The 144,179-nt window shown below is 35.4% G+C and overlaps 6 protein-coding genes, 1 long non-coding RNA gene and 1 other non-coding gene across 15 annotated transcripts; 6 read left to right on the top strand and 2 right to left on the bottom strand.

Moving 5' to 3' along the window:
- The first annotated feature begins 68,647 nt into the window (after window positions 1-68,647).
- Window positions 68,648-71,505, top strand: MDAR4 (monodehydroascorbate reductase 4). Its single transcript, XM_078980992.1, has 7 exons — window positions 68,648-68,817; window positions 69,382-69,433; window positions 69,595-69,675; window positions 69,892-70,010; window positions 70,111-70,330; window positions 70,407-70,525; window positions 70,609-71,505. Exons 1-7 carry the CDS (start codon window positions 68,698-68,700, stop codon window positions 71,338-71,340), a joined length of 1,443 nt encoding a protein of 480 aa, XP_078837118.1. The 5' UTR covers window positions 68,648-68,697; the 3' UTR covers window positions 71,341-71,505.
- A 2,787-nt stretch (window positions 71,506-74,292) lies between these two features.
- TRNAP-UGG (transfer RNA proline (anticodon UGG)) lies at window positions 74,293-74,364 on the top strand. The gene has a single exon. It is a non-coding gene; the product is annotated as a tRNA-Pro (tRNA).
- Window positions 74,365-75,464: 1,100 nt separating this feature from the next.
- LOC145032243 (large ribosomal subunit protein bL12c-like) lies at window positions 75,465-76,242 on the top strand. The gene has a single exon (XM_078980991.1). The coding sequence runs from the start codon at window positions 75,564-75,566 to the stop codon at window positions 76,131-76,133; it is 570 nt and encodes a 189-aa protein (XP_078837117.1). The 5' UTR covers window positions 75,465-75,563; the 3' UTR covers window positions 76,134-76,242.
- Window positions 76,243-80,425: 4,183 nt separating this feature from the next.
- Window positions 80,426-80,833, top strand: LOC145030270 (uncharacterized). The gene has a single exon (XM_078978664.1). It carries the CDS (start codon window positions 80,426-80,428, stop codon window positions 80,831-80,833), a length of 408 nt encoding a protein of 135 aa, XP_078834790.1.
- Window positions 80,834-87,519: 6,686 nt separating this feature from the next.
- On the bottom strand, window positions 87,520-97,102 carry LOC145029238 (uncharacterized). The gene is made up of 2 exons (XM_078977835.1): window positions 96,888-97,102; window positions 87,520-88,454 (listed from the first exon to the last, which is right to left on the bottom strand). Exon 2 carries the CDS (start codon window positions 88,205-88,207, stop codon window positions 87,722-87,724), a length of 486 nt encoding a protein of 161 aa, XP_078833961.1. The 5' UTR covers window positions 88,208-88,454; window positions 96,888-97,102; the 3' UTR covers window positions 87,520-87,721.
- A 7,447-nt stretch (window positions 97,103-104,549) lies between these two features.
- LOC145032241 (uncharacterized) lies at window positions 104,550-108,555 on the top strand. 7 transcript variants are annotated; one of them, XR_013677089.1, is made up of 3 exons: window positions 104,550-104,953; window positions 105,121-106,114; window positions 106,370-108,555. It is a non-coding gene; the product is annotated as an uncharacterized LOC145032241 (long non-coding RNA). The 7 variants fall into 7 exon arrangements; XR_013677088.1 differs by lacking the exon at window positions 104,550-104,953 and having other exon boundaries at window positions 105,472-105,607; window positions 106,076-106,114; XR_013677086.1 differs by lacking the exon at window positions 104,550-104,953 and having other exon boundaries at window positions 105,695-106,114; window positions 106,370-106,671; window positions 106,791-108,555.
- A 3,913-nt stretch (window positions 108,556-112,468) lies between these two features.
- On the top strand, window positions 112,469-113,963 carry LOC145029237 (proteasome assembly chaperone-like protein). The gene is made up of 7 exons (XM_078977834.1): window positions 112,469-112,609; window positions 112,911-112,958; window positions 113,039-113,085; window positions 113,186-113,252; window positions 113,345-113,388; window positions 113,536-113,593; window positions 113,674-113,963. The coding sequence occupies exons 1-7, from the start codon at window positions 112,547-112,549 to the stop codon at window positions 113,722-113,724; spliced, it is 378 nt and encodes a 125-aa protein (XP_078833960.1). The 5' UTR covers window positions 112,469-112,546; the 3' UTR covers window positions 113,725-113,963.
- Window positions 113,964-114,549: 586 nt separating this feature from the next.
- Window positions 114,550-119,684, bottom strand: LOC145032240 (Protein kinase superfamily protein). Of its 2 annotated transcripts, none has more exons than XM_078980989.1 (18): window positions 119,556-119,684; window positions 118,177-118,716; window positions 117,692-118,071; window positions 117,553-117,597; window positions 117,385-117,466; window positions 117,235-117,303; window positions 116,999-117,169; window positions 116,856-116,921; window positions 116,715-116,783; window positions 116,412-116,623; window positions 116,081-116,326; window positions 115,917-115,993; window positions 115,762-115,835; window positions 115,570-115,668; window positions 115,386-115,484; window positions 115,244-115,302; window positions 115,101-115,152; window positions 114,550-114,985 (listed from the first exon to the last, which is right to left on the bottom strand). In XM_078980989.1, the coding sequence occupies exons 2-18, from the start codon at window positions 118,339-118,341 to the stop codon at window positions 114,932-114,934; spliced, it is 2,019 nt and encodes a 672-aa protein (XP_078837115.1). In that variant the 5' UTR covers window positions 118,342-118,716; window positions 119,556-119,684; the 3' UTR covers window positions 114,550-114,931. The 2 variants fall into 2 exon arrangements, with proteins under 2 accessions (XP_078837115.1, XP_078837116.1); XM_078980990.1 differs by having other exon boundaries at window positions 115,762-115,832.
- Between the last annotated feature and the right edge of the window lie 24,495 nt (window positions 119,685-144,179).

The raw sequence follows: 144,179 nt of genomic DNA, 5'->3' as shown, positions 1-144,179 counted from the left end.
AAGTTGGCAGCCCAATGAATCATGGCCAATCCAGTTTTCCGCAGGGGACAGATCAGGGTTAATTTGGTCTTTTTGGTGTACCCAACAACTGTGGAGCAGGCGACACTGAAAGTGGAGAGGAATGTTTAACGTCCTTTAGCATGGCAGTCCTTTTTTGTCCTTTTATTAGTATATAGCTAGTAGTGGTATCTTTTGGGGAGGATGTTGATTTTGTATGTGCTTATGCAAACTTGGAGAGCACTCACCTCTCGAAAGTGAGATTTATATTTCATTTCTATGAATATCATTTCAGTTTCATAGTCTCTTGAATCCACATTGCAGTCTTGGTTAGATTATTTTAGTGAGAGCTTATCATATGATTCTTGTTATTTCTTTCTTTTTGCTGCTGTATTTTTAGAGTCGCCTCTAACCTTCAATTGGTGGATTGAAATATGGAAGTAATCCACCTTTCAAATAATGTGAGGAACCCAAATTTAATGTATATTTGCTTCAGTAATTTTTACTACAAAATACAAACTGACAACTATACTTTAAAAATGATTACATAATGTTATACACTTTAGTTTTTAGAGTTTAGTGTTATTTATAATAATAAATTTCACATGTTAATGGACATATGTAAGGGCAATTGATTTATGGACTTCTCATTGTTGTTAATGACAATTTGTTTTCAACAAGGATTTCATCAATATTTTTCTTTTTGACACTTCTTATCAGAACCTATCTTGAACAAATTGATTTATTATGTTTAGTAGAACCCATAAAAACATGCCATTTTAATTGTTTTAATTAATGCCCCCACTGGAATCTCTTAGATGTAGCAAATTATTTGTGTAAAAGAACCAATCGTCTCTACAATAATTTATGAAAAAAAATATCATCACCCGGCTAGTATATATATATATATATATATATATATATATATATATATATATATATATATATATATATATATATATATATATATATATATATATATATTATTTACAAATCATTATTCCGGATTAAGATAACCAAATACATTACATCAGTAATAATAATTTGTTGATAAGCTATTAATGTTTAATTTATTAGAAACTCCTTATTTATTAAAAATGAAAACTAAATTATACATTTATTCTTAATTTAAAGAAACAAAAAAAAAATGAATAATGTATAAGATTCTCTTTTGGTAAATTTTAGACGTATAAACAAACATTTTCAAATAATAAAAAATAAAATTTTCGATTTATTATGTCTTCATACCAAATAAACTAATTCAAATATATATTTTTTTCTATACAACTTTGTTTTTTGCAACTGATAATGAAACCATGCATATGTTGGGTTTTGATATGATCGTCCGACCAAATAGGAAGAACATATTAATATATAATGACTCTCTGGTTTATAAACAACTAGTTTGTGAATGGAGTTCCTAATAGACTCTTTGATCCTTTTTTTTGGATAAGTGTCGGTAAATTACTTGACAGTGAAGCCATAACATGCAATGTATGCTTGATCCCACTTTTCTTTTAACATTTCAATCACACACAAGTGTCATGATATACGTATATTGGAGCATAAACTTTAACACTTTCGAAATCAAATTATAAAGCATTCTTAAAACATGTATATACACTTTCATAAAACATTTTTATTTTCCATGTATACTACAGAGGGAAAAGCCACCAAGTACGCACCTTTATAGTTAGATTTACTAACTTATGTATGTCCCTTCTCCTTGAATGTTGTATCTCCCTTCAACCTAAAGTTATTACACAAAATGTATACTTTATCCTTATCATAATCAAAATTTAAAATATTTGTCCTTGCTCGGGAACTAAATATAATCATATTCCTTGAAGTCTCCATTAATTTGAATATAATACTTGTTGACTGTCAAGTAAAGAACAATTAGAAAGGCAGTCAGGAGACAATACCATTTCAACATATAATTTTTCTCAAATCCAACAATCAAGCCAATATGTAACATCCATAAAAATCATGAGATGTTTTAACTTTGTAAATACATTCCAAAGCCATAAAGTGTTTACAAATAGTTTTCAAAATATTTCTGATATCAGAGTTTTCCAAAAATCATAGATCATAAACAAAGGATGTGTACGGTCACGCCTTCGTCTTCCAACGGTCATCCGAAGCACCTGAAACATAACCCAAAACTTTAAGCAAATGCTTAGTGAGTTCCCCCAAAGTACCAACACGTAACCAAATAACACATATACAACAACAACATGCAATGGGTCCACAACTAAAAGACTAGATTACCCCTGAGCCCACAACATACGTCTGGATTGACCTTGGGGCCTACAACTTATGTATAGTTTGCTCCCTGACCATATCAGTCCTCAGACTGAAAACCACCAAGCCCTAAGTACGAGTCTGGTATGCCCTATCCATCCCTCAGCTCGTATCTAGAATGCTAATGAGCCCTCAGTATGAGTCTGGCATTCCCCACCTAGCCCTCATCTCATATCTGCATTCCCTACCTGGCCCTCATCTCATATCTGGATTGCTCCAAGGTTTGTTGGCTACCGCACGGGGCAGTACAACCTCAACTCAACCCAACACAATATTTTAACATATAACAGACAACAACATATACAGATAATCATGCAACCCGAATCACATGTAGTCCTACAGATCTACCACTGCCGTATCACTAACTAGCATACTCATGCATATATATATATTCTATACTTAACATATCAATGAATATCAGAATATCAAACCAATAGGCCGACCTTGGTGCCTTCGACCGACAAGTACAGCGAGGAAAACTCACCTCGCAGACTGGACAATAGCTGAAGGAATCTCAGCTCCGACTGCCTTCTATCCCAACCAAATGACCAAACTCAATTAGAATTCCCAAAATACCCTTAAGGTCAATCTTGGTCAAAGTAAAAGTCAAATTCAACTGGTCAAACCCACTAAGTCAACTGAGTCAACCCAGCCGAGTCATCTCAACCGAGTTGACCCAGTGCGAGTACGCGGGGCGTACTTCGAAGGTACGTTAGGTGTACTCCAACACTCGCAGTTGACCACCATCAGTGTGGTTGATCGAGTACGCGGGGCGTACCCTCGCAAGCCCAAAAACTTCATTAATAGTTTAATGGCCTAAGCTCTTACGTCCCAACTTCAGATCCATGCCCACAAAACACCCTAGAGTCATAAAGTTTCCAACTTTATAACTTTACATGCCTATTAAGATCTTAACTCAAGGAATTAATCCATTAAGACCTTCTACAAGATCCATGGAGCAAAACCAACCATTTGAAACCCATTTTTATGACTCAAGACCCTCCCAAGGGTCTTAAAGGGTCAAGAACATGATTTATTCAAGAAACACCACATTTGGGACAAAAGAACCTAAAACTAACCGAAAACAATATCTAGAAGAAAGATCACCAAGTTCAGAGAGCTTCACTCCTTCAAGGTGGTCTTCTCTTCCTTTATTCTTCTTCTAAGCCACTAAATCACACACACAAGCTTAGAAATGGCTCCTAAAGGGGATATTAGGGTTGAAAACGAATAAGCGGGTGGTGGCTGGTAAGATGAAGGGAAATAAGTCCATAAGGATGCTTAAATAACAACCAAACCATAAAAAATAGGGTTTCTATATTTAGCTAGTACGCCCCGCGTACATATCGTACACATTGCGTACTCCGAAGCTCCATTTTACCAAAATGCCATTAAGGCCATTTTTAGGATATAGTTCTTGAAATTTGATACCAATTGCAATATAAATAAATTCAAGGGTTGAAATTTGAAGTACCTTAGCATCGGATGTTACAATTCTCTCCCATTTGATCTAGACTTCGTCCTCAAAGTCTGTTGCGGCGAATAACTTAGGATAATGCTCCCGCATCTCTGCCTCTGACTCCCAGGTCCACTTGGAGCCTCTTTGATGCTGCCAGCGCACCCTTACCAAAGGTATCTCCTTGTTTCACAAGATCTTCATCTTTCTATACAAAATAGCTACCAGCCTCTCAACATAGTTTAGATGCTCATCGACCTGAATATCATCCAAGGAAACCACTACATCCTCATCCAATACGCACTTTCACAGTTGCGAAACATGGAAAGTGCTATGAATTTAGCTGAGCTCCTCAGGTAAATCCAACATGTATGCAACCTTGCCAACCCTGGAAATCACCCGAAACGGACCAATATACCATAGACCCAACTTCCCCCCCTCTTCCTGAAGCGTGTGAAACCTTTCCAATGTTAGACCTTCAGTAATATCATATCGCCGACCTAAAACTCCAACTCAGATTGGCGTTGGTCGATATAGCTCTTCTGCCGACTCTAAGAGGTCTATAGTATTTGCTTGATCTGTTGAATAAGCTCTATGGTCTAAATTACTACTTTAGTCCTTCCCATAACCTTGTGACCTACTCCCCCCCCACCCCCAACAAACCGGGGTACGACATCACCGACCATACAAGAGCTCGGATGTAACAACCCAATTATTTTTTTTCTTTTTCAAGTCCAAAATTTTCATTTTAATTAAACACCTTGCAAAACATTTGAAAATAAACAACATTCGATCATATTGTTTCTTAAATCATGTTACGTGTCTGAAAACCAATACATGGAATCAACCATAGTGTCAGAGTACAAATCCCAGAACAATCTCATAATGCGGAAAACAAAGGGGTGTGTATGATGTGCCGCTATTGTGCCAGCTCCTTCCCCTTCGCTGAAGAGGTACCTGAAACCAAAACTCTAAACTGTAAGCACGAAGCTTAGTGAGTTCCCCCATAATACCACATACCATAGAATCATATAATGAACAGCTAAGAGATACAGGCCTCGCCCACAATCATGGAGATACGGGCCTCGCCCACACTCCGCTAACTAGGAGATACGGGCCTCGCCCACACTCCGCTATTTAGGAGATACGGGCCTCACCCATACTCCACTATCTGGGAGATACGGGCCTCACCCACACTCCGCTATCTAGGAGATACGGGCCTCGCCCACACTTCGCTATCTCGGAGATACGGGCCTCGCCCACACTCTGCTACTATACCATAACATACAAGTATCACACATACAACAAGTATAAACAATTCTACCACACTAGCATATATCATCATCAAACTCAATTATGAGATACGGGCTCTGCCCACACTCCGATACTATCATATCGTCTATACGGGCCGACCTTGGTGCCTTAGACCCGTTCCTACTGGTAGGAAACTCACCTCGAAAAGTAGCTACCAAAAGTTTGACTACCTGACGTTAGACTGCTGCACCGGAAATCCTTCGGCTACAAATCCATAAACATAGATTAGCTACTACTAAATACCCTCAGATCAATGACTGACCTACCCCTAGTCCAAGGTCAAATCCTTGGTCAAAGTCAACTTCCAGTTGACTGGACTCGCCGAGTCCTTCTCCTACTAACCTAGCCCTACACGCCAAGTCCCTCTTCCCACTCACTGAGTCACCCTTAACTCACTACTTGGGACTATAGAACCGACTCGCGATCCGACTCGCCGAGTCCAAGAACAACTCACCGAATTTAAAGAACAACTCGTCGAGTTCCAGGCAATATTTATATGACTCGCCGAGTCTAAGGCCACCTTCATAGAACTCGCCGAGTTCCACTTTGGGACTTGCCGAGTCCCTATGACCCATTTCCCATACAGACCAAATCTGAGACATGCAACGCTTCCAAACCATAGATCCATGTTCTTAGGGCATGCTTATCACGTAAAGTTGCAAACTTTACGTGCATGCATGACTCTATAAGCTCAAAAAGGAAAAACCAAGATCTTAATGAGGTCATACACTCAATGGGGACCTCAATCACTTCAACCACATAAACTTTATACTTCTAATATGCCCATAAGGTTCAAATCTGGAGTCCTTTCAGAACATAGAGCATAAACACATGGAGCTTGAGGTCTTAGTGCTTGAAAACCACTAATTTGGGACAAAAAGGGGATCTAATGGACTAGTGATCAAGGTAAGAACTTTTCTACCTGAATGGAAACTTCTCCCAGTGTAGATTCCGAATCTACCTCCCCTCCTTGCACACTTCAATCTCTTCCTTCTTCTTCTAAGCTCTAAACCTTCTTCACAAAGCCAAAAACACTCTCAAGAACAATACGGGGGCTAGGGTTTCGCTCTGAAGCTCTCTGGAAGTGTTAGGGACAAAGGAGGCCAAGTTAAAGCGTTTAAATAGGGTGCAAACACCCAGATTAGGGTTTTTGCCCAAACAGGGTCTACTCGTCGAGTCCGGGGACTGACTAGCCGAGTCCAAAGTTCAGTCCCCGCATCTTATCCTGCTCGTACTTGGCGAGTTGGCCCATCAACTCGCCGAGTCCAAGGCAAAAATGCATTATTTAAAAAAAATGTAAATTGCAAGGAGTACGTACCGGGAACCAGGTGCTACATCGGAAGGCGGAGCACTGTTGTTGGAGTGATAACTATTGTTGTAGGAGAACTCCACAAGAGGTAGGTAGGAACCCTAACTCCCAACAAAATAAATAACACAGGTCCGCAACATATCCTCAAGGGTTTGTATCGTCCGCTCACTCTGGCCATCGGTCTATGGATGATAAGTAGTGCTGAAATGCAATCTAATGCCCAGTTCCTCTTGGAACTTCTGCCAGAACCGGGAAGTGAACCACACATCACGATCTGAAACAATAGATACCAGAATCCCATGGCGAGCAACAATCTTGCAAACATACACATTAGCTAACTTCTCTGCCGAAGAACTCTCCCGAATCGCCAAAAAAGTGGGCACTCTTAGTCAATCGATCCACGATGACCCAAATAGCATCAAAAACCTTTGTCGTCTTCGGCAAATTGGTGATAAAATCCGTAGAAATCTACTCCTATTACCATATGGGAACCTCTTGAGGTTGCAGCTTGTCATGCGGCCTCTGATGCTCAGCCTTAACCATCTTGTAGGTCAAGCATCTCTCGATATACCAGGCTATCTCCCTCTTCATACATGACCACCAATAGTTCAATCTTAAATTCCGATACATCTTGTTGGATCCCGGATGAATAGAAAAACAAGACTTATGAGCCTCCTCTGTGACATCCCCAATTTCTCGGCCAGAAAAGAGCGATTTGTTTATGCTTTGTTTTTAAAATCAGAGTAATCTTTTAAAGAACACAGTTGCGGAATTTGTTCCCAAAACAAAAAATGATAAAAATTATCAAAGCATTTCTTTAAAGAAATGTATTTTCATTATATAACAAAATCTCGGGATGTCATGTTCCGATACAGACACATAAGCATAAACATAACTTACATTATTTACACTAAAGATTTTACATCTCCTTTAATCTCTCCATTAAATATATCTTCGTATCGATACTTGTGATACAAAGAAAACTGAGTGGGTCAGGCTTGGGAGCCTGGTGAGCATATAGGGTTTTCAACCCACAATAATATAATTATTATATTCAACCATCAAACAATCAACCCAATTACCCATCCCCATTATCTTCTTTATTTCTTAGGATTTTACCCTATGAATTCAGCTACTCGTCATTCATTCATTCCTAAGGATTAACCTAAGGAATTAGCACAAAATATATTGCTACATAAGGCGCATCTACCAACATCATCCATTAAGCGCCTCTGCCGGGATTACGTCATACACTATGAGGCGCGACTGCCAGGTTTATGACGTTCTCTTTTAGGTACATCTGCCGACATTATCCTATAAGCGCATCTGCAAGGATTATCCTATAAGCGCATCTGCTAGTATTATGACATTCTCTATGTGGCGTATTTGCCGACATTATCCTATAAGCGCATCTGCCAGGATTACGACATTCACTACTTGGTTCATCTACCGATATTATTCTTAAGCGCATCTTTCATACCTCATCATTTTATCACATACCAACTATCTCATCTACCCATGTTCTACCCAACATATTTGTAGATATAAAATACATATACAATTTAACTCATTTAAAAAAAAAACTATATAAAACATCCATTCGACACTCATCTCAAATAAACAACAATATATAAACACATAGCACATATTTTATAACAAATATTTCATATTTATGTGTTAGAAGAAAGTAACCACACGTTCACCCAAACATATACTTAATACATTCAAACAATACTCGTATTATACCCGTGTTTATCAAAGGGACTATACACACACATATATAAACAACTTTATATTATACACATAGCACGTATTTCATAGCAAATACTTAATATTTATGCGTTAGAAGAAAGTAACCACACACTCACTCAAACATATACTTAATACATTCAAACAATACTTGTATTATACCCGTGTTTATGAAAGGGATTATACACCCACACATATAAACAACTTTATATTATACACATAACACGTATTTCATAGCAAATACTTGATATTTATGCATTGGAAGAAGGTAACTACACACTCACTCGATCAGAAGATGATCGGACAACACTACGGCTTGTAGAAGTAGTATTCTTCGGTAGATCTGGAAGATCTTCACAAAACCGGACTCCTTGCGGATAGAGCTTCGGCTCAGGAATTTCATTTCTCGGGATCTTCGGGGCCTCGGGACTTGCTTTGGGGCTTGGGAATGATACCGGGGCTTCTGGATAATTCTTGCACGAAAAACGATGCAAAAACGCGAGATAAAGGGAAGAAATGAGAAAAGAAGTCGGTTGCCCGCGACACCCTTTTATAGGGGGCTGGAAACCCATTTACGTTGGGCGTAACTTTACATTACGTTGGGCGTAATGTGGATCAGATCGCTGACTCCCCCCATGGATAATATCGGTTAATTTATAATTAAATTAAATATCGAAAATATTTAATAAACTTCAAAAATTCATATCTTCCTCATACGAACTTTGTTTTCGACATTCTTTATATCTCCGCGTAGGTGAGACTACGCTCTACAACTTTCGTTTAGACTCCATCGGCTAATTTTGACTTTATTTTTTATTATTTATTTTTAGTAGGTCGGGACAGGAAACTCCGTTATAAAATCATAACTTCTTTATCCGACGTCCGTCTTCGCCTATCTTTTCATCGTTTCACTACAATTAACGAGATCTTCGATTCTCATTTAGATTGTTTCAGCTAAAAACCGCTCGATCTCAAATTGAGTATTCGGGTTGCATACCGCTAAGTCGAAACTTAGAAAAATCATAACTTCCTTATACGAAGTCATATTTGGATGTTCTTTTTATGCACGCTCATGGTTTAACGAACTTTAAGAGTTTCGTTTAGATTTCTAAGGCTAAATATCACTCTAACATAAATTTACTTTTTACGTCATTCAGCGTCGTGTCGGTTCTGCCGCGAAACTTCGACAGGTCATAACTTCTTCGTTATAACTCGGATTTCAGCGTTCTTTATATACACGGAAACCTTGTAACATATATTATAACTTAGTTAAGATTATTCATTCTAAATAATCCTTCATCAAAAATTCATTTTTGACGCCTATCGTCTCTAAATTGACTAGCCTTGATCTACGGACGTTACATCCTCCAACACAATCTGCCTGATCCTACCAAAAATTGGAACTCAAACCTGACCATAATGGGTCAACAACCCTCGACTATCTGTGACAAATCTATCAATATCTCCTTAGATCCTCTCATGTTCCTATTTTTCCTTCTGAACTCCCACGGCCTGAGCCACCCTGATCAATTCCAAAAGTGGATAATCAACTAATATCCTCATACATGACACCCTATCTGAATACCTAGTCGACTTGTGGCTCAATGCATCCACTACCACATTCGCTTTACCCGAATGATAAAGGATCTCGCAGTCATAATCCTTGACTACATCCAACCACATGTTCCACATCATGTTCAGGTTCGACTGGTCCATCAGATATCTCAAAGTATTGTGATCTGTGTACACCATACAACGGACCCCGTATAGATAGTGTCTCCAAATATTGATGGCGAACACCACTCCCCTAACTCCAGATCATGCGTGGGATATCGCGACTCATGCGGCTTCAACTGCCGCGAAGCATAAGCAATCACTCGTCCTCTCTGCATGAGGACTGCCCCAAAACTGTGATGGATGCATTATAGAATACCACAAAATCCTAAACCCCTTCCGGGAGGGTCAACATTGGGGCCTCACATTACCTCTGTCGAAGAGTCTCAAATGGAAACTGTTGCTCAGGGCCCCATTAGAAATCTACCCCTTCCTCATCAGACGAGTGATGGGTACCGCAATCTTGGAGAAGTCCTAAATGAATCTCCGATAGTACCCTACCAAATCCAAGAAACTCCTGATCTATGAGGGAGATTTTGGAACCTCCCATTAAGGTTAACAAGGTTCCCCTGGAACTGGACCTCTCGTAACCAAAACACGCGCTTTGAGAACTTGGCATAAAGCCATTTTTGCCTTAAAACCCCCCAAAAAGCTCTCGTAGATGCTCCCCATGCTGCTCTTTAGTCTTGGAATACACCTAGATGTCATCATTAAACACAATGATGGATTGATCGAGCATCGGCCTGCATACCCGATTCATCAAATCCATGAACATTGCAGGCACATTGGTGAGCCCAAATGGCATCACCACGAACTCGTAATGCCCATAACGAGTCCAAAACGTGGTCTTCTCCATATCCTCCTCTCTCACTCTCACCTGTTGATACCCATACCTTATATATATCTTGGAGAACCAAGGCGCACCCTGTAATTGATCAAAGAGGTCACCAATCCGCAGAAGGGGATAACGGTTCTTTACCGTTAACTTGTTCAACTCCCGATAATCAATGCACATTTGGTGCTAACCATCTTTCTGCTTGATGAACAGTATCAGCGCTCCCCATGGAGAACTGATCGATCTGATGAAATGCTTGCCTAGCTGCTCCTGTAGTTGAGATGACAACTCCTACATCTCAGGCGGTGCGAAGAGGTACGTCGCCTTGGAAATCGGGGCCACACCCAAAACAAGGTCGATCCTAAGCTTGACCAGCCTATCGGGAGGTACACCGGGTAACTCCTTAGGTAATACATCAGTAAACTCCCTGACCACTAGAACTTTTGAAACTGAAATCTAATCCCCAACTCGAGTGTCAACCGCATAAGTCAAATAACTTGTACACCCGTGCAAAATATGATGACAAGCCCTGGCTGCTGAAAACCCTGAAGCGACCCTGGTGTCCTCTCCATAAATAACTAATTATCCTCCACTTAGGGTTCAAACTACCACTATCTGGCCCTTATAATCAATCATGGAACCAAACCTGCTCAACCAATCCATACCTAATATCATGCACACATCCCGTATGGGGATAGGATCAAATAATTTGGATAAGGCATCCCAAAGATCTCTAGCACATAACCCTCATATACCGCAGATGCGGAAACCCCATGTTTGTTGGCGATAGAAACCCGCAACAAACACTCTAACTCCCCAATAGGCATATCAAACTCCCTACTAAACGACCGAGATACAAAGGACCGACTCGTAGCCGAGTTAAATAACACAAGAGCAGGCAAATAGTTCACTAGTAACGTACCTATCAAATACATATATATTAGCATAACATAAAACATAATCAAAAGAATAATGAGTAGATAAATACCAATTACAACATTTGGAGCTGCTCTGGCCTCCTCGACAGTGAGCTGAAAAGTGCGACCTCGAGCCCTTGGGGGTTCTACCCTGCCTTGAATCCCATTTGTGATCCTTAGAGTAGCCGACACAGGAGCCTACACCGACTTAGCAACAAGCAAGGGGTAGTTGGCCTTCACATGGCCAAGCTAGTCGCAATAGTAATAAATCCTATAGCTGAGTGTTGGGGCTTGCTGGCGGAAATGCCTTGCCATATGGTCATGTCGGACACAATTGTGGCACCAAGAAGATGATTAGAAAGCACCCTCATGAACCTTGCCAGACTTCCCACAAGTTCGGCCCTTCCGAGTCCCAGATCTGACATCAGCCTCTGTGAATCGCTTTGTCGTAGGTTGCGATTGTGCCGGGGCTAATCTCTGATCTCTCGTTTAGAACTGCATCTCAATCTTACGCTACTTGGCAGCCTGCTGCACCTCCAATAAAGAACCATAGCATTGAGTGGATATAAGCTGTATAATCTCTGTATTAAGCATGATCAAGTAACATGTCATTTGAGCTTGCTTAAAATCAGCAAACTCAGGGCAAAACATGGCCACTCCGTGAACATCTTGGTGATCTCCGTCACCGACTCCGTCCCCTGCCTCAAATCCAAGTACTCCTGGGCCAACCTCTCACGCTCCACCATCAACACATATCTAGAACGGAACATCTCTAAGAACTGCTCCCAAGACACAAAAGTTCTCTGCTTAGTAGAATACAAACCAGTAGCAAGTCTCCACCAATCCTTCACGCAAGACCTCAGAAGGTTTAGAGCATGTCTGACCTTTTGGTCAGCTGGGCACGAGTAAGTGAAGAAACACCGCGCAATGTCAGACAGCCACCTCATGGCTATGTTCCGGTCTTGAATTCCATCAAACTTCGGGGCTTCATATTGTCGAAGTCCCGATACTGGAAGACTCTCCCAGTACCAACCGAAGCAGCAACAAATATTGTGGTGGTTGCAGCAGCAACAACCTCAGATAAAGCAACATAATTCTCATCAAAATACTCCACTGTGGCAGTCGTAATAGACCCAAATGTCTCTGGAAAATGTGCTCAAAAGTGAGCAAAAACCTCATCCTGAAGAATCTCCTAATCCTGTCCTCGGACACAACTGGGCCACCTTGACTGCCAGCTCCTGATCCCAATCCAGATCCAACCTCAAATCGTCTCATCACCACCATACTAAAGATAAACCAGGGAGATATTAGATAACACGCATATTATATCATGGGGACCAACTGTTGAATCTATATACCCAATAATCATTATGGAGTGATATTGCTAATAATATATGACCCTATAGGGTCACACCTTTATCAAGTTGGCACATTTTGTATATTTATTATTAATGTGATTATTGATAAATAATATCATTTCTTGTATTTTAATTAAGGAATAATTATTGTTTTATGAAAATAATAATTATAACAGAGTATTACTAGTTATTATATCATATGGTATGATTTAATAAGTCAAGTACAAAGTTTTGGACACTTTATTTAACCATTATTAAGTTAAAGACTTACTCTACCATGGTTAATAAAGTTGGAGACAGTTTTTGTCTCTTCCAAGACCCATGGCTGAAAATCATGAAGGCATGGGAGGTTGCTTGTCAACCTTTCTTACTTTGTCCCCCGTGCCTCGAAAGTAAGGTGATTACTTTTTGTTAATTAATGGGGTTGCTTTTGCTTTTCATGGACTATATAAGAGAGTGCAGGGTGCTTGTTTTTTATAAGAAAAACACTCTCTTCTTCTCCCTTTCTTCTCACTTAAACCGTAAGTAGCATGGAGCTACTTCTCTTGTTTTTCTTTTGAAGATCATTCAAGCCTTTGGTGGTCCGAAGTACTTTATACAAAAAGGAACTAGCATTCCAAGTGTCTTAATCTTGATGGTGGATACTTGTAGAGAAGATCATGTTCTCTGATATTTACATCTTCATCAACACCCCAAAGCCAAGTGGGTTCAAAGGCTTCAAAGATTATCTCTAAAACATCCTATGGTTGTTTTTTTATTTCATTCTAACCTCTATAAATGGATCCATGATCGTTTGGTTTTGTTATGAACTAAAAATAAACTTGTTATTGTTAAAGTCTTTCGTTGTCGGTTTTTGTGAAAAAACAAACTTATATTTCGTATCAAAACTCAATAGTGGTATCAAAGCCATCTTTTATATGTTAGAATGATTTTTTTACGTTTGATAATCTTTGGTTTTTGGAAAACAAGCATTGATTTGTTTTGGTTAATAAAAATCCATATTTGTCTTCTTTGTTAACTTCTTGGTTAAAATTGTTTATTTTTATATATAACCATTTTTCATGCATTTTGGTTGTATAAAAGTTGCCTTAGAAAAAACAAAGTGTTGTTTGTTATTATATTTGATATGTTGTTGTGTATAAACAAGCCATGTGGACATTTTTGTTGTGTTTGGTTGATATTTATTTATTCAAAAGATAGATAAATAAGTATTTTTTTTTCATTTGTTGATTGTTGCAATAAATTAGTTAGACTAGTTGTATTCCTTTTAAATGTAACAATATGAAGAAATGACCATTACCCATTTTAAGACCATAATCCCAACCATAAGCTTCTACTTCTAGTTTTAGGCTTAATTATAGTCTTAATGGTTTAAGTGTTGCAACTTTCACAACATGAAGATTTGAAGTTTTTTTGCAAGCAAGAGTTGACTTGGCAAATGAGAGTTTGAAGACCTTTTGAAGTGTCCCTTAAGTCTTTTAGGAAAGACTTAATAATTCTTGTGATGGCTCACATAAATTATTACTAGACATGGCTTGATTTATACACATTATAATGCATGCTTGTGATGTTTATTTTATATTAAATATATGTTATGTTTTATGTATAAAAATGGTTTTTTCATGCCAAATAACATTTTTTCATAAGTTAATATCACTTGGAGTTTGAGTAAGAAATATTTAAAAGATAACATAAGATGTTTATAAATAAATATTTATAAAACTTTTATCGGTTACCGGTTAAAACTCAAATTTTTGTTGAAAATAGTTTTATTGTAAAACTTATAAATATCAAACTTTAAAATATTTGAAATTATTTAAAATATGTTTAAACATTATATAAATTCCATGTATTTATAATAAATAAGGAGTTTTATTAAAAAGACTAAAATCGGTTTATAGCGTTATAACGGCAAATAATAGAACTAGTGATTAATTTTTTATGTCAAAACTTAATATATGATATTGGTGTTATAAACATAACACAACAAGTTGATATTATTTTTTATGCATGTTAAATGAAACATAAAACATAAGTATCTTCACCCAAGTTTTGGTTTATCAAAATATGACTTTTATCATAAGATACATAAAATTGAATTTATAAAATAAAATGAGTTTATTCTACAAATTCATGAAGTCATAAGTTTTTTGATTGTTAAAATGAAGTTTAAAATAATGATTTTATAACTCATCCAAAACTCCAAGTCTTAAGTATAAAATAAAGTTTTATTAAGACTATTACCAGTTCTTAAAACCGATCTACGACTAAAGTTTAAAATATCGGATTTTAGTTTACAATTGATCGTGGTTAATGGCAAATAAAATGTAATTTTATTTGGCACCAAAAGAATATCATTACAAGTGATACGGATTTTACAAAATGGTACATTAATTGTTGGATGCATGCAATATTCATGAGACCATGTATTTATAAATTATAATTATACAACATATATAAAACATTTTCCAAAAATACAAGTCATTGTCGTCCTTTTGAAGAACACTCGTTATCATTTGAGGGTTTTAGTGTCACGGGGTCAACTAGGCCTAGGATTAGATTTTGATGTTCGGGTTAGTTTTGTAGTTTCTGGTTTCTAAAAGGTCACCTTGTTACTGGTTAGTTGCAATGCTACAAGTTGTTTCAATTATGATGACTTGATTGGAATCTTATGTGATAAAGGGCACCAAAGCATGAGAGGTCTGAGGCATGGATGGGATAAACATGCCAAGCTAAGCAATAGTTGTTTAGGATCCCATAATCTAGGAGTTGCATATCGTATGCAATTGGTAATCGCTACCTATAAAGTTTGATTAAGTTTATGGGATAAATGTCACCTAACCAAGTACTTGTTTCGTTACTCATATCCTAGACTTTAATTAATTCATGTCTTAAGAAACAATAAAATGTATTAATTTTTAAGGACCAAATATTGAAAATACTAAATGAAACTTTGTTAAATTCTGTTGATAATTGTTAATAATTTTACGCGCTGCAAAACCTCTCTCTTGTTAAGTTTCAAGAGACAGTAGCATTTGATGGATATAATTTCTATAATTGGTATAATATCTTGAGGTTCTACCTTTAAGATTAATAGAAATTATATATACTGAAAGATTTCATACCTGAATAACCTCTACAACCAATTAGTCTGATCATGATACTTTGATAGAAGTATTATTATGATGATGTGTCTCACATCATACTGAAGAAATTAACCATGACTTGCAGAAAGTATTGGATAATTATGAAACATATCAGATGTCTCATCAAGTAAATAAGATATCCAATCAGAACACTATAAATAACTCCAATTCTGTTCAATTATTGAATAAAAGGACGTCTAAGAGATTGTGCACTCATATAGACTTAAAGTTCAGTTGAGGGAAATACAAAATAAACCCAAAAATCAAGAAAGGACTAAATTATTAGTGTTGTTTCTATCGTGGAAGAAACTGGACACTAAAGGAGGAATTACTCCTCTCGTCTCATCGAGCTAAAGAAGTCTGACTTGGACAAGACTTTAGATATCTATATGATAAAACTATTTATTTTTCCATCATTCACTTGAGTATGTAATACTTCATATGACACTAATAATTAATATTATGGGTTGATGATTGGAAGAAATAATCTACAGATTACAAACGAATGGTATTTCGTGTTGAAGATATAGCAAGTGTTACTATAGTCTTTTATTTAAACAATAGATGTATTGTACCTATCCTTATAGGGACATGTAACAGTTTTAATTTATAAATAAATCTAGATTTAGTTATCGTTTAATGGATGTTCACATTCATGTTCTGAAATGATGTATTATGTGTTAAAGAATATATTTTCTCATAATGTTAATTATGAAGTAAATATATAATCTTTCATTAAATTAATAGTTCTGATCATAACACATATATAATCAAATGATATTTGATTGGAACTTATCTATGTCATAATCATCATGACAATATAAATAAGAAATACATATACCAACTTCAAATGGATGGAATTTTTGAAGACAAATAAGCTTGATTCATTTGATATATGTGAATCATATTTATATGGGAAACTGATTCATAAGGGTCTTTATCTATTAGTAGTTAATGAGAAAAATGCTTGACAAAGAGTTATACATAAGTGATGTATGTAATCTTTTCAATCCATGAATAGATTTGGCGATAAATACTTTAATGAATTTCACTGCCGACTTTTATTCGTTGTTGATGACACCTTTTAATTTGATTAAACTTTTTCATAGTGAAGATTGAAACACACATTAATGAGATCATCATTAACCTTTCGTTGTGATAAAGAAAATGAGTTTTGTAAACCAAGTCTTCTTGGAACATCTTAGGATTTGTGGAATCGATTCACAACTCATTCCGACAAAAACACCCACTCATCATTAGTATGTTCCTTGTGGCACAGGATCAACTGGTCACTTGAATCTATCTTTTGATATTCGGGGTAGCCTTCGTATTCTCTAGTGGGATATGTCACCTAGCCACTAGTTGAATGTCGATAGTACAAGTTTTTAGAGGGGATAAAACATAGACCTTTCAGTCTATTGTATGATGTTTTAAAGGAACTATTTACTTTATAAAATTTTGGAATTATGCTCACCGCAGCAAATATATATTGAACATATATATATTTTCCAACTAAACAAGTGGATTAAATAATTTCCTTAGAATAAGGATATAATGGTTTATCCTTATCTAAAATGTACTAAGTTGTAAAGTTTATGTTAGACAATTAGCCTAACTACTCTAGCATCTACAAATTCCATTTATGTAGACTATCCTAAATGATTGTTTAGGATGAAGTCTCTACTAACCCCACTAATTGTCATTCCATAAGACAGGTACTTAGAAAGTTCTTTTTCTAAGTGGGAGCTATATGGAACTTTAAGAGATAAAGAACCATAAACTAAATGCATCATAGTTTGGAACTAGCAAGTTTTCAATTGTTGTTGAATATGCTCAATAGTTGATCAGAAACTAATAAAACACATAGAGATGCATTAATGTATAACTATCAAGTATGGGCTTGCTTCATCTTCCTCGATATAGTTTGACTATAAAGAGTAAGTGAGTTTTTCAAGGGAGAAAACATACATGATTGAGAATCTTCTCAAATTTAAGCTAACATCTTAAAGTAAGAATCTTCTTTCTTTTAAGATAATTACATAGTGTGATTTGATTATAAATCAAGATGATTCATGTGTTTTTCTACAAAGCTAGTGGGAGTGCAGTTACATTCCTAATCTTATATGTAGTCGACATACTAATTCATTGAATAAAGATCTATATAGATAGATCATGGAAACTTAAAGGAGTAAATAAATTTGCATTAATTGTCAAGGATCTTAAAGATCTTAACATAAAGGACTCTGAGAGAGTCATCTTGTCAAATACCACATGACATGATTTTGAGAAAAATCCAAGTGAAAATGTTTTTAAACTAGAAAATATGATTGTATTCTGTATGCTGAAGCAATTGGATTAATCATATATGTCATGGTTATGCATAAAGGCCAAATAAGTTGTATGCTTAGAGCATATCGAATGATACCAGTATAATCTGAGAACAAGTCATTGTGTGACTTATGGGAACATTCTAAAGTACTTGTGAGAACTAGAGAAATATTCCTAATTTGCGGAGTATTTGAAAGAAAGTTATGTTTAAAGATGTTACACATGTGCTGAACTTCCAAATAGATTGAGATGCTTTTCAATCACATTCAATCGTGTGCTCATTATGAATGAAGATAAAGTTACATGGAAAGTGACTCCATGTAGATTTTAATTACAATTAAACATCAGAGTTAGAGTACCTTGTGGTTTGGAGAACCATGTAAAAAGATGCTTAATGTATAGTTCATTATGACTATAAGTAATCCTATTACTCAATTATTGGTATCTAAGTCATATTCAAGCATCTAATTCATTCTCAATAGTTTTTATTTATATATGAGTTATATATAAAACTAAAAATGACTGTATTCGCAAAGTTTACACAAATCAAGTTTGATAAATCTACTTGAAAAAGCGCCATCATTAGCTAAAGCATGAAAGTCAAGCTGGTGCTATAGGGCTTTGTCGATATAAGTAGCTGTATTTATTGAAATTTAGTATTTGGATATTGGAACAATAAAGACAACATATACTGTAATGAGTTGAGATATTGGATGTGAGTCATTCATTGAATAATTGTTGTATTCTATGTTTGCATGCTTAAATCCCTGAATAACTAGGTTATTCTAAATGTCTATAGTCGTTCATAGTTGGGGAAGCATATATGAGGTAAGACTAATATGAATGGATTGGTGGATTCTCATGGAGATGAAAATAACAAGAGCTACTACCAACTTCATAGGTACTTGATTAGAAGAATAAGTATTGGAATTGACCCGCATCAAAACCACTTTATGGATCGTAGTCAAGAGTGATGTTTTGATCAAGGTTGTATCTTTGTATTCTTAGACCTGAGATACATATTTGGAACTTGAAGTGTAGGAATTGTTGAGCTTTGACATGGTATAACGTTGTTTTGTAGAAAGGCAGTCAAATGGGCCATCGTTGGGTATGACATGCGCTACATTAATGGGCGTATGTAGTCGAGATGGGATTTGTCCCCCTTATTCGTTGATAGCAAGACATCTAAGGCCTTAGTTAAAGTTGAACAGTAAATGATATTGATGACAATACATATCTATTGTTTGACATGATGTCTAAGACAAAAGAATAATTGACACCACACATTTAGTAACAATTTTAGCTTAGAGCTCCTGGAATTGGCTGTTGATGAGATGACACCCTTCATATGTTGTTAGGGGCAGTAGTCCGTTGCTAGACGTCAGCTACTGTCTATGTCATTCTATAATGAATATTCTGAAAGTGGGAGATTGTTGAATCTATATGCCCAAGAATCATTATAGAGTGATATTTCTAATAACATATGATCCTATAGGGTCACACCTTTATCAAGTTGGCACGTTTCGTATATTTATTATGAATGTGATTATTAATAAATAATATCAATTCTTGTATTTTAATTAGGTAATAATAATTGTTTTGTGAAAATAATAATTATAAGAGAGTATTACTAGTTATTATATCATATGGTATGATGTAATAAGTCATGTACAAAGTTTTGGACACTTTGTTTAATAATTATTAAGTTAAAGACTTACTCTACTATGGTTAATAAAGTTGGAGACAATTTTTGTCTCTTCCAAGACCCATGGCCGAAAATCATAAAGGCATGGGAGGTTGCTTGTCAACCTTTCTTCCTTTGTCCCCCATGCCTATAAATTAAGGTGATTACTTTTTATTAATTAATGGGGTTTCTTTTGTTTTTCATGTACTATATAAGAGAGTGTATGGAGCTTGCTTTTGATAAGAAAAACACTCTCTTCTTCTCCCTTTCTTCTCACCAAAACCGTAAGTAGAATGGAGCTGCTTCTCTTGGTTTTCTTTTGAAGATCATTCAAGTCTTTGGTGGTTTGAAGCGCTTCTCCTTTAGTGCTTATTTGAGTTAAGCACTTAAAGGCTTAAGAAGTAATTTGTATAAGAAGGAATTAGCATTCCAAGTGCCTTAATCCTGATGGTGGAGACTTGTAGAGAAGATCATGTTCTTTGCTCTTTACATCTTCATCAACACCCCAAAACCAAGTGGGTTTAATGGATCCATGATGGTTTGGTTTTGTTATGAACTAAAAATAAACTTGTTATTTTTAAAGTCCTCCATTGCCGATTTTTGTGGAAAACAAATTTATATTTCGTATCAAAACCCAACAGCAATTCCCAACAAAGCCCTAGGGGTCGTGACTTCCTTGTTACACATACGTGTCCTGTGCTTTCAGTAGTACGGGCCCATACTATCTTTCACACCTACCCAAATTTGTCTCAAGGATCATCACAACAACCCTAACAATACATAATTGCATACACATAAACTCAATTATCACACCCTAGAGGAAGGCTAAACATCTCAAAATTGGTCGACTGACCCTATACAACTCATCCTTAAAACTTCCACCAACCCTACAACACTCATGTATGCTAATCATACATAAGACTAGACCCTATGGACAGTCGAATATCTGATCCTACCCTAAGCCCTTCATCATACAAGAATAGAAAATAAGGCCAAACCAAACATTCTCAGGCTATAGAATCTTAGTTATGTATAATCATGATGCATACACTAAGCAACTATAGTAATGATGTCAATTTCACATACGGAAGAACCCTAGGCTACCAAGAATCATATAATCAGACAATTCTTTCATTCAATTCCTGAAGATCCCTAGCCTATCACTAGCATGCTGTTCTAACATCTCACAACATCAAATATTAGTGTGGTAGTTTAGTGTCTACTTATTGGCTCCGACTGATCGTACACAGCGCATCCTCCTCGATTATTTTTAAAACACTTGAGAATCATTTTTTTTAAATCTTTTTCATTAGTTTGAGACTGAATTCACACGAGTGTTCCTCCAATTCACTCAAACTAATGCGCTGATACCAACTTGTAACATTCATAAAAATCATGATAAATTTAAACTTTTTAAATACATTCCAAAACCATAAAGTGTTTACAAATAGTTTTCAAAATATTTCTGACATCAGATTTATCCCAAAATTAGAGATCATAAACAGAGGATGTGTACAGTTACACCTTTACCTTCCCAAGGTCATCCAAAGTACCTGAAACATAATTAAGCCAATGCTTAGTGAGTTCACCCAAAGTACTAACACATATACAATAAAAGCATGAAATGGGTCCACATCCAAAATACTGGATTACCTCTAAGCCCATAACATAAGTTTGGCTTGCCCTCGAGGCTCATAAATTATGTATGTCCTGCTCCTTGACCAGATCAGTCCTCAGTGAGAATACCAATAAGCCCTCAGTACGATTCTGGAATGCCCTATCCAACCCTTAACTCATATCTGGAATGCTCATGAGCCATCAGTATGAGTCTAGCATTCCCTACCCAGCCTTCATCTCATATATGGATTGCTCCAGGGTTTGTTGGCTACTACACGGGGAAGTACAGTCTCAAACCAACCCAACAAAATATGTCAACATATAACAGATAACAACATATATATAGATAATCATGCAGACAGAATCACAAGTAGTCCTACAGATCTACCTCTACCATATCACTAACTAGCATACTCATGCATATCTTTTCTATACTCATCATATCAATGAATATCATAATATCAAACCGATAGGCCGACCTTCATGCCTTTGACCTGTAAGGACAATGAGGAAAACTCACCTTGCAAACTGGACAAAAGATGAAGGAATCTCAACTCCGAATCTCAGATCCGACTGCCTCCTATCCCAACCAAATGACCAAACTCAATTAGAATTCCCCATATACCGAAAATACCCTTAAGGTCAAACTTGGTTAAAGTCAAAGTCAACTAGTTAAACCCACTAAGTCAACTGACTCAACCCAGCCGAGTCATCCCAACTGACTTAACCCAGTTCGAGTACGTGGAGCATAATCTAGAGGTACATTGGGGGTACTCCAACCCTCGCAATTGACCACTATCGGGGTGGTTGACCGAGTATGCGAGGGATACCCTCGCAAGCCCAAAAACTTCATTAAGATCTTAATGGCTTAAGCTCTTACGTGTTACGTCCCAACTTCAAATCCATGCCCAAAATACACCCTAGAGTCATAAAGTTTCCAACTTTACGACTTTACATGTCTATTAAGAGCTTAACTCAAGGTCTTAATCCATTAAGACCTTCTACAAGATGTATGGAGCAAAATCAACCATTTGAAACCCATTTTTATGACTCAAGACTCTCCCAAGGGTCTTAAAGGACAACTTAAAGGGTCAAGAACATGCTTTGTGCTAGAAACACCATATTTTTGACAAAAAGAACCTAAGCCTAACCCAAAACAAGATCTACAAGAAACATCACCAAGTTCAGAACTTGATACCTCAAAATGGTGCCAAAAGATGGTGTGATTCTAGATCTAGAGAGCTTTAATCCTTCAATGTGGCCTTCTATTGCTTTATTCATCTTCTAAGGCAGTAAAACTCAAACACAAGCTTAGAAATGGCTCCTAAAGGGGATATTAGGGTTGCAAACACGAAAAAGAGGATGGTGACTAGTAAGATGAAGGGAAATGAGGCCATAAGGATGCTTATATACCAGCCAAACCCTAAAAGTTAGTGTTTCTATAGTTTGCTAGTACGCCCCATGTACAATGATGTACGCACAGCGTACAAGGGCGCACCCTAGTATGCTCAACGTATATCTCGTATGCATGGCGTACTCCGAAGCTGCATTTTACCAAAATGTCAGTAAGGCCCTTTTTGCATATAATTCTTAAACTTTGATACCAATTTCAACATAAATAAATTAAAGGGTGAAATTTGAAGTACCTTAGCACTGGGATGTTACACAATATAACCATTTTAGACACTACCCTCATAAGTATATTAATCAACATTACAACTTGAATTAGTGATTTATTTTATCCTAATACCATTGTCTTAATCCAAACCGTTATATTCAAAATAACGACATTTGCATAATTTTAGTGTTACTATAACTTGGGAATATCTTAGAATTTTCATAACGATGTATCCCGCGAAACAATCATAACCAATGTTTCATATTCTATTTTCTTTTGTTGAGAATGAGTATATTAAAATATACCCTATATTTTATTCTTATTTAATAATATACTTCTCAAAGTATAAAGTATTTTACAATACTTAATTAAATCGAAGAACTGTTTGTAGTTACCTTACGACTATGTGACAGGAGCTGTAACTTCATCATTTGGCTCCAACCACCTTTCGATCACTTGCTTAGGCTGGAGGGAGAGGTGTCACTGAAACCGGACTCCCTCTTATGCCACGTAGACGCCAACTCATATTTTTTTCTCACTTCATCAATTTGATACCATAGGAAGGGAGTGGGAAAATGGTTAGGAGAGAGAAAAAAGAAGAAAAGAAAGAAGATGATTGGTTTAGAGAGGAGAGAGAGCAAATAAAAGAGGAGAGAGAGAATAAGGAGTGCGGCATAATTTGGGTAAGGAGAGAGAAAGTACGATAGAAATCACAGTGAGGGGGTGGTGTTTTGGGTGATGATTTGGCGGAACCGCGGTTGAAACCGCGCCCATACCCCCTAGTCTTACACAAACTTAGTGCTTAGAATGCCTTGATGTATGTGTAAGAGTTTTTGATTTCTTTAGTGTGAGCTTACGAGAATGTTTGCATATACTTATAATGGTTAAAGGTCCAAAATGATAGTATCCCCACCTAATATCGCCATATAGTTATACCAACAGGTGGATAAAAGAATTAAGACATTTTGGTGAAAAATCAACCCTTCTACTGGCTCCATGCGCCGCTAGTGGATAGAAATGTTTTGCCGAAAAAATTTGTCAGCTTTGAGTGCATGTATCTCTCTAATACAAACTCCGTTTTCCCAAAATTTCTTTCATTATGATCTATGTTGTATATAGACTATCATTTCCAATTTTCAAATCTTAATTTGGAGATCGAGAAGTCCATCTTTAAGGTTCCTGAGTAGGCTACTTGGAGTTGCATTAAATTTTCTAAAATCGTCATTTTTCACCCAATGGATTTGATGATTTTTCTGGTCATTTTAAATTGCATGTTTTGCATAGAAAATCAATTCTCATGGTTTAATATTTATTTTTACCCTTACGGTTTTGTAAGTTTTTTATATTATTTGAACATTTATTTTAAGTAAGTGTTAAACATACACTTAAGAGCTTATTAAAATATCTTAAATCATCATTCCAAATTATTTATAAAATTTAGGATCTTACAACAAATGACTTAACATGCATCATACATTATATAAGTGTGTCCCATATTGGCTAGACATAACCTTATGTCTTTGTATATGTTGGTGTCTATAATCTTTAAGTTAATCTTGGACTCGACATTTATCTTACAATAATAATAATAATACGTTCTAAAAGTAAAATTATTTAAATCATTATAGCATCATGAAAACTAAAATTTCAATTTAAATATATTTTGACTGCAACCAAGAACGCGATGAAGAACAAACAAAATAATCGAAATAAACGATCTAATAGTCTAAATGTTGGCTCTGATACCATTGTTGATGATTAGTTGATTCCAAAACACTTCAATTTTTTTATCATTCCTAATAATGGATTCAACTAAAACCATAAAAATCAACATAAAATACAACCATAAAATGTGTAAGGATCATAATATGCAATGTAAGGATCCTTAGATGTAGTAGATAACAATTACAATTGATTGCTCCTGTCAATATCTACACAAACAGATCTAGAAAGTTTCTTGTAATACCTATTTTTCATAGAAATTTTTAATAATTAATAATGGATAGGAGTTAGTCAAAGAATGTGATAGATTACTCTAACACGTTTTGGTGGATATAAAGATCGTCTAAAATAGAGTTCGTATGAGAAAGTTATGACCGTTTGAAGTTAGGGTGAAAGTATGTTGCTATTTTGATAAAGCTAACAAAAGTCAAAGTCAACCGGTTAGCTCTCGAGTCACCACAACGTGGTGGTCTACTCACAAAGGCGCGATAGTGAGGTAAGTCAATGAGACACGTGGCAATAGGACAAGACACATGGTGAAAATGGAGACAAGTGGCAAAACTGGAAGAATCTTACTCACCACGACATGGTGCATTTGGAGTATATATGTGTGTTTTCTAGAGTCGTTTGAAAGGTTTTAGTACACATTATCAGCGAAGCGGCTCGGGAGGTGTTTCTGAGCAATTAATACCGTTAAATCGTACTAGCGTACGGGATACGTCGGTTAAATTTTGGGATTAGCAGAGGTATATTTTATCCCGTTTTACGTAAATACATTTTTGTAATATTTTCTAGAGGGTTGTTATACCTGGGTATGTGTTACATGATTTTGTAATGTGGTGCTATTACGAACCTGATGAGCAGTTAAATGTTTAATTTGAGTGGTAAGGGTTATATACCCTAGTTTACCAATATTTTTCGACTGCGCTAACGGCTTACATGGTTAACTCGCAAGGTGATTATAATTAGAAACTTGATTAATTTGATAACTAATGGTTAGTAGGCTTAGTCGGGGATAACATAATTGATCAGTACGGTTGATATAGTGGTGAGTTGAGACAAGTTTTAATGAATTTAATATATTGTTCAAATAGGTACGGACAAGTGATGGATCGGGAAGCAGTAAAGAACTTGAGGTTGGAATCATATTTAGTCTTTACTAACTAACCGGATGAGTAACTTCACTTCTTTTCTAAACAAATATTATCTAAATGTATGTTATTAATTGCGTTGATTTCATTTTAAACGCATTAGTATGATCATTGTGTATTGTTATGTTTAGGATTGGAACCTATAGGGTTATACTTGTATTTTGGTATATGAGAATTACATATCAATGGCGGACTTAGTATCTGAACGCCATACTTGTAGATTGATATTGGTTAATGGAAGTCAATGATGAGCTTAGTGTCAGAACGTATACTTGTTTGATGTTCAAATATATGAACTGGTAATGGGTATTTAGAAGTTCTAGAGTAGTATAATTATGGAAATGAGTAAAAATAATAGTTTATGATGGTAACCTTGGTGGCTGTAATATCATTAGTAAAGAAATGCAAATTTATAACAAGACTCAGTGTATATAGTGTTATATTTGAAGGATTGTTGCAGAAGAGTGATGGTAGTCTTGGTGATTGTAATACCATTACCGGATGAATTATTAATTTATAAATATTAATTACTATCAAGAGAGATTATAAAAACTAATATTAGCTAATGTGACTATAAATCTACTATGCCTTTTGAGGAAGTGGAATGTTTGATAACATGGTTAGCAACATTGTATGTTTAGTGGGTGGCATGATATTGGTGTATCGTTAGTGTACATATATGTTCTAGAATAAATTAGTTTTGATGGTCTTAAGTTAATGTGATAAGTTTGTATATATCATTGATGGAAGTATAGCAAGAATTATACTTTGTCATAAGTTTATAGGACTGGAATGGATGGTAGTCTGGGTGACTGTAATCTTATTATTCGAGGAATAAAAATCAACAGTGGATTTAGTATTTGTAACACTATACTTGTAGATTTTTTAGAAAGAATCAGTGGTATGCTTGGTGTTGTAATTACCAGTGTATGTTAATATGTTGAGTGCTGTAATTACTATTATTTATCTTCGATGCAAATAATGGTTATTATGATATGATTTATGCTGGAAATATCATTGTGATGAAATAATTTTAGTCATGATAGTCTTAGTGACTATAATATCATGGACTGATATTTATGGTTGTCTTGGTGACTATAACACTACAATATTGAGAATAGTTATTAGTGGTGGCCTTGGTGACTGCAACGCCATGGTATTAGGAATGGTTATTTGTGGTGATCTTGGTGACTGTAACACCACATATTAGTATTGTTATTAGCGGTGCTCTTGGTAACTGTAACCCCACGGGTTATGAGAATATATAAATGTTTGTATGTTAATATTATATTATGATAATAGGATTGGTGGTTGTAATATTATCATTTGGAGAATTGTAAATTTATATTAACATTGGTGGTTTAAATACTATACTTGCGAAAGAATACGTTGTTGTGAAATATTAGACAACTTCAATCCTAGGAAGAGAAATGTTGGTTGGAGGAGTTTTAATATATGTAGTATTGATTACTATTGAGGAGATGATGAGTGTAATTGATGGTGGCCTTCTTAAATGTAAGTCCAATATGAATGATAAATGGAAGACTTAGTGTCATTAATGTCGTACTGGATATTGAATGATTGAAAGTCACTTAGGAATCTATGATTGAGAATGTGATAATATATAACTATTTTATTTTGTGTTATACAGGTTGCTTACTAAGTTATTGTAGCTTATCTATTTGTTATTTGAGTTCAAGTAAATATGTAGAATGTAACGACTCAATTTTCAAAACAAATGTTTCATTTTTAAATAATCAAAACGTTTCCAATAAACCACAAAATCTCAAGAAAAATTGTTTTCGAATTTACAACAACAATAATTTTCTTTCAAATATCAGAGTGTTACATAAAAACGCCTAAGAGAGTGCATGTTGCGCCATCAAGCCTTGCCCTTTCCCTTAGGCTCAGAAGTCCCTGAAACAAATCAACAAACTATAAGTTAATGCTTAGTGAGTTTCCCCAGAGCATACCCCACACAATCCACATAATCACATAATCCATATTAGTTATAAAAGCTACATAAACCATATAATCCGTGCATTCTAACATATAAGGATGTCGTTGGATATTCCGAGGGTCTTACTCCAGGATGCCATGGGCTCCCCTACATGGTCTTACACCAAAGGGCCATGGGATCCCCCCATGGTCTTTAGCTGGAAATCCATGGGCTCCCCCACATGGTCATACATCCAAGTGTCACGGGCTCCCCCATGGTCTTTACCTGAAAAGCCATGGGCTCCCCCACATGTTCTTACATCCAAGCGCCATGGGCTCCCCCATGGTCTTCCCTGCATGTATCACATATATAACTAGCATGTAACCAGCTAACATACCACATATCACAGAATGGGTTGGCCTTGGTCCCTTAGACCCATTAGTATGGTGAGGAGACTCACCTTTCAAAAATGTTGAACTGATAAGATAAGATCCGATAAGTCCCAATACGCAGCTCCAACTCAGTTTCCTATAATCATCATGTGACTGGTCTTTCAAAATCCCGAAATACCAAAAATACCATTAAGGTCAAACTTGGTTAACCGTGGTCAAAGTCAAGTTCAAATGTCCATGTTCACTCCAACTCGCTAGTGCATCTAGCAACTCGTTCGAGTTCCTTCAGAGTCTAGAAAACTAGGACAAACCCTAGCCTACTCGTCGAGTTGTCTCATCAGCTCGACGAGTTCACTCAATATCCAATAGACGGAGAAACCCGATCCGACTCGACGAGTTGATCCAACTCGTCGAGTTGGCAAGGCAACTCGTTGAGTATTCTCCCTGTTTGCTTTATTTGGGTGATACATTGATTGTAGAGACTCTAGGGCTTAGATCTGAAACCTAAAGGTGTCTAGAAGGATAAAGTTTCCCACTTTATCCTCTAGAACCACTCTGAATGCTATAAAGCCCTTAACAAAGGTTGGAAAGCTCAAAAGCTTAGCTATGTCGTTTAAGACTCTAGGGATTTGGAATCCCTCCTTTCCAGAAGAGGTTCTAATCCCCAAAACGTTCCAAAAATGGAGATTTTATGGACATGCATGTCCGATGCATGTCTTGAAGTTAAAAGGGTCAAAGAGGGAAAATATACCCTAAAATCCATGCATGGCATCCATGCTTGACCAAAAGCTAGTTCTACTCCACCATGGGACCATTTTGCCATGCAGAATTAAAGAACACACAATGAACACGGTGATTTGGTTGATTATATATGGTGTTACATAAAAAGGATCTAAATCTAAATCTACATAATTAACACACACACACACACACTTAATGTTACATCTCTCAATCACACCTCCATAAGTGGTATAAACCCACCTTATATAGAGGTGTTTACATGTCTCTCTCTCACTCTCTATCTCATAAGTCACAAGGCTAATGCACCACATGCAAGTGGGTCCACAAAATTCAAACCATTTACAAAGTCATACATGGATAACTTTGTACCCAACATTCTCCCCCTCAAAGTTAGGAATGGATGACCCACTTCAAATCTTCCAAAATTAAGCAACTACGCAATCTGAGCCTCGAGCGTGACACATGTAGAGATAAACTTCAAATCTTCAATTCTTCCATGATTCTTCAATTTGGGTTCTAGGATGTGAAACCATATGAACCGAGCATCAACGAATGATCAAGAGCTTCTTCCATAATCACCCTAAAGTTGAGCATAAAAACACACCCCTAAAAATCTTCAGTAAGTCAAAACCCATCATGAACCAAAATCACTTCCGAATATCCAATCGAATCAATTCATAAACTTCAAAAATTCAAGATTACTTCGGTCTTCAAGTCCTTGTAATATAAAAAATTCAACTTTCGAATTTCCATATATATTTCTCCCCTTTTTATAATCGAAATTTGATAATAAAACCAACAAGGAAAGAGAATGTGCTCTATTCGAAATTTTTATAGCCAAAACTCCCCCTTAACATGTGGAATAAACTTTTAGCTTCAATCCAAAAAAAATCTTCAATATTTAGCTTCGTTCACGGACCACCTTTAACAAAATTTCTCAAATTTGGTAGAAATTGTCGTTTCAAAATTCTGCAGTGACCTGGTGCACCCAAAACAGCCAAAAATGCAAAATTCTCCCCTATCTGTGAAACTGGATAGAAAGTGTCAATTCGCATTAACTGTAGGGGCATGAAATCCATATTCTTCAATTTCTCAGCAAAATCAGTCCAATTTCGAAATTGGGTAAAAACTGTCAAACTTTCGAAAGTATAAGAGCAACTTTCGAAACTGCTTCCACTTTGCTTCAAACTTTCGAAAATGACCCCAAATTTCGAAAGTGGGTAAAATGTTTCAAGATGTCGAAATTCGAAAGACCGATTTCGAAAGGTTACCTTTGCTTTTAAAATTTCGAAAGTTTGTGCAACTTTCGAATGTGGGTAAAAAGGTCACACTTTCAAAAATTTCAGGGACCAGTTCAAAGCTAAGTGGATTTCTTCCCCACTTCATTCGTTCCAGCAACATATTTCAGCAAACTTTCATTAACAAAAAATTTCTGACCATTGAGATTAATAAATCTTCGATTTTCAAACCCATATCCAAAACTTTCGCTGCCTTCGCTTTTGAGTTTACAAAAACCATAGTTTTTCATCAATCAGTTATCGACATCCTAACTCCAAATATCAACTTCCCTAAAATCAACAGGTGACCATCAACATTAACAATCAATTCCTTGTTCGTTCATTGAGCAAATCGACTGTATTCCTTCTCAGACCTTCAAAATTAACCCAAAATCATCAATCCTTTTTCCAGTTTATCAACATCGATTATAAAATCACTATACAACCTTTGAAATCAGAATATGCGAATCTAAAATTAATTAATCCACATTCCAAATTAGACACTTACAGTTCATTCCAAAACCATCAACCATTAAACAATTGACTAACACCAAAATCAAAAATCAAACATTAGCTTTCAAAAAATAACGTAGACTATCGCCTCCAAAATCGAATGCCAACCTTGTGTTATCAAACGGTTCCTTGATAGCAAAACTCAATAATCGCTCACAATGAAAATTTGTCTTTCAAACTTCAGCTATCGACTCTAAACTTTCGACTTTTAATCAACACCATCTGATATTAACTTCAAAAATCAGATTGATTCTCAAAAGGATTTTGATTTTGACTTGAACAATCAAAACAGTCGATGTTTACTTTTACTTGAGTTTGACATTTCGATTCCAGATGTTAAAATGATTCTATATTCAACATAAACGACTCCAAAACAATTTCCAAATCTTCAATCATCTAATCAATACCACATAAACAATTTTTAGGTCAAAATCAAGTTATCATCATCTTCATCATGATAGAAACTCTCAGAACATCTTTTGATTGATAAGAAAGAAACAATCAAAACACATGAGAATCGATTCTTAAAAATTGAATGATGATATAAGGAAACATTCTTATGAAAGACATTGTGAATAGAGATTTTAAAATAAAGATCCAAACGATACTTCGTGAAATCAAGAAATCGTTTTGACTCAAGAATAAAGATACTCGAATATTAACGTTTTTTATTATGGATCAAAAATATCGAATGAACGGTAACGAATATTCAGAATTAGGCTTCTACTCGAATTAGATGAACAATATTCGAAATTTGGGGATCAAATCAATGCATATTAACCGAGAATCAAATTGGGCTTGAATATTGGATTGATGAACAGTAACTAGATTTAGTTTTAGACTTGATCTAAAAAAATTACTGGATCATCAATGGGGTAACAAAGGATTAGATCCAACGAAACAAACCGATCAAAATTCAAAAACGTAACGCACGATTCAACAAGATTAAGAGAGATCATAGAGAGAGACTCACCATAAATGCTCAAATTGTGACAAATTTTGCCAAACCGAGAATCATTTCTTCAAAAACTCGTGTTGATCTTCGAAGAACCGCTCCAATACCAAATATAGTGATTTATGAACATTGGTTTGGCATGCGGAATTAAAGAATACACAACTAACACGGTGATTTGGGTGGTTAAGAGATGCATTCGATTATGTATGGTGTTACACAAAAAGGGATCTAAATCTAAATCTACATAATTAACACACACACGCTCAATGTTACATCTCTGAAGCACACCTCCATAAGTGGTATAAACCCACCTTATATAGAGGTGTTTACATGTCTCTCTCTCACTCTCTATCTCATAAGTCACAAGGCTAATGCACCACATGCAAGTGGGTCTACAAAAGTCAAACCATTTACAAAGTCATACATGGATAACTTTCTACCCAACATTCGGTTTTTAAAGCGGAACTAAAATTTATATTTAAGTTGACACTGTAATGTTATATATAAATTAACTATGTAAGTATTTTTTCCAAACTTTTCAAAAGTTATAGCTTTAAACTAATTATGATTTACATACAACCACATTTTAAATCTAATAAATTAAGTATAATATGTTAAAAGTTAAAGACATAACTTTATAAGTACAATTTAAATTTGAAATTTAGTTTATTAATGGTGACACTTTAGGTTTGCTATTTATTTTACCTTAGTAACCAACTTATAATCATTATTAGAAAGACACTACAATTTATCACTTTTAACTATTTACAAAATCTTTTTTTGGCTGTTTAAGTTAAGCTAAAATTTATATTGAAGTTATAATGTTATATTTAAATTGATAATTTAAGTATTTTATACAAATTGTATCTTTAAAGTGATAATGGTTTACATTCAACAATATATTAAAACTATTAAATTAAGTATAATATGTTAAAGGTTAAAAAACATAACTTTAAAAGTAAAAGTAAATATATTATTTTAATATTGAAATTTAGTTTATATACCATTACATTTCAGATTTGATATTTATTTAATCTTATTAACCAACCTATAATTATTATTAGAAAGAAATTGAAAAGTCATGAGAGTTTCAAATAAATGTGGTGAAAGGAAAAAAGCATTGGAGTTTCAAATGAATGTGGTGAAAGGAAAAATGTTTCTTTTATAAGTATACTAGGTGAATGCCAGCGCGTTGCGCTAAAACACCTATATAGTTGAAGTCTTTACACATATATATATATATATATATATATATATATATATATATATATGTTTTTTTAAATAACAATAACGTTGTTAAATTTGATATAATAATTTGTATACTAAATTGATATATAATATATTTATTATTTTGAATTATATGATAATATATACATGTATTATAATTTTATAATCTCAATCGTTTGAATGACTTCTACCCGCGAGTTACACATAAATAAAATTAAATATAATATATGGTTTAATGTTATTTATTGTTGGTGTTATTTTTAATTAATTTTTTAAAAATTATGTGCTTAATGTTTTAATTACTATCATTATAACTATTTAAAACATTAAACATTATTTTTTGATTTTCAAGGTGACAATATAATTATTTATATAGAGTTATTTTTAACTATTGTTATTGTAAGTTATTTTAATATACTTATTTAAAAAAATTTAACAATTATAAAAATATATTTAGGGAATATTTTATTTAAATTGAGATTACAATCTAGTTTTTGCATTTATCACTTTTAACTATTTACAAAATATATTTTTTTTTTAAGTGGAATTGAAATTTATATTTAAGTTGACATTATAATGCGCAGAAACACATATCTAGTTGAAACCTTTACAAATATATGTTTTTTTAAATATAACAATAATGTTGTTGTTAAATTTAATATAATAATTCGTATACTAAATTGATATAATATATTGATTATTTTAAACTATATGATAATATATACATCTATTATGACTTCATAATCTCAGTCATTTGAATCAATTCTACCCGCGAGTTACACATGAATAAATATAATATATGATTTAATGTTATTTATAGTTGTTGTTATTGTTAACTAATTTTTTAAAATTATATTTGTTTAATGTTTTAATTTGTATCATTATAATTATTTAAAACATCAAACATTATTTTTTGATTTTAAAGGTAACAATATAATCATTTAAATATAGTTATTTTTAACTATTGTTATTATAAGTTATTTTAAGCTACTTATTTGAAAATTTTTAACGATTATAAAAATATCTTTAGAGAATATTTTAGTTAAATTGATAGTACAATTTAGTATTTGCATTTATCACGATAATTTATCACTTTTAACTATTCACAAATAATTTTTTGTTTTTTAAGTGGAACTGAAATTTATATTTAAGTTGATATTGTAAGTTATATTTAGGTTAACAATTTAAGTATTTTGTTCAAACTGTTCAAAAGTTGTAGCTTTAAACTGATAATTGTTTACATATAACAACATATTAAATCTAATAAATTAAGTATAATATGTTAAAAGTTAAACACATAACTTTTTACGTAGAAGTAAATATATTATTTTAAAATTGAAATTTAGTTTATTTTCTGATTACACTTAAGGTTTGATATTTATTTAACCTTATTAACCAACTTATAATTATTATTAGAAGGACAATACAATTTATCACTTTTAACTATTTATAAAAATATTCTTAGAGTTGTTTAAGTTAAACAAAAATTTATATTTAATTGAGTCTATTACGTTGTTTTTAAATTAATAATTTAAGTATTTTATACAAATTGTTCAAAAAAATTATCTTTAAAATGATAATGGTTACATCCAACAATATATTAAAACTAATAAATTAAGTATACTATGTTAAAAGTTAAAAAACATAACTTTATAAGTATAAGTAAATATATTATTTTAATATTGAAAGAATATAAGCCGGCACACTGCCCACATACGTCATGGTCTCAACCCTCGTATCTAAGATATAAGCCAGAAGTCTCGTACACCCTTGCTGCAGAAATCTCTTAGCCCTCGCAGCCGAACAAGGAGTTGGCCCCTGTGAGGCCCGATCACCATGTATAATTAGTTCTCCTCCACTTGGGGTTCGAACCCTCACCAACTGGCGCTCACAATCAATCATGGCCCCTTTGGACCCCAACCAGTCCATCCCGACAACCACCTTTAGTCCTCGCAATGGTATCAGAACTAGATCAACACGGAACCTTTCCCTAAGCACATTTAGGACACAGTCCCGATACACCCTCGCGACACTCACAGTGCGATCATCCACAATCTTCACCTCAAGAAGGGAATCCAAAATCCCTGGCGCATCCCGAAACTTCTTGTTAAGTGCAAGAGATACAGTTGATCTGGTAGCTCCCGAATCGAATAATGTGTGAGCAGACATACCATTGACCAAAAAGGTCCTTATACATAAGCATGATATACACATAATCAATGCAAATAAATAAATAATGGAGCATGTAAATAAGTACATACCAGCCACGAGGTCTGGCTCTGCCCGAGCCTCCTCGGTGGTCATCTGAAATACACGACTCCTCACCGTCGGAGCATCCGCCTTTGTAGGGCGGCTGTCTGTGATCCTCATAATGACGGGCGCAGGCGCCACCGCTGCTCCTCCCCTTCATGAAACCTCGGACAATCGGACTTTTTATGGCCAGTATGGTTGCAGTGGAAACAAATCGAACCCTTCTTGAGTCAATCTCTGCTCACATGGCCCTGCTGATTACATGTATAACACGTTAGACCCGTCCCCCAGTAAGCTCCACCATGAGATCTCCCACACTTGGCACACCGGCCACGGCCCTGCTGGCCCCTACTCGATGAATCCGAGGTCTTAGGCTTTTTAGCCTGACCCACTGCTGTCTGAACCTGCTCAGGCTTCCGCTTGTCGAGGAAGTCCCACTCCATACCCCACTCACGGGCCTTCTCCACCGACTCATTTAGAGTTTTGCACCCTGTAAAGCTCACAAACTCTCGGATGTCATCCCTCATCATAGAATAATATCTCGTCCGCCTCATATCCTCATCCATAGTGTACTGGGGGATCAACGAAGCTCGTTCCCAAAACTTAGCGGTGATCTCCGCCACGGTCTCAGTGTTCTGTTGAAGGTCATGAAACTCCCTCACAAGCTGTTTCACCTCAATAAGTGGTGCAAAATCCACATCAAATCGTTGAACAAACTCGGCCCACATCATCTCAGCTACACCGGCAGCTCCCACCTGACTAGTAACATTACCCCACCAGTCTCGGGCTCTGTCCCTCAACATACAAGAAGCAAAACCCATCTTTGCCGCATCCGGGCAAGAACTCGTGCGCGCCACCCAACATTGACTAACAATGGGGTCCCCGACTCCGAAGAACGTTGGTGCTCCGCACGACTTGAACTCCCGGAATGAGGGAGTTCGGGCCCCAACCTAGCCTACAGCAATCTCGACTCTGAATGCCATGAGGCTCTCCTCTATAATCTCCATCATACCCTCCTTTACCATCCCAAAGATGACTGGGGTAGCGTCAAGGATGCCCCTCGTAACCTCGGCTGTAATAAGCTCACGCAGCCGCTCGTCAATGACATCAGTAATGTCGCTTGATCCAGATCCTAATCCTGATCCCCCAGTCCCACGTCGTGTCACCACCATATTGTACTGTAATACCATAAAACATAATGATCAGTATATCCATAACATGTACCTTCACACACTAGTCCTCCTTATAGCTCCCAAATCTAACGTTGGTTTGGGTACAGGTCTTGTGCTTTCAGTAGTACGGGCCTAATACTTCCTTCCACACCTACCTATACCTTTCCCTAAATCTCTAATTAGTATCTCCAATTCATCCCAAAATAATTTGTATCCCACAGACTAGTGTATATCTCAAACCCTGGGATGCCATAAGATTTGCTCTACTCACATCAATCAAACCAATCATAACAAGTTGCCTTTATGCATGCAAATTATACACATAAAAGGATCAAATAGACTTTCGACTAAAAGATTCTACCCTATGACCTCAACCAAACAAGGAACATGAAATAAGGCCAAATTAATCATTCTAAGGCTATAAGCTCCTAAGCGTATACAACTTTACCAACATACACATAGCAAGTTCCATACAATCATCAAAGCTCAAATATCAGTATAACATGGCTAACACATTGGGGAACTACTTACTTGGCTCGGTTGATCACGCGCATTGCACTCTCATATTTTCCTTCCTTTGAAATCTTTTAATTTATTTTTGAAAACTATTTTACCATTTCCTTAGTTTGAGTCCTGACACACCCGAGAGTGTGCCTGAATCCCTCAAACCAAGGCTCAGATACCAACTTGTAACGACCCAAATTTTCAAAAGAAAATTTTCATTTTTAATTAATCAAACACATTTCCATAAACCATAAAATCCTAAAACAATTGTTTTCAAATCCACATCCATTACAACTTTATTTAAAAACATTAGTGTGTCCCATAAAACATCAGTGAGAGAGTGCACGCCGTGCCTTCAAGCCTTGCCCTCGCCCTTGGGCTCAGATGTACCTAAAACAAATCCACAAACTGTAAGCTAATGCTTAGTGAGTTCGACAGAGCATATCGCACATACAATCCACATATCACATATCATATTAGCCATAAGGCTACATATACCACATAAGCCATGCATACAACATGTATGGATGCCCTGGAAACCTTCCAGGGTCTTAATCTGGGTTCCTCGGGAATCCCCCGAGGTCTTAGCCCACGTGCCTTGGGAACCCTCGAGTACTTTACCGAGGATGCCTCAGAAACCCTCCAAAGAATTACACCCAGGCGCCTCGGGAACCCCCCGAGGTCTTTCATGCAAATGTCACAAATAATAAAGCATATCACATATTCCATAACCCACTATCACATCACATAACAATTAATGGGTCGGCCTTGGTACCATAGACCCATTGGTATGGTGAGGAGCCTCACCTCTGTCTATAGAATCCAAAGGCTGCTCTCCCAATAGTCTATAACCACCAGCACTGAATAATAACATTACCCACTGTTAGAACTTCACACAATCAATGGAAAAATCCAAACTTCAAGCCCCCCTATTTTATAATGGGCCCAAATATTCCCTTCTAATGATACTCGTGTGGTGGTACGCTTCGTTAAGAAGTTGTTTTCAAGATTTGGTGTTCTTAAGGCTCTAATTAGTGATCAGTGAGCCCACTTTGCAAATGATCAATTGTCTAAGGTGTTACAAAAATATGGTGTACACCATAGATTTTTAACATCATACCATCCACAAATGAATGGCCAAACCGAAGTTCAAACCGGACATTGAAGCAAATATTGGAGCGATTGGTTGGAAATAATAGAAAAGAGTGGTCGGACAAGCTTGATGATGCACTTTGGGCATTTATAACAGCTTTGAAAACACCTATTGGTACTACACCATATAGGTTAGTTTATGGAAAAAATTGACACTTGTCGGTTGAATTTGAACATAAGGCATTTTAGGCGTTAAAGCTATGTAAATTTGATCTAACCGAACTTTGTGCAAACCGATTGATGCAAATGAATGCCCTTGAGGAACTTAGAAATGAAGCATAAACTAGCTCTTTAATATATAAAGACAAGAGTAAGAAATGGAATGATGTAAGGTTAAAAGGTAATAAGGATTTGAAGAAGGGAAAAAGTCATTTTTTACAATTCAAGATTTACGCTCTTTCTGGGCAAATTGTGCACTCGTTGGTACAGGCTTTTTAAAATCAAACATGTCTATCTATACGGGGTAATTGAGCTATGGAGCAATGACGGGTCAAACTTTAAAGTCAACATGCATAGGGTCAAGAGATACGAAGAGGGAATGCCAAAGGATGAAGGACTAGAATAGGGACTGGACTGAGAGAAAGCCGCTGCAACATAAATCGGGATGGAGTCCAGCTAAAGACTCCCCAAAAAGAACAGCTTACAGGAGGCAACCCGCAATTTGAGTTTGCTTTCTTTTTTCATTTTTCCTTTTTTTTCTTTTAGTTTTAGTTTTCTTTGGTATGTTATTAGGATTTACAGTCTACGTCTTCATTTTAGCTTAAAATGATTGATTGAGGGAAAACAAAGCTTAAGTGTGGGTGTGGTGGAATAAACTTAAGAAAAACAAAAAAAATCAACAGAGTCAATAACTCGACGAGTCCATTACACAAACTCAGCGAATCCATTTGTGAATTCATGACTTTTTTTTTCAAAATCACAAACCTACTCGCCGAGTAAGGACACCAACTCGATGAGTCGACTTTTTAACCGAAAAAATAATAATAACTTTTACACTCTGTGAATTAGGGTTTTAACCCTAATAGTAAAAACATTATTCATTCAACCACCACGGCCTACCACTCGACGAGCAAGTTTTCTCTCAAGCAAGCATCTCCAATTTTCTTGAATTCTTCAATTTCTCATCAAAAGGTAAGATCTTTTACTCCTAATTTTGTTAGAGTTTCAATCTTTGGTAGAATCATGACTTAAATTGTTGAAAAACCCGATTTATGAACTTGAATTGAATTCTAGGGTTTCGATTTTGGTCAAATTAGAGTGTTATAGTTGAAATTTTTTGTGAATAAGCACTTGGTGCACAACCCTAGACAAACCCCTGAAATAAATTTCGAGTTTTCATGGATGATTTGGTCCAAATCAGAAGGGCGACTCGAGCAGTTCCTCTGACTCGCCGAGTCTGTTCATGGACTCGACGAGTCCTTGATGCAATTGTCTAGATTTTTTAACTTTTAATGTTTTTGTGGTTTTGTGGTTTTGTTTTGTGTTGATTTTGCATAAAATGTTCAGAGTAAGCCAAAGCTCAATGGGAAGCCGAGGGGAATTCCCTTGGTTTAATTTTCCACAAACCGTTCTGAAGTTAACTTTTGTTAGGTGGAAGAAGAAGCTCGAGACACTCAAGGGAAAGGATATTTACATACCAAATGAGCTGAACTGGGAATGGATGGGTCAAGTGGGTTTGGCAGAGGCGTTAAATCCTTATTTGACTAAAGTTTTTGTTCAAAATGGGATTTCATTTACTTGCAATGGCTGAAGGAGGTTGTTTCAAATTCAAGAACCAATGTACCAAAAACTTTGCCTAGAGTTCTTTGCCACAATATCATTCCAGGGAGGGAATGATTTTTATAATCAAAATGTTTTAACTTTCTGCCTTGGGGGTGAATACCGTGATTCAGTATGGCAGATTTGGGCTGGATACTGGGCATTTATGATGAAGCTGAGGTTTTGACCGAAGAGTTTGGGATGTTTTTGGAAAGTTGCCACAAAGACTTTCCGGAGGGGACAAATGGTCGAGCTTGGTGGAATACACTAGAAAATAGGGTCTACATTCCTTCGTCAACTCAAGAGGGGAGCATACAGTTCCCCATTCATCACTTAATTCACCGCTTGATAGCCAGCACCATAAACATGCGAAAATATGATGATAAGGTCCCGAACCTTTATGTGTTTTATTTGTGGTGCATCATCATGCCCAATACCTTTTGTAATCTCCCATATTGTTTAGCGAGGTATTTAGGAGAGGGAGCGGTGAAGAATCAGACAACTTCAAAAATAAATGGGGGAATGTTTGTTACCTGATTAGCAAGGTCTTATAGGGTTTTGGAAAGAGGAGTCGGGGGTATGTTAACCATGTACCTACACCTCCATTTAGTCTTACGCTTTACAGGAGAGCAAGGATTGTTGAAGACTATGGTGGTGGTCACTTTGACATCCCGGAGGACGATGATGTGATAGCTCCCGAACAACAGGGTAAGTGGGTTAGACCAAGGCAAGGGAACATTAAATAGGACCCACCGTCAATCCCAGTGGAAGATGAATTGCCGATGGATTGGTACAATGTGGAGTTGAGAAGGTATCAAGATGACATGGGGCAAGGAATAAATTACAAATATATGGATCTTGCCCATATGATGAATCACATGCACATTCCACCTATGGACGAACCTGGGTACTCACATATTAGGAGTTGGGAAGAAAGGGTTAACTCAAGAAGAAGTGGAGCTGGAAGGAGTGGAGTTGGCGATGATGATGAGGATGAAGATGAAGATTAGTCTATCCTTTTTCGCTTTTATTTGTGTGGTTGCTTTAAAAAAAATTATTTTGTTTGGTTTGGTTTATTTGTTTGGTTTGTTATTTGAACAAATAGTAATTAGGTTTTAGTTAGTTTTCCTTTTTCTATTACTTGTGTATTGTTTTGATCCTTTCAGAATTAGAATGAGGGTATGAATGCAAGAGTATAGAGCGTAATGGAATAACAAGAAGAGGCGAGTCTAGACAACAATATAGGAGTTTTGATTCCGGTATCGAGTCCGACAGTTAGAGGGGTTAAAGAGTACTTTTAACTGAAGGAAAACAAGTGGGAGTACGGCCTTAATATTGTAACGCCCGGGTTTTCAGGGCTAAGCATTTTTGTCAATGTAATAGTCTAGGTCAACTATTGTAACTCTTTTTGAAGTAATAAATATGAAATATTTGAGTATTATGTGAATTATGTGTGATTGTGTTTATTGTTTAATTATAAATGTATAATTAATAAAGAATAAAAATGAGCGTCAAAATTAAAGTGTGAGATAATCCCGATATCTCTACATAAAGTTGTAGAATATGTATCAAGGTTTCCGTACATATAAAGAACGCCGAAATCCGAGCTACAATGAAGAAGTTATGACCCGCCGAAGTTTTACGGCAAAACCGACACGGCACCGGAAGACATAAAATAGTGAATTTACGATAGAAGACTTTTTAGCCTTAAAAATATAAACAAAAGTCGTAGAATATGTTAAACTAAGAACATCGATAAAAAGGACGCCCAAATCTGACTCCGTATGAAGAAGTTACGATTTTTCGAAGTTTCGGACTAGCAGTGTACTGCCCGAAATTCAAATGTTTGATCGAGCAGTTTTTAGCCGACACGACCTAAACGAGAATCGAAGATCTCGTTAGGAGTAACGTAACGAGAAAAAGATGGGCGAAAACGGATGTCGGATGAAGAAGTTATGAGGATTTAACAGACCAATCCTATCCCGACCCGTTGATAAAATAAAATTTAAAATCGAGTCAAAATTAACCAACAAAGTCTAAACGAAAGTTGTAGAGTATGTTCCCACCTTCGCGTGGATATAAAGAACGTCAAAAACGGAGCTCGTATGCGAAAGTTACGAATTTTTGAAGTTAGGACTCGAAAATGCGAAACCTGTTGCGAAGATGATGGCGTGGCCGCTTCTGAGCCGTTGCTTGCTGACCAAGGATTCGCTCCGGATCGCGCCACGACGACTCGCATTACGCCCCGCGTACGAGGTCCGGTACGCCCCGCGTACCTTCGGCCTTATCCGTCCGAGTCCGAGTGCGAGCCAGCTGTTGCGAGCTGGCAGCCACCTCCGAGCTACGCCCCGCGTAGCGCTGCTGGACGCGCCGCGTATCCGAGGCCCTCGCGCCTATAAAAGGGGGCCGAAGGTGCCCTCATTTTTCACACCATTTCTCATTCTCTCTCTAGTTTCTTTCTCTCTCTAAGGTTCCAAACCACCCCTAAGCCCTAGTTAAACCCCTAGCACCCTAAGGAAGCCCCGAGGCTCCCAGAGTCCCGAGAAAAAGGAGTTTTTCGGTTTCGAAACGCTGCTCCAATTAAGTCCCGGTTTTCGATAAAATTCGCTGTAAGTATGCTACGCTTATGCAATTTTTAATATAGCTTTCAAATAATTATAGGAATGTTATTAGGTCCTTAAAATAATTATTTGGGCTATTATTATGAGATATATCGAGTATTATTAATGCTTAATAATACTCAGACAATTAATTTGTCACGGTTATCATTAGACTAAACCCTAGTGGTATCGATACTAGGTTTTATTGAAGGAATATCATTTTGAGAGTATCGAAGCGCTGTCCGAGTGCTGAGTCACCACCTAATCAGGTGAGTGCATAGTTACCTTCAACTTACACATAGATATGAAGTATTTTATATAAATTACGTGCTATGTGTGCATATTATCTGAATACTTGCTATCTATGCTAGATGAACGTTGTTATACATGTTTTCAATGATTTAAACTGTATACGTATTTTATATCTACGAAAATGTTGGGGTAAAACATGGGTAGATGTAATAGATGATGTGTGATAAAATGATGAGAGGCCTCGATGTTGTTGTTGTTGATCCAGTCATCTAGCGGAGTATAGATGACGACCACGGACTCTTCTAGACAGTCCAGTGGAACACTAGCAGGCTCGCAACCTGTAGGTGTTGTGAACGATGTGTTCACCGGTGTACTCCATCCCCCACATGGTTGCCTATTAGGACATTTATTGCTGAGGAATCCCCTTAGCAGTAGCGTCCGTCCCGATGATGATCCTTAGGCTAGGTCCCTTATGATAGGTGTTTAGGGACGTAAAGTGAGGATAACGGGAACGGGTAATCGGGTTATTGTTGATTGATGAAATTAATAAACTTATTTATTGTGGGTTGAAAACCCTATGTGCTCACCAGGCTCCCAAGCCTGACCCACTCAGTTTTATGTATTACAGGTAGTGGCGCATGAGCATAGGTGTGATATTTTGGACGAGGGATTACGGATATAGGCCTGTAGATATGAAATAATGTAGTAAGGCTTATATTGTACTGTTTATACTTTTGATCTGTACGAACATGACATCCCGAGTCTTTTAATGAAATACATTTCTATGGAAATGCTTTTGATAAATCTTTATCATATTATTGTTTTGGGACAAATTCCGCAATCCTTTTATTAAAAGATAACTCTGATTTTGAAATAAAGTATAAACAAAACCGGTCTTTTCTGGCCGTGATTTTGGGGATGTCACAGTTGGTATCAGAGCATTAGTTTAAGCGAACTAGGAATTTGTAGGATTTCTAGACTTAAACTTAGAATGCTAAGCGATGATTGTGAGGTGTGAGCACTAGCTTATTTTAGGAATTGTGCCTAAAATGATTTTATGTGCTAAATGCTTTATGCATGATATGCTGTTATTTTGTTCGGATCTATGGTCTGTTGCCGACCGGATCTGGAAACCTTATGTGTTTAGGATTCTAAACGTACGACTACGCTATTAGAACTAGCATGTAAACGTTTCGGAGTGATAAGGACGATTTAAAACGTCTCTCCTAAATAAAGATCTGAATTCACCTTATTCGGTGTATAGATCAAGATGGTAAGGACCCGTAGTGGAAACGTAAACGCAAATGGGAACGGACACCAACCCCCCGTGATCGAGCAAATACCAGTTGTGGAAGCCGCTGCCGGACCAATAACGATGGCCGGAGTGCAAGCGATGATCCAGGCAATGTTGGATCGTTAAATGGAGGAAACCAGGCGTTTGCTCCAGCAAAATAGAGAGGAAGCGACTATTCAGATCGAACAGCCCGAGTTGAACGAAGGGCAGACTGAAGAAGGAAACTACAGTGGGACTATTGGTCAAGCCAACCCACCGATAGTTAGGCAAAACCACCAGGATGGAGGAAATGATGGACGTGGATGCAAATACAAGGATTTCATGGCATCCAAGCCACCGAGTCTATCCGGAAGCCCGACGCCGGTGGAAGTCATGAACTGGATCTCTGAGATGGAGACAATGTTTGAGAGTTGCGAGTGTAGCAATAGGTAGAAGACTGCTCTTGCAGTTCCTCTATTGAAATCTGGAGTACTAAGCTGGTGGAAGCTATTAGCTGATTCAATGCCCAAAGGTGAAGCAAGCAAAATGTCGTGGGAGGATTTTCTGGTACAGTTGAAGATGCAATACTGCTCTGAGCAGGATCTTCTGGAGATCAGCAACGAATTCCAGAATCTAAAGAAGGGAAGAATGAGCGTTACTGAATACGCTGCAAGCTTTACTGAGAAAATGAAGCTTGTTCCTCACCTCGTCCCAACTGAACTCTCCAAGGTTAACAAATTTGCCCTCGGATTACCAGCGGACTTCGGTCCAATGGTCAAGCAAACTACCACTCTAAAAGCTGTCATCTGGGCTGCTAAGAATGTGGAGACCCAGATACGAGAAAAGGGTCTGGAGAGAGCGGAAGTGGGAGAGAAACGGAAATTTGACGGATCCTCGAGGTCCGGTAAGAAAGGTAGATTCTCGAAGTCTAGTTCGAGAGGAGGAGGATCAGAAGCAAAGTGGTGTGACAAGTGCAAGAAGAAGCACTCTGGGAAGTGTGATGGAGGGGTCACTTGTTACAAATGCGGAAAGCCTGGGCACTATGCCAATGAATGCACCCTTAACCAGAAGGCCTGTTATGGGTGTAATGAAGAAGGGCACATTTTGAAGGACTGCCTGAAGAAGAAGGAGGCAGGAAGACCCAGCATACCACCGAAGCCGAAGGCGAGAGCCTTCCAGATGACGCTCGAGGCTGCAAAGGAGGCAGTAGACGTCACTTCAGGTACCTTTCTTGTAAATGGTTTGCCTGCAAATATACTGTTTGATTCCGGAGCCAACTACTCCTTTGTGTCGCATAAATTTAGTGCGAAATTAGCATTACCTGTAGAAAAACTTGATAACGCCCTAATTGTAGAAGTTGCCAGTGGCAAATTCGTACCTGTTAGTAATCGTATTAGGAACATCGTCATTGACCTTAACGGAAACGAATTCCATGAGGAACTATTACCCATAGAGTTAAAGGGTTTCGACATCGTTTTGGGTATGGATTGGCTTAGCGCCAACGATGCCGAGATATTATGCCGAAAGAAGATAGTTAGGATAAACCCACCCAGAAAGGAATCATTTATGGTGTACGGGGACAAACGCAGAGTAACTTCTGGAATCATCTCCCTGATGAAAGCCAGGAAATGTCTATCCAAAGGATGTGCATCATACTTGGCATTCGTAATCGATGCTAAGAAGGAAAAGAAAGAGGTGCAGAATATACCGGTTGTGTGCGATTATCCGGAAATCTTTCCCGAAGATCTTCCCGGATTACCACCTGATAGACAAGTGGAGTTCCGTATAGACTTGTTACCAGGAACAACACCGATAGCAAAGGCACCTTACCGATTAGCACCGACGGAGATGAAGGAGCTCATGACGCAACTTCAGGAGTTGTTGGACAGCGGATTCATTCGACCTAGTTCATCACCCTGTGGAGCTCCGGTGTTATTCGTGAAGAAGAAAGACGGAAGCATGAGGATGTGCATAGACTACCGAGAGTTGAATAAGGCAACGGTGAAGAACAAGTATCCATTGCCGAGGATTGATGATCTATTCGATCAGCTGCAAGGTTCGAGCTACTTCTCAAAGATCGATCTTAGGTCATGATATCATCAGCTGAAGGTGAGAGAGCAGGATATTGAGAAGACTGCATTCAGAACAAGATATGGACACTACGAGTTCTTGGTTATGTCATTCGGACTAACCAATGCTCCCGCAACATTCATGGATTTGATGAATAGGGTTTGTAAACCATTCCTCGATAAATTTGTGATAGTGTTCATCGACGACATTCTCATTTACTCGAAAAGCCAGGAGGAGCATGGCAAGCATCTACGAGAAGTATTGGAGGTGTTAAAGAAGGAGAAGCTTTTTGCAAAGTTCTCCAAATGCGACTTTTGGATACGGGAAGTCCAATTCTTGGGTCATGTTGTTAACCAAGAAGGAATAATGGTTGACCCTGCCAAGATCGAGGCTGTAATGAAGTGGGAACGTCCGAAGAGTCCCACGGAGATTCGAAGCTTTCTAGGATTAGCCGGATATTATCGACGGTTTATCCAAGGTTTTTCTTCGATAGCTGCTCCATTAATAGCTTTGACCCATAAAGGAGCTACGTATACATGGAGTGAGAAACACGATGAGGCGTTCGAGAAGCTAAAGAAGAAGTTATGTGAAGCACCGATACTTTCTCTACCCGATGGAGTCGAAGATTTCGCAATTTATAGTGATGCATCTGGAGTCGGGTTGGGTTGTGTTCTGACCCAAAGAGAAAAGGTGATAGCATACGCATCTCGACAATTGAAAGAGCACGAAAAGAACTACCCCACTCATGATCTGGAGTTGGCAGCGGTAGTATTTGCCTTAAAGATATGGAGGCATTACCTCTACGACACGAAGTGCAAGCTCTTCACTGATCATAAGAGTCTCCAGTATCTCTTTAATCAGAAGGAGTTGAACATGAGGCAACGACAATGGCTAGAACTTCTCAAAGACTACGACTGTGAGATACTTTACCACCCAGGTAAAGCAAACATTGTTGCTGATGCTCTCAGTCGGAAAGTCAATCTTGAAAGAGAAAGGCCAAGAGCGTTAAGAATTGAAGTCGTCTCGACGATTGTGGAAAGTATCAGGAAAGCTCAAGAAGAAGCCTTAGAAAAGAATGACCGAAAGGAAGAACGTTTAGGAAAAACGTTAGTGTTCGGTACGAACAGTCGAGGACTGAAGGTATTCCAAGATCGAATTTGGGTACCTAAGACGGGAGGAATAAGAGATCTTCTAATGGAAGAAGCACACAAGACCATGTACTCGATTCATCCCGGTAGCACTAAAATGTATAGGGACCTAAAACCCTACTACTGGTGGCCGACGATGAAGCTCGATGTTGCGAAGTATGTGGCTGAGTGCGTAACATGTGCGAGGGTTAAGGCACAACATCAGAAACCGTATGGGAGTTTAGAACCTTTACCTGTACCCATGGGTAAATGGGAAGACATCACCATGGATTTTGTGACTAAACTGCCCAGAACGAAGAACGGACACGACATGATTTGGGTAGTCGTGGATCGTTTTACCAAGAGTGCACACTTCATAGCAGCCAACGAGAAGTGGTCTATGGATAAGCTCGCAAATGCTTATGTGAAGGAAATTGTAAGACTTCACGGTGTCCCTCTTACGATTGTGTCAGATCGTGATAGTCGTTTCACGTCGAGGTTTTGGAGAAGTCTACAAGAGGAGTTGGGTACAAAGTTGTGTTTGAGTACTGCTTACCATCCGCAAACTGATGGTCAGAGCGAAAGAACGATTCAAACGTTGGAAGATATGCTGAGAGCATGTACCCTCGAATTCCAAGGGAATTGGGACGACCACTTACCTCTAGTAGAATTTTCCTACAACAATAGTTTTCACTCGAGCATCAAGATGGCACCTTATCAGGCCTTGTATGGACAGAAGTGTCGTACGCCGTCTTGTTGGCTTGAAGCCGGAGAGAAGCAGTTTATGGGCCCCGAGATATTCCATGAGACTGCTAAGAAATTGAAGGTGATTAGGGAAAGAATGTTAGCAGCTCAGGATCGTCAGAAGAACTATGCCGACAAGAAAAGACGACCGATAACCTTCGAAGTTGGGGATTCCGTTTTACTTAAATTCTCACCGTGGAAGGGACTTATACGATTTGGGAAACGAGGAAAGTTGAGTCCAAGGTTTATTGGACCGTTCAAAGTTCTTCAGAGGATTGGGAACCAAGCTTACAAGCTGGAATTGCCCGAAGAACTCAATGGTATTCATAACACCTTCCATGTGTGTTATTTGAGGAAATTCATGGGAGATGTTCCCAACATAATTCCAATCTCAGAGTTAAGGATGGATGAGAATAAAAGGCTGATCGAAGAGCCCGAGGCAATTGTTGACCGTAAGACTAAGAAGTTACGACGCAAGATGGTCGACTTAGTGCTAGTCCAATGGAAACATTCGAATGGGCCGAATCTCACTTGGGAAACAGAGGATGACATGATGAGTCATTATCCACATCTGTTTGCTGATGCATGATTCCGGGACGGAATCATCCTAAGGGGGAGAGAATTGTAACGCCCGGGTTTTCAGGGCTAAGCATTTTTGTCAATGTAATAGTCTAGGTAAACTATTGTAACTCTTTTTGAAGTAATAAATATGAAATATTTGAGTATTATGTGAATTATGTGTTTATTGTTTAATTATAAATGTATAATTAATAAAGAATAAAAATGAGCGTCAAAATTAAAGTGTGAGATAATCCCGATATCTCTACATAAAGTTGTAGAATATGTCTCAAGGTTTCCGTACATATAAAGAACGCCGAAATCCGAGCTATAACGAAGAAGTTATGACCCGCCGAAGTTTTACGGCACAACCGACACGGCACCGGAAGACATAAAATAGTGAATTTACGATAGAAGACTTTTTAGCCTTAGAAATATAAACAAAATTCGTAGAATACGTTAAACTAAGAACATCGATAAAAAGAACGCCCAAATCTGACTCCGTATGAAGAAGTTACGATTTTTCGAAGTTTCGGACTAGCAGTGTACTGCCCGAAATTCAAATGTTTGATCGAGCGGTTTTTAGCCGACACGACCTAAATGAGAATCGAAGATCTCGTTAAGAGTAACGTAACGAGAAAAAGATGGGCGAAAACGGATGTCGGATGAAGAAGTTATGAGGATTTAACAGACCAATCCTATCCCGACCCGTTGATAAAACAAAATTTAAAATCGAGTCAAAATTAGCCAACAAAGTCTAAACGAAAGTTGTAGAGTATGTTTCCACCTTCGCGTGGATATAAAGAACGTCAAAAACAGAGCTCGTATGCGAAAGTTACGAATTTTTGAAGTTAGGACTCGAAAATGCGAAACCTGTTGCGAAGATGATGACGTGGCCGCTTCTGAGCCGTTGCTTGCTGACCAAGGATTCGCTCCGGATCGCGCCACGACGACTCGCATTACGCCTCGCGTACGAGGTCCGGTACTCCCCGCGTACCTTCGGCCTTATCCGTCCGAGTCCGAGTGCGAGCCAGCTGTTGCGAGCTGGCAGCCACCTCCGAGCTACGCCCCGCGTAGCGCTGCTGGACGCGCCGCGTATCCGAGGCCCTCGCGCCTATAAAAGGGGGCCGAAGGTGCCCTCATTTTTCACACCATTTCTCATTCTCTCTCTAGTTTCTTTCTCTCTCTAAGGTTCCAAACCACCCCTAAGCCCTAGTTAAACCCCTAGCACCCTAAGGAAGCCCCGAGGCTCCCAGAGTCCCGAGAAAAAGGAGTTTTTCGGTTTCGAAACGCTGCTCCAATTAAGTCCCGGTTTTCGATAAAATTCGCTGTAAGTATGCTACGCTTATGCAATTTTTAATATAGCTTTCAAATAATTATAGGAATGTTATTAGGTCCTTAAAATAATTATTTGGGCTATTATTATGAGATATATCGAGTATTATTAATGCTTAATAATACTCAGACAATTAATTTGTCACGGTTATCATTAGACTAAACCCTAGTGGTATCGATACTAGGTTTTATCGAAGGAATATCATTTTGAGAGTATCAAAGCATTGTCTGAGTGCTGAGTCACCACCTAATCAGGTGAGTGCATAGTTACCTTCAACTTACACATAGATATGAAGTATTTTATATAAATTACGTGCTATGTGTGCATATTATCTGAATACTTGCTATCTATGCTAGATGAACGTTGTTATACATGTTTTCAATGATTTAAACTGTATACGTATTTTATATCTATGAAAATGTTGGGGTAAAACATGGGTAGATGTAATAGGTGATGTGTGATAAAATGATGAGAGGCCTCGATGTTGTTGTTGTTGATCCAGTCATCTAGCGGAGTATAGATGACGACCACGGACTCTTCTAGACAGTCCAGTGGAACACTAGCAGGCTCGCAACCTGTAGGTGTTATGAACGATGTGTTCACCGGTGTACTCCATCCCCCACATGGTTGCCTATTAGGACATTTATTGCTGAGGAATCCCCTTAGCAGTAGTGTCCGTCCCGATGATGATCCTTAGGCTAGGTCCCTTATGATAGGTGTTTAGGGACGTAAAGTGAGGATAACGGGAACGGGTAATCGGGTTATTGTTGATTGATGAAATTAATAAACTTATTTATTGTGGGTTGAAAACCCTATGTGCTCACCAGGCTCCCAAGCCTGACCCACTCAGTTTTATGTATTACAGGTAGTGGCGCATGAGCATAGGTGTGATATTTTGGACGATGGATTACGGATATAGGCCTGTAGATATGAAATAATGTAGTAAGGCTTATATTGTACTGTTTATACTTTTGATCTGTACGAACATGACATCCCGAGTCTTTTAATGAAATACATTTCTATGGAAATGCTTTTGATAAATCTTTATCATATTATTGTTTTGGGACAAATTCCGCAATCCTTTTATTAAAAGATAACTCTGATTTTGAAATAAAGTATAAACAAAACCGGTCTTTTCTGGCCGTGATTTTGGGGATGTCACAAATATTCTCCTTGAATTCTAGAATGAACCTGAAGCATAAAATGATGTTTTTGTCCATACAGCGCTGACTCGTCGAGTCCATATCCTCAACTCGGCAAGTCCATGTTAAGAAAATGCGACTATTCTGCCAGTTACACTACAACTTGGCGAGTCCTCATATGCACTCGGCGAGTCACCCATTCTTCTATTTTTGAGTTCACGATTTGACCATATTTGATAAGGGCATTATTCATATTTGTAGTGACATTAGAACATGGTTTGCCATGCGGAATTAAAGTTTGCATAATGAACATGGTGATTTGGGTGTTCAAGAGATGTATTAATATGTATGGTGTTACAAAAAGGATCTACATCTAGACTACATAAATAACACACACTTACACACTCAACTTTTACATCCCTCAAGCACACCTCTACAAGTGGACTAAAACCACCTTATATAGAGGTGTTTACATGTCTCTCTCACTCTCACTAACTCTTAGGTCTAAAGGCTAATGCACCACATGCAAGTGGGTTTTACAAAATTCACACATTTACAAAGTCAATATTAAATAACTTTGCACCCCAACATTCTCCCCCTCAAAGTTAGAAATGAATGACCCATTTCAAATCTTCCAAAATCGAGGAACTAAACGGTTCGAGCATCCTATACCCAGCTGTTAGCAATAGAGGTATACTTTTGGGGACTGACTATTCCTATACTCAGTTGTTAGCAACAGAGGTAGATGTACATCTACGAATGTCTTCAGTTAACATTGTTATTTGCCCGAGTACCAAAGGGTGATAATATTACAGTTAGGTCTTGGTAGAAGACTACATTTAGAACAGTTAGGTCTTGGTAGAAGACTACATGAGAAAAGTTAAGTCTTGGTAGAATACTCCTTTTGTTACTATAGGAATCATAGGGATTTCTAGGGTTTTTCAAATGTTTACAGTTGTTTTACAAACATGTTCATACTTACAATTCATATACATTTTCATACTTATAGTTCATTTACATTTTCAATACTTACAATTCGTATACATACAAATACTTACATTTCAAATACATACAAGTATTTACATACAAATTAAGACACTAAAATACTTATGATATCACCAGCTTTAAAGCTGATACTCACTTTCAAAATTACTTGTATCCTCAGGTCCTCATAGACAGGTACCGATGCAAGGACTAGGGAAGATGGAGCTCGTTGAAGATTCATCTTTCATTTTGATTTATGCTTTAGTGTTTATCAAAATTTGACAGAACACACTTGTATAATAATTCTATTATTAATGCAATGGATAATGTTGTTGCTTGTTTACTACTTTTCATTGTTGTGATACTGTACATGACGTCCTCCGCCCCATAACGTTTCCGTCGTTCTTGGTTTTGGGGTGTGACATTTAGGTTGTATATAGTTGCATTTAGAGTTAGTCATTTAGGGCATTCATAAAAATTGCATAAAAAATTCAAAAATATTGCATATTTTCTTTCTTTCTTTTCTAATTTTCATATTTTTTAGATGCATTCTAGTTTAAGTTCATGCATTTTTGTTCTCTCTTGTCTTCTCATCCCTACAAGTACCATAGCGCCGAGTCATAAGTATTGAATCATAGATTGGTCCTGGGTCTTGATATGGAATTCCTTGTATTTGATGAATGGGGCACGTTTTGAGCCTCACATACCACTTTGAGACCGCTTGTGTGGGGGTCAGATGCAGGTAGCTTGATTGGGTCTAGGTGCGGAGGGATGTGGTTGGTCATGCCAATGTGTGCGAGCAAAGACTAGCCCGGTAAGGTATTTTGAAGATATTGAAGACTCGCATCTTGGTTTTGCAGGGAGTACCCCTTAGTACTCCCGAGTCTCGTCCGAGCCTTGTTTAGTTAGATTCTCACCGCCTTTTTAGGATATGTTATCATTTTTCTAAGGGTCTAGAGTAGATAGTTAGATAGATTTTGTTTATCACACCTTGCATTGAGGTGCTTGATGAACTTTGAAGTGGGTCCCCCAATTCACATCTTTTGGGACCAAGTCTTTTCGGTAACACCCATTTTTGAGTCTTTCCCCACCCTTTTTAGTTGATCCCGGCACATTGTCAATGATCATTAGGTGTTCATATTAACCTTTATCTATCACTCAATTTTCACTATTGGAGTCCTATGTTACTTGGTGAAAATCCTTAGACCTTCCAAGAAGCAACATAAAGAATGAAGAAATTTGAAAATGTGAAGAAAATAAGAGCCTATTAAAGATGATTCAAGAAAAGCAACAAAAACAAAGAAGAAAAAAATGAAGAAAAAGAGCAACACAAAAAGAAGAACAAGATTCCAAGTTCAAGACTTATGTTATATATCTAATTTATTCAAAAAAAAAATGGATGTCAAGCAGCGAATGTGATTGAAGACCCAATAACAGAAGTTCAAGATTGAAGATTTAGGTTGTTAGGTTTAGATTTAGGTTAAGTATAATTTTTATTATTTTATTTTTGATTTTTGGTGAGAAAAGGCTTCGACGATGAGACGGTAGACTATAAAGGACAGTACAAGGGAGAAGCCTTTGAAACCAGATGTTTGCCCGGAGGCCGTGCTACAAAACCCTATTTCGTTATTACACACTTTGGCCTGACAAATGTAGGAATCATAGTGTGTAAAGAGGCGCCTTTCCTTCGTGCACTATGGTCTACATTGGTGATTTAAAGTGTCCCCACTGGGCGCATCTCTGTTTCCTTTGTCTTGCACACCGCGACCGCATCCAGCCGTGGTCTATTTGCTCATCAAGTGGTTAAGAATGTGGTTTATGGCTCTAAAGCGGGGAACATTTTGAAGATGCGTAGGGTCCATTAAGGACTAATTCCGACCATGTTGACTGATGTTGACCAAGTTCTATGGTATCTTTCTTTTTCCTTTTTAGATAGTTCACCCCGAGCTCATTTTTAGTCTTGTTCTAACTTGAGGACAAGTTAGGTTTAAGCTTGGGGTGATTTGATAGCTTATTTTATTTCCTTATTTTTATTAGTTTATTTTAGATTTTTAGATCTTTTTATCATTAATGCATTGCATTTTATTTATTTTTCTTTAGTATGGATCGTACCGGGTGCTTGTTATGTTGCATGAGATATTTTGTAGGTATTTCGGTGCTTGTTGCGGTTGCGGGTTGATTGGAGACGGGCTTAGTGGGCTCCCGAGGTATTATTGGGCTTGGCGGAATCAAAGAGGAAGAATTGGGCTTTGAAAGTTATTGGCTTAGATTATTTGGGCTTGTGGAGATGGATCATAAAATTCAAATTTTGGGCTTGGAGCATTCATTTGGTGGCTAATTGATGATTGGTGCATTTCAAATTACATGGATAAGGAGGGGGACCAAAGGAATCTTTGGTAGTGGAAGGGTGGAGTGGCTTGGTGGACCAATAGCATTACAACAACATTTGCGCGGGTAGAATTTTCATCGCGCGGGTACCCGCGCAACTGCCCAGTTTGGGAATTTTGGTCATTTGGCTTGCCATAACCCTTAGGGATCAGATCTAGAAGCTCATTCACGATTTTCCACAATTGGAGACCTGCAGGAGGTGATTTTGGGAGCTAGAAATCATTTCCTTTCATCTTTCCAAATCTTAGGTAGTTTCTTTATGCAATTAGATTATTGTTCTTGTTACTTTGTTGTCATGAGTGGCTAATACTCTTATTTGGTTGACTTTGGCTGAAAACCAATGAATGTTTGTGGGTTTTGAAGGATTTATGTTGATTATCAATTTATTCCATGTTTATGATTCTAGTTTGCAATTCTTATGCTTATTTGATGCTTTAATCATGAGTTTAGTATTTGATTGAGCAATGGTTGATTTATTTCATTGATTTTGCATTGGATCATTGAATTTATCTATAACAAAGGCTTTATGATGGTAGAAATCATCTCTAGCTTATGAATCATATCTCCTTTATGGATGTGTAAGCATTTGACATCCTCTAGGAATTGGGGATTCCTTCATTCTTAAGGCTAATTGATTTCTTAGGATTAATAGCTTCAATTGACCCTTGATCTTAATTAAGAAGGTGTGTTGTGGGCTTCCCCAACCTCCATACTACCTATGAGGAATCTTGGCATATCATGCTTCATGATTGCTATAACCAATCTGGGATGAAGGATAAGCTTTGTATTAGATCATAATGATAAACACACAAATGTTCATTGTGTTGAATTGCCTTAGTTAACCAATTATTCCCAACCTTTGAGCATCTCATCAACTTGCTTAATTGCAAGGTTTTTAGTTATTCAAGTAAAATCAAACACCCCCCCCCCCCTTTTAGTTTAATTGTAGTTAGTTAGTTTAATTTCACTAGTTTTATTGAATTGCATTGGTGATTGAATACAACCATTTCCCCGAGGATCAATACCCCTTTTTACCATTATATTACATTTATTTAGCAATCAAAGGGTGTAATTAGCTTGGTGGGCTTGACATCCCAACCAGATGTTTCTCTCTCTAAGGGTTTTAACCCTCCCTAAAGTCTAATTAAATCCCTAGCACCCGAAGGAAGTGTTGGATAAGGTGTCTAAGTCCATAACTATTTCTGGTATGTACTTGACCTGACCCAGCATGGTCCATTTGGGTTGCATGGCATCATGCATTTGGATAAACTAAATGAGAGAAATAACACTTTTGGTTTATTAATATATTATAAGTTCTAATATATTAATAGTATTATTTAATTAGTATTGATCAAGAATTAATTTGGAATTAATTAAGTGATCAAAAGATGACTAATTAAATATATGGGTTGATTATGTAAATCATCCATAACTTGTATAGTGGGCTAAAAGGCTCCATGAATTATCAAGTTGGGTTAAACCCATAGGATGCTCCATGGGAGTTACAAACCCATGGGGCATGGAGATGAAGAGTCGTGACACATTAGGGTTTACATGGTGTAACCCTAGATGTGTTACACTATATAAGGAACACGTTATATACCAAAATTGGCTACACTAAGAACATAAGAGGGCTAGGCCGATTTTACAAGTGTGTGCATTCTCTCAAAAGTCATTCCAAAGGCATTTGGTGTTGTGTGAAGCATTTTAGGCATCACACTTGGGGTGCTAGGCTCACACGGTTTTCAAGGAATCAAATAAAGTACAAGGTATGTAATTCTAGCTATCCTTTTAGAATAAAAGTTCCCCATGTATGCTAGATAGGATTATGAACCTTGGAAATCATATTTTGCTTGTATTTTAGACAAACATAGATCCAATGTTATTAGGGTTGCATGTACACTTAGGAAGTGTTAGAATGCTCAAAACCCATCAGTGGTATCAGAGCTAGGTTTGTTTGTGAATACTTGATGCAAAATAGTGTTGAAAATCGATTTTTTGTTGTCTGCACAGGGAACTCGACGAGCCCATGGGGAGGACTCGATGAGTCCAAGGGATAATGCAACAAACTCGACGAGTCAGTTCGTGTACTCGACGAGTTGGCTATGCAGAATGCAAAAATTCGATTAATGCTGCTGGAAATGGACTAGAAACATTACCCTAAACTGTTTTGGTGTTATAAAACTTGTTTTAGATGGTGTAATGGTTGTTCTAATCCATTTACGATGGCTAATATCAATTTTTCATGATTATATGTGTTCATATGTTCTTGAAACTTTGATATGAATATTCATGCTCTTATTAGTTTTTGATGGATCATAAGAATTACTTGTATATATGATTAATTCATGATCTTTATGTGTTTTAATGGAATCCATAACTTGTCCTCAAGTTATGGATAACCAAAAGTCTCTTTGTGTTAAAAAAACCATTAAAAGAACACACAAGTTATAAAATGAAGAGTCTTCATTTTAATGACTCATAAGTTATGAATGTGAAAGGTTTTGTAAAGTTACAAATCTTGTCGTTAAGTTTTGGAACATGTAAAGTAACTTAATAAATTTTAGTTCCAACCCTTAGAATTTTAAAAGTTAAAATTCTACCCTTATACTTTATAATATTATAAGTTAAAATGGCAACTTAATATACATATATATATATATATATATATATATATATATATATATATATATATATATATATATATATATATATATATATATATGGTCCCACACCCAAAAATCAAGAATAAGTATTATGAATTTTGAAATTTCAAAAGTGGTGCTATTTGCATTTCATTCGGACAGAGGTTTTACTATGGATTCATTAAACCAAACCATTTCTACTATTTAAGTTACTTGCATTTAATTTTACAAACAATTATTTGTATTCCGGGATGCGTAGATCATGTCCGAAATACAAAAAACTCTTAAATGTGTTAGACATATAAAGTCTGAAATATTTACTTTTTTTTTTTTGTCTTTTTTGTTTTAGACATATAAGTGATAAGCACCATTTTTAGTTTTAAAAAAAAACAAGTCTAAATTAGACATACAAGGGATTCCAAAATGGTAGTATCATTCCGGAATACAACTCCAGAATACGACGACCAATTCCGGAATGATATTCTAAAATAAAATTTCAATATATATATCGTTTTTGATATTGTTAAATACTATGTATTAGTCCGAAGACCGAGTGTGTTTTACAGACGAATAAATTGTATTCAATTTACAAGAGTTTTTCAGAATTGCGCTTGATAAAGGTAAAACCGAATTAAAAAATTTGTAATAAATATTTTATTTTATTTTTATGGTAACATATTAAAATGATGTAATTTTATTATGCAGATAAAAAACCAAGATGCTGAGTTAGAAAAAACCATGAAAAGCACCTATAAATATAAGAAAGAAATTAGAAATGGTGTTAAAACTTAAATTGGAAACAGATAGAACTCTGAAAAATGAAACCGGAGCAAGTTTAGACAAACCTATTATTATAGACTAGCTTCGAATTTATAATTTTTGTTATGGATACGTTTGTACAACTTGGTTTTAATTTTGTATACGTTTATGTAAGTTAACAAGCACCTCACGTGCACCATGACTTAGCCAACAAAATGTTTGTTGAAAATCAGACACAATATATGATTTGCATGGATGGAAGTACAAATGTTCTAATTGTCTTTCCACCAATTTTTGTTCGTAAATACATGAACACACTTTTACATCAATAATCATGATAATAATTAAGGAATAGTCGACCTATGCAAGAACTAATGACATTGTCCATATTGGTTATGAACGACACTTCCCTACCCTTTCCTATAACTTCCTTCAACATCATCAGGAATCAGGTACAAGAGTCAATATTATTTGTCACGCCAAATGCTATAGATAGAGCTTGGTTGCTTCTGTCCATAGCAACCACTATCAACACTGCCTTTAGGTAGTCATCCCGTAGACGAACACTACCTTAAAGATGACAGGAAACAAACAACTTATGAATACATGAAGATGTATTTCTTTTGGGAAAACAAACCAATCATTTGTATAAACATTATAACATTTAAAGAAACAATTAAAATATGACACGAAACAATTTTACCACATATCCAATAGCCGTAAGACAAAGTGGAAATGATTCTGTTGGATTAGTGTCTAAGTCCATAACTATTTTGGTATGTACTTGACCCGATGGTGCATGGTTCTTTTGGGTTGCCTTCACCAAAGCAACTTGATAGGATGAATTATGGAGAGTAAGGATTAAATATGATTTATTAATGTATTATGAGAATAATATATTAAAGGAGAAATCATATTGTTTAATTAATATTAGTCAATAATTAATTGGTAATTAGTTTTGTGACTAAAAGAGATTAATTAAACTTAAGGGACTGGAATTGTAATTATAGGATAATTGCAATTTGGGCCATGGATTGCCTTATATTAAGGGATGGACGAATTCTAATGGGAAACCCATAAGGAAATCGTCCATGGGCTTAATAAAAGGAGTCTATGGGTTGCTTAGGGCTTAAGCATCCAAATTAGGGTTTCCTTGTTAGATAACCCTAATAGCCCAACTATATAAAGACCCCTTAAGGCTCAAAAACGTGGCTAAGCTTCTTGTAAGGGTTTACACACGTTTTTGGCAGCCTCCAACCTCTCTCCTCTTCATCCTCTTGCTTATGGTGTTTGTGAGCCATTAGAGGAGTGACACTTGTGACTCTAAGCCTTCCAAAGTCAAATTCAAGGAGATTTGGGATTGTTATTGCTACATAACAATCAAGGTAACACTATAAACTTATTCTCATGTTAATATGATTATATGTATGCTAGAATTAGGGTTTATAGTCTTGGATAACTTGCATGTACAATAGAGAAACCTAGATCCAAGCATTAGGGTTTGTATGAGTACATAGGATGTCTTATGACCAAAACCCATCAGTGGTATCAGAGCCTAGCTTGGTTTCAATTGTATTGATGCATTGTATAACTGGAAAATCGTTTTTTGGGCTTTATGGCTGAGGAACTCGGCGAGTACCCCTCAACTCGGCGAGTACAGTGTAGTACTCGGCGAGTTCGAGCATCAGATAATGCTTATCTCGGGATTTCTTGCTGTTTTTGCATTTGGATAGTTACCTTATCATGTTAGATCAATATAAATCCGATTTTATGATATATATGACTATATTCTTGATCTAATTAAAGATAATTATCAATTAACAAGATAATTGTTTCCTTATAAGATAATTGATTAATTATTTTGAGTAAATTGATAAATTGTTTTGCAAGAAATCATTAAACAAATCAAATATGGATAATTATGTAACTAAATGTTAGTTTAGATTATTTGTTATTTGATCCTTGTTGTTATGAAAAGTTTCATATTTTACCCTTTAGGTTTTATAATTTAAATTTGAACCCAAAAGTTTTGAAGTTTTGAAATTTAAATAGTTAAAACCCTAATGTTTTGAAAAAGGTTTCAAAACTTCCCCTCAAGTTTTGGAATTTAAAATTGATTAAAGGTTTAATTAGAAATGTTAAATTCTAAAAACCTAGTAATGTTTTGAAAAGTTCAAATCACACCCTTATGGTTTTATTAATTAATTAAGGAGTATAATTAAAAGAGGTTTAATAAATCCATAAAAGTTTAGGTTAACCATTTAATTGAATTAAAAGTGTAATTGTTAAAGTTAACCATATAGTATTTTAAAAGTGTGAAATACACCCTATACTATATATATAACATTAAAGGTCTAACATTATATATATGTATGAGTAAAAGTCAGTCTTACCGTTAGTAGGACTCATTCACGAAGCTGGTCTTTAAGGGGTGTTTAAGGAAATTGCCTATAAAATGGCGATTGAATGGGTATCCACTCTTACCCACCGCACTCTTGACTAGTGGAGGGTCGTTAGCCGAACGGGTAGAATAGGACGAAATCTTCCGTTATAAGTATAATGAAATACAAAGTAACTAAATGTTTTTCTAATTCCCAATCTTAGTTACTTAGGCAAAAGTGAATTGATGCAATTCCATGAAATTACACTTTGTGCCCTTGCAAAGACGTTAGTGGAGCGTGTGTGGTTTACCAGCACACTAAATGGTTCTAAGCAAAGGTAGCAAAGGGTGACTCAATGTTTGTCATAGTTCGGTGGAGCGTGTGTGGTTTACCGGCACATCGAATAGGTGACTGTAACATGTGAGGGCACCATGTAGTTTGCATGGTTATTCACACCCGCTTTGTGATCCTCGGCATCCCAGTCACAAACAAGAGGGGCATATTGAGATTTAAACATGCCATTGAAAGTTCAATGAATCTCAAAGGATCTAGGAGTTTTCATAGATTTAAAACTTAAATTTATTTTTCGTTTTTCATGGTGGAAACTAGTGAATCGTCATTCATTTACCTTCAAATGTTCTGCAATTTGGGTTACGGCATCCCTTTCCCGAGTTGTAGGATATTGTGTTGGGTCCTAACCTTGGAATTTCATTTGGGTGATTTACCAAGGACTCAATCAATCAACTAACTTGAATTCGTTTTTCTCCCGATGTCAAAGTTCGACAACTATGGTCCTCTCAAGTCTCGTGGAACAAGCATTCCACATGAAGATGATATTCCACGATTCGATCGAGGAACAAGAAATCATGCTTCACTTCCTCCTCCTCCTCCAATTATTCTCCCTAACCCACAAGATTGTAAAATTGAAAGGTTCAATATCACTCAAGCCCTTTTGGCAAGTGAACTTAAAGAGGGCAAGTTGGTGTGTGCACACGTCTTAGGGATGAAATCACACATTGATAGATTAAGAATGATGGGATCCGTTGTCGGTGAAGCGATGGTTGTTGATTGGGTTCTTCAGTCACTTCCAAACTCGTATAGTGAGTTCGTAAGAGAGTACTATATGATGAACCACGACGTGACCCTTATAGATCTCACATATATGCTTATTGTTGCTGAATCAACAATGGTTTGGTGCAATAGAAAAGCAAAGTTGATTGGTGAATCTGCCTTCAAGACCTCTATGGCTATAGACAATGGCAATGAAAGACATGCTATGATCAAAAAGTTTGATCATAAGAGAAAAGCAATGTCTGAAGTAGTTCCATGTGTTGTTCCAAAGGAGTCAATTTGCTTTTATTGCCAAGAGAAGGGGCATTGGAGACGAAGTTGCCCTACTTACCTAAGAGATATAAGAGATGGGAGAGTCAAAAGTATGACTACGCTTTAGGTAAGAATCCACTATCTAACTCCATTAAGTTCCTATTCATTGATTCTTAATACATGATGTGATAAGATTACATTTGAATGTTTTGTAGGATCGGTGAAAAGAAAGGAAGCTTGATAAGAGAGCAAGATGAATCTAATCACAAGAGATGGATCTCGATCTCATGGACTTGACGATTGGATTTTGAGCTTAAATAGTTATGATAGAATTGTTATAAATTTTCTTTTTACATAGTTTTCAATAGATTTTGCAAGGAAAAATGTTTTTCCGCTGCTTTTATAAATAAAATAAATTTTGTTTGACTTATTTATTTATTTATTTACTTCCTTGCAATGAAATCGTTATGTGAAAATTGATGTTTGCATATTTCTACAACGAATGGATATGATTCTTAGTTATATTATTTATGGAAATGTCAAGAATTTACCAAATAGGGAGAGTTTCTCATCACCCAAGTTTCAATTGGACAGAAACTTGGAATCATGCAACGTGGATGCACGATGAATGAGAAATTTCGTATTTGGAAATTGGACTAATTCATTGACAAAGTGTCAAGTGAAGGACTAGGAGATCGAGTACATAAAGTTGTGTGTTGATCAAGTTCACCATAAGAGTAACAAAGATATTCGTCATGATTTAATAAAGGCTCGGTAAATATGATTACACTTACAAGATTAAGTGTAATTTTGAATTGATTAAAGGGTTTAGATCAATAGCAAAACGAATAAGAAGAATCAAGTAGGCAGAAAGATAAGAGTTTCTCCATTCTAAGAAGAAGGGAGAGTAGCTTTTATGCTTTATGATAGGTCTTAATGATTAAGAACCATATCTCAATTGATCCTCTAATGAGTCTTGGTACAATTGTATGTCCAAGAAGAGGAATCAAAGATTGAAGAAATGGTCAAATCAAGAAGTCAATCATACTTCGTTCCAAAACAAGTCTTAAAGTCAAGATTGTGACATTGAGTGAATAGTATTAAGAAGGTTTATAACATTCATCAATTGTGGAAAGTTGTGATGTCTTGGATAAGACAAAGACCAACTAAGACCAAAATTATGAAGTGTTTGGATATAAGCTACACTAACTCTTGAATATTGTTTGTCAAGAAATGTTTTGATAAGAGAATCGTATATGTCAAGGAGTCAGTGGGAGTCTTAATAGTCTTGAAAAGTTTCAAGAACAAATCAAATAAACCTTATCGATCATCACTAGCACACGAGTTGAGGTTTACAACCTAGCGTGTTGACATTATTTTGTTTCTGTGCCAATCCAATCGAGTTAATTATGCATGTGAGTCCTATGAGTTCTCATTTGAATGCGTAAGAAGCAACGACCTTGATCAATGAAAGGTGCATTGATAGGAAAAAGGTAAGATGCTTAACTACTTGGAAGACGTAGTGGGCAGCTGTGCTACCATAAGGCAAGAAATCAATATTAAGAAAGTTCGATCCATATGAGTTTGAATTTGTCGTAAACTTTGGTTTTAACAAATTCGCATGGATAGGAACACGTACACCGTTTAAATCTAAGTGTCATAAGATTTCCTCCTTCATGAAAATGATTGTGAGAAAATGCTTTCACTAAGAAAGATTTTAAAAGATAGTGGTTGTAAAATTGCATTCTCGAATTCGATCATGGTTACGACATCCCTTTCCATAATTTGAATTGTGAGGTTTGGCAATTAGTCTTAATTGTTAAGACACACATATGAACTATCTAAGGCAAAGGTGTATAAGTTCAAGAAGCCTTGATAAAAGATTATCAAAGCACTAAGTATTAGAAACATGGACTTAAGAAATTCAATAGGTATTTTTTCTGAAAGTTAAGATGTTTATGAATACATGTCGAAGCTAGTGGGAGCATAAGTGTTATGTTTTATAATAATCATCATGATAGTGGGAGCATAAATGTTATGATTGTATGATTATTAAGGCAAGTATTGCATAGTTGGCAATATTAATTATAGAAAACAAGAGTCATACTTTGCAAAGTTGTAAGAGTTGAAAGGTTGTTTTGCTATAATTAAGGGAGATAATATTATGCTTCATTTCAAATCTAAAGGATTAGGTTGTGAAATGTTAATAAATTTAGTCAAAGGTACATAGTGTGTTCTTAAAATTTCGATTATGATTACGGCATTCCTCTTCACAATTCGAATTTTGAGAACATAGCAAATAAAACATTGTGCATCATGTCCCATACGCTTCGGGTATAGGATCGATTGCAAATGCTTTAATGTTTGACCATTCTAAAATTTTCCAAATGTCTAGCGCATTGAGAGGGAAAAGGGACTAGAATCGGTTTTGACTAAAATAATTAAACAACTATCAAAGGACAATCCAAAGTTTGACAAGGATTGGTCGCTTGTGAGTAGTTGGAAGTATAGTATTGGAAATTATGGAAATGTTTCCATATTGGATGGACCATATCGACATTATTAGGAATAGATAAGATTCTATTAAAAATAAGTTGTCATATGGAAAATATGGAAATGTATCTATATTGAATTGAATATTGAAAATCTATGTCTAGATTAGAAACTTTTATGCAAAAGGATGTTCAAAGGAATGTACTTTGAGAGAGAGACATCATATCTAAGGAATTGTCTTGTAACAATCTACGTTAGAGGAATTTGTAATATCATTGGCAATAGTCTTTGAGACTTTGGTGCAGTGACATTACAAAAGGATCGTTGCATAAAGTGTTAGAATCTAGTATATTCTATAAGTAACAAGAATTTGATATTCTTACACTTAAGAAAATGGATTTGGAGTTGTGAAATGAGAATGATTGGAAACGTGTTCAATTTGTCTATTTCACAAAAGTAAGAACCATAGGTAAACATTGTGTGCATGCTAGGAGCATGGGACAAGTGTAATAATTCAAGTAAAAAGTTGATTACCCGAAACGACAAATAATGAGTAATCGATATGGTGATAAATAAAACGTGTTTTGTTTATACTCAAAGGTTTGAGGCCATATGGGATTAGTATTATTCTTGTGTTTCACCTTGCATGTTTTGACTTCCAGAATAATTGAGTTTATTAAGAATAATCGAATTATTCAAACGGGCCACAGTCGTTCATATGTTGGAAGTAGATATGAATGAAGATTGTCATGAATTGGTGTGTGGATTGTCTAGAAGAGTATTAGACATAAGCAAATGTTTGCTGCAACGTTCATGAGTGCTTATGAATATGATTTGAGAATTGGATTAAACCCACGCTCACTTGGATCACTCCATGAATTGTATTACGAGTGATTGGTGAGACGATAACATCTTATATTCTTGAAACCGAGATGTGTGAGTTGTATCTTGCTAATCGGTTGCACATTGATAATATGTAAATGCACTAGTAACTTGGTGTTATAAAACATATTGTTGTGTGTGATTTGGTTGGTGAGTGCAAGCAAGCATTGTATCAAAGTTTATCCGTTCCTTTTATCCAAGGTAGGATAGAAGCGATATCTTTGGGCCCCTTGATGGTTTAGTGATGACAAACGTAAATGCTCGGCCGGGCTAGGGCTAATTTGATTTGTTCAATTAGTCTGTCGTCATAAATCAGAAATCGAGAAGTAGTACAAAGAGAATGATTAGAAATCATATCTCATACGATATCTAGAATGGAGGAATATATGATCCCTTATCTAAGGACACGCGTATCTGATAGGATCAGAGTTGACAGCGGCTTTGGAAAGCTACGATTGCAGATCAGGATCTGAAGTCATACACAGAATAGTTGTTAGACTTATCCAAGTGGGAGACTGTTGGATTATTGTCTAAGTCCATAACTATTTTGGTATGTACTTGACCCGATGGTGCATGGTCCTTTTGGGTTGCCTTCACCAAAGCAACTTGATAGGATGAATTATGGAGAGTAAGGATTAAATATGATTTATTAATGTATTATGAGAATAATATATTAAAGGAGAAATCATATTGTTTAATTAATATTAGTCAATAATTAATTGGTAATTAGTTTTGTGACTAAAAGAGATTAATTAAACTTAAGGGACTGGAATTGTAATTATAGGATAATTGCAATTTGGGCCATGGATTGCCTTATATTAAGGGATGGACGAATTCTAATGGGAAACCCATAAGGAAATCGTCCATGGGCTTAATAAAAGGAGTCTATGGGTTGCTTAGGGCTTAAGCATCCAAATTAGGGTTTCCTTGTTAGATAACCCTAATAGCCCAACTATATAAAGACCCCTTAAGGCTCAAAAATGTGGCTAAGCTTCTTGTAAGGGTTTACACACGTTTTTGGTAGCCTCCAACCTCTCTCTTCTTCATCCTCTTGCTTATGGTGTTTGTGAGCCATTAGAGGAGTGACACTTGTGACTCTAAGCCTTCCAAAGTCAAATTCAAGGAGATTTGGGATTGTTATTGCTACATAACAATCAAGGTAACACTATAAACTTATTATCATGTTAATATGATTATATGTATGCTAGAATTAGGGTTTATAGTCTTGGATAACTTGCATGTACAATAGAGAAACCTAGATCCAAGCATTAGGGTTTGTATGAGTACATAGGATGTCTTATGACCAAAACCCATCAGATTCATCATATTTGTTTTGATGTTGATATAGCTATGAGAGTTGGTCGGCTGAAGGTTGTGTAAGTAAATAAACAGATCGCTAAAACTTTCTTCGCAATCACCGTATGAGAAACTCATCTTGAAGTAGTTATAATGAATAATTATGGATGATTCTAAGTAAGTGAGTAACTATATGAGATACCATTTATATATTGGATGAAAAAATGTTGTTTTCTAGAGTCTGAAGTGTGTGTCTGTGATTCCGTAATGTCACATCTATGTACGATATTGACTACCGTATTCTAGAATTTACTTTGTCAGTCCGGAATTAATGAATATATACTCCGGAATAAAAGCTTCAAAATGAACACTACTACTCTAGAATGCTATATTCCGGAAATTATAGTCCTTTTAAAAAAATTTATAATATCCTATCATAATCATAGTTTTTTATTGGATTTATTTTTTTAAAATATGAATCGTACACGAAAAAATAATTTAATTACTTGTAGATTACGAATTCGGTATGACATGATTTTATTAAAAGTTAGACAAAATTGCAAAAATGGTCCCTGTGGTTGTCAAATTTATGCAGTTTGGTCCAAAACAAAATGTTGGTGCACGATTGGTCCAAAATTGGATCTTTTTTGTGTTTTTGGTCCATATACACTTAAAATGACTATTATGCCCTTCATATTTGAATTTTTTATTTTTTATATTTATATTATTGTTTTTAATTAGTAAAAGTCTCTCTGTCTCTCTGTCTCTGTCTCTCTCTCTCTCTCTCTCTCTCTCTCTCTCTCTCTCTCTCTCAATAACACCCTCCAGGTGGTACCCTCTCAAGAACATCCAACGTATCCCACCATTATCATTTACCACCACGATCGCCTACTACCATTTTCGTTCACTACCACCATCCGCCTTTCATCATTGCCGTTTACCACCACCATCCACCTACTACCATCGTTGTTCTCCACCATCCCCTTAAGAACACACACAATCATTCTTTCTCACTCTTCCTGCCATTATCTCCATTCGTCACCACCATTCGCCGCCGACTCCCCGACCACCTCCATCTCCCCCACCATCACCTCTCCTTCCCTAACCTGATAACCATTCGCCACCACCATTCACCTGATAATTCAAACCAAAACGTCAAAAAATCGATGGATTTAAAGAAAATGGTGGATGTTGAGTGGTGGTCTTGAACCACAAAATTGTTCTATGCGTTGAAATGTGGATTGATGTCGATTTTGTTATCGAATGGCCGATGTTGCAAAAGGTAGCTTGAAGGGAACAAGTGCGGTTGATGGTGGCGACGCAATTAGAGTAAAAGAGAGTTGAGGGCCAGGGTTCTACTTCCCCGACCTCCTTCTCCCAGATCAACTTCTACTTCTTTCGAACAATATGAGGATAAGAGGATACGAAGTCAATTTAAGTCAATTTCAAGGATCTGAGATTGAAATTACCCTCCTAATTCGAGCTAAAATCAAACAATGGTGTAGAAATCGAGCAACCGTGGGGAGCGTGACGACGATCGATGGTGGTGATAGTCCAGTTGTTCTGGGTGGTCGATGACGGCGAATTTAGGGTTCTTCAGCTGAATCTTTCACTTGATTTTGTGATTCCAGTTGTTCGAGCCTAAGTTTGTTAATGACATCTAGATGTCTCGCCATCGTATCATGTATCTTGTTGTGGATCTCGCAATGGAAGCCGCCACCGGAGCTAGGGTAACAGAGTCGCCGTCGGAGTGGTGATGATGGTGGTCTTATTTTAGGGTGTGGTGGGGTGCGACTTAATTGGAATGGGTGGTCCGATGATGGTATTGAGAGAGAGAGAGAGAGAGAGAGAGAGAGAGAGTTTATTTTGTTTTTGTTTTTTATTTTATTATAAGAATAAAAAAATAAAAACATTAAATTAAAATATAATTATTTAAAGGACATATTAGTCATGTTAAGTGGGATGTGGACCAAAAACACAAGAAAATACAACCATAGGGACCAAAACCACACAAGATATCTAAAATTGAACCATGATGCACCAACATTTCGTTTTGGACCAAAACTACATTATTTTGCCAACCATATGAACCATTTTTACAATTTTTTCTAAAAGTTAAATTCATTCCATAATTGTTAATTGAGAAATTAAATATTCTTCTATCGGTATTGGTCCAAAACATTTCGTTTTGGACCAAAACTACATTATTTTGCCAACCATATGAACCATTTTTACAATTTTTTCTAAAAGTTAAATTCATTCCATAATTGTTAATTGAGAAATTAAATATTCTCCGGTATGGAGGATACACATAATAATAAATAGATTAAATCTAGAGAGAGAGAGTGGGGCCAGTTTTATCTAGAGAGAGAAGCTTAGAAATAGATAAAGAATTTGAGGGGCTAGGTGGGCGGGAGGGAGAGAGAGACACACACAGAAGGGGAAATGGGAAGAGCTTTTGTGTATGTGATACTTGGTGGAGGCGTCGCCGCCGGTTACGCAGCTCTTGAGTTCACCAAGAAAGGTGTCTCACATGGGGAACTCTGCATCATCTCCGAAGAACCTGTAATTTTCCATCTTCGTTATCATCGAATTTCTTTGTTCGCAACTGTGCCAACCTTAATCTACTTTTCCATTTTCGTCTGCGGAATACGTTAAAATCATTGATCATCTCTCGTTTGTTGATTTTGGTTGCTGTTCTTCGGTTTACACTTTGCACGCCAAGTGTTCGCCGTTTTGCCTCATGTGCTTGCTTGCGTCCTTGCTTGTGCTTGAATAATCATCAATGATTTGACTATTTGCTTGATTGTGGGAACTTAAAGTTTTCACACGTAACTGCGATTTTCATATAAAAGCTATTACTTGTCTATTTGTCTGTGGATTTTAATGACTATAGGATTGATGGATCGCTTTTCCCTTTCGGAACCTAACATGCGTATACCATAATTTCATGTAACTTTAAATGATGGATGGAGTGAATTTCAATTCAATCCTTAAGCTGATTCATTACAGTTACACTTGCAAGAAATCAATGAATTATTGATGAAATCTCTCCCTAGCTTGAATCATGTTTGAGAGAAAAATCCACATAATCTGATTGTTCTTGATACGCATCTTTATTATCTACAGGTGGCTCCTTATGAGAGACCTGCACTCAGCAAAGGCTTTCTACTTCCAGAAGGTACCCCTTCCTACAAAATTCATAATTCAATCTCAGATTTTAGTTTCCCTTATTTCTAATCAATACATATTCCAAGATTGATATCATGCTTTTGGGGTCATTTATTATCTCATAGTTTTCCTGTCTGACTTTTTATGTTTTGTACTTGTTGTTCTTCACAGCTCCTGCACGCCTCCCTGCATTTCATACCTGTGTAGGTGCCAATGAAGAGAGGTTAACACCAAAGTGGTACAAGGAACATGGTATTATTAACCATTGAACACGAAAAATTTCCTTTTTTTGTCTGGTTGGATCTTTTGTTCTATAATTGATAATGAAAATATAATACACAATTTGGATGCTGTAAGTCTGTAACAACCATGTAAATTTGATGATCTTTAAATTCAAGAAGATATGGAATTAAATGGTCATGTTTTTTTAAGTGGTTGCTCATGTTTGGTGTTATAAAAAATCTTCAGGAATTGAACTGATTTTGGGGACTCGGGTAAAGTCTGCTGATGTGAGACGAAAGACACTTCTGACTGCAACAGGAGAAACCATCAGCTACAAATTTCTCATCATTGCAACAGGTGCCCGGGTACTGAAACTGGTCATTTATAAACCTTCAATAAAAAGAAACAAAACTTTCAAAACAAGAATCTGATAAGTTACTTGTTGGTTTTTTTTATTATATATAGGCTTTGAAGCTTGAAGAGTTTGGTGTAAGTGGATCAGATGCTGAAAATGTATGTTATCTCCGTGATGTGGCGGATGCAACCAGACTTGTTGACGTCATGCAAAAATCTACTGGCGGAAACGCGGTGGTGATTGGCGGTGGTTACATCGGAATGGAATGTGCTGCTTCATTGGTCATAAACAAGATAAATGTCTCAATGGTGTTCCCTGAGCCACATTGCAGTAAGCACAGCTATAATCCACCTTTCATATCTTAATATGAAGTCTTTTACAATCCTTTTTTTTTTTTTTTTTGTAGTGGGTCGACTATTCACCCCCAAGATTGCAAGTTACTATGAAGAATTTTACAAATCCAAGGGGATAAATTTTGTCAAAGGCACAGTTCTTTCGTCATTTGTTTTCAACGCAGAAGGGAAGGTAAAATGTAAAATTAATGCTACATTTTATTTTTCTTCTTAGCAATTTCTTTTATCAAACTGAGTGTTAAAAACTATGTACAGGTTACTGGAGTTAATCTCAAGGATGGAAGCTATCTTCCTTCGGATTTGGTAGTGGTCGGAATCGGAATCCGTCCAAATACAAGCCTCTTCGAAGGTCAACTCACTTTAGAGAAAGGCGGAATCAAAGTCAACAGCCGATTACAAACAAGCAACACCTCGGTGTACGCAGTCGGTGACGTGGCATCATTTCCGGTCAAAACTTTCGGTGAAATCCGACGACTCGAGCATGTGGATGCTGCCCGGAAATCTGCCCGACATGCTGTTTCCGCGATAATGGAACCGGAAAAAACACCGGAATTTGATTACTTACCCTTCTTCTATTCCCGTGTCTTCTCATTGTCATGGCAGTTTTATGGGGATAATACAGGGGAAGCTGTGTATTTTGGTGATTTTTCAGGGACTAGTTTTGGTGCTTATTGGGTGAATAAAGGTCAGTTAGTTGGGTCTTTTCTTGAAGGTGGAAGTAAAGAAGAGTATGAGGCTATTGCGAATGTGACTAGGGTTAAACCGGAGATTGAGGATTTGAGTGAGCTTGAGAGACAAGGTCTTGGGTTTGCGGTGGCGGTGAGTCAGCAACCGGTGGTGGTGCCGCCTGTGGATGTGGGTGGGTTGGGTTCGTTGGTGGTTTCGGAGAAAGCGGTGTATCCGTGGCATGCGGCGGCTGGGGTTGTTGTGGCGGCATCGATAGCGGCGTTTGCTTATTGGTATGGGAGGAGACGCCGCCGCTGGTGAGGAATGAGGAATGTGGTGTGATTGATTATGGGGTTGTTGTGCAATTTGATTAGAAGGAAAAAAAAACAAGTATTCATACACGAAGACTTGATAAAACTTTATAGTGTTAGTAACTTATATTCTTATTCTATTTTATATATATATATCATGTGCACAACTGTTTAATCGGTGGATTGGATCTTAGGCTATAGGGAGTCGGGCGCTGGGAGAGGCTCGCTAGCACTCGCCAGGCCGCCCGTGGCTCACGCTAGGGAGCTCGCCACCGGGGACACACCATCATTTCTGCAAGAGGGGAGAGAGAGCTTGAATTTGATTGGTGCTTGGAATCTTACACTTTGACCAAAATTTTAAACCACATTTGAACATTTTTCGAACTAAAAAAACCCTCTTTTATAAAAGAAGTAGCCGTTTTTAACCATAAAAGTTCAAAATTTCAAATTTTAATCCAACCATTATAAATAAACAATACAATCTTAACATTTTACACATATAATATCATTTTTTCTCTAACAAAAATTCTCAATTCACCAAACAAAATGTCTCACCTAGCCACAACAAAACCTCAAGGGGAAAAAAAACTTCAAACCTTCGATCATCAACTTGTTATCAACTTTCACTCGAACAATCAATTCATTCATCCATTAGTTACAATTATCCTATTATTGCTCCATAAATGTATCCACTCCATCCATATTCTTTTTAATTCCAATATGAACTCATGCCATTTTACCAAAACTAACCCCAAACTAATTTCCAATCCTAACCCATATCCCGTCCAAATTTCGAACTTGATCCGTTTGAGTGGGTTCAAGAAACCTAATTCTTTTCCTAACACCAACCTCAAACTAATTTTCAATCAGAACCATGCCACCTAGTCGATGAGTTAACAAATTTTTCCAAAAGGACCCATTCGAAAGCTAGAAGTTGACCCCAAAGGAAAAAGTAAAAAAAAAAAAGACAAAATGCCAAGGATGGATGAATAAAGAAGAGAAGGCATTGACGCAAGAATGCTATATTGAAGGATTCGATGACGTAGGGAGACAAAATTTGACAACCTTTAAATTTGGAGTTTGGAAACGTTTTTGTACCCGAAATGAATAAGGCATACAACATTACTAGTCAAGTGTACTTGAAATGGATGACCGCTAACAAAAATTTAATGAAGTTCAACGACATCTACATGAACGCAATCCGCAACCTGCAAATAGGTGCAAATGAGGTGGATATCATAACAAAATGTCGTCAAATTTATAAGGCAAAAGTCTGAAAAGCTTTTGCAAACGAGGCGTTTTGGGGAGTCGTGATGCTCAAACCATAATGACTGAATTTAAAAAGTATTGATGATTTTGCAGGTATGTCCAAACGAAACAAAACTTCCGAGTCAACTCGTCAATCTTCTGAATCGCATATCGGGGTTGACCTCAACCACGGAGATCCATATGAAGCTCCAACTCATTATATGGTACGAGATCACAAGACAAAACAAAAAGAAAGCTAAAAGGAGTTCAAAGTTTATCGAGTGAAATGGACGAGATAAGGGCCGACATCCAAGTGTTCGACACTAACCTTGATAAATATATGGAATTGGGAAAAGAAAAAGAAAAGAACCGTGTGTTAAAGCTTAAAAAAAAACAAAAAACTTGTCCGAGAAGGATCGTCGGATTTTCACCAATTCAAGAACGGAGATTGTTAAACAATATCAGTTGGATAAATAGTAATGTTTTTATGTCTTAAATATAGTGTTAATTTATGTTTTAAGTCGAATAGAAAGTCATATTTTAGGTATTAAGCTGTGTTTTAAGTATTAATTCATTTTTTAGGTATTGGGTCAAGTTTTTAGGAAGTAAATCATGTTTTAATTTATTAATCATATTTTATGTTTTAATTTATCGGAACCATTTTTATTTGCTATTAAGTGTTTGTGTTTTAAAAAAACATAATTTATATAATATTAAATGTTTGGGTATGAAAAAATATAGTTTATTTAAATTTGAAAAAGAAAAAAAAATCAAGAAGTGCTACCAATCTCTATGAAATTCTAAAAAAAAATGCACTATCAATGCAAGACAGCATTGTTTCACTGTGATTTGAAGCAACTGATTTTTAAAATAACCTGAAATTTTATTATTTAAAAAAGTTACTTTTTTACTTGAAAAATTATGTTTATCAAACACGATTTTCGGTTATTGATTTTTGAAAATCAATAACTTAATAAATCATTTTAAAAACCACTCCAAAATTATAACTCTTTGAACTGTGTTTCCACTTTCCATCCAAAATGGTGGAGGCGACTCTTTTGATTTTTAATTTGGCTGCGATAAATATCGGAAAAATTCCCAACCTCATTCAAATTACTTTTATGTTTTTACACGAAGAATTTATTAAGGTTTAATAGATCAAATAATAAAAAAACACTTTTATGTATCTGTGACTTTGTGAGCTGAGCATGTACTTTTTTTTTTGAGTAAATTACACGAATGGTCCCTATGATTTGGGGAAATTTACGTGATTGGTTCCTAACTTATTTTTTTAACTCGGAAGATCCCTGTTGTTTGTACTTGTTATGCGCTTGGTCCCTACTGTTTATTTTTGTTACATGTTTGGTCCCTATCTGAACTAAAAATACTATTATTTAAATAGGAAAAAATATTAGGATAGGTAAGGTAAGGTGAATAAATGGGGTTAAGGTTGTGTTTATTTAAATAAATTAAAAAAATCAAGGGTAAAATAGTCTTTTTAGGTAAGACATGGACCAAATGCGTAACAAAAACAAACAATAGGGACCTTCCGAGTTAAAAATATAAATTAAGGACTAAACGCGCAAATTACACTAAACCATAGGGACCATTCGTGTAATTTACTCTTTTTTTTTCTTAGTTCCATGGTTACTTTTGAGTTTGTTTCCTACTGTATATAGATCAAATAAAAATTTATTGACGCATTAAACATGTCGGGCATTTGGTCTAGTGGTATGATTCTCGCTTTGGGTGCGAGAGGTCCCGAGTTCGATTCTCGGAATGCCCCTTTTTAAAAGTTTTTTTTGTTTCCATCTTTTACCAAATCATAAGTTAATAGAGTAAAGTGCAGAATTTTACAACTAATTTGCATTTTGTACCATTTTTTGACGACAAATCATTGGATGCAACACTCCAACAAATAAATATAGGATGTTTGGATTTTTGTATACGGCTTGCCTTGCATGAGCAGCATCAACTGTTTTGTACATTTTGTATTATTTGAGGAAACAATTGTTTTGATAACTTCGAATTCATTTACACCAAATTGGATTTCTTTAGTGAGATTATTCTTAGAAATTATCCAAAGTACTAGTTTCTTTCCGCTTACAACCAAACGTGACATGTTATGCACATGGCCGTTCCAAACATATTTTAAACTTAGGAACAGAGAAAAAGACGGCCCTTAAAATACATAAATATCATCAATTTTTTTATAATAACTTAATAATACATGCTATATTTCAAATATAACAATTTTCATAAAAAATTTGGATCCATTTAAAAGATGAGTTCTGAACAGTTGCCCATATCACCCACCATTTGAGACGGGCCTCATGCGCTTGTTGACATGGTTATTTGTGCCTCAAAGTAAAAAAGACAAGAAAAGAGCACCGATATGTTTTAGACTTGTGACTTTAAAACAAAGAAGATTGTTGTACAACCAGAACAACACATTTTTGGGGAAAATCATTACTAATATATTATACTTTGCGCCTTGGTCTATTGGGGTAGCGATTGCCTTCTTGAGGTTACGAGTTTGAAACATAACATTACACTTTTTTTCTGTTTTTACTTTGAGGCTAAAAAATGATAAAAACCATAACACACCATATCAGGTTGCAACCAATTTTGTTATAATTGAGTTTTTGTTAGATAGATGAATATAATCACTAAAATGATAGAATTTGGTGTAAAACCAATAAAAAGTATAAACTTAGAGAACTTTCCAATAATAAGTGTAAACTTAATACTATTTTCTTGCCGATAGAACTTTCCAACCAAGGCTTTAAATGTAGAAATTTTGAAATGAAGGGTATCTTTATCAATCTGTTTTAACATCAGGGTCTTCTATATTAATTTATCGAGAAATAACTCGACTTCTCTCTACCGTTTATCTAAAATCAAACCAAACTTCTCTATCCTCTTATCCTATCTCTCCATTTGCTCCCCAGTCCTCTCTTGCAGTCTCTCCCGAGCTCTGCTCTAATGGCGTCTTCTACTCTCTCTACAATTACTTTGCGCTCCTTCTCTTATCCTTCCTACGCCGCCACCACTCAAGGTGCATCTCCCGCAGTCTTTTTCCCCAAACAAACCCTAGAATTCCCCCTCCGAACCCCCAAACTCTCCCACCGATCAACATTTATCCGCCCTGTTGCCGCCGTGGCCGAGGGGAAGGTTGTAGAGCTAGGAGATGAAATTTCGAACCTAACCCTTGCAGATGCACAGAAGCTAGTTGAGTACCTCCAAGACAAGCTTGGAGTCACCGCCGCTTCCTTTGCTCCTGCTGCGGTTGTTGCCGCACCTGGCGCTGGAGCTGAAGCACCTGCTGCCGTGGAGGAGAAGACGGAGTTCGATGTTGTGATTGATGAGGTTCCTAGTAACGCGAGGATTGCGACGATTAAAGCCGTTAGAGCTTTGACGAGTCTGGCGCTTAAGGAGGCCAAAGAACTTATTGAAGGACTTCCGAAGAAATTCAAGGAAGGAATATCGAAAGATGAAGCAGAAGAGGCTAAGAAACAACTTGAAGAAGCTGGCGCAAAAATTTCGATTGTTTAGATCACGAATTGGTGGTAACTTTTCCTGTTTCATGTTTGCCTAATGCAATGTGTTATTAGTTCTTCAGTTTTGTAGTTGAAATTTATCATATTACGATTTCATGCCTTAATTTACTCTCGATACTATCTTCATTTTCTCTGTTAAATCTGATGATATTAAATATTAATACCCCCTGTAACTGATTCATCCGAAGCTTTTGCTATATGTTCTTACGATTCTCCAAAGTATCTATTATGATGAACATTACGAGATGGCAAAAAAAATATATCTTATGAAATTCCATGATTCCTGTTTCTATGAATCAGAAGATATACTCTGCTCATTAAGTCATCCTTTTCAGGAATCTCATTGCATCCGTAATTTGTTTTCAATTTTTCAATGTGTCTCATTTCTCCAAGTGACCATAAATAAAAAGGATGCCTTTGCATCAAGTAATTTGTTTACTTGCATCAAATGAGTGTTTATATTGGCTGAAAGGTGAAACAAGTAAATATGACATGGTTGATATGTGTAACATATTGCTTTGCAGAAAAGGATTTGGAAAGTGAGATTTTTTAAAGAAAAGTAATACAGGAAGAAGAAAGAAGAAGAATCACAATGATAATATCGTTCTATTACATATTTATTAATGGTGAAACAATGAGGATATTATGTGGAATTATGGATCTAGCAATAGTAGAAGATGAAAGCAATACATAATCAATGAAATGCTACTAATTTTGATTATGAACTCAATATGCATATATATATATATATATATATATATATATATATATATATATATATATATATATATATATATATATATATATATATATATATATATATATATATAGATTAGAAGGAACCAAAAGTGTCATTAACATAGTCATGTCAAAGTACCCAAACCAGACCTATGCGTGTGCTTAACATCGTTGTGTCAATTTCCGACAATTGATCAGTTTTCCTTGGACATCTAGAGTACCCGGTTGGAGAGATCAACCACATAGGATGCTTGAAAGGCTACAATTGTGTTGTAGAAATCACTTAGATGCTTGATATCAACAATTTAATAGAAGTTGGCACTATTTTATTTATTTTTGTTTCAATTCTAAGAAGTTAATGGCTCCTCAAATGGTCATTGAGAAGTTCATCGACAAGAATAACTTTAGTCATTGGCGGATTAAGACGAGATGCTAAATGATGAGGTTTCGGTAACAACTTGTCGATGCAAAACCCATAAATACGGATGAGACTAGATCCCAACAACAAGAAGAGAAGGCTCATTTGACAATCATGATGTCCCTTTCGGGCGAAATTATATATGAGGCTTTCGATGGAGAAAGTGCAATGAGTTTGTGGCTCAAACACAAGTTGCTCTATATGACAAAGCCCCTCACCAACATGTTATTAATCAAATCACACTTGTTTGTTGATGATGAATGCATATTATGTGTTGAAAGATCATTTAGATGAGCTAAACTCCACCTTATGGACATAAAGAAAGTTGAGGTTAATTTTGAGGACGAGGATGTCACGATGCAGATCTTATCCTCTCGATCTCTTTGTCTTTTTCGTATGATAACTTTTCAAACTCATTGTTGTTTGGAGGGACAATCATCATGGATGGTGTTAGATCTAGCTTACAATATCGTAAGCTAAGGTACAAGGCATTGGGCAATAGATTACAGAGTCGACAGTCGACCAACAAGGTTGAACATTTCAAGGCGTAACAAGGATTAGTTTGAAATTGTGAAAGTGAAGCAAAGAGGCGGAAGGTCAAGGTGTCATGGTGTTTGTCGTTGAAAGGAGTGATTAGTGAAAAGGGAAACGATCAAAACATTGATGTCAGCAAAGGAGCATATTAAAGTGAATTGGACAAACATTTTGTCCTTTAGATGACAATTAAACATCAAGTCATCATTGTAAGCATAGTTGTAAAACACGACCTACTCGGCTGATTATTCGGAATTGGATATATGTCGAGACGATTTTCTAAGAATCGGGTAAAAAACCGGAATCGGTCAAACTCGGAGAAAATCGGTCCAACTCGGTCAAGTTGACCTACTCGCTAAACTCGGTTAAATCGGTCAAACTAAGGATGAGCATTTGAACCGGCCGGAATCGGAACCGGATAGAACTTGGGACCGGGATGATATTCTTGTTGATTTTTGGAACCGGTAGAACTGGCAAAAACTGAAACTGTAACAGAAATATTTCTCAAAATATGTTTGCTATTTCTCGAGGATCGGTTCCAATATTGAAGACCCGACAATAACCGGTAGGAACCGGTGATCCGGTTCGGTTCCTATTTTTCCACCAAGTTCGGTTCCCGGGCCGTTTTGATGCTCATCCCTAGGTCAAACTTAAGATGAGCTTGAGACATGTATGACTACTTATGACTTAGGTACCAAAATTGAAACTTTTGATGATGTTGTGATGACTTTCTAGATGACCTCACTTGTACGGGGGACTTGCAACTCCTTGTGTGGTACTTGTGTGATGGCTCACTTGTACCTAACTTTGTTTAGACGAGTATAATTAGTATTTAGTGTGCTTTGTTCTATCTTTGCACAAACATAGATTTGGTTATCATTTGTGAAATTTTTTGGACTTTGGGAATTTGTTTTAGATGCATGTCATGCATTCTGTTAACATTGTTGTGTTAGAGTGTGACTTGGAATTTAGTGAAGATACTAGAAAGATGGTTTGGAAAAGGGATAAGTGTTTGTAGTAGGTTGATGGTCGTTAGTCCGGAAGCCCCTAGCGGTATAGGTTTGTTTAGTTGTATATAGGCTCGATCCTATAGTTGTCAGGGCTTAGAATTATAAGTATTTGTAGCTAGAGATAATATTGTAATCACTTTGAAAACATTCGAGTAATAGAAGAGTTCTCCGGTTCTTGTCCATGAACGTATGTCACATCAACTGAATCACATTAAGTATCTTTGTTGTTTTATTGTTTTCCTTGATTGTATGTGTATATGTTGGTTGATATTTTTGATATTTTATATTGTTTCTAACAATATATTTATGATTGAAATGTTTATTTCCTCAAATATTGAATTTTACTAATCTTGATATGTTTTGTAACCTTATAAGGGTTTGCATTGTGTGTGGATTATACAAGTTTTCATGCACCTTACAATGTCCCCAGATAATCCTCATTAGGTTTTCCTAACCTACCATATTTATTTTATTATGTGTTCAGATTATGAGTTTTAAATGAAGATGAAAGGAGGGATAAGCTTTTGGAATTTGTAAAAGTCTTTAGTACTTTATTACGATGTATTAAGACACTACTTAACTTATGTCTCTTGATGTTATTGATAGATCCCCCTACCTTTAAACTATTAAGCTATTAAACTGTTATGAAGTTGAACATTTAGGATCTTATATGTAATTTTGTTTTTCAAAAAGTCTAAAATCTTGAATTAAAGTCGCTATTTCAAATAGCTCACACAATGGATGTTTCAGCCTGGCTTACGGCCTATTGTAGTGAGGTATTTATTTGATATAGGGATGTTTCTTTCTGTTTGTATTTGCAATCTCTAATCATTTACAAAAAATGGCTTCCTCAAGCAATGCTTAATAGAGCTTGAAGGTGTTTGATATCTTTAGCTGGTTACCAATTTAATCCAAAATTTGTTAGAACATCATTTTCAACAAGTCACACTACTTTAAAACGCAACACTATACAAAAGCTTGTTATAATGCGTAAAGATTTACATACATTGCTTGATCAATTTATTGGAAGAGTCGAGCGATATTTGGTCTTTTTTTTTTTTTTTTTTTTAAACGGTAACTCATTTATTTGCATAACAGTGCATTGGGTTAATGTACGATTTTGAATTTCCATATGTTCATCTTTTCGTATGTTTATCTTCTAGTAGTTATCTTATAGTTATCATTGTTTAGCCACTTGTATAAATACCATAGATGGTACTGACAATATTTTTTTGGAATCAATAAACAAAAAGCCTAACAGCTCTTGAATTACCAGTTTTATTATGGTATTAGAGTGGGTCAAATAGCTTGCTGAAATCGTGAAACAGAAGCAACAATGACGGGATCTGAGAATCCTGAAAGCAGCAATCCTCTTAACACTTCTTCAAATCCAAATTCTCCGTATCACATCCACCCTAATGAATACCCACGACAGGTTCGCGTCAATGACAATCTCAACGACAACAATTATGATGATTGGTCTAGGGAGATGAAAGATTTCCTTCTGGCTAAGAACAGAGTCGGTTTCATTGATGGAAAGATCATGAAACAAGTGAAAGACTCACAAGAAACGAAGTGATGCCTTGCATGGAGAAGGACATACGTAACAGTGTAAAATATGTTGTGACTGCAAAAGAAATTTGGGATGATCTTGAAGAAAGATTCGGAAAAGAAAGCGCGCCACGTGCTTACAAATTGAAGCGAGCATTGACCACGTTAAGGCAAGATAATGCATCAGTCTCGACTTATTTTACAAAGATGAGGGCTATTTGTGACGAAATTCAATTAGTTTCTCATGTTCCACAATGTACCTGTGGTAAATGCACGTGCAACATTGGAAAGAGACTTGTTGAAACAAAAGATAAGGAGCGTGTGTATGAGTTTCTCATGGGGATTGATGACACGTTTGGTATTGTCAAGACCCAAATCTTGAGTACCAAGCCGATGCCCTCTCTTGGCACCACCTATCATCTTGTTGCAGAGGACGAGCAATAGCGCAACATATATATATGTTGTTGTTGCTAGGAAGCCAGCCGATGATGTAGCTGCTTACTAGATCAAGACTCAAGTAGCTTATGATAAAGTTCAAGTTGAGAAGAAGAAAAATCGTGAAGGACTGAAATGCAAACACTGTGGGAAAGTCGGGCACACCATTGAAGGCTGCCTGCTTTGAGAAGATAGGCTACCCAGAATGGTGGGATAGCCGCCAACGTAAGCAAACCGGAGATCAACGAAAAATGTTCAAGCCAAAAACGAAGGCAACTGTTGTGGATATGGAGACCAGCCCTATACCAGGCTGTACCCTTGATCAGTACACGAAATTGATAAAATAACCAGGAGATACACAAAAACCAGAAGTCAACATGGCTGGTAAGTTTAACTTTAACACGCCTTGGATCATTGACTTGGGAGCAACCGAACACATTGCATGCAATAACTCGGTTTTGACGAGTCTAAAGGAAACAAAAGATGGAACTCCAGTTAATATACCAAATGGAGAGAATGTTCCTGTCAAAGGAGTTGGAAGTGTTCTCTTGCCAAACAACATGAAAATCAATGATGTCCGATATATACCAAAATTTAATTGCAACTTGTTGTCCGTTAGTAGAATTACAAAAAACCTTAATTGTTTTGTGACATTCTTTCCGAATTTTTGTTTCATATAGGACTTACCCTCGAGGAAGTTGATTGGCATGGGGAAATGTGAGAATGGACTTTACAACATGGAAGGGACGGACAAGAGAATTGTAGCAATGGCGGTAACGGTCGACTCAGAAATCTAGCATAAAAGATTGGGCCATGCATCAAACAGTAGACTTCAACACATTCATTCGATAGGTAGCATAGTTAGTATACAACATTGTGATTCATGTTTACGGGCAAAACAAACCCGACTACCTTTTGCAAATAGTTCTATTAAAACCATTGCTTGTTTTGATTTAATCCATTGTGATATATCAGGAGGATATCATGTACCTTCAATGTCTGGAGCTCATTATTTTTTAACAATTGTCGATGACTTTAGTAGATCTACATGGGTGTACTTAATCAAAAATAAGTCAGACTCAAGTTCAAACTTAATAGCATTTTACAATATGATTAGTACACAATTTGGAAAAACAATTAAAAGAATTAGAAGTGATAATGGTGGTGAGTTTGTCTCAAACCATATGATGAAATTTTATGAAGATAATGGGATACCTATCGAAACATCATGCATCCACACCCCACAAAAAATGGAGTTGTTGAGAGAAAGCACAAACATTTATTAAAGATTGCAAGAGCTTTAAGGTTTGAGGCTAACTGACCTATTGAGTTTTGGGGTGAGTGTGTGCTGACCGCTACTTACATAATAAATAGGCTTCCGTCAAGAGCAATCCAAAACAAAACACCATACGGGATCTTACTTGGTCACCCACCAAACTATGATCACATGAGGGTGTTTGGTTGCTTAGTTTATATAAAGGAGAACAAAATGGGAAAGGATAAGTTTGAATAAAAGGGGGAGGCCTTGTGTTTTTGTTGGGTATCCACAACGACAGAAAGGTTATCAAGTATACGATTTAAGAGAAGAGAAGTCATTGTCTCACGGGATGTCCGGTTCGTTGAATGCAATTTTCTGTTTCATGTAACAAATTAAGATATCACCAGCAAGCATCGAAAGCTTCATGTTGATGATAATTGGACTACTGTGACCGACCCACTCCTATTATAGCCCATCGAAACAAAAATTATGACCAGAGGTAATCCAATACCATCGAAAATTAGCAACCCACTTCTTCTATGATGGGCCCAATGTTGTAAAACTCGACCTACTCGGCCGAGTACTCGGAATCGGCCCTCCACTGAGGCGAGTTATGTGAACTCGGCAAAAAAACCGGATTAAGTCAAACTCGGTCAAAAATCGGTCAACTTCGGTCAAAACTTGGTCAGCATCTCTCTAACTCGGGCCTACTCGGTATTACTTGGTCTTACTCGATCCTACTCGGTCAAACTCAGTCAAACCCGATCAAAGGGACAAAATTGTAATAAAAAGATAAAAAAATCAAGAATTTCAAGATTAATATGTATAATACATTTAATGAATTATTATTTAACACAAACATGTGATTATTACTACATATATATCTTAAATTTTCAGTAATTATTCACAAAGTGAAACAGTTGTGTGTATTTCAGCTTTTATGTATTCATATATATCTAATTTTGTTATATATTTCAATCAAATTATGATTTTAACTTATGATTTTGACATATATAATTTTCCTAAAAATATTTTCTACATGAATTACCGAATCTGAGTACTTCCCGAATACTCCCAAACACTCCCAAGTACTCGCTACTCGGTAGTCGGCCGAGCAGGTACAGAGTAGTGAGTTCTCCAACCTTGGATGGGCCACAAACTGATCCAACAAGCAGCCTAATTTTCACACAGGCACATGATCAAGATCCTTCTATTAACAGTGAAGCTATTCAACAACATATACCTGATCAAATTAGAACAAAACCACAAAGGTTCAGTGATTACGAAATCAACTTGCCTCCTTCCATCGACCATTCTCTTCCCAACGCCACTTCAACGACCTCGATGGTACATCCTCTCTCTCATTTTGTTACATATCAAAATTTTACTAATGCACATAAAGCTTTTTTAGTGGCTATCTTTGCATAAGATGAGCCTAAACCTTTTCACAGGTCATTAAAAATCCGAATTGGAGAAAGGCAATGCAAAATGAGATCACTGATCTTGAACAAAATCATACTTGGACATTAACAACGCTACCACTGGTAAGAAGGCTATTGACTTGAAGTGGGTTTACATGATCAAATATAGGCCTTCCGGAGAAGTTGAACGCTATAAAGCACTGTGGCAAAGAATTCACTCAAGTGAAAGGTTTTCATTTCCACGAAATGTTTGCACCGGTTGCAAAACTTGTTACCATAAGAACTATTCTAGCCGTAGTGGTTCAAAGAAAGTGGTCTATTTATCAATTAGACGTAAACAACACATTTTTGCATGTGGATCTCGTGGAAGAAGTATATATGAAGATACCTAAAGGATTTGCTAAGGCCGGAGTCAAAAGAGTATACAAGCTTCCCAAGTCTTTGTATGGTTCGCGTCAAGTGTCTCGTAATTGGCATAACAAATTCACAAAGGCATTGTTGGCTATTGGTTTTAGGAACTCTAAGGCGGACCATTCTCTTTTTATTCTCGAGAAAGGTACCATCTTTGTTGCTGCTTTTTTATACGTTGACGATGTTATACTACTTTGTAATGGCACCGATCGAATTGCCACAATAAAGACTTATTTGGATAGAAAATTCAGTATCAAAGATTTGGGGACATGAAATATTTTCTTGGTATTGAGGTTACCCGAACGTTCGACGGGATGGTCCTAAGTCAAAGAAAATATACACCAGATATTCTTACTCGTAGTGGACTTCAAGGCTACCGTCCCAGCTCCTTTCCTATGGAACAAAACATTTGTCTTGATGATGCAAATGATAGTCCTCTCATTGATGCAGGGCAATACCGACAAATTATTGGTTGACTTTTATACCTCCAAGTCACTCGTCCCGACATCACCCTTGCAGTAAATACCTTGAGAATTTGTCGCATCACCTTGCCAATTTCATCTTGATGTTGCACACCGCATATATACTTCGTTATTTAAAAGCTACACCAGGCCAAGGAATCTTTTTTCCTTCCAATGGTGATCTTCGTTTACAGGCCTATTGTGACTCGGACTCGCTTGGATGTCCTCTCACTAGACGCTCTAAAACTGGTTACTTCATTACATTGGGAGGTGCTCCCATTTCCTGGAAAACTAAGAAGCAATATGTGGTTTCCAGGTCGTCGGCAGAGACTGTGTATCGAACCATGGCTACAACTGTTAGTGAGATCTTATGGCTAAGTCGGCTCTTACATGATCTGAAAGCTCCTCAATTAGGAGCTACACCGCTTTATTGTGACAATCAGGCCGCTAGACATATTGCAAATAACCCGGTTTTCCATGAATGCACAAAGCATGTTGATATGGATTGTTATTTTGTGCGTGAGCGAGTCGAATCCAAGCATATTTATCCATGTTATAGCCACACAGTTTACCAAACCTCTTGGCGTGGCACAGTTTCATTTCTTACTTGACAAGTTGGGCGTTCGTGATCTTCACGGTCCACCTTGAGGGGGAGTGTAGGATTTTGAATTTCCATATGTTTAGCTTTTCGTATGTTTATCTTCTAGTAGTTATCCTAAAGTTCACGTCCGTCCCAGAGGGCGGACGATAGGAGTGACCGTTCAGGACCCATTTTTCAAAGGGGCAATTTTTTTTATATGAAAATTGTTATATTTAAAAGATTGTACAAGTAATTTTCTTTCAATTAACGAGATATTATATAAAAAAAAACTTGATGACATTTATGTATTTTAAAAGATTATTTTTTCTCCGCCCTTGATCCAAAATATGTTTAGTACGGCCCTGCTATAGTTATCCTTGTTTAGCCACTTGTATAAATACCATGGATGGTATTGATGATATTTTTTGGAATTAATAAACAAAAAGCCTAACAGCTCTTGAATTACTAGTTTTGTTAGTTAATGTAATAAAAAATATTAACTTTCAAACATTTTCTTTTGATGGGAATTTTAACTGCTTTAGATTTATAAACAAAATTATGTATATATCATACTATCATTGAATAATGTTAAAATGGACTTAAAATATAATATAAAGTGGTATTTTATTCTCTATTTTATGGGAGAATTATATATATATATATATATATATATATATATATATATATATATATATATATATATATATATATATATATATATACCCTAAATAAACACATAAAATATCATATTTGTCCAAAAAAAACTTATTTTAGCCCTTTTTAAATATTTTTTTAATCAGTTTTTGTTATTTGAAAACATTTTAATTATTAATGAAACCAATATTGACCATAATAGCGTTAGTTTAAAAATTGAAAAATCCCCCAATATCATTACACAAACACTTCGATGAAAAAACGATGTCAACATGGAGGATAAAGTTGGAAGAGGACTTGGCCAAATTAATATGTAGGGAACTAAGGATATACTCTACAATGCAAGTTTATGGGCGTGTTTGGTAAAAGTAGCTGTTAGTTGGAAGCGGGTAGCGATTAGCTGGTAGCGGGTAGCTGGTAGCTGGTAGCGGGAAGCTGTATCTTTTATTTGTTATATGAATGTTTGGCAAAAGTAGCTGGAAGCTTTTGAAATATATAAAATTACATAAAAGGACAATTTTATTAAAAATAAAAAAATATATAAATATATATATAAATATATTTTTAAGGGTAATTATGGAAATTGATTTCAAAAGCTCCGGAGCGTTTTGTTAAAAGCTACATGAAGTAGCTTTTAGAATCGGAGCGTTTTGTTAAAACTAAAAGCTAAACGCTCGTACTGCCAAACGAAGCTTTTTGTTTAAACTAGAGCGTTTTGTCAAAAGCTAAAAGCTAGAAGCTCCCAAACGCTTCCAAAAGCTCCGTACCAAACACGCCCTATGCTTTGTGATTTTGTTTTAACTTAGTACGTGAAAAAAGTGGAAAGAGGGAAGAACCACTTACAATGAGGTTAGTAGATTTAGTTTAATCTTTTTATTTAGTTTGTATTTGTTATTTTCATATAAATTGAAGGGAAAGTTTGATTTTTATAGGTTGCTAATAAATGATGAAGGATGTGTTCGGCACGAAACGTTTGAAAGCTTTTAACTTTTAGCGTTTTACAAAACACTTCGTTTTTAACAAAAAATCTCGTTTGACACTACAAGCTTCTAACGTTTAATTTAAACAAAATGCTCCAAATACAAATACTATTTTATGTAGCGTTTTACAAAACACTACAAACTATAAAGCTACCCAGAACTCGTAGCTGAAATTGCAGATCCCAAAAATAGTGTTCAAGCTCTCAATCAGGTTTTGTATCACCCTCAAACTTTATTTTGTTTCTGTAGAAATTGCAATGTTTGATCCAACATGTAGTCTTTGTTGCATTTGAAGTATATTATCTCACTTTTTTTTGTTAAAAATAATAATATAGATAAATATGATATTTTGATAGATGATATTTTAAATTTAGAGTTATAAAAAGGATATAACAGTAAATTTATGAAGATTAAAAATGATTAAAAATTGTTTTAAAAATGATTTGGACAAATATAATATCTTTTAATTTTGTAGTTCAAAGTGCATTCAAAATAAGTAACACAATTTTATCAAAATTTATTCAATGAACTATTTTGTTTTTTTAGTGGCCCTTATGCTACAAATTTACAAAAGATTTGTTTAATTTGAATTTACAAATTTACAAAAGATTTGTTAAATCTAAATTCAAAGTGCTACAAATTCACAAAAGATTTGTTAAATCTAAAAATGATTTATTGGTCAACTATAACCACAAAAATGTTATGTAAACGACGTGTACACAATGAATAGATATTACGAAATATGAATTATGATTGGCATGACTCATGAGTCACAAGATTCATATGGAATAGTAGGTGTTTTTTTATGAAGCAAGTAGATCTAAGCAAGAGTTGTATTTTTCTTTTAAAAAAAAAAAACCAAAGTAACGAACAAGTCCCTGTTTAATAACTTCTATTAAACATTTTCAGAAAAAAGTCACAATAATGATCTTTACAAATTTGAAACCCAATCGATCATCCATTATTCAGATAGAGCATCATGTACAACAAGACAATGCAATATAAACTTTTCTGAATCTAGTTTAAACGTGCATTTATATCGTTTCAATATAAACAAGGCACGTTAAGATCGTTATCAATCGAAGACTTAATCATTGTATTGACCAAAATACCCCTACCGCTACCACTACCATTACTCAAGTGATTGGATTCCATTGAAGGACACCCTACCAAAACCCAAATTATCAACTCTATACAATTCCAACCAAACCCTCTCAGCCTCAAACCTTGCACTGTACTTACGGCTTCCTCCTTGTTCATCATCTTCTCCAATGGCGTTCACTTTTCCCGATGCTACCTTCTCTCCCTTCTCTTTTCTTGAAATTCCATCTTTCTCCTCATCTTTCAACTTCTTCTTCTCTTTCTTCTTACTCATATTACCTAAACATTTCTTCCCCATCATCCATGGAAGCTTGAGAAATGTGAGTGTGAAAAAGTTGACGACGGCGCATGGGCAGCAACACACCGCGACGCAGTCGGCGATCACCCTCCCTGTGCAAGATCGGCAAGACTTCCCGGACCACTCCACTCCTCCGCCGTCGTCCAGCTGGTTCCGGCTGTTTCTTTTGCTGATTCCGGTGGTAGTTTCTGATGGGTAGGTTTCTGATTCACGACCCATCAGAAATCTTGAATTCTTGGTGCTGTTTCAAGCTAAAAAAGATCGCATTATCATCGGTGTGGTTGTGTTTGGGAATTGGGAATTGGGATATGGGGAAGAGGGTTTTATGCGAAGTTTTTTAGATGATTTTTGTAAGGGAAGTTTTGGTTTGGGGCATGCAAATGCAAATGCAAATCTTGATTCTTGGATTTTCCAAAGGGGTAGTGAAGTCCATGTAATTTAATGATGTGGGACTTAAAGTATATACCTGAAATGGAAGAAAAGGACTCATCAGCACGCGCACGTCACTATAACGCTCTTTTTTTTTTTTTTTTTTTCGTTATATATACATTTTTTTGCACGGGTAAATTCTATGTAAAAAAAGAATTGCCTTTTTTTTAATTAAATGTTTGATATACATATTTTTAAAATTAAAAAAAAAAATCCTTTTTAATGTTAGTGTGGGTAAATAAACCCATAAGACATGTGTGTCCCATTCTCTCTAGTCTCAAGGGTCCATTTAAGATACCCTTTGCAAATTATGATACGAAATACATAATTTTATTGGTTTTTATATTATAATATAGTTTCAAATACACTAAAACAAAAACGTATTTATTTTTTCATAATTATATTAGTTTCTAACTTTAAATAAATTAAGTAGCATTATTTGTCATATTTTTATGAGTGTAAAGAGAGGAATGATTGTCCATAATGGTCATATTATAAGCATTATCCTTGATTTATTATAGGTAATAAATTAAATTTAGTTGATATATTAAAAGTTAAAAGTTATTAAATTCTAAAAGGGTTAAATAATATCTAAAGTTATTATTATGTTCTTGTAAAATTGGCTATTATATTTCTTTTCGAACGGGAAATAAAAGACTAACAGGTTATGGTAACCTATATTAGGGAAAAAAAGGCGAAGTCACAAGATAAAAATAGACCATATATTTATAGTTTTGCATTAATATTATACCAATGTAGGTAACATATATCACTGGTGGAATTAAACTTTAAAGCATCATGAAAAAAAATAAAATAAAGCAAAGTCAGAATTTATCGGGAAAGAAAAATTACCATTTTAATTGACTATTTACTCTAGATGGTATGGTTACAATTAAATAAATCTATATAATTTATATGTAAATGTTTATTATCATCATACTCTGTAATCTACGAGTTTGTTTATATATATTTTTCCTGAAAAAAAGCCTATCTCAAGTTGTTTCTTCCGGAGGGAAAACATTTGTGCCATATACTGATATACACTAAAAAACACGATCTTAAATGTGTAATGGATTGACTGGAGTATCGTATTTAAACATTTGTTGTTGTTGTTGTTTTCTTTTTAATCTTATTTCAAGATAAAATATTTTTAGCAAACAAAAAAAACAAAAACTTGTACATAAGACAAATAAATTGGCACAAACTTTTGAGCGATTATTTATTATTTTAAGGCGAGTTACAACAACTTTAAATTAATTGAAAACGGTCACAATTTCCCAAAACTCTATTTGTTGTATGTTTTCTTCCTCACTGAATTTTATAAAAGGTCGTGATTTTGTAAAGGTTGGATGATCTGAAAAAGGTAAAATATAAATAACAAGAGCATTCTTTTTAAGTAATCTTTCGTTTTTAAGATAAATATAATTTTAATAAAAATATTACTGTTAGTTCCCTTAATAATAATGATAAATATAATAAAGTGGTAGATTAAGACTAATGTTATAAATATTTTACAGTCATTATTTTTAACGCAACTTATATGTAAAGTTAATGCTGTATTTTTATAGGTATACCAATAGGGCTGTCAAATCGGGCAGTCGTGTCGTGTTTTTGTCTGACACGACACGACACGACAAGGTTTTGGATGACACGAACACGACACGACACAATGTCGTGTTTTTTTTCATTAACACGAAAACGAACCAATTAAAACACGACAAACACGACACGACACGACAAAGATAATATTATATAACTATTAGTGTATTTCATTCATACTTAAAGATATATAACACGACAAAAACGACAAACACGAAAAACACGACAACCATATGCTTAATCGTGTCAATTTCGTGTTGATTTATGAACACGAACACGACACGACACGACATCGTGTTTTTTAATCTTGACACGAAAACGACACGAACACGAATTCGAATTTTGATTTCGTCCCAATTTCGTTTCATTTCGTTTATTTTTGTCGTGTCGTGTCATAAATTGACACCCCTATATACCAATATAGATATATTGTGATTCTAATATAAAAAGGGTATCGCGAATAGGACTTGACAACTTATGATGAAAATAGCCCAACAATGTTCACATAGAAATCACTTTCTTTGCCATTTTTTTCTTTAAATAACATATGTCAAAAGAAAAAAAGTTCTTACAATATACGTACATATTTTACATCTATTCTTTTTCGAATATTACTATTTTTTTTACATCCCTTTCTTTACATATTTTGACTATTTATTTGACAAAAGTTGGACTATCATCACATGTATTTGATAATTCTTGTTGAATGACATAAGTAGCCATACATTTTTGTATAAAGGGGAAAGCGTATCTCTAACAGTCTCTCACGCGCATCGATCATGATCAGTAAGTTATAGAACACCAACGATTAAGAGAATTTAAGTTTTGACCCCAAGACATCCTAACATTTGAAATCTCTTCCATGGATCATTGTAAGCACACTAAAGATATCATGACTTTCAAAATAATATGTTAAGGCTTAGACCATCTTTATCCTAACACCATTTTTTGCAGCTAAAATTGTGTTAAAATGGTGCAAATAATAAATTTATCCCCAACCGTAACATTGTTTGTATACCAAAAACAATATTTCAAATATATTCTTTGTTTAGCTTATTTAGATTTTCAACAATACCCTTTCTATCTATTAGTTTTTTATATATCTGTCTTACATATTTTATGTTTCAATAACTTTAGAAATTATATTATCAAACAAATAGTGCACTAATACTAGGGGTGTCAATTTGTGACACGACACGATAAAAATACACGAAACGAAACGAAATCGGGACGAAATCAAAATTCGAATTCGTGTTCGTGTCATTTTCGTGTCAATATTAAAAAACACGATTTCATGTCGTGTCGTGTTCGTGTTCATAAATCAACACGAAATTGACACGATTAAGCATGTGGTTGTCGTCTTTTTCGTGTTTGTCATTTTTGTCGTGTTATATATCTTTAAGTATGAACGAAATACACTAATACTTATGTAATATTATATTTTTCGTGTCGTGTCGTGTTGTCGTGTTTTAATTGGTTCGTTTTCATGTTAATGAAAAAAAACACGACATCGTGTCGTGTCGTGTTCGTGTTATACAAAAGCTTGTCATGTCGTGTCGTGTCAGACAAAAACACGATACGACTGCCCAATTTGACAGCCCTAACTAATACTATAACTATATAATTAAACTAATTCAAACTATAGATAAAACTCAGACTTTAAACTCAAATTTGAAAGATAACAAAATGACATTTGAACTGTTAAACATTAAATTGATGTTAATGTATAATATAACACCAAAATTAATACATAAAATGATACTGGGTTGGAGTTTTACATAGATCTTTTACAAAAATGGTTTTGGGTTGAAGTAGTTTTAGACAGTTCGTAGGTTGTACACCAAAAAGATATTAGTAACAAATATAATGGCTGATGATGTACCTTTCTAATAGTATAGACACGAACCATAACAAAGTTTATATTTTGGAAATTAAGCATTCAAATTCAAATACCATAATTGAATTGAAAGACTAAAGTAGGATGAAAATAATAGAATATGTGGGACCTCCGCACGTGGGAAGAGGAAAAGATAGACAGGCAGGTAAGCATAGAAGCCGAGTTAGTGAAAGGAAAGCATGGTTGGTGGTGTCACGAAATCACAACTTCATTTGTACCATCTTATTTCAGCTTCCTTCTTCCCCCAACCATCATTCCCAAAGTCTTTTCACCCCTTTTTGTTGCTTTTCAAACTTTGGCATATTCTTTCACTTTTACTTTTGGTTTTGTTTGTACTTTTATTCATTTTAGAATTTAGATAATGTATTCTTTTACTGATTTATGGTAATATGTCTTTGGCTTATAATAATAAGATGTAAAATATGTTATCATTTTACGTAAACTAGAAAAACAAAGCATTGAAAGTTGTATTATGATAACCAAAATGCCCGTATTTCATAAACGGATATCAGGAAAAAAACACACACACACAACCGATTCCAAATTTAGTTAATTTCATATGGAGTTTCAAACCCAATTGATGTGGTTATCCTATTTGAAGTGTTATTTTATCAATTTTGAAGATTTATGTATATGAAGAACAACTTCACAAATGTGGATATGAAGAATACGAACAACTTTGAAGATCTACATATGAAGTGGAAGAAGAACAATCTTCGAAAATACGCATTTGAATAACATATTGGAATATCTCCATATGTAGTTTATGTTGTACGGTTTGTTAATACATGTTATATGTTTCATAAATATTGTCTTTAGTGGTATCTTGTTCTTCACTTACTCTCAAAAACTAGTTTGGAACATCGGCTAATGTACAAGTTGTGCAACTTTACTTCTAACCACATTCGATAATCCCTTTTTAGCATTTTTATGTAATCTATGATCAATTGTTATATATTTCCTAGTAAACGTTATATCATGGTATGTAGTAGTATCTTATTCTACTAGATGAAATTAGTTTGTCCCGAAAAAAATCAATATTTATTTTGGAACATTTTATTGAAGCGAGTGCCAACTAGTTTAAACTTGGCTAATATAAGTGACTAGATACGTATTATTATTATTATTATTATTATTTTTTTGCAAATTCGATCCAGTGACTAGATTCCTTCCGATTAGCGATTTAGATTCCTTCCGATTAGCGATTTACTTTTTATAAATACAAATTTATTTTTTACACCTCCTTCAAATCTAGGGGTGGGTATATCAACCTGTCTCTTGGTCCTCTTTCTATTTTGTTTGGTTTTGGTAGCAAATAAGAGGAAACTATGTTAGAGACTAATACGCACATGAGTAGCTATAAACCAAGAAGTAGAATTCCTTTCCTAGATGGTTGTTCAAAGTGGTAAATGTTTAAAAAATATGTTGGGAAACTTATATATATATATATATATATATATATATATATATATATATATATATATATATATATATATATATATATATATATATATATATATATATATATATATATATATATATATATATATATGTATGTAATTTTATTTTGATTAATAGATTTTTGAGTTAATTAATGTTAGCCAACATACTATTTGATCCAATGCAAAGGACAATCCAACATGTAACTAAGCGTTCGAGTTTTATTAATTTGTTCAAATCAAACGTATGACCATAGGCTTGAATATCTTAATTGTTATCCAAAGGCCTATCCCTACTTTAGGATCTCAACTTTGACGTATATGTTGATAACAAAGTTGGACAGTTAAAGAGACTATCCTCCTTTTTACATCTAGTTGATCATTTTAATATGTGATCGTCTTCTTGGGATGGTCTGCAAGCATGCTCTTTAGGTAGCCCAACTTGTCGTTTATCTATCAACAGTTGCATAACGACCAATATCATGTCAGGATATTCTTAATCAAAAGGGTGTTAAAGGATTCATCGTCTCATATAGCAATAAACTTGATAACACTTTGTGGGGAGTGATAGTGTGTGATTTTAAATAGGTTTTATTTTGAAAAAGAAAAAAAGAAAATAGCAAAGCCAATAGTTTTTGTGGTTAAAAGTGTAGCAAATCAAAGCAGAGCTCTCTCTCTCTCTCTCTCTCTCTCTCTCTCTCTCTCTCTCTCTCTCTCTCTCTCTCTCTCTCTCTCTCTCTCTCTCTCTCTCTCTCTCTCTCTCTCTCTCTCTCTCTCTCTCGTTAAGATGGTAGCGAGTGTATCTTAGCGAGGCCCCTGGCGATAGCTAGGGATAGTGTGCAGCGAGCTTAACGACATGGCGATGAGCATGCTTAGTGAACGACTCACTTTAGCCTTATTGAACTGTGGAGCGGGAAATTTTATTAATGCTTGTTATGGACAATTTTTGTTTTGAAGTACACAACACATTGATTGGCTATGCAGTATTGGAAATCATTACATCATATCGCCCCAAGGAAGCACACTCTTGCCTATTTATCATGACCAATACAGTCAAGCCAGTTACATGTAGTAGGGAAAGCACAATAGAGGATAGTCATATGTTCTTCAAAGTTTGACATTCAAAATGCTTTGTACGCATATACTGGTATATTATTTCATTTGTCTTACTTTTTCCGCATTTCGAACACATGTTCATTATAAAATTATGATAAAAAAGTTCATGATATGCGTTTGTGAATACACGTCCAATGGAAATGGATATAGAAATATCATATATGATGGTTAAGTCTAGTAAATCACTAGTGGATTCGTAGAGCTTTGATAAAAAAAAAAAAAAAAAAAACATGTCCATGTATCACCACTTTTGACTTGCCCATTCCATAGGTAGGGGCAATATTTGATTTGTCTCTTTATGACTACTGCAAGAAACATGGTTCCCAAACATTTCTTTTTAAATAAAATGGAAAACATGTACGAAGACTAATCATTATAAGCTTGTCGTAAACATCCAAAGTTATTAAGTGGATGTATTAAAAAACTTTAATATGATAAACATATAGCTTTGGGCCATGAGGTATGGCGGTTACCTGTTTAAGGGCTGCCACATCATCCCATTAACTACTTCACTACATGTTTACTAATAATGGGGGTGGTGTTTACTAGTGAACAAAGAGAGAAAGAGAAAAGCAAGAGAGAGATAGAGAGAAATATGGGTAAATGAAATTCTATTGGTTGTAACCACCCGTGAACCATGTCACTTCGCGTCACATTCACCAGGGAGGGAGGTGGTGTTCACGCGTAAATACCCCCCTCCACGTCACCCTTTACGCATCAAAAAAGCTTCCATACCCGGTGGCCTTATGAAGCTAATTCTTACTTCATAATCGACTGCAGGAAATGCTCGCCAATATTGATGTGTGTTATGGCGTCTTCATTCACCTTCTTCGGATTGGGACAATACATAAGAAGTCGGGCAATTGAGTTTTCTAGTGTCACCTTCAAAAGGTTTATTGAGGGTAGAAAATGCTTATTTTGTATTGAAAACTGATATTTCAACATATATCGTTTATATACCCTTAACTCTTCTAATAAATGGTCCAAAACTTTTCTTTTCCTCACTTGACAAGGGTTGGAATGTATTTGGTTTTTTATACATGTGTGTTCGTCAGAATATTTGAAATTGGAACAAATTAACATTTTATCTCATGTAGTCTAGATCTGCCAAGTACACTCTTTATCACCACATTTAGCGGCATAATTTTATTTTTCAGATTTTATGACTCTAATGTCAAATCCCTCCGAAACACATTCATACGTATGATGGTGTTTTGATGTACATTATGTGATTGATTTTCAGGGAGACACACCCCAAACTATTTTTTAATGCATCTCAACTAACCACTTTCATACACATGAATTTAAGTGCAATTTTGATCTCCCAACTTATGTTGGATTCAAAGCCTCAAAGGTCTAGTTAATATGAAGCAAGAGGATGGTTGAGCTTATATAAAAGATGATAGTTGGTTAAGTTTTATCCATGATTGATGTGGGATATGTTTAAGTAGCTTTCAATTCGTGTGATGGTGTGTTTTATGCATGAAGATATATTTACATTTAAAGTTTTAAATACTCACAAAACCAAGAGCAGGTCGACCCCTTTCCGTTTCATGAAATGTGTCGTTGCATACACCAATAATAATCAAATAGTTATATTTAACTAACATTTTATTTTCAACTAAATCTCAAGATAAATTATTTTCAAAATAATATTATTTGTAATATATATCCAAAGTTAGATGTTAACCTTAGCCAAAACAACCCTTGCATTTAAATCAAAGTACCAAACAACCCCCTTTACACATTTTATGCACTAACAAGTCCCTTGTATTCGATTCCAGGAATCGTCACTTTTCGGTTTTCGGTTATTCCAATTCCGGTCCGGTTATGGAACCGGACACACCCCTAGTATGGACAATACGTTAACAACTTCTAATTATTTAACGTAAACATTAAAAGTTTGAAAAGTTTTTTGAAGTTCAAATTTTAGTATCAAATTGAAATTTCGAAACACGCTTTTATCGGCAAAAAGGAGTTCGCAAAATGCAACCTCTTCAATATTTGCTACATTTGCACGATATTTTTTTAAATATTAAGATTAATGTCGTAAGAATCATAAGATTGACAAAACCAAATACATTTACTACAAAATTAGTTATTATATTTCGAACTTTTTGTATACGATATTTTGTAGTGGACTATGTAGAGTTTTAACAAGCAAATACATTTCTGGTTCATATGGAAGTGGCGTAGATTCATACCCTTCAAACATTTCATTTTCGCGCGAGCAACTACACTATAGTCATTACGATTAGCTAAAACCTGAAGTGAAAATAACAATTAACAAACTAGGCGAATGATTGTTTAACAACCGAAAAAAAGGTGATGGAGAGTTTGATCGATTCAGGATATAGATATCAAACAAATCACATAAAATTTAAGATAATTTGGGGGAAGAACACTGAAATAATATTACCTTAAAGATCAAGATCACCATCCAAATCAAATCTGCAACATGTTAGCAATTTGCGAATCACAAATGCCTGCCCCCTTCAATTAAATGGGTCTGGCTTTTGAGTTTTGAGTCGAGGAGATGATCACTGTGTTGTATTTCTCATTTGTCGAGGAAGATAGACACTGAGAGAAGAGTTGAAATGGATATTTAATATGTCTGATTTCTTCTGCTTCTAAAAAAAATGTCTGATTTCTTAATGTTAAAATGAATCTTGGAATGCAATAATGGAGGAGATGTATGAAATTTTCAAATAATTAAAAAAGTATTATATTGATTTAAAAAGGGTTATCTTGCCAGAAGGATATATTGATAATTAATTAAATAAATCTGTTACTTAACATTTTTGGTCGTCTTCCCCATGACCTCCCCTCCACACATTGTTTTTGTGCCACACGCTTCGGTCTCTTTCAGTTATAACGTGTTTTAAAAAACAATAGAAAGAGTAAAGACATAGAGAAAAGCATAATAATAGCTTATTTAGAAGTGCACTAATCATTATAGAATGTACTTTCTGTATGGTCTCTAGAAAATATATATATATATATATATATATATATATATATATATATATATATATATATATATATATATATATATATATATGAGATTTACTTTACTGTGTAATACTGAAATTGTTCATGATTTTGTATATAAAAAAAAACATTGTTTTTCAAGTTCTTTTATGTTTTTGTATCAAGTAAACATCTTTTTTGAAGTTTTCTTATGATATGAATCTTCAAAAACCATTTTCGCAACAAATGAGAAAAATAAAAGCTCTCAACTCTAAGATTTCAAAATTGCCATTCATCACATTTTTAAGACTTTTTTTTTAATTTTTATTATTTTACTCATTTTTGCATTTTTTTTTTGTAAAATCTCTCTCAATGTAGTCTTTGGAATATGAAACTCTAGTTTGCTGGTAAAATAGCTTTTGAAAATCTCAACCTGAAAGAACTTCAAAAAGAATTGTTTCTTGATAAAAAAATCATGATTTTCATAAAACTATAAACAATTTTGCAGTACAAAAAACAATTTCATACTAATAAACGTAAATTTCGAAATACTAATTTTTTTTGGGCAGACCATTCAAAAAGTGCATTAGTAGTTTACAATAAGTCATTGCGAAATCGGTTACTACTTTGGGGGTTATGTGAAATATTTGGCATACCATTAGAGAAATTGTCTATATTCGTCTTTTAACCTTTATGAAATCCATAAAAAAAAATTACTTACTGATCAACTATACAATAATAAAAGCTTTTGTGGTGTTTGTACTTTTTAATATAATAGGGGTTGTGAAATGGGGATCTTAGAAATTATTAAACGAAAAAAAAATAGCAATGAAATTTTGTTAAGTTGTTTACTATAGCATCCTACATTCATTTCTTGTTATTACTTTGGAAATTCTACCCAAATATAGCAAGGTCATCCAAAAACTTAGTAAAATCAGATAGATTTTTCAAAGTATGGTGCTCTAATAAAAAATTGAAAGTTTTAATGCTTTGAAAGTTTAAACATGAATGATTTTTCCAATACAGTCAGACAAGATCATCCTCATGCTCATCATATTGTAACCAATCTACAACAACCAATTACATGAAGGTGCCTTTTGCCATTTGCTGCCATTCCTTTATGGGTTAAATGCAAGATATAGCATTACACTTTCATTGATATGTTTATTATAGCATTTTCATTTCTTCCCATTAAAACAATGTATTTTAGTCCAAATAGAAATAAGTATAATGCCTTACTAAGAAACTCTTTGGAAGTATAATGATGTAGAAGAAATGTAAGTAGGATGCTAATAATAAGAAAATAAACCTTTTTGTTAGTTTTATAGTTTTTGGCATAAATAAGAAATGAGGAAGGGTAAGTAGATGTCCAATTGCAATGCATAATATAGTTGGAGTAAGTGAATGAATTGATTTTAGGGAAAGGTGAAGGCCTCTCGAAGTATATTGTTCTTATTGGAATTGTGGATGCGCGACTACATAGCCACAATTGAGTTTATGCAAATAACATCTTGACCTTCAAGGTGTAATAAAACCTATATGAAGAGATAATTGTTGGAGATTGTAAAGCAAATGGATATTCCAAAACAGAAAATGTATAGTGTTAATTATTACATATGGATAAAGGAAATATTTGAACATAGTAACTTAATTAATTATAATAAGAAATATGAAACCTACATGGTCCATTGAGATAAGCACTATCACAATGACTACAGATAAAAACATGCACATTTCCTTGCATCTTCAAAAGCCAATGACCATTAATTATTGATGTAAAACATCAGAAAATATTACAACGCCATCATTGGTCATTGGATCTAACTTCATTTTTCATGATTTTGCGATAGGTGCAATCAAAATTTGTATTAAATTGGTGGAAATTAAATCCCAAAAATAATAAGGATTGAAAAGTGAATACAGTTACCTTCATAGTCAACTATTAGTCTTTTTTGACATGGTCAAAATCCAACATAGCTTTGTTGTGTGTCGTCAAAGTGTGTTTAGATTCTATAAAATTACGTAAAAATTACAAATTGTCGAAATCCACCGGGGCTTTGTTGTGTGTTGTCAAAGTGTGTTTGGAAAAATACTTAGAAATTACAAATTTAGTTTATTCAATTGCGATCTTACATGGTCGAGGCCCAAAAAAGAAACTTTTATCAATTTTGGTCTCTATTTTAGAGTTTCTTAATGATTCTAGTTCCTCTCCTGTAGAAAATGACTATTTTGCCTTTTGTGTTTGAATTTCAGTTGTATAATTAAAAGTATCAATGATTTTTTGACACAAACTATTCAATTTGTATTCAAATTGACAAAGAACCGCATATATCTAATAAAAGGTAACAAGCTTAGATTTATGTATTTTGATATGGCACTATAGGTTTACGAGGTTATATATATATATATATATATATATATATATATATATATATATATATATATATATATATACTAGCAGTGCACCCGCGCAAAGCGGCGTGACGTGTAAATTCTTTCAGTGATATGTTTCCTCTACAAAAATGTTATGTTACAAAAGAAAGTACACGTCGAAGACAAAATAATCAAACTATGGTGTTATTTGGGAAATGAAGTCATTTTTTGTTCCTGGACGGTGGACTTTATAGTAGAGGAGGGAGCAAAGAGGTATATGCGATTGGAGGGATATTTGAATCAACATGCTAAATTTAAGGATATCTAAAAGGGTTCAAAATTTGAATGAATCCGAGATTTGAGGAAACCATATCAAATTGTTGAGAAATATAAGGAGATTTGATGATAAATATTTGAATTCAAAATATGGTTAAAATTTAATATTATTTTATTAATGATTACTTGTACTATCAGCTTCATCGTTTGGACGTCTTAAAAAAATATTATTATTATAATCAATCTATTTTTAGAAATAGTTAGATTTCTTTTATAAGATAGTATATATATATATATATATATATATATATATATATATATATATATATATATATATATATATATCTCAAATTTAAAACTTAGAAATGTGGTCCAAACTTTTTTATTTTATTTTACAGGATTGTAACAAAATTATTATTTTTTACAACTTTTTAAAAGACCTTTTGGACAAACTTTTATAATTTTTTTTTTCACAATTTTCACTTTTTTACAAATTTTTTATAAAATTTTAAAACTGTTTACACAAATTAACTATTCTTAATATATAAAATAACCCAAATAACATTTACAATGTGATTATAAATATTGTATTTTGTATGACTTTTGTAGGTTATGATAAACACGAATAATACGGATAACACAGATTAATTATTCTTAATATATAAAATGAACAAAACTTCAAAAATGGTTCCTGTGGTTTTCAAAAATATCTAGTTTAGTTTCTAAGTTCAAAAAACCTCACAGATGGCCCCTGTGGTTTCAAAACTTTTAATGTTTAGTCCTTCGGTCTAACACCGTCAGTTTTCTACCGTTAAGTGAGGGATATTTTCGTCATTTCAATACCAGGGACCATTTATGAGGTTTTCTATTTTTTTTTTTTTTGAAAAAAAAAAAGAAGAAAAAATGAAATTTAAAAGGGTCCCACCATCTCTCTCTCTCTCTCTCTCTCTCTCTCTCTCTCTCTTCTTCTTCTTCTTCTTCTTCTTCTTCTTCATAACTGATGGAACAAAAAAACCCAACACCCTCCTGTGCCTTCACCCTTTTACTTGTTGACTAGCCAAAGGCCAAGCCTTCTCTTCTTCATCTCGGTGGTACCAACTCGAGCATAAACAGCAATGAGCAGTTGTGAGGATGTTATGAATCTACAATTAGGCTCGTAGTTTTCTTGAAGTATGATTAAACCATGGCATGATGGGTTGTGAGACTATGGGAGGGCCACATCATTCGTGGGATTGAGGGAGGTTGTAGGCCGATTGGCATCGGTTGTGATGTGTGGTTATGTTTATTCTAGGTTAGACTACAACTGGGCGGGTAACATTGAGTTAGAGCAAAGTGAACTATCTTACATTCGTGTGATGGTTGGTTATGTTATTCCTGGTTGGATCATAAAGGTTGTTAGAACCATATTGGAAAGCAAGCTAGGATAGCTTTTCCAAACAGACCCTAAGTCAAAGTCTTGTGGTACGTTCGTGTGAGAGGTTGTCAGCCTCAACAACTGGTTAAGGTTTCGATGCTTCAGATAATTGGTAGATTAGTTCTGAACTCAAGGGATCTCGGGTAAATTGAAAATATGAATGTTTGGTTAGCAGGATATGATTATGTGTTGGTTTGGCACCAATGATTGAGACTCGTGTTATGAGTCACCTTTGTTTTCAGATTTAGGGTTATCAACATTAGTGAATATTTGAGGATCCAGTTCCCCTGAAACCATTGAGATAATTCAAGGACGGAGAGGTTGTTGGTCCAGGATGAGGGCTGAAGTCATTTTTGGTTGTGTTTCAGAATTGTTCTGTCTGTCCAGAAGTCAGACATGATTTTGGGTTATCGGATTTTGGGCATAGTAATAATGATTACTCTTCATTGGTTAAAGTGGTTTGGAAAGGCTCATTTCTTTGTCATAGTATATGATTTCTGCTAAGGCTGGGGTTTTGATTGCAATATTAAAGGGCAGTTGTCAGTATGAGGCAACATCATAACCTTAGTTGGATTTTAGGATGTTCTATCCAGACCGGCTAGTGTGGCAGAAGAAGTAGTAATGAATGATTTTGAGGACGAAATCTCATTTAAGTCGGGGAGAGTTGTAACATCCTGTTTCAGGTCGTTTTTGAATTCGGGGTCGGGATCTGAAGTTCGATCACGAAATGGGTTTTGGGATTTAAGGAAAGGAAGTTTAGGCCTTATTAAAGGTTAATAATATTTCTTGTGAGGCCAAAACCCTTTGATTTGTGTGCTAGACAAAAGGGTAGAAAGGGAAAAGTTGGATCAGGCTTCTTGCGAGGATTTTGGTTTTAGTTCAGTTATTGGTAAGTTGAAAGTATCTAGATATAATTGTAGGGATCTTTAATACCTTTCGGTGCATATAAAGAATGTCGAAAACGAAGTTGAAACAAAGAAGTTATTGCTATTTGAAGTTAAGATGGACATGAGAGTTGGTAGTAGGTAGGGCGTACATCATTAAATTGGACGCAAGCTTCATGGAGTACGCAGGGCGTACTCGAGATGACCCAAAACCCTAATTTTTAGGGTTTGACCCGTATTTAAAGGACCTAAAGTCCTTGAGGCCTCCCTTACCTTTATCCTTCACTCCCTCATTCTATCAACTCGAAACCCTAACCCTATTTGTGAGAGTTTAAGGCCTTAGTGTGGTTTTTGTGTATTCTTGTGAATAAGGAATCCATTAGAGAAGCCTTGGTGAGCTTGAAGCTTGAAGATCCAGAACTTTTACCACCTTCTCAAGCTTCAGGAGGTATAAATCTTGAACCTTTATGATTCTTTTTCTTAGATCTTGGTTAGCTCAGAAAATTGCATGCTTTTGGTCCCATGTCTTGGTTATTGCGAGTAAAAGCTACTCCAAAGCTTAGGTTTATCATTTCTTGATGTTTCTCAGGTTCTTATGGCATAAAAATCGGTTCTTGATGGTTATATTCATTCCATGCATGGATTGTTGGTCATTTTGTGAAGGTTTGGAACTAAGGTTTGGTTTTGGGCTTTCCCTAGCCATGCAAAGTCATAAATTCAGGAACTTTATGACTTTAGACATTCCTTAGAGTCAGATCTGAGAGTTGGACTTGAGGTCTTAATGCTCTGGGTTGGGATTTTGGTGGGTATAGTTATGTCAGTAGGTAGCACGCTGGCGATTTTAGCGTTTTTTGGTTTTTTTGGGGTTGTTGAAGGTTGTTTGTTTTTGTCTAACTTTGTCATGTGCTAGTATAATATGTACGCATTAGAGTATGTTTTGTTGTTGGTGATTATTTGTATTAGGGTATGATGTTTGTTGGTTATTTTGATTAGTGGTGCATGTTGACAATGCTAGGGTTTTTAGAACCATCTTTTTGGGGGGTTTTTGGTAACACGATAACCTCATTTGTAATGTATGGCCACTTCGATGAATGAAATGAAATCTAGTTCCTGTTAACCAATGTTTTTATATTATGTCATTTAATATTTAGTAATTTTCTCGTACCAACTGTTACAATCACTAAGAAACATGCTTGTTATGTGAAAGTACCTTGTTATGTCAAAGTACCTTCTCATATATGTTTTACAATCACAAACAAACATTCATGTTACAATCACAAACAAACATTCATGTTATGTCAAAGTATGTTACTATATTTGTGTTACAACGACAAACAAACATTCATATTACAATCACAAACAAATATTCATGTTATGTCAAAGTACGTTGCTATGTTTGTGTTACAACGAAAAACAAACATTCATGCATTCATTAATGTCATTACTTGGTGTTTTAAGGACACACTAACAAACTTAACAAGACCATAACAAACATTAAAGAAATACATCTAGCCCTAACAAACATACTCCATAAACAAAAGACCTTTAATCCAAGTCCATTGGTTTGGATGATGTATTTCCTTCACCATTTTTGTCCTCAACCCCTTTTGCCAACTTTTTCTTTATTATCCTTTCTGACTTTTTCCTTAACTTGATTGTACAGTGTTGTTGACCATTCTTCTTATTCATAAAACTTTTTTGACCCATATTCACCTTGTCGTCTACTTCCACCTTCACCTTCACCCTTTCCTTTTTTACACCATATTCCCTTTGTAATCGACCCTTCCTTTTCTTCAATGCACTAGCTTGACCCTTCCCTTTCTTCAATGCACTTACACTTTCACATTCTCCTTCTGCCTTCCTCTTTTTTACCTGACTTTTTTAGGGCTTTGATACTGCATCACATGTTAACTTATTATGTCCTGCCTTTTTACAAACACCACATATAATCTTTTTCCCCAAATCAGATAATCTGTATGATCCATTAACCTCTATACTGTCCCTCTTTCTCTTTATAGTGGGTCTCCCTGGCATCTTCCTTTCCAATGGTGGCAATGGTACTATGTAGTCTGTTGAGGGCCACATTGCACTCCCATTCATGCTTCACATTGAGTGTTTGTATATATATCTTTACTATATTATTAAACATATTGCCTATTTCTTGAAAATTAAGAGGTATAATTTTTATAACAGTATGTACAATCCTATTAAGCTTACAATGTAAGCGTATACACACTGGAAAACCCTAATATCTTCCCATCCGCCGTCATTTCTCCCAGATCTCTTCCGTTTCCCTCCTTACTCTCTTCAATCTCCTGTAGCCTCGGTAGCCACCAACCTCTTGACGTTGTCGTTTCCTTCACTGGCATCTACCGCCCGCTTCTACCTTATGTCGAGATGAGAAACCCTAACTCTATCTCGCTGTCATAATCAACGCCACCATCGCACACCGCAAACCCTAACCCTAAAGTGAATTTCTTATCGACACTATCAACACCACCATCGCACATTTGAGGGTCCACCATCGACATAATCTCTTCAAAATCATAGCTTCTACCATTACCGTATGTATGTTTCTTCGTTCTTTTTCCCCTGTCTTTGTGTGTGTTTATTTGTTTTCATCTATTTATTCGATGTTCACCATCATCTGTTAGAGTTGATTTAAAGGTATGCTAGGTATAAGAGAAAAGAAGGGAGTGGTGTCGGATAATATTTTACCTCCTTCTCTTTTCTAGCATCGTCGATCGTGCTGTGAGGTGCATTGCTATTGTTCACCGTATGTATGTTTCTTCGTTCTTTTTGGTTGAGGCTCTGATTTGATTCATAGAGATATGAGGTGCATTGCTATTTTTCAACATTTTTCTTCAACTTTATGATCCACAAAGTTATGATCATTTCTCAAGTAGAGTTCTCGACCCTCTCTGTTTATCCGCCCAAATGTAGGTAAGAACATAATGATTATCGACCCTATCTTTTGCTTAACCATTTGGATTTCTTGATTTGTGGGTTTTTTATGTTTTTTTTTGTTGAAACATGGGAAGAACGAACTCTAAGTCTAATTTTATATGTATTTGTTTGTGCCTGCCTTCGACCTTCTCTGCATTTATCTGTATACAACTGACGAACACATGTGTATCGAGCAATTGATCAAGAAGCAAGAGGAATCTATTTCACGAATAATAGTTTCAAAAGGTTTAAAAGAAATCTATCTCAAACCAGGAGGTAAATATTCTAACGAGTTTGATTTTAATCGATTGATCAATTTTCTGGACCCATACCTCGAGCTGTGTGTATACTCATCTATCATCGTTGCCCACCTCCTTCCTCAACCCCCCCCCCCCCCCCCCCCCCCCCCCCCCACACACACACACACACACACACACACACACTCTTTCTCTCTCTCTCTCTCTCTCTCTCTAACCCTAGCCACCGTGAGGTTAAATTTATCCCCAATGATTTGTCAAGAAAAGGTGAGTTCATAATATGCCATCTCCATTATCATCTCTTCAGAATCCTATTCTTTATTGGAGAATCATTTCCAAATCCGTATTATTAATCGAATTTACATCGGAAAAAAGTAAAAGATTTGTTAACCTGTTTGTATTCCTCTTTATTGTATGAACCTCATTACTTGAATTTTTAAAATGGTTCCATTCACTGAGAATGAACAAAATATGAATCCCGGAGCAGGTGATGAAGGCGCCACAAACAATGACAACAAGTTTTTAGGTAATATGATAATACCCGCTTTTTACAGAGTTTTATTCTGATTTCATGATTTAATGATTTTGTTGTGCCCTAAACCTGTAATTTTTTTGGATTGATTGATTAAATTGGGTGTGATAGTTGAGTTGCAGTTTCAGATTTGGAGGTTATAATAATCTTTAAATTGAGTGTAGTTGCATTTGTGTGTAGTATTTGGTGGCATATGTTTATTAAATCCTTAAAAAAATAATTTCTAATGTTTTTTCTGGTTGCATACAGTTTGTTTGTCTGAGCAATTCATCAAAGGGATAAACAACAACAAATCTACAAGGAAACGCTTAGATTATTTCTTAACAAGTGCATGACAATCAAAGTCCACATGGTGATTTGGTGTTTTATTTATACTAAGCACATACTCCTGAAATCATTGAATTTTGTGCCAATTGGTTTTCCATAGTCTTTAAAGAAGACGAGACATAACAAAGATGCACAACAGATATAGGATGTTATTCAACCATTTTTAATACAAGTTGATGATATACCTATTAGTCGTACATTAGAAGCCAATTTCAATTATATGTGTTAGTATTCGTGCTCTGTATTTTCTTTTTTCATTTAACTGATAACATGTTCTATATTTTTCACACTGATATATTTTTGTATATTGCCTCATTGTTGTTTTGCTGCCAACTTCTGTCAGGTCCAAGTGAGGAAGAAAAAATGATGAAACAATATCCATTGTCACCTTACAATTGTGAATTGTGAGTCCTATACAAGCATTTATCTATTGGAAATGTGAACTGTAAAGAATCTCTGTCGTCTGTGTATTGGATTCTACTATCTATCTCTCTTTCTATCAATCTTTCTCCCTTTCGGCTTATCATATGTTGATCTAATTTCTGTCCCCTTCAATATGTTGATCAATGAACAAACTGACTAATCTAACTATCTATGATTTTTATCTATCTGTCCAGGTAACCCACTATCTTCGAGTATTTTGGAGTTAGAAGTATATTTTTTCCCTTTTACAAGCCCTTTTATGTTGCTATTGATTCGTGGTGAAACCAAAAAAAATACGGTAATAGTTGCTTAAGGTTCTTTTTATTAGGGTTCATGTTGCCTTGGCAAATGCACCTGATATCATAGATGGCGCCTGGGCTACATGCATCTCTTTTAAGTTTCATTTATTTGAAGATCCTACTTAGCTTTAGTTCTAATATTCATGGTTGTTTGTTCTTTGTTTACATTGCTTATTTGATTAAGAAAGGGAATAAACAAGGGATTGTCTTTTAACTATTGATCAAAACTATTTTGTTTGTGAGCAATGTTGACACAGGTGTCGCAAAGGAGTTCTTGATGACTCCTTTAGTCCATTTGCAATCCTTTCTTAGTTAAGTTAACAAGTAAGATTCCTTACTTTTTCACAATGAATCTTTTTTTTCTAAATCAAACTTTTTTAAAGTGTCATAGTTACCTTGTGTTATTTTATTTATGCAAGTATGCAACATTTTTTTGTGATTTTTTTTAATAGAAAGATCATGTTTATGGTTTAGTTTATATAAATGGGGAAATTCATAATTTGTCAAAATAAAAAACACATGTTTGGTGAGTGTGACATAATATTTTATAATTTAAAGTGAATAAAGTTCAAAGAGTTATTAAGTAGCCTCAATATGTATAAATATGCTAAACATGTTTTGTTCACTACGAAGATTTTTATTTATCCAAAAAACATTTCTGTTAAAATATATGTTATAAATAAAGAAAACAAATAAATTACAATATAATGGTGGTCACCATTGTTCACTTTCGAATCTTGCATTTAGCCTTTTTTTGTGTCAAATGTAGTAATGTACTTTTATTTTCTTTTTGTCTATATATAAACCATAATTAAGAGATAAATGAAAAAATTATGTTGTAGATTTTTTTTTGTTATTACAGTTTACTTAGGGAGGTAAAGATATATTAGAAGTTTAAATATCTTTCTCAAAGAACTACATAGCAAAGTTCATACGAAGTATGTAGTGGAATTCTTATGTCTGCCATTTTTGGTTTGTTGGATCGGCATCTGACAATGTTTGCTGGGATTTCTTTTATTATTTCTTGATGGTAATGGATTTCCTTTTAACGCTAATTGCTCTATGTCATTAATGCTTTTATGCACTCATTATTTTATTTTATTATTATTTTTCTAAATTTCAGCCTTTTTTTATTTGCAGAAAACCTAAAAGCAGAATGTCACAACAAGTTTGCGTACATGCTGCAACATTTTATCAATGACACAATTAAGTTGAGCTATTAGTTCTAACTAAACATTTAATTGTGTGTTATTTATAGCATTCTGCTTCCATTTCCTTTTATTGCAACATTTTATTTCTATTTTTTTCTTAAGGCATTGTAATAGAAAGAAATTAAAGTAACATGGTTTAATAAACAAATAAAAGAAAGTAAGCTGCTGTTTTTTCCTTTAGTGCTTTGATTATACATTTAACGTTTTTGTTAACAATCTTTTTCAAAATATTATGTGACTTTCATTTCATTCTTCATTTAGTAGTCACAATTTGGTTGAATATTTCAAGATTGTTTAAGGGGATCATGACAGCATGACTCACTTAATATCATGCTTATTCAATTGATTAGGTGCTAAACAGTTTACAAAGTAAAATCTTTTAGATATGGCAACTTGGTGATAATGGATGTTCATGTTAAAAGTGCAACAAATAGCAATGTAATTCTACCAAGTCATTTATTATAGCATTCCACTTCTGTTTTATTACTATTAAAAGTATATCGGGTATAGCAATGCCATTCCTTGTTATAACTGAAATTCCATTTTGTTCATCTTGATAAGCATAAGCACTTTCTTTGATTTCATTTTCATTTTTTGATTTTTCATAGATATGCATTTGTCATAATTAAAATTTTTTCTTGCTTCTTCTCAATTTTAAGCATTATGATATTTCTTTCTCAAATGAATCACAGCTCCAATAAAATATGTTAACATTTAATATAATGATAGAAATTCTTTTTTTATAGCAAAAACATATTTATTGAATTTTATAACAAAATCATATTTATAAATTTATAACATAAACACATTTTAATAAAAAACTGATAAATTTTTTAAAGTTTTATAACAAAAAACATTTTGTTTCCTTTTCGATAAAAAAAAACAAATAATTTTTATAGAAGAAACATGCCTTATAGGTTTCATTAAAGAATCAAAATAAGTCTTATAGAAGAAAAAAAATGAACCCTTGAGAAAAAAGTAAGTATACATACCTTATACAATAGTCAGATCGCTCTCCTTTGGATTTTGAATGCATTGCATATTCTGTTTTATCGTTTATAATTTTACAAATAAAGTCACATAATGATCAAGCCAATCATGTGTTCATATTATTTTTAAAGAATCTCAACGTTCATTTTTAATTCTTTCTAATTTCATTGCTATTATTCTATTTCTTATTGATAATTGTTAGTGTAGTAAACTATTTGCGCAAACACACTAATACTTTATACAAAATAAATTCTGGAAAAAAAAAAACCGCACCCGACGCTTGGCGCGGGTAGACGGCTAGTATATATATATATATATATATATATATATATATATATATATATATATATATATATATATATATATATATATATGCAAGCACGATATAAATGATCAACAAACGCCTCTACATCTCTGTTTACATAAGAAATGGCTACCACAGAATGTACATAACCATACCCATTCAGTTGCCAAATCCTACAAGTACATGTTTTCTTTTCCAAATCAACACCATAAGACTCTCCTAAGTTTCTTGTTTCAAAGGTATTCAGACTACTAGGAAGCACTTGCCAGTACCTATAAATAAACACATTTAATAAGAGCTAATATAGTGAAAAAGAGTGACAGAGAAGAACAAAGTACCTTTGTTGGATCTTCAATTTATTTATGGCAAGCCTTATGGTTGGACATACATCAAAATGTCCCCATCTACTTCCTTTCTGTCTCAAACTACACTTCCTCTGCATCACATATAGTCTAATATCCTCCAACATAGTAATAATTGACTTCTTCTTAGCATCTAATATAACATTGTTAAAGCTTTCATACAACCTATTCTCAACAGCATCACACCCCCTTCCTATTTGAAAAAAATGATCTTGACCATGACTTTGGATTTCTTCCCATAAGATGTACATAAGCAACAAGGCTAAACATTTGAATCTCTTTCATTGCAGAATTGAAAATAAGTTCAGTTGATGCCTTACAAGCCTTCCAAAATAATTTCTCTTATTGAGCCCCATGGAATTTCTTCTTAAAGTTAGACAAAACATGCCTGATACATTGCCTATTTTCTATCTCTAGGCATAAATCCTTCACCGCTTCAATTATCCCCTGTATTTACATCATAAGAAAATTTAGAACTAAATCATACTTGAAACACATAAAGCATGGCATAATGAACATAAACATACCTTATGTTGATCTAACATCAATGTCTTACCATACCCACCTTCAAGATGCAGATATTCTTGCAAGTTTTCTAAGAACCATTTCCAGTTGTCTTTATTTTCAGCACAAACCACAACCCAAACTATTGGGTATATATGATTGTTTGCATCCCTACTAACAACACATTATAACTTACCAGTACACATTCAATTCCTTTTGAAAAACACCCGTCCAAGTTTATAATCCCTCTAACTTCTCCAGCCCTGCTTTAGTGCATGAAAACATATATATATATATATATATATATATATATATATATATATATATATATATATATCCTGCTAAAGTAAGTTTTCCCATCTAGCATAGAGTTTACATACAACTTGACTATTGACCCTGGATTAGACCTTCTTATCTCCTCACCATAGGACCACAACTTTGCATAATTTTCCACTATGGTACCTTCAACAAGAGACACTGCATGTTGCTTAGCTCTCCTACATTGTCCCATACTAACATCTATGCTAAATTTAGTCTTTACTTCCTCTTTTAGCATCCTAACATTGAATTTCTGATTCTCAAGAACATCCCTGGTGAAATGACTACCGATCCATCTATAATTATTAATTGACCTTAACTTAAAATTTCTTTCACACTTATGCTCGTTGATAAGGGACTTGATTTGGAATGAGTGCTCTTCACTCATCCATGACGCCCAGAGCCTAGATGTGCATTCACCATCACAACACTTAACCAATAACCTTTTGCTGTCATTTTTTTCATAGTCAGTTGATACCCATTGGCTACAACATAATTACAAAGCATGGATTTTAATTGTTTTGGGTTGGTGAACCTCATACCTAGAATTGGCAATTGCTTCTTCCAAGATATGTCTTCATTAAACATCGGTTTTCCTTTCACATCTGGGACATTTTCATCTTCAACATCTGGGACATTCTAATCTTCAACGTCTAGAACATTGTCATTTTCATCATCTTTTGGATCACCTTCTGTGGTATCCTCATTTCCATTTGCCTGACTTACTCCTTCATAGGTTACTCCTTCCATGTTGCTCTGTTGTGGACTCATGAAGTCGGTTAGGTCAATACATTTTTCCTATTCGATTGACATGTTTGACTTAACATAACAATTATCTTCATTTTCATTTTCCTTAGTTACGTGCATAGTAGTACCAAAATGGTCCACGTAAACAAGTAGTTGTACTCCACACCGATAAGCAATGTCTATAAATTATTGATATTGAAGTTCATTAGAAATCAAGGTTAAACCTTCTAGGATTTCTAAATCAAGTTAACAATAATAAAGTTTCTCACACTTCTCTTATGTGAATCGTTCAAGAAAACCCACAAATTCATTATTAGACCTACCAGCAAAATCGATATGCTCGAACACATAATGAACACCATCAGAATAGCAAAAAGGTTTGTTGATGAACACACCTTGGAAATGAATTTTGATTGAGAAGAATATAACCATCGATCTACGGTTACTACGGTGGGAGGAGGGGTTTCTTTAATGAGGATGAGGGGATTGTAGAAGGCAATAGGTTTATTTAAAACAAATTAAGATAAATGTAATACACGTGATCATTTCATTAAATGACCTGGAATCGATATTTTCCTTCGTGACATGTATATTACCTTTGAACCCGGTATCAAGTTACATAAGGGTACTTTAAAACAGAGAAATGTAAGTTCATTCCTTTAATGTGCCAAAAAAAAATAGTTTTGTGACCTTTCAAAATAAACCCGATAAGTTTTATGGGCTAATATGACATTTGCCCAAGACAAAAATGGTGCAAAACCTCTTACTCTTAGGGTCGATCCGTGTAGATAAATTTTTATTACAGACTAAATCTGAAGATTTGAATAATTCAGGGACTAAAACTGTAGTTTACTCTCTTCTTTTACAAGACACCAACTCGAATCAAAAGGAGCAATATCAAGTGATCAAGCTCTTGCCGTTTCCTTTGGTTAGTTGCTGCTATGGATGATGCTTCAAGTCCTTCTTTCCCTGTTCGCCACAAGGAATTCTCGATCGATATCAAGGTTGCTACTCTTTGTCAAATTCATACAATTATTTCTTTATCTTATCAATTTACGTTTCCCCTATTACTTAGACGCCCCTCTTTTTTGATTGACTGTACTATTATCTACTGAAGTTTGGAGATTTCCACTGAAAAATCATCAAAATTGATTTATCCTTTGTGTTTTTTTATCTTTTGCTAATACTATCTGAAGGACAAAGGTCGTATGATCGTTCATTACTATGCGCATTTCATGAAAGAAGACAATTTTGCTCGCACCCACCACCTGTTTGTTTTATTGCGTCTTTCAATTTTGTTCACAGGAAAGTAAGATCGATATAGTCATTTGTAGCCACGATGATCATATTTTGGTGAGTTATTGCTTGTATTACCTTTTCTCTTTTTTCTTTTCTTCCAAAATGTGCATTTACACTTTTGTTAACACTGCCAGGTTATCGCTACTCAAATTGGGACTATGGGAACTATAATGCATGCAAGGTAATAATCCTACCTTCAATGTATCTGTGATATTTGGAACTATAATGGGTTCTAAACTGACTGGTATTTGTGTACTTACTTCATCTTTCTTGTTTAATAGGAAGGAAGAAGGGATGCTGAATAATCCTACGTTCAATGTATCTGTGATATTTGGTAAACGAGATGAGGTTAGGTGCCTTATGATTTATGAAGTGGATACCACTATTCCTATTCATCATATTGACTTGATCACTGAAATGTTTTTGTTTAACCTGCACAGCCTATGCTAGTGGCATGTGCACGCCAGCTTATTGAACATATAAGGTCTGTTTTAACTTTCAGTACCATTTTAAAATGTAAAATCCGTTATAGTGATTAATCTCTTAGCATAAATTCAATAGTTTAGTGCCCAATTCTGACTTTAGCCCTTAATCTTTTGAGGTTTGTCTTATGATGTGTTATATTTTTCAGTAATTCTGGCTCTTCAAAACCGTTGACGCTTTCACTTGGTCTTAAGGACCATTCCATGGTAGCTTCTGAATTTGATTGGTTTTACCAGAGAATCTTCAACATTAGTTAGGGATTATAATATGTTGTTTCATGTTTCAGGAGACTCTTAAAGGAATTGTTTCGGCTGTGATTGAGAACAGATTGTGGTAATGATACTTGCTGGATGCTTCTGTAAACACAAGATAGACATCCACACTTACTGGATATATGTTTGATGAAATAGTAGCAATCTGGGCGTTCTTGATTCAGTTTTAGTTCTTACTTGGGATTTTGTGTAATTGGATATGGGATTTAGAAACTGTTAGGTCATTGTTTGGTATGCAGTAATATCGAAAAAAGAACATTATGGTTATTTACCACATGAAAATGGAATTTCATTTCATAGGTGAGGAATGAATTTTTTTTTTTTTTTTCATTCCTCAATGTAATGGATTGATATATTATGACTGTTTTAATTTAGATATTTATTATTAACTTATAACGGGCTATTAAAGTACACACACGTATTCTGTAGAAGCACTATTGTTCATATGCCTATGTATTAGGAATTAGGTATTCCTTTGTATTTGCTGTGTGTATAAATACCTATATAAGAAGTTGTATCAATATAGAAGATATTCACTTCAATTCTCAATTACTTATATCAACAATAACGATCTTTAATATTTGCAAATTTTCAATTGATTTTTTTTTTCCAAAACTAACAACGTATATTTTTTATTATTATTACCTTTCAAATTATTTATTTTTATAGACAATTCTTTAAGTAGTCAATAAACTTTTTTTAAGTATTTCACATGTACATAGTTTAGATTTCAAACAATAGTATACATATGTAAATATGATTTATTCAACCGAATATTCTTATTGATCAAAGTTTTTTTATAAAAAATAATAACATTTTGCTTATTTATCAAGTTTATTTTTTTTAGGTTTCTTATTATCCATAATAAACAATATGTCGGAGTCAGTTCATTCAATCAAAACCAGATAATAGGATGCCATGACATGAGGCATTCCATTACCTATCTCATTTTATTAATTTTAACCCTTTTGATTTCATTCCATTGTTCCAAACAAACCTTTAGTCTGGAATACTTATTTCAACCAGTTACCAAATCTGCATGAAGATAGGATCTAAAGTCTAAAAACCAAAGACAAAAAGTCTTGTTGGTCAACAGTCACTCTTCTCTTGTAGAGGACGAGACCCAACCCAACCCCAGCTTTCTGCATAACTTTCAACATGTTTTGGGGGAATTCATTTAATCTACCATAGTTCCCCTGGCCTTATATTCACAAAAAATTCAATATGTTACATGTTCCTTACAATTGCATCACCAACTCTTCATCATCATCATCATACTTCCTTAATGCTATTTTTCTTCACCAATTCACTCACTTTCTTTTCCAACTACAAAAGACACAACAAATGATAACTTATCACATTACTCCTTACAGGCTTCCACTGTCTATCAGATATCTAAATTAATGTTTAATAAAAAATTATTGTTAGAATGTAAACAAACCTGAGCATTTCTCATCTTCTGTCTTTGCAATTGCTCAACCAGACTCTCTATGCTGCAAATAAACAAACCGTTTCTTTAAATAAAAATGTCTCACATGCACCACAAATAAAATAATGGCTAATGCATCTTCATCGGCAACATACCTTTGTTGTAACTGGATCACCTGAGAATGCAGTTCTCTCTCCCTTAAAGTAGGAGGGGTCTGCATGTCATAATTCAATCCTTGATAAATATATTTTCACAAAAAAAATTAAATTATTGTTAATAGGTTTAGGGCTCCATTACTTGTGAAATATCCCCGTTTCCTGTCTCCACGTGCTCTGTCTGATTGCCTGAAGAACCAGAAGCTTGCTCCACAGACTTGATTAATCCGAGTATTTCTTCCTGAAAACAGAAACAAGTAAAATAAGCACAATCTAGCTAGAGGGTAAATTTGTAATTTGGGATGATAGAGTCAAACATGATTTACCCTTTGTGATGTGTTATGCTGCAACATGCTTTGTAAGGATGGAAGAAGAGAGGCAACTGGTACAGTTGAAGTTGGAGGACTAGGCATGCCACCTGGCGCCTGAAACTCAATGTTTACAAATTCATTGAATATTAAAAAAAAAATACAGTCCAATTGTGGATCAGTAAATAGTAAATAATTAATTATATATACCTTTGGGGTAAAATCTGCTTCAGTGACTTTAAAACGTCCCTTAAGTTGAACCACAGCTCCTGGTACATCTTCTACTGCACCAGACAACAAAGAAGCTAAAGTTAATATTAGGAAAGACAAACAAAGGGCAATTTAGTCATTTAAAGATATCTTACTCATATTGTTCTTATGAAGATGCTGTAATGGACCACTGTAATTTCGCTCAACTCGGAATCTCGGTTGGAGATGATCCCTTCATTTATTTATAAAATAGTTTAGAATTAATATAAATAAAATGAATGATCTTATTACCAGTGTATAAATTAATTAATATTAATACCTTTCACCATTGGCAACTAACTTATTAGGAGAAAGAACATTGTCAGGTAGTAATGAACCACTCATAAATTTTTTCGACCCAGTGATAGTAATTCTCTGTAAAGACTTTTTTACTACAACATTTTCGCTTGTTTCGGTTTCTTGGTCCTTAGTTTTTAATGGCAGCTTTACAGGGCTTAATGGATTCTCATCTTGTCCAGTTGGGCTAACAGTCGCCACGTCATCCTCACAGACATCAAAACATCCCCTGAATTCATGTAACACGTTTCTAAACTTCACATCATGTAATGAAAAATGTGAAATTTGGGTAATTAAATACATATGGATCTTACTCGAGTGCTTGAAGAGGCTCTATTGGAAATGATGCTAATGAATTCTCCAAAATAGGAATCTCATCACCTGTTTTAGCATCTGAATGATTATTATTATTATTATCTATCTCAGGGGGCAACTCTTCTGGTGGTAATGTAACACCATTGACTCCATTTTGTTGCTCTGTAGTTTTCGGGTCTTCTACATTTGAAATTTCATCCAAGTCATTGATCTGCCATAAAGGGTAATAACGTAAAAAAAAACAAGCATTTCATGATCAAATCTGATATTTCTTGTCTTGTCTTATATATTTGAACACATACAAGTGCAGCCTGATTCTTTAAATCCTCCAAGTTAAAGTTCCACGCGCTAATTCCTCGTATATACTCTTGCTGCATGATGTAAGAAATCAGAACAATAAATTGTAAACAGGATTAGATACTCTGTAAACATAGCAATTTCACCTGTGATAACTGTTCCTTATCTCCATATAAATCCTTGTTCTGTACAATAAGATCGGCTTCTTTGGCCTAAAAAAGAAAACAAATAAATAACTAGAAAGTAGAAACACGACTCATGAATTATAAAAGTCAAAGTTTGACATTACCTTTAGCATCCTAAACCGATCACCTAAGGGAGAAAGTCCATCAAGAATAGTACGTTCCAAATAATCAGCTGTTTTTGCATGTTTAAAGAAAGGATGCTTCAATAGCTTCTCAGAAGAGGGACGTTTCTTTGGGTCTTTCACTAAACAAGCAGCCACCATTTCTTTAAAAGACTGCAAAACATTACTAGTTTTAGCATTAATACAATAGTGGACTTAAAATTTAAGATGACACAAACCTTTGAAAATTTCTTGTCCCTTTCATAATCGAGACCCGGTGGTGCATTTTGCAGAGTCATAAGCAAAACCTAATTGGCGAAATCAAGTTAAAAATTTGTAATTTGGTAAATGAAAATAATGATTTCTAAAGAGATATTTAATGTAATTACTTTCATTGGTGGATACTTGGAAAAGGGTGCATGTCCATGAGCTAGCTCTAGTGCTGTGATTCCAAATGACCAGATGTCTGCTCTGTTAACATGAAATATACTTTTTTAATTCATTATATAATAAAAAAGATGGTGTGATAATAAATGAACAAATGAATCGCGACTTACTTGAAGTCGTATCCATGCAATTGCTGCATAACTTCAGGTGCCATCCTATGAAAATACGTAATAAATACTTAAAAAAAAAACAATACAAGTATAAAACAACTTCATTTAATACAAAAAAAAAAGACAAAAAAAAATATACCAACAAGGAGTTCCCACAAATGTATTTCTTGAACGTTGTCGATCACCAGCATCAAACATGCATGCAGAAACTCCAAAATCTGCTAACTTAATGGAACCATTATAATCAACTAATATGTTCCCTGCTTTCACATCCCTATGAATATGGCCATGAGCATGAAGATAAATCAAAGCTTTAAGAACCTCTCTCAACAATGTAGCAATAACAGGCTCTTCAAAACCTTCTGCAAAAGATGATTTCATTATGTGAAGACACGATCCCCCAGCCATATATGGCATAACAACCCACAGACTATGGCCTGTTGTGAAAGAGCAATATGCCCTTAATAAATTCGGATGATTGATCAAGCTCATTGTCTGTACTTCGCGTCGGATTCCATCCTAATTCAAACCAACAAGGACACTTTTGTCATTTCATACTTTCAAAGTGTGCATAACTAAATGGTAAAATATTAATTAAAAAAAAAAAAAAAAAAAAGAACATACCAGGTCATTATTACATTTTTCCAAATCAAGAACCTTTATCGCGACTATCTCATTCAATGGAACACAAAGTGCCCTATACACTGAAGCACTGACTCCTTCACCAACTTCCTCATATAGCTTGTAATCCTTTGCATCAAGGGGAAACTTCTTTTTTGGCACTTCCATAACTTTCCTAAATGACTAAATAAAAGGTTTTTTTTTTTTTCCTAAATAACTAAATATGATATATATATTTTTTTTACGAAAAGATACCTAAACATACATGGTGTACATCTCATTAATGTTAAAGTCCTTCCGACATGGTAACGTTGTTATTCTATCATATACAACTTCATCACTCCATTTACTTCATCAGGTTTTGTTTATGAAAGTCACTTATGTTCAAGCTTACTGCAGTAGTTGAATAGCCTTGCAATGTGAGCTGATAGTAGCTTACACAGGATAAAATGCAGGCTGATTGCATCTACAGTGTATAAGTTTTAGTAACTGATTGGGACTTATATTTCAAAGCACCAGGAATTGAAAACTGATACCACAAACCTGTAAGATTATGAACAGAAATTTGTTAATACAAACGAATGGAATATGGAAATGAAATTTATAAATAACTTATGATGCCAACCGGATACGTATAGTATACTGAGTATTGTGGTTTTGATTTGTAGTGTACATGGCAAAAAAGAAACTAGTTAAAAACATGCAGCATAAGTTCCTCTAAATCATACAAAATTAACTAATGATAAGCAAGCTAGGGCATCCACCCTATGGAATGTCACATCATCAAAGGTAATCTATGAATAATCGTAAAAAAATCCTATCATTAAGGTTCTTTTCACATTTCAAGTGCAAATGGCTCTATAAATCAGACAAAAAAAGGTGTAAAATGTTTCTATTTAAAATCTATGTAGCACAATTCAAATTCAAAAAATCAAAAGATTGATTCTCGATATATGATTTCATTTGACGAATAGAACAAAACGATAACCTTTTTTAGTCTTTTTATAGGTTTTTCCCCCAATTTTTAGCGACTTCAATGGACAAACATAAAGCTACATTTCTTTCGCGATGGACCGAAATTGCTAACAAGCTACAATCCATTGACTAATGTCAACCCTCGTCATCTAAGCAGCACAATTCGGCGATTAACCACAACAACGTCGAGATAAAAGTTAAAAATCGAAGTCTATGAGTTCAATTTTTATAAATTGGTGTCCCTTACCAGAAATTAAAACTAAACGACGTGAGCAACGATCTCAATCAAAAGAAGAAGAAGAAGAAAAAAAACCTTTAAGTTGATTCAGATATATGAACTGAAGAACATCAAAAAGAAAATCTATGAAAAACAGGAAGACGCAGGGAAAATGATGGATGGTACGAACCTAGGGATTTGAAGACAGAGGAAAGGCCCGTTCCGTACGAGACAACTCGCAACAAGAACTGAAATTTGACTAGACAAGTTCTTACAGAAGACCCAAATAATAGAAAAAGGCATATAAATAAGCAGAAGGAAACGACGTCGGATGGTTAGATAAAGTGATAAACCTTCGGCTAATCCGCCATCGACGGTACGTAAAAGGAGAAAAACAGGAACAGCTGTCGTTCAGGGGATTTAGAGATCGAATCTTTACCGTTCGTTTTTTTACAGATGGTAATGATTAACAAAATTACAAGTTTTGTCCTGTGTATGTTAAAATTTAGCTATTTGGTATAAAGTGTATGTTAAAATTTAGATATTTGGTATAAAATGTTTTGAAGTTGATTTTCAAAACCTTTTTTCAATGATAGGTTTGTGCTTGGTATTTTTTTTTAAAATTATTTTATCATTTTTCTATTATGTTTTTTTAATTTTTTGATTACGGAAAAAGTTTAAAAAATACAAAATAAAACAACCCCCTCCCTCTCTCTCTCTCTCTATATATATATATATATATATATATATATATATATATATATATATATATATATATATATATATATATATCTTCATTTGATTTTCACAAATAGAAAATATCACCATCACCACCACCAACTCGAGTTATGAACGCCACAATCACCACCGATCGGTACAACCACTTGCAGCCGAAAGATTTAACGGAGCATTACCATCTTGCCATCATTTGTTTTCAAATGTAACACCTTCTCGTTAGATCTGGAAAGATGAAGAAGGGTTCGGTTGGTGACAGTGGAGGTCTAATGACGGAGTATGTTTGAAACTCGCCACCGTTATTGTCGTCATTCAACGCATATTCCGGTGTCGCCCACTTCATCGCCACGACCACATATAAGAAACCCTAGCTCAAGATATCGCATTTTTAGAAACCCTAACTTCATTTTCTTCTCTCTTTAAATCTACCATTCTCTAACAACGAATATGAGCTACGAGATACCGAAACCCTAGCGTCGTCGCTCGTTTAGGGTTTTCCTACTTTGCCATATCCTTCGCCTTTCCAAATCTGAAGATGGTTGCGGTGATGTTACGATTTGATAAAACGAAGGGTTTGCTATCACTAGCAGCTTCGAAGAAATGTTTTCAGAACCGTCAAAGGGCCCGTACCATATGTTTGTTCTTGGAGCTACACATATGTTCGTTGTTGGAGCTCAGCCCACTCTTTTTCGTCTTTCCAGATCCAATTTCAAACTCGCCCATACCATCTGATTTCGTTAGGGTTTGAACTTGCCCAGACCTTCTATTTGTTCTTGATTTTAAGGTTGCAAATCAAGAAAAAATAGAATGTTTTATTTTTCAGATCTAGAAAAAAGTGTTCGAATCTATGAGTTTTAATTTGAAATTGTAGATTTAAAATTATCTTAGTGTTTTGTTATTCAGATATGGAAAATTTGCGTTGCAGTGGTGACCGATGTTGGCGACAGTGACCGACGGGGGTGGTGGTGGTGGCGGTGATCGACGACGGTATTGGCGGCGACGACCGAGGATGGTGGTAGTAGTGATAGGATTTACCAATTATGGTATGAGAGGGGGGGGGAGGGTGGATTAGGGGTAGGGTAGTATTTTTTTTTTGTAATTTTTGTAATAAAAAAAGAAAATTTAAAAACTAAATTAAAGGGAAAATTCATCATTTAAAAAAAATTCAAAACAAAATGTACCAAACTATAACAAAATGAAAGTTTTAGACCACTGCTTCAACTCCAAAACATTTTTGACCAAACATCTAAATTTTGACATACAACACGATATTAGGGCAGAGTAACAACTAAATACAATGCATATCCTTAAATTCGGCCAACATTACTTCTAGGTACAAAGTTTATCATAGGAAATCGGCCAACATAACATTTATGTGTAACCTTTTCCTAGTATATCGGGTAAATAACAATTAGGCATAATATCATTGCTTAAGACTAGGTAGAGTTTCTATTGACATATTATCCTATCGTTTCATGTTTTACATAAACTACTATATATTTACAAAAATATATTTTGATAAAGTAGTTTGATAAGCATGTATTCCCACTGTCAAATCTTTAAAACCCGTAAAAGTGAGGTCGTGAAATCACCATCGATGCCTGATATCGCTGATGTAGGGTTGATTCGGGCCTGGGACTCTAGGATCGACTTAGGATTGCAACATGTAACGCATGGTTATTGGTATGTATTTAACTTCTAAAGTATTCATTTTTGTAGAGAAACTTGACGAGTTGGTAGCCCCAACTCGTCGTGTAGAAATGTTATGGACCGCATGTTTTTAAGTGGTCAACTCGACGAGTTAGGAGACCTTCACTTGACGAGTTGTCTGGAAGAAATGAAACCCTAATTTCGGAGTTTTGTACCCTATTAAAACAACTTTAGCCCCATAAGTTGGCTTCATTTCCAGCCTACATTGTCCTAAACCCTAACCTCGAAACCCTAGGGCATCTTTGAAAAATTATGAGCCAGTCTTGAGTGTGTTGTGTATGTTTGGAGCCATTGGAAGAAAGGAGAACTTGGAGATACAAGAAGGAGCTGCTAGATCGAAAATCCTTGCTTCATTTTCAACATCCTTATGGTAAAAAGTCTCAATCTTGCCTTGTAGTTACTTAGATCCTCATCTTAGTGTTCTTTTGCTTGTTTTTGTCAAAAAGAAGTGGTCATTGGGAGTTGGATGTCCCATATGCACAAACCCTTTCAGATCTAGGGTCTTGAGGAGCTTTCATGGCATAAAGGTGCCAACTTTATGGCCCTAAGAGATCCATGCAACGTCTAAGCACTTTTTTTGGCCTATTAAGCTTCTTTTGGCCATGCATGTGAGTAAAGTTGAATACTTTACGTGACCTTTTAGCCTTTAAGGTCTAGATCTGTGCTCATGAGCTCTATCTTGAAGATATGGTGGTTTCTGGAATAAGACATAAGCCTTTTAAGATCAAGGTTTAAGCTTAATGCCTTTGGAGTGGTTCTTCATGGGTAAAGTTGGAAACTTTACCCTTCTAGACACATTATCAGTCTAGATTTGGAAGATAGAGCTTTGGTTTGAAGATTAGTGGCTTAATGCATTAAGTGGGTAGGCAGACTGATGAACTCGATGATTTCATAAGGGAACTCGACGAGTTGGGTTGGGATTGTCCCGATTTTGTTGAATAAGGAGGAACTCAACGAGTTTAAGGGAAACTCGACAAGTTGATTCGAAATATCGCGATTCTATGCTTGATGGAAACTCGACGAGTTGAGGCAACTCGGAGCATTGACTTTGACTTTGACTTTGGCCAAGTTTGACCATTTATAGGTTTTGAAGTATGGATCGATATCTAAGGAATTGTTTCTGTTTAGGGGTTGAGTAGAGCTGTTTCTCGGATCGAGGATTTATCATTTATCTTTCAGCATTCGATGTGAGTTTCCTTACCGGGTTTAGTGGGTCGAAGGCACCAAGGCTAGCCTATGTTTACATTGTGTTGTTAGTATGCTAGTTGTCTTCGTGACTCTTGCATGTGCTGTGTTTATATGTCTTTCCGGGGGAAATGACATAAAAGCCCTTAAGTTTTCACAAAAATGTTGGTTTTACCCTTGGACGTGTTTTATGTCCAGTAAAGCCTATTTTTTTTTTTAATTTTTTCATTTTTACACTTGTATCCGGTTTCTAGGTAACCTACCGATTACCTAATGCCAGTAAAGCCCTTAAATTTTTAAAAATGTTCGGATTTACCCTTAAGTTTTTCAAAAATGTTTGGATTTACCCTTACCTTGATTATTATTGTTGTTGTTGTTGTTGTTATTATTATTATTATTATTATTATTATTATTATTGTTATAATAATAATAATAATAATAATAATAATAATAATCAAGGAGTTTCCATGTGTCACTCTCTATGGGCCATGTCAATCGCAATCCGATCGAATCCGGTGTCAGGTGTACGCCACGTAATAGCGTGCACCACGCGCACACATAAAAGATTTTGAAAAATCTATATCTTATGTGTACGAGCTCCGATATTTACCCTCTCTATATCTATGTGATGATCTAAACTAGTACTACAACTTTCCTTTAGGTTGTTTTGACTAGTTTTGACTTTCATCCTTTTGCCTAACGAGGGTAAAAATAAATGATTTTACAAAAATCATATCTCTTTCTTACAGATCCCGTGTTCTACATTCTTTTTCCTAAAGTTCTTATCTTGAGGAGTACTATGATTCTCCTTTTATAACTTTAGACAATACTTAACCGATCTCTATGTATCGTTTCGACCTCGTAATAATTATTTACGCAGTTGATTTTACTTTTTACAAAAATCATACCTCCTTCAATCGAAGTCAAAATTTTACAAATTTTATATCCTTGGGATCACGTTGACGAGTACTTTCTAAATATGTTAACCGTTTTAAAAGACGATACAACTTTTTGGACGCTTATTTTTTATTCTAAATGTCGATCTAATTCCAAATGTAATAGCATATTTGATTATATTTATTCATAAAATCAAATATTATAATGCTAAGATATTACATTTATCTTTCCCTGCTATTTCCTAACGGTGGTTGGTGATGGAAATTTTTTTGGTTGTCATATTCTCCCCTTGTTTTAGAAATTTCGTCCCGAAATTTTATCTTATCGTCAAGATTCTTCGAACAAGTGACATTACTTGTTTTTCATTTGGTCTTCTCGTTCCCATATATACTTAGGTCCTCGCTTAGAGTTCTATCGTACCTTGACTACGGGAATCCAACTCTCTTTGAGTCGTTTAACATCTTTTTCCATAATTTTAACTGGTTCCTCGACGAAGTTCAGTTCAGGTTTGATTTGGATTTCGTCAAGTGGAATGACAAGTGTATCTTCGGAGAGACACTTCTTAAGATTGGACACATGGAAGATGTCATGCATGTTATTGAGCTATTGGGGTAACCTGAGCCGATATGCTACTAGACCAATCCGGTCAAGGATTTCAAATGGCCCGGTGTACCTAGGACTTTGTAACATCCGGGATTTCAGGTATATTAAATATTCTTTTATTTTTGAGTTTTGTGGAAGAACTCGGCGAGTTGGTGCGTAGACTCGCCGAGTTGGGACACGATTTCTCACCCGGTTTGATGCCCGGACTCGGCGAGTCTGCGCTATTTAATGAAAAACCCTAATTTCTCGGGTTTGAGGCCTATTTAAAGGGCCTTATGGCCATCATTTGCGCTCATCAGTCCCCAGAGTGAGATCCTAGGGTATTTGAGTGATTCAAGTGAGGGAAGGAGCTATTGTTGATCTTGGAGTTATTGTTTAGCAAGGGAAGAGGAGATCTAGCCAATAGGAAGCAAGAGAGGGGTGGATTCTTGAAGAACTGAGGTCCAGGACATCACAACTGATAGGGTGAATAGTGGTCTATAAGGAAATTGCCTATAAAATGGCGATTGAATGGGTGTCCACTCTCACCCACCGCTTCCTTGACTAGTGGAGGGTCATTAGCCGAACAAGTAGGATAAGACATCAATTCTCATTAAAAAGTATAATAATAATTATAAAAAGTAACTAAGTGTTTTTCTAAAATCCTAATCTTAGTTACTTTAGGAAAAATGTGAATTTGATGCTAACCCATGAAATTGCACATTGCACCTTATTGGTCAATAGTGGAGCGTGTGTGGTGAACCGCCACACTAATATGTGACTAATGAAGGATGGCAATGGGTAGCTCATAGGTTTTCATAGATCAATGGATCATGTGTGGTTAATCGACACATTGATTAGGTGATAAATGACTTCGAGAGTACCAAGCTAATTTTCATGGTTATTCATACCTTGTTTGTGATCCTACTTGTCCCAGTTACAAACTTGAAGGGCGTAATCAAGATTAAACATGCCATTGAAAAGTTCAATGAATCTCAAAAGGATCTAGGAGTTTCATTTAAAACCTAATTCGTTTAAAATTTCATTTCATGGTGGAACTAGTAAATCGTCAACTTACCTACCGACAAATAACTTATTATTTGATTATGACATCCCTCTTCCGAATTGTGAATTATTGTGTTGGGTCCTAGCCTTAATATTTCATTTGGGTGTTATATTAAGGACTAAATCAACTGACTTGAATTTCTCCCTTGTAGATGTTTAGTTTTGACAACTATGGTCTTCCTTATCCTACTGGAAAAAGCTTTCCTTATGAAGATGATATTCTGCATGATGATCGAGGTGAAAGATCAATCCCGTTTTCATGCTTTGGTGGAACTTCTCTTCCTCCACCCCCATACAATTATTCTCCCTGGCCCACGTGTTTATCGATTTGAAAAGTTCAAGGTCACTCAAGCCCTATTGGCAAGAAAACATGAAGATGGAAAGTCTGTATGTGCTCACGTCTTGGAGATGAAGTTGCATATTGACAGGCTGTGAATGTTAGGTGTCGTTTTCCTGAGGAAGTTGACTGTTGACTTGGTTCTTCAATCACTTCCCAAGTCGTATGGTCAGTTTGTTAAAGACTACTATATGACATATCACGATGTGAACCTTATTGATCTTACACATTTGCTAATTATTGTTGAATCAACAATGATTTGGCGCACCGGTCAAGCAAATTTGATTGGAAGATCTACATACAAAATTTCCATGGACCCTAACAATGGAAAAGGTGATAGTCCAGAAATGGTTTCTTCTCCTAAGGGAGAGAAATCGGCCATGATCGAAAAGTTTGATCATAAGAGAAAGGCTGAGTCTGATATAATCCCATGCACCATTCCGAAAGAATTTGTTTGTTTCTATTGCCAAGAGAAGGGGCATTGGATGTGAAGCTTCCGTATCTACCTGAAGGATCGCAAGGATGGTAAAGTCAAAATGTGTGACTCTACTTCAGGTAAATCCACTATTCAACTCTATTAAGTTCCTATTTATAAATGCTTAATACATGATGTGATAAGATTGCATTTTTATGTTTTGTCGGATCAAAGAAAATAAAGGAAGCTTAAAGGAAGGGTGAGTTGGGTCTGGTCGTGAAGAGATGGATTTCGATCGCATGGTTCGATGATCGGTTTTTTGAGCTACTGCTTAGGAGTTATGATAGATTGCTTAGGAATATTTAGTAACATAGTTTTTCATTTGTACTTGTGTTGTAAGGACAAGTTTTTCGTATTTTTATAAATAAAGAAAAAAAATTGATTTTGTCTTATTTTATATTTCCTTTTAATGGCATTTGTGAAAATTGGTGTTTATATATTATTAAGCAATATTGGAAATGGATTTGATTCTTAGTTATATCGTTTGTGGTAAGTGTCATAGTTTACTAAATAAGGAAGGATTCTCATCACCCAAGTTTTAATTGAATAGAGACTTGGAATCATGCGACTTGTATTGTGCGATGAATGAGAATTCCTTATTCACATATGTATGTGAATCAAGTGAAAGACTTATGGATCAAGTGCACATTGATGTGTACTGGTAAGATCCACCACAAGAGTGATAAAGACTATTTGTCATGATTTACTAATGGTTCAGAAAATATTGTTATGCTTACAAGTTTAAGTATAAGTCTAATACCTTGAAAAGTTTCAAAGTATAAGCAGAACGAATAAAAAGAATCAATTAGGCAGAAAGATGAAAGTTTCTCCAATCTGAAAGGAAAGAAGAGTACTTTATTATCATGTTTTATGATCATCCTTATGATTATGGAACCATGTCATAATTGATCCTCTAAGAACACCTTATCGCATTTATATGACTAAGGAAATGAGTCAAGAATTGTTGAAATGGTTAAAATCAAAAGGATGAGTCATACTTTGTTCCAAAATCGGTTCTTAGAGTTATACTCTAGTTACTCCAAGTTATACTTTGATTAACATCTTCTAAGTAGGTTTATTACACCTCATGAAATGTGGAGTAGAAATGTTTCTTACTCTTGCACATTTGGAATTGGTAGTTGTGATGTTTGGCTAAAACAAATACCAACTAAGACCAATTAAATGAAGTATTTTTCTTGATAAGAACCCACACTGGCTCTTGAATATTTGTTTGTCAAGGAATGTTTCTTGACTAGAGAATCTTATATGTTAAGAGGTCAGTGGGAGTATTAATAATATTGAATAGTTTCAAGAACTAATCAAAAATAAGCCTATTGTTTATCACTAGCACACGACTTGAGGTTCGTAACTTTTCGTGTTGACACATTCTATATTCTGTGCCATTCCAGTTAAGTTGACTACGCATGTGAGTTCTTTGAGTCCTCATTTGATCGCATAAGGTAAAGCACATTGATCAATGAAAGTACATTAATATGTGTGGGTGAGCTACTCAATAACTTAGAAGCAATGGTAGGACCTTGTGCTACCAAATGGCAAGAAATTAAGATTGAACAAGTTCAGTCCATATGAGTTCAGATTTGTCACAAACTTTGTCTTGTAATTATGGTTATGACAAATTCACATGGGTAGGAGCACATACACCATAAAATCTAAGTAGGAGAGGTTTCTCTTTACTTCATGAAAATAAATGTGAGGAAACGCTTTCACTAAGTAGATTTTGAGGAGATAGCGGTTGTGTTAATTGCGTTCTCAAATTCGAATATGAATACGACATCCTTTTTCATAGTTTGGATTGTGAGAAACGGAAAATAGTTTGAACATTCATAATTTATTGTTCTAAATTCTAAAATAGTTTAGACACACATATGAGCTTTCTAATAAACTGTGTATGAGCTTAGACTAGGACTTATCGAAGCATCTCGTATCAGAAATCTGAACCTTGGAAAAAAAGTCAATAAGTATTGAGTTCTCGAAGTCTAGCTATTTTTTGGGTACACGTCAAAGCTAGTAGGAGCATAAGTGTTATGCTAGAAAGAATGTAATTATTATGCTAGTGGGAGCAGAATTATTACGTTAAGTGTTGCAAGTTAGCAATACTAATTACAGGAAATAAGGTTTTAATTTGCAAAGTTGCAGAGTTTTAAAAGTTGTTTCGCTATAATAAAATTTAAGGGAGAGGATACCTATACTTTATTTCGAATCTAAAATTTTAGATTGAAGTGTTAATCAGACTTAGCCATGAGCATATATGAATAATAAGTTGAAATGTTTCAACATTGGAAATTTTGTATATGGAAATATTATAGTGAGAGACTGGTAAAGTATCATGTCTTTATGAATCGTGTCCACATGTTTTGGGTATAGGATCGATTGCATATGCTATAATGTTCATGTGTTCTCATTTTCCAAATGCCTAGGGAATTAAGAGGAAAAAAAACCAGGACCAGATATGACTAAAGTTATTAAACAACTATCAAGGATGATTTGAGGTTCGCTGAGGATTCGTCGCTTGTAGGCAGTTGGAACTATAGTAATGAATGGAGCATATTGACGTTATTATGAATAGATAGGATTCTAGTAAGAATGAACTGTCATATGGAAAATATGGAAATGTTTCCATAATGGGAGTTGGATATTAAGAATATATGTGTAGGTTAGAAACTTTTATGCAAGAAGGATGTTCAAAGGAACGTACTTTGAATTTGAGACTTCGCATCCATGGAATTGTTTAGTTATCAATCTCCAATGGAAAGTTTTGTAATTGGCAAAGTCTCTGTGACTTTGGTGCCGTAACATTACAAAATGATCGTTGCATGATAGTTTAGAATCTAACACATTCTAATAGTGGCAACAATTTGCTATTCTTACACTTATGATAGGGATTTGGTATTGTGAAATGAGAATCATTGGAAATGTGTTCAATTGATCTATTTCACAAAGAAATGACCATATATAAACATAGTGTGCATGCTTAGAGAATGGGATAACTATTGTTTTAATTCAAGTATTAAGTTAGTTAGTCAAAACATTATACAATGAATAATGTGTAATCAATATGGTAATTCAATAATAAGTGTTTTATTTATATTCAAAATTGTTGAGACCATATCAGATTAGATTATTCTTGTGTTTCACTTTGCATGTTTTACTTTCTGAATAATAAGATTATTCAAATATCCATAGTCAATCATACTTTGGAAGTAAGTAATGAGGCAAGACTATCATGAATCCGACTGTAAATTGTCTAAGTGTTTAGACATAGCAAAAGTTTGTTGCAGTGTTCATGAGTGCTCCTGAAATAGGATTTAAGTATTGGATTAAACCCATGCTCATTTGAATCACTTCATGGATTTTATCACGAGTGATTTTGAAACGATAATATCATATATTCTTAAAACAGAGACATATGGATTGTAGTTTACAAGTCGGTTGCACATTGATGATACGTAAACACACCAGTAACTTGGTGTTATAAAACGTATTGTTGTGTGTGATTTGATGAGTAAATTGAGAAAGCATATAAGTTGACGTTTATCCATTCCTTTTACCCAATGTGAGATAAAAGCGGTATATGTGGGAACCTTAATGATTTAGTGATGACACCCTAAGCGATTGGCCAAGCCTGGACAAAGTTGATGTGTTCAATTGTAGTCTGATTGCCAGTCGTCATAAGTCGGAAATCAGGAAACAACACATGGACAGAGATAATGATTATAATCCATGTCTCAATCCATATGATATCTTGTAGAATGGAGGAATATATGATCCCTTATCTAAAGGATGCATTATTGACTAGGTTAGAGTTCGAGAACGGCTTTTGAGAGCTACGATTGTTAATCGGATTTTGAAGTTACATTGACAATTATAGATATTAGACTTATCCAAGTGGGAGACTTTTGGATTAGGTTTATAAGCCCATAACTATAATTGGTATGTACTTGACCCGATAGTAGCATGGTCCTTTTGGGTTGCCTTCACCGGAGCAATTTGATAGGATGGATATTTGAGAAATAGCTTATTTGTAATTTATCAATATATTATAAGAATAATATATTAATTGTGAAATCATATTAATTTGGAATTAATTTAGTGATCAAAAGAGACTGATTAAATTAATGGTGAGTGATTATGTAAATCAGTGATACATATAGTATGGGCTAATGATCCATGTTGATTAGTGATGGACTAAATCTATGTGAGAGTACATGAAGAGTAAATGAGTTATTAGATTAAAGGCCTAAATGAATGAATTAGGGTTTACAAGTTGAAACCCTAGGAATTCCACACTATAAATGTAATGCCAACACTCCTAAAATCGAAAAAAAAAAAAGACTTCCAAGAAGAAACCCTAGCCGATTTTTGGTGCCACCTAGCCTCTCTCTCATAATCCTCCATTGTTCTTGGTGTTTGTGACTTATTTGAGGTATCACATTAGAGGTACTAAGCTCTTGAAAGGCAAAGTTCTACAAGCTACAACCAAGAGGTATTCATCTAACTTGTTTTATGTTGTAAATCTTAAAATTGTATGCTAGTTAGGGTTCATGTTTTGGATAATATGAAAATTGCATGTATAACTTGAGAAAATTTAGATCCAAAGCATTAGGGTTGTATGTGCAACATATGATTGTTGTAGTGCTCAAAACTCATCAACATACACTAAGCAACTACAGTAATGATGTTAATTCCATACAAGAATGAAACCCTAGGCTATCATGCATCAATTATCAAGCAATTCTATCATGTAATTCCTGAAGATCCCTGTCCTATTACTAGCATGTTGATCTATCAAAAACATAATAACCAATAACAATGTGGCTAGTTTGGGGTATACTTTCTTACTTCGGCTGATCATACACATCGCATCCTTCCTTATTTACTTTGAAAACATTTTTTTGAAAAACCATATTTAAAACTTTTGTAGTTTCCTAGTTTGAGGTTGGATTCACACGAATGCTCATCTAATTCTCTCAAACCAAGGTTCTGATACCAACTTGTAACACTCAAAAATCACAATAATTTTAAAATTTTCAAAATCAACCATTCATCATCATTGTTTACAATAATAGTCATTGTTTCAAAAGAATTATTTCCAATTCAGAGTTTTCCCTAAGATCCAGTGACAAAACAGGAAGTTATGTACGATCACGCCTTTGCCCTCCCACGATCCTTTGAATTACTTGAAACCATAAACTAAAAACTATAAGCCAAAGCTTAGTGAGTTCCCACAAAGTACCAAACACACAACATATATTGGGTCTTTAAGCGATGTTTGGAATACCCCTGCAAGGTCCTCAGCTGTTGAAACAAAAAGTGACCCTCTTCAGCTATAAGGAATCACATACTTTTGCACGTGGTGATACCGTACAGAAGCTACTACCAGAGACTGGTTGTGAACGTTGATGAACCACATAGTTATTGATGAACCACAGAGTGATGTTTTGCATAAATACTGTTTAAGTTACTTTAACTGACATTGCTTGTATTCCATGTATTGTCCGGTGAACCATTCATGGTCACCGTAGTCAGTTACTTTAGATTATTTTACTATTTTGATGTAACTTTTGGGACTCTATAAATACAGCTTCCCACTTCATGTAATCCTTACCAATTTACCAATTCATCACTTTATCAATCTATCGACCATGAATGTTTATAATATCATATTATTCATCTCTTTAACTTAAGTTATATTAATTGATACTTAACTGAGTCCCTCTTCACTTGTGTTTTTCATATTATACTAACTTGTGTTTGCATGTAAACCTTGTTACGATTCAATTCTTATTGATATAAACTTGTTGCTAGTTATATTCCTACATTTGCGCAAGCTAACTATTATTATTGTTGAGCTAACAAGATCCATTGAGATTAAATTTTATTCCACAACTTATTTTCTTGTACTAATGTTTGTTCAAGTTTTTCTCTCAACAATTGGTATCAGAGCCAAAGTGGTTGCCTTTTAATTTCTTTCAAAATTGAAGCTTTTGTTCTCAAAAATCTGATTTAAAAGGCCTTCTATACCACTAAAGCTCGTAAGAAAATTGTAAAAAACAAGGAAAATACCACAAGCTTATTCTATAAACATTTCAAATAGTGTTGGTGGTTCTAATAGAGACCTAATACTTGTTGCAAGTGAATATCATCATTGGTCCCAATGAATGGAAAGATATCTAAAGAGGCTCAGTAGAGATGTGTGGAGATCTGTGGAAGAAGGAGCTCATGTCCATATTCTCACTCCTATTGCATCAGACGGTGCTCAAGAAAGACTTGGTGGAGGTGAAGCAGCCATGAACAGACCTACCAACGATGACCTAGAGAAAATGGAGAAATATGCAATAGCCTTCTACAAAATCTTGTGTGGTGTTGCTCTTGACAACTTCGGCATCATCATCAACTATGAATCTGCTAGAGAGATCTGGGATGTTCTAAAAAATCTCTATCAAGGATCTGACCAGGCTCAAGACAAGAAGCTTACAAAAACTCTCAATGAGTTCACTAGCTTTAAAGCCTTACTTGGTGAAAGCCTTGATAACTCCTTCAAGAGATTCAACATCATCATCACCAAAATTTCAAACGTTGACGCTGTAAAAAGCAACCACGAAACAAACCTGCACTTTCTAAATGATCTCGGTAGACATTGGACTATGACTAAGATGATAGTCCAAGGAGATAAAAAGATCCAAAATCTCTCACTGTTCAAGCTATATGGTGAAATTCAAGCACAAGAATAAACAATGTTAAAGGAATGTGCAGACCTTGGTGGACCACTTGCTTTGATGGCTCCAACTCCACAGTTCAAAACTTCTCCATACCCATATTCCACAGAATCATCATACCAACACTCACATGACAGTTCACCGCAGTCCTATGAAGCTGATGCAGAACTTGATGATGAAGAAGAGTTTCAGAATGTCATTGCCCTGGTCAGCCAACAGTTCAATAGAATCCTACCACCATCCTTTCGTAAAAACCAACAGTTCACCAAACCACCTTTCAATCGCAATTTCAACCCGCAGAGTAACCATCCAAGATATCCTATAAATCCTCATCATCCTTCACAACCGCATAATGCTTCTTCAAAAGAGAAACGACTACCAACAAACCTTAAGATTCTGGTGCCACTACCGAAGACAAAGACGAAGTCATTGTTTGCCATAAGTGTCACCAAGAAAGCCACTTTGCCAAAGACTGCAAAGCAAATTTGGTAAAAGACTAGAAATTCTACCTTAAAATGGCTTAAGAAATGGAGTAACAAGAAAAGGTAAGAGCTTATGTTGCTCAAGTAAGAAGGAATCATCAAGTGTGGTCCTCGAGTGATGAATCTGAAGAGCTTGACAACAACCAGCAGAAAGGGAAAATATGCATGGTAGCAACTAGTGAGGAAGACGGATCAACAAACCTGTAGAGGAATTACTGCTACATGGAAAAAGATAGAAATCTCAGCATTGTCGAGCAGGTAAAAATTATAATTCATTCTTCATGCATGATTGCGAACCTTACTTAGAAAGACTTAATGACACTTTTGTTGTCGTCCTTATAGACTACAACAGAGCCCTAGATGAAAATAACATAGCGAACCAAAAGCTGTATCATGTGAGAGGAAGACTAGAGCTCAAAAATCTTAAGATCAATATGTTAGAAAAATACCTGTTGTTAGAAAAGGATGCTAGAATGTTAAGTGAAACTCAATTAGATATTGCTTTGAATCAAAGGGATCTTGCACAAAAAGAGATTATACATTTGAATCGTCTAATAGAAAATTTGTTTAATGGAACTAAAGAAATTGAGAATTTAGTGAACAATGGGACCGTAGACAACACTTATAATTATGGATGATCCAATGGGTACTCTACCAATGAGAACTCTCCTCCTCGGTTTTATGTTGATCGTCCCTATGTCCCACCAGACAGGACTTTTCATTATCCAGTGAATGACAAAAAAATTCCCAAAGACATAAGATGTTACTTCGGTAGACTTCATGAACTTAGTAACAATTGTGTTAATGAGGAAATTCTTCCAGGATCCTTGGGTAATCTAGATGATCTCTTACCCATGATTGGCACAATTTGTCCCGGCTCTCATTCCAGTTTAGATGTGGACGACGGAATTGTTTTGGAAGGACCTGAAGTAGTTGTAGATTGCCCATCCTTGCCTTCCAAGACATGTCCCAACCAAGAATCACCAAAGACTTACTCTGCGGTAGTCCAGTCTTCTCTACCGCAGACCCCAGTCAAAAGCACAACTACTTTTCAACCCATTTTGCGTGAACTACCCATTGATAATTTTGAATTTTGACAATGTTCTCAGAGTCATGAACTTTCTAGTTCTGATGACTCCAGTCCTCAATTTTTACCTCAAAGAAAAAATTCTAAGAAACCTCCACTAAATGTTTTTGATGTTGTCACACCAAAGAAGGAAGCAATTAGCTTTAGAAAAAGAGATTAGATCCCGACGTGAAAAGCACGAAACTAATTTCAAGAACAAAACTTTTAAAAAACATGTCAAGTTTTCAAACAAAAGGAATTTCGAAAAATCCATCACTGCAAAAGCTTTTCAAAAAAACAGTGCAGTTAATGGATCATGAAAAAAAATAACGTACATTGAGAAAATCATTTAATTCAAACACTTTTGCAAAATTTCAAAAAGAAGTCAAGTCACTTCCACAAAATTCCTTAACAAATCCAAAATTAAAGGGTATTTTGCCAACTCCAAATCTTTCAAAATCACATCAGTCAGTCACAAAGTAAAAACCTAAGTCTAGGGCACGTGACAAGCCTTTTTCAAGTCCCAAGGACACTCCAGTAAAACACAATGCAAGGACCGATCACAACAAAAAAGATACACCCTCCAGACCTTTGACAAAATATGGTCTCTCGATAAATTAGAAGACCCTTGCCTTTGGTTTCTACCCACTAGGAGAGTCAGGTCCAATCCCAACACGTAACATTTCAATAAGATTAAAACATCTTGGACTAAGATTAAAACCAAACAAGAAATCTGTTCATGAGTCCCACGTACATGCATATGTTAAGAAAGTTTCCTACGTTACCACATGCTCCAAACTTGTTTAGGTGCCCAAACTAACCAACTGATTTTGCAGGAAATGTGCAAGATGCAACAACAAGAAGAATGGTTAATATACAGTGTCTACTCCTTTCACATGACTAGAAGGTTGGAATACCTTTGAGATTTTAGGCCAATCAGTAGTGGTGGAAACGTCATCTTTGGAAACAATGCAAACGAGATCAACAGCGGTTATGGAGTATTGACTACGGGGAGCTTCTATATTTAACGAGTTGCTTACATGGAAGGTCTAAAACATAATTTGATTAGTGTGGGTAAATTATGCAAAGCTGGTCCTCATGTTGAGTTTGATAATGAATAGTGCTACATCATGAAGAATGATAGGAGCACTTGTTTGATAAAATCTAAAGCCAAAGGCATAATGTATCCATTGGATGTCTCTCTGATCACTGGCAAACTACAGTTGTGCTTTTTATCCAAGGCAGTGTCTGAAGTGAGTTGGTTATGGCACCGCAAACTTGTTCACCTCAACTTCAAACACATCAACAACCTGGTAACTGAAGAGTTAGTCCGTAGACTACTAATCTTAAAGTACAACAACGATACGTTATGCACAACCAGTGAATGTAGTCAACAAAGTAAGGGTATCCATCCTCTGATAGTTGATTATTCAATTGTTGAACCTTTAGAGCTACTTTACATTGATCTCCATGGTCCATCAATCGTAGCCAGTCTTCACCACAAGAAATATGTTATGGTCATAGTTGATGACTTTACTCACTTCACTTGGGTCTTCTTCTTGAGACTCAAATCAAACACACCGCAAATCATGATCAATTTCATCAAGGAAATAAAGCTCTAGATCAAACGACCAGTCAGAAGGATAAGGAGTGATAATGACACTGAATTTACTAATTAGCTCTTGTATAGCTTTTTAGTTTCAAAGGGCATCAACCATAACTTGTTAAGACCACAGAGCCTACTCCCAAAGCTCAAAATTCTCCTTCTAAGGCTCACGATTCTCAAGAAAAACTCCTGTGAATGTTGTTAAGAAGGGACTTTTTCCCTCAAAGAAAAGAAAGGCTAAGACCGTAGAGCCTACTCCCAAAGCTCAAACTTCTCCTTGCAAGGCTCACGATTCTCATGTTAATGTTGTTGATGACACACAAGATGAGCCTTCAGAAGCCACATACATCTTTAGAAAGAAGAAGTTGAAGCTCACCCCAAGTCACATCCATATGCAAACCAAATGCTGGAGTCTCTCAAAAGACTCCCGTATCCATTAGAGTCACCATAGACTCAACAGCAAGAACCCCAACTCACCAATCAAATACAAACAGTGTATACGTTTCATCTCATAATGAAGATAGACCCCCATTTGGAGCCCAAGTGGATCCAGATGTGAATAGTTTCCCTAAGGTCTCCAGGGCTTCACGATTGCACGTTTTTACTCCTGATGAGTATCACTCCATTTTCTTCTGTGTCACACAAACAAAACAAACACTAGTTGCACCGCAAGGCACTTCTTTCTCAGCCCTTTCTAGAATAAAGCCAAGGACAAATTTTATTTTAGATCAAGGAGACCAAGGAAGCTTTGCAAATCTTGTACCGCCTCCATTACTTACAAGTGGTTTAGGCATGGTGAGCACAAATGTGCAGGGATCCATGAACCCGAGGACACCTCAATGAACAAAGGATTTGACAGCTATGCATCAGACGACTCATGGTCTCGATATCGATCAATGAATGAGTCTGGGATCATGAATTTGAAACCTTTAAAAGGGTTCTGTAGGCGAGGAAAACTCAATAGGTTCAACAACAACAATTAAAGGAGGAATATCTTCTCCTGGTTCCAAAATATGAGGCCACCATGATCAACAACGCCAAAACAGTTCATGATATCCTTTCGATTGAACAATAGATGTCAACCATGGAAGATAATGTCCAAAAGGTTCATGAAATGGAGAATGTTGTTTGTACCTCTAAGCCTCCTCCCAATGAAGAAGCTCATGATTCAAATGATGATGGAACCTAGGGATGAGCAAATGGACCGGGGAACCGGCCGGAACCGGTACCGGAACCGGAACCGGCACCGGAACCGGAGCCCGATGGAACCGGTCGGGCCGGGACCGGGACGTTATTTTTGTTGATTTTTGGAACCGGGAACCGGTAGGAACCGGAACCGATATAACCGGAACCGGCAAAAACCGGTAGAACCGGCAAAAACCGGAACCGTATGATGCTATTTTTCAAGGACCGGTTCCAACATTTGAAGACACGACAAGAATCGGTAGGAACCGGGAACCGGTAGAACCGGACCGATAGAACCGCCGGGCCGGTTCGGTTCTTGATTTTGGCCGAAGCCGGTTCCCGGTTCCGGTCCGGTTCGGGCCGGTTCCGGCCGGTTCGGTCGTTTTGCTCATCCCTAATGGAACCTCAATCGAGATCAGCTCAGCACCAATGTTCGGTCTTGATGATGACAATCTTGATGACATTCTACAGCCTCCTCCCTCAGACGATTTCATTATGGTTATTGATAATGAAGAATCGAGTGGATCTCAACAGTCCACTTCAAATCCTAAGCAAAGGAAGAAGAAGATAGCAGTTTCAAGGAAAGAATTTCTCAACCTTCAAGCCAAAGTAGATCAAATCTTGGCCGTAGTCTCCTCTAAGTCACCGCAAAACAATAAAACTTCAACACAATCCCTCGTTGATCATGTAGAGATTTTGGAGACAAGAGAACGAATGATTGTAGAGAGGATTGTTCTATGGGTTGAAATGGGTATCAAGGATCTTGACAATCGTAGAACCGCAGATCACAAAGAATTCATGACCAAGGCTGAAGACTTCATCAAGGAAGTACAACAATTGAAGAATGATCTCTAACAAATCCTACAAACCCAAGCAAGAAACTCCATGCAACTTGTGGATGAAACTCATACTGCATACGAAACAGGGTTTGCGGTACTCCAAGACACAATCAAATGATTAAAAAGGTTACTCACTGCAAAACAAACCGTTGATGAAATTCTCCGCCTCACAAAGGAGATTTATCAACATCTTTTTAGTCCTGCAATCCCCAACAACCAACAAGTGTGTGCTCAAATGAAATTTCATTTTGATGCCACAATCCAAAAGATTTATGAATTGAAACACTGGTTTGAGGAGCAGATGGAGTCTGGTTCCTCAAAAGGGGGAAGTGAAAAAGGTAATCAAAATCAGTCAGATAATCACTCTATCACTCCTTCTCAGGATCCATCTTCTCAAGTGCACTACAGAGAACAAAATCCTCCATAAAACTAACCTCCAACTGCAGAGGTCATCAAAGAAGTCAACAAAGAACCAACTCCTCGGTTATCTCCTCAAATTCCAACTCCCCAGGGTTCACCTTAACAAGAAGAAATGTCATCTGATCATACTGATGACTCTCCTGCCACAACCCAACGAAAACGAGAATGGAGAGCTGCCAAGTTTGCAAATGAAATTTGGAAGGAACAAGGGTTTGACGAAACCCTGATTAATTCATGGGTAAACCCAACCCATAGACAGGGCCGATCCATTGTTTTTTACTACCCAGGGCAAGATAAAAATTTTATGCCCTTATATATGTACGATACGATACAGAAGACGTATGCATAAAAGATTTATAAAACAAAAATGCAATAAATGTTAGAATCAAACAAATAATACAATAAAAAAAAACCTATAAAAATCCCCTAAAATTTGTGCATTTTTTTTGATGAGAAAACATCTCTTATTCTACAATATTCTATATTTTATAAAAAAATCACTTTCGATACTTCAAATTACTAATCCATTCAATTTTTCTTGAGACATTGTTCTTCGGAGATAGGAGATAGGATTTCAAGAGCTTCAAATTTTGAAAAACTTTTTTATGGAATCAATAGTAACCAGGACCCTCAACAATATCCTATATGCAATGAACACATTAGGGAACATATTCATTCTTTTTGCATACTTCATTATTTGAGTAGATATCCAAGGACTCTGACCTTCATATGTTTTCATCCGACAACATTTTCTGTAAAGTTGGCAACTCAATAAATAAACTAATTACATAAACATCATATTTTTTCACTGTTTGTCAAATTAGACTCAATATTCAAACAACATTTTTTAATTCCTTATCAATTAATCAAATTTATTTGGAACCATCAAACAAAAAACCAAAAATAAATTAAAAATATTACATTTCATCAAATTGTTTTTGTATTATAAATATGTTTTTTAGGAAATTCAAGTTCATATTTGAGATATTCAAAATAAAATAAAGTGAAAAGTTTGACTCTTACTTCACAACAGATAACGAGCACTAATCAGATAAAAAAATTAGATACCTTGACTTTTGATTCTTTTTTACTATAACCAAATAGATAAGAAATAAAGCAAAATTTTGAAACAAACCTAATGAATGGATTTCAAAATTGAACTCACCTACTCCTGATTTTTGAAGTAGGTATCGACCATAAATAGAGGAGAAAAAGAATTTTTGAAACATCCAACAAAAACGAATCACACCCAAATCAGTAAATCGCTAAAGAAGAAACATAGATGAATTCAAATTTCCAACAAACCTTAATATACAGATTTCGAAATTGAACTAATGAATCGATCCCAATATGATTTATGAATCAGAAAACAAAAATAAATCACACCTAAATTAGTGAATTGGTAAAGAAGAAATAGAGAAGAAATCAAATTTCCAACAAACCTGAATAAACAGATTTTGAAATTGAGCTTATGAACTAATCCAAAATCGATTTCTAAAACAGCGAAAAATGAATCGCACCCTAATCAATAAATCAGAAATTCAGAATCAGCTTTGTTGTATCAGATTTTAAAAATCAAACCTTTAAATCGGACCAAATAAAAGAAATCTCTGCTATATCGTCACCGACAAGACTCAAGATTCAAGTGTGAAGTGTCAACCGATAAGAAATTGATATTTGAGCATTGAGAGCTATGTATTATCGATTTATGGATTGAAGGTGAAACATAGAGAAATTTGTTCTTACTTTTTATTTAAGAGAGATGTATTCTATGTAGGAATTGATTTCTCCCATCGACACCAACACCAACGGGTCTTTTGGAGGCAGGATTAGCCGGCGTTTGGTTTCTCTATGCGCGATTAATGATTGTTTATCGCTTGCTTTCACCCATCTTTCTTTCCCACGTCGTAAATAGATAACAGATATGGGCGACGTTCTTGGGCAATTTTAGTATATACTATAAACTGGCCTTTTTTTGATGCCCCTGAAAATTTGATGCCCTGGGCCTGAGCCAAAGTCACCCATGTATTGGATCGGCCCTGCCCGTAGACTTCTTGATGTTGATTACACTCCTCATCTCTCATAAGCAGAACCTCCATCAGATGGCTATTGGGACATTCCAATTTCTCCCAACTCCAAATAATTCCTAGTCTTTCAATCGCTGGATCTCAACATTCCTGATGATAGAAGACTCCCTATGGAGTTTGAACGTTGATGAGTGCTTATGAATATGATTTGAGTATTGGATTAAACCCGCGCTTGCTGACATCATTTCATGGAATTTATCACGAGTGATCGCAAGACGATAATATCATATGGTCTTAAAACCTAGATATATGGTTTATTATTTGTAAGTTGGTTGTGCATTGATAATGCGTAAACGCATCAGTAACTTGATGTTATAAAACACATTGTTGTGCATGATATTATGAGTGAATAGTAAATGCATATAAGTCGAAGTTTATCTGTTCATTTTATCCTAAGAGGGTAAAAGTGATATCTGGGCCCCTCGATGATTTGGTTTGAATTATGTGTCGGACCCGGTCATGACTGAATTGATGTGTTCAATTAAATTCTATATCAGACGAATCAGAGATTGAGAAACAAACTGCTGGACAATAGGTATGACTATGTTCCATGTAATTGTCTGTACAATATCTAGAACGGAGGACTATACGATCCCTTATCTAAAGGACATGTTGTTGATAAAATCAGAGTTCTACAATGTTTTTGAGAGCTACGATTGCTAATTGGATTGTACTTACACTATAGTTACTAGACTTATCCAAGTGGGAGACTGTTGGATTGGTGTCTAAGCCTGTAACTATATTTGGTATGTACTTGACCGAGTTGTGCATGGTCCTTTTGGGTTGCCTTCACCAAAGTAACTTGATAGGATGATTTATGGAGAAAGAGAGGTTATTATGATGTATTAATACATTATATGAATAGTATATTAAAAGAGAAATCATATAGTTTAATTAATATTATACAATAATTAATTAAGAATTATTTATGTGGCTAAATGATATTAAATAAATAAAGGGGACTAGAACTGTTAATTGTGTGATAATTGATATTGGGCTGAGAATCCTTATGGATTAGGGCATGGACAAAATTAAGAGGAGTCCATCTTAGTGTCGGCCATAGAGGCCTTATACCAGTTGGTTCTCAGGTTACTTACAGCCTAAGTCGTCCAATTAGGGTTTTGACTGAAACCCTAGAAGCTCAAGTGTATAAGGACCCCTAGGGTTAGCAAAATCGACCACTTGACCCCTTGGAAGCTTGAAGTCGACTTTTGCCTCTCATCCTCTCTCCTCTACATCATTCTCTTTTTTGTGGTGTTAGTGAGCCATTAGAGGTGTTACACTTGTGATACTAAGCTTCTTGAAGATCAAAGGATTCTTGTAAACATTGAAAGGTATCATCTAAACTAGTTTATTGTAGTTTTGATTTCAATATATGCTAGATTAGGGTTTTCAAGTCTTGGATGAATTTCATGTACAATAGAGAAGCCTAGATCCAAGCTTTAGGGTTTTGTATGAGCACATAAGAATGCTCCTTTGTGTAAAACCCATTAGTAGAGCATTGATTGGCTTATGTTGTATTTGATTCTTTGTGTTTCATTCATGGTTGAAAATTGATTTTCTGGTCTTCTGCCTGACAGACTCGACGAGTCCCAACATGGGCTCGATGAGTAGGATGAACTCGACGAGTCCATAAGGGACTCGGCGAGTCGACCTGTCAGACATATGGATTTTTGGGATTTTATGCCTATTTTGTTGTGGGATAATTACCAAATCGTTTTTAATTGATAAAATACGAATTTTATTAATATTGGGCGATTATCCTTGCCAAAATAAAAGAAATTTTCAAATTAATTGAATAATTATTTACTTATATGATAAATGTTAATTATTTAAATTTATTTGATCATTATCTTGCATAAAATTAGATTAGGTCAAAATTAGATAATCACCATAATTAATTGTTTAATTATTTATTTGAATTTTGATCTAGTTAGTTTTGAAATGTTTTAAAATTTGCCCTCTAGTTTTTGAATTTCATTTTTGAATTAAAAGTTTAATTTTAAAATTATTAAATTCCAAACCCTAGAATTTTACAAGTTTAAAATTCACCCTATACTATTATAATATTATAAGAATAATTATTATATATGTATAACTTAAATGCTAGTCTTACCGTTAGTAGGCCTCATTCACGAAGCCGATCTATAAGGGGGTATAAGGTTATGGCCTATAAAATGGTCATTTAATGGGGTCCACTCTCACCCACCGCTTTCTTGATCGGTGGAGGGTCATTAGCCGAATGGGTAGGATAGGGCAAACCTTTCCTTATTAAAAGTATAAGGAATTTATAAAGTAACTAAATGTTTTTACAAAATTCCAAATCTTAGTTACTTTAGGAAAAAGTGAATTTGATGCAATTCCATGAAACTACACTTTGTACTTTGCTAAGATGTTAGTGGAGCGTGTGTGGTTAACCAGCACACTAATTGGTTCTAAGCAAAGGTGGCAAAAGGTGACTCGATGTTTGTCATAGATCGATGAGCGTGTGTGATTAACCGGCACGTCGATTAGGTGACTGTAACATTGGGGTCACCATGTATATTTACATGGTTATTAACACCTGGTTTGTGATTTTCAGTATCCCAGTCACAAACTTGAGGGGCGTATCGAGATTTAAACATGTCATTGAAAAGTTCAATTAATCTCAAAAGATCTAGGAGTTTTAGATACATTTACAACTTAATTTTAATTTGTTTTTCATGGTGGAAATTAGTGAATCGTCATTCACTTACCTTCAAATTATTTGTTGTTTAGATTACGACATCCCTTTTCTAAATTGAAAATAATGTTGTTGGATCCTAGCCCTAATTTTTCATTTGGGTGTTTAATTGGAGATTCTTATCTAATCAAACTTTGTCTCTTTTCCTTTTCAGATGTCAAACTTGAGCAACAAAGCTTCTGGATCAAACGCCTCCGGCTAATTCTCACTCATGAATTTGTGTGGGAGGGTGATCTTTGACGGGAACAATTTTAATGACTGGATCCGTAACATAAGAATGATCACCTGCAACGAGGACAATGAATATGTATTCGAGAAGGAGCTGAAAGAAGCGGACAGGAACACTGCCACTCCTAAAGAGATCGCTGCCTTCGAAGCCCATGAGCATGATGCCACGAAAGTCCATTGCATCATGCTAGCGACAATGACTGCTGAACTGCAAAAGTCCTACGACAACTTCTATCCCTACAAAATGCATCAGGACTTGGTTGAAAGGTATCACCAAAGTGCGAGGTAGGAGAGGTATGATATCTTCACTTCGATGATCACGACCAAGATGAGAGATGGAGAGTTTGTCACTGCTCATCTGCAAAAGATGCAGAGGTATGTTAACCGCTTGCTAAAGTTAAATGTTGACTTCGATGAAGGGCCGACGATTGACATCATCCTTCATTCGCTGCCACC

This window comes from Lactuca saligna, chromosome 2 (genome assembly GCF_052625555.1).
Source record: "Lactuca saligna cultivar CGN05327 chromosome 2, ASM5262555v1, whole genome shotgun sequence".
Classification (NCBI taxonomy): Eukaryota; Viridiplantae; Streptophyta; class Magnoliopsida; order Asterales; family Asteraceae; genus Lactuca; species Lactuca saligna.
Note: the sequence above shows the minus strand (reverse complement) of the source record. Positions and strands in the feature narration are given on the sequence as shown.

Excerpts from the sequence above, each read along its gene's own strand:
- MDAR4 (XM_078980992.1), top strand. The coding sequence starts at position 68,698 with ATGGGAAGAGCTTTTGTGTATGTGATACTTGGTGGAGGCGTCGCCGCC. Across the intron at positions 69,676-69,891 it reads AAAGTGGTACAAGGAACATG|GAATTGAACTGATTTTGGGG; the intron begins GTATTATTAACC and ends AAAAATCTTCAG. Across the intron at positions 70,011-70,110 it reads TCATTGCAACAGGTGCCCGG|GCTTTGAAGCTTGAAGAGTT; the intron begins GTACTGAAACTG and ends TATTATATATAG.
- LOC145032243 (XM_078980991.1), top strand. The coding sequence starts at position 75,564 with ATGGCGTCTTCTACTCTCTCTACAATTACTTTGCGCTCCTTCTCTTAT.
- LOC145030270 (XM_078978664.1), top strand. The coding sequence starts at position 80,426 with ATGGAGAAGGACATACGTAACAGTGTAAAATATGTTGTGACTGCAAAA.
- LOC145029238 (XM_078977835.1), bottom strand. The coding sequence starts at position 88,207 with ATGGGTCGTGAATCAGAAACCTACCCATCAGAAACTACCACCGGAATC.
- LOC145029237 (XM_078977834.1), top strand. The coding sequence starts at position 112,547 with ATGGATGATGCTTCAAGTCCTTCTTTCCCTGTTCGCCACAAGGAATTC. Across the intron at positions 113,086-113,185 it reads GGAACTATAATGCATGCAAG|GAAGGAAGAAGGGATGCTGA; the intron begins GTAATAATCCTA and ends CTTGTTTAATAG. Across the intron at positions 113,389-113,535 it reads CAGCTTATTGAACATATAAG|TAATTCTGGCTCTTCAAAAC; the intron begins GTCTGTTTTAAC and ends TATATTTTTCAG.
- LOC145032240 (XM_078980989.1), bottom strand. The coding sequence starts at position 118,341 with ATGGAAGTGCCAAAAAAGAAGTTTCCCCTTGATGCAAAGGATTACAAG. Across the intron at positions 117,598-117,691 it reads TTTGTGGGAACTCCTTGTTG|GATGGCACCTGAAGTTATGC; the intron begins GTATATTTTTTT and ends GTATTTTCATAG. Across the intron at positions 117,170-117,234 it reads GGGACAAGAAATTTTCAAAG|TCTTTTAAAGAAATGGTGGC; the intron begins GTTTGTGTCATC and ends AATGTTTTGCAG.